Source organism: Eumetopias jubatus, unplaced genomic scaffold (genome assembly GCF_037043125.1).
Source record: "Eumetopias jubatus isolate StellerSeaLion01/CBP00866 unplaced genomic scaffold, mEumJub1_p1.0 scaffold_9, whole genome shotgun sequence".
In the NCBI taxonomy this organism is placed as follows: Eukaryota; Metazoa; Chordata; class Mammalia; order Carnivora; family Otariidae; genus Eumetopias; species Eumetopias jubatus.
The window spans coordinates 117768067-117911111 of record NW_028274815.1 but is presented as its reverse complement, the minus strand read 5'-3'; the positions used below and the strand labels follow the sequence as shown (position 1 = coordinate 117911111).

The 143045-nt window shown below is 49.7% G+C and overlaps 2 protein-coding genes across 3 annotated transcripts; both read right to left on the bottom strand.

The window, feature by feature from the left end:
* Positions 1-35706: 35706 nt before the first annotated feature.
* AAR2 (AAR2 splicing factor) lies at positions 35707-52667 on the bottom strand. 2 transcript variants are annotated; one of them, XM_028118801.1, is made up of 4 exons: positions 52607-52667; positions 49104-49912; positions 45762-45991; positions 35707-37048 (listed from the first exon to the last, which is right to left on the bottom strand). In XM_028118801.1, the coding sequence occupies exons 2-4, from the start codon at positions 49858-49860 to the stop codon at positions 36881-36883; spliced, it is 1155 nt and encodes a 384-aa protein (XP_027974602.1). In that variant the 5' UTR covers positions 49861-49912; positions 52607-52667; the 3' UTR covers positions 35707-36880. The 2 variants fall into 2 exon arrangements, with proteins under 2 accessions (XP_027974602.1, XP_027974603.1); XM_028118802.2 differs by lacking the exon at positions 52607-52667 and adding an exon at positions 52288-52597.
* A 5878-nt stretch (positions 52668-58545) lies between these two features.
* On the bottom strand, positions 58546-109262 carry EPB41L1 (erythrocyte membrane protein band 4.1 like 1). Its single transcript, XM_088026765.1, has 24 exons — positions 109082-109262; positions 107888-108052; positions 105816-105920; positions 105179-105221; positions 101647-101722; positions 98533-98751; positions 96245-96332; positions 95013-95165; positions 93683-93780; positions 93256-93431; positions 91562-91707; positions 90620-90655; positions 88091-88273; positions 84798-84902; positions 79010-81022; positions 78389-78496; positions 76914-77324; positions 75023-75127; positions 73235-73315; positions 67657-67743; positions 66782-66865; positions 64680-64760; positions 64219-64335; positions 58546-59008 (listed from the first exon to the last, which is right to left on the bottom strand). The coding sequence occupies exons 1-24, from the start codon at positions 109259-109261 to the stop codon at positions 59000-59002; spliced, it is 4869 nt and encodes a 1622-aa protein (XP_087882891.1). The 5' UTR covers position 109262; the 3' UTR covers positions 58546-58999.
* Positions 109263-143045: the final 33783 nt, after the last annotated feature.

Genomic DNA, 143045 nt, shown 5'->3' with positions numbered 1-143045 from the left:
AAGTTGTGATTCAACACTCTTTAATGGTGGCCAGTGTGGAAGATGGCTTTCAAGAGGGTGTGAGATGGGATGAGGCCACTACCACTGCCCAGAGGAGAGACGGTGGACCCTGTAGCTAGGCTGGAGCTATGGAAAGGGAGAGTAGGGGATAGCTGGGAGAGAAGTTGAAGAGGCAGGAACAAGAGTTGCTGGTGATCTGGATGGCGGTAAGGGAAGGGGAAGAGGAAAAATGAGGTTCCGGTTTCTGGTGTGGGTGACTGGTAGGGCTGCCCTTGAGATGTGAGGTCTGGGCAAAGAGGGTAAAGGAAAGGAGGGCCCACCCCAGGGACTTGCGTCACATGAGGTATCTATGGGGCACATGGTGCTGCTCCTCCTGTGGGCTCCATGTTTCACAGTTTTCAGACGTGTCAATCCACAGACTGTCTAGAACCTTCCAACAACTCTGTAAGGTCAACACCATTTTTCTCAGACAGAAAATTCAAGGTTCAGAGACTGATGATGACTGATCCAAGGGTTCACTGAGTGAGTGATGGAGCTAGGTTTTCTGCCTTCAAGACCAAAGCTGTTCTTGTGCACTCAAGGAGTCTTCCAGTCACACTGAGGTTCCTAAGAAGATGTCCAGGAAAATGGGCAACCAGGGGAAAGGCTGGAGCTGGGGACAGAATGATTAAAGGCACGGAGTAGACAAGGTCAGTCATGGAGAGGACATCAAGAGACAAGACAATCACCTGAGCAGAACCTCAAGAATCAGCAGCCTTTAAGAGTTGAGCAGAAAAGTCTAAAAGGATGTGAGCAAAGGAGCAGAAGGAAAACTGAGAGAGTGCTGGTGGCAGAGCTGTGGAAGACCGTGCTTCCAGAAGGAGAAAGTGGCCGACACTGTTATGACATGACTGTTTTTCCTGCGCTGCTCATACCTGGGGTCTGTGGCAAGGCTCCAAGGAGACAATGAGTGTACTTCGAAGCTACAGAGTGCTGGACACAGGCCAAGGGTAACTGTTCTTGTCCTGGTTCTGCCACCACCTCCCCTAGGTGACCTTGGACAAATTCCTTTCCCTCTCCAGACCCTGTTTTTCCTTCTGTCCACTAAGAGGGTCCCAACTCTGGAAGCATTCTTTTATTCATACTATTAATTCAAGAAATATTTACTGAAAAACTGCTATGTGCCAGACACTGTTCTAGGAATTTGGGAGACTTCAATAAACAACACAGCTAAAGATCTAACTCTCTTAGGGCTTTCATCTAGCAAAGGGAACTGGTCAATAAACAAAAAATACAATAAAAAAGTAAATGATACCATTTATTAGGTGGTTATAAGCTCTACAAATAAAAGGAAAAAGATCTGGGTAAGAATAGAGGGTTTCTAGAGTTGGTGCAGATTATTTATTTTAAATAGGGCAGTTAGAAAGTACTCCCTGAGAAGGTAATATATGAGCAAAAGAGTGAAAGAGACATGACATCCTTGCAGATATCTGGAGGAAAGCCTTCCAGTGGAGGGAGCAGCCAACGCAAAGGCTCTAACGTGAGAAATGCTATGATCTCCCCCCTAGAAAACATCTGAAAATGCTAGATTAAAAAAAAAAAAAATATATATATATATATATGTGGAAATGGACAAGTCCTAAAGTAGAGAAATCCTCTCAGGTCAGAAACAAAGCAGGAATGTGAGACCAAGGAGACAAACCTGCACTGAAGCTGTGGATGCCATGCAGACAACTACGGTTCAGGTTAGTCCATGACCCATGTAAGACAGAGAGCCAAATGAGTCAGGGACCGTTCTGCAGAAATGATGGACCTGACAAGGGCTATACCACTGAAGAAAGGGTGAAAAAAAAATCCTGGCTCACAGAAACAAGCAGCAAAAAAAATTGTCTGTTTTAGCCTGGGGTCCAATAGGATTACAGAAAAATCTCCTCTGAGAAGATGTGGACATTGCCTGGCCCTCATAAGGGTTTTAGGCATGAATTTTAAGTATTGATGAGGTATCAAAAAAATTCAAGTTGAGAACTCCAATTTAAAGTGGACCCCAGGGGTGCCTGGGTAACTTAGTAGGTTAAGCATCTGACTCTTGATTTCTGCTCAGGTCATGATCTCGGGGTCCTGAGATGAAGCCCCACGTTGGGTTCTGTGTTCAGTGGGGAGTCTGCTTAGGATTCTCTCTCTCCCTTTCCCTCTGCCCCTCCCTCCACTCACGTGCTCTCTAAAATAAATAAATAAATCTTTAAAAAAATAAAGTGGATCCCAAAATTAACAAAGCCAAAAGTCAGTTCTTTGAAAAAGATCAAGAAGAGAAATAGAAAGGTAACACAAATTAGATAACACAAGTTATCAACATTAGGGATGAAGAAAGGACATCAGTACAGATGCTACAGACATTTAAAAGGTAGTAAGAGAATATAAAACTTTTATGTCAAAAATTGGATAATTCCATTGAAATGGACAAATTCCTTGAAAAACATTACTTATCAAAACAGATACAAGAAGAAATAAACATTTTGAATAGTCCTGTATGTACTAAAGAAATTTAATTTGTAATTTAAAACCTACCCATAAAGGAAACTCTAAGCCCAGATGATTCCCCTGCTGAATCCTTCTAAATGTTTATAGAACAAAAAACATCAATCCTACAAATTCTTCTAGAGAATAGGAAAGGAGGGAATATTTCCTGACTTGGTTTATTATTTCAGCCTAAACTTGTTACCAAATTCTGAGAACATTACAAGAAGGGAAATTGTAAGCCAATATCTCCATGAATGTAAAAATGCTAAATACTATAATGAAAATATTAAATGCTGTAATATTAATACTATATATCTAGTAATATATAAAAAGCATAGTACATTATGACCAAATGTGATTTATTCCATGAATACAGAGTTGGTTTGATTCAAAAAACTATCAATATAATTCACCACTTTAACAGATTTTTTAAATGATCATCTCAAAAGATGTGGAAAACATATTTCAAAGCCAACATCCATTCATAATAAAAACTCTCAGCAAACTAGAAATAGAAGACATCTTCATTAATCTTACAAAGGGCATCTAGAAAACCCTACAGCTAACATCATACTTATTGGTGAAAAATTGAATACTTTTTCCTTTAAATTAATTGTCCACTATTACTTTGTTTATTCAACATTACAGGCTAGCCAGTGCAATAAGGCAGGGGGAAAATGTGCAAAATGGGAACAGAAAAAGTAAAAATGTCATAATTCACAGATGATATATTGTACATGTGAAAAATCCCAAAGAATCTACAAACTATTAGGATTAATAAGTGAATTTAGCAAGGTCTCTATATACAGTCAATATTCAAAAATTAACTATATTTCCATATGTGAGCAACAATTAAAAATAATATTTTAATAATACCAGTTACATTAACCAAAACTCATCAAATACCAAGGAATAACTCTAATAAAAGATGTACAAGTCTTCTACACTGAAAATGACAAAACCACGCAAAAATTAAGTAAGACCGTAACAAATGGAGAGATATACTATGTTCTTGGATTAGAAGATTCACCATTTGAGAGATGTCAGTTCTCCCCATGTGGATTTATAGATCCCAACCCCAATCAAAACCCTCTGGAGGTTTTGATAATCTCATTCTAAAACTTACTTGAAAATTCAAAGACCTTCAATTGTAGAGATTATAGTGAAGAATAATAAAGCTGTAGGACTAACAATACTAGATTTTATGGTCTACTAAAAACTATAGCTCAGAGGACTAGTATCTAGAATATTTGAAGAGCTCTCAAAACTCAACAGTAAAAAAAATTCAACCAGAAATAAACCCACATAAATATAATTAACTAATCTTTGACAATGGAGCAAAGACAGTATTTTCAGCAAATGGTGCTGGAACACCTGGACACCCACATGCAAAAAAAAAAAAAAATCTAGACACAGTCCTTACATCTTTCACAAAAATTGAATCAAAATGGATCATAAACATAAATATAAAACACAAAACTATAAAACTCCTAGAAGACAACATAGGAGAAAACCAGATGACCTTGGGTGTGGTGATGACTTTGTAGATACAACACCAAAAACACAATATATGAAAGAAATAATTGATAAGCTGGTTCATTAAAATTAAAAACTTTTGCTCTGGGAAAGACAATGTCAAGAGAATGAGAAGACAGGCTTCAGGCTGGGAGGAAATATTTTCAAAAGACACATCTGATAAAGGACTGTTATCCAAAATATACAAAAAACATCTTAAAACACAACAATATGAAAACAAACAACCTAATTAAAGAATGGTCAAACAACCTAATTTAAAAATTAAAAGAAGATGTACAGATGGCAAGTAAGCATTTGAAAAGATGTTCAGCATCATTTGTCATTAGGAAAATGCTAATTAAAATAACAATGAGACACCACTACCCACCTATTAGAATGGCCCAAATCCCAAACATTGAAAGCACCAAACGCCGGTGAGAACATGGGGCAGCATGCACACTCTGGTTTCATCGCTAGTGGGAATGCAAAATGGTACAGCCCCTTTGGAAGACAGTTTCTTAGCGAACTAAACATACACTTAAACTGTATGATCCAGCAGTTGTGCCCCTTGGCATTTACTCAGATAAGTTGAAAACTTAGGTCCACACAAACTCTTTATGCAGGGATATTCACAGCAGCCTTATTCGTAATTGCCCAAACTGGGAAACAACCAAGATGTTCTTCAGTAGGTGAATGGATAAACTATGATACATCCAGGCAGTGGACTATTATTCAGTGCAAAAAGGAAATGAACTGTCAAGCCCTGCAAAGACATGGAGGAAACTTAAGAGAATGTTACTAAATAACAAAAGCCAATCTGAAAAGGCTTCCTGATGTATAATTCCAAGTATGTGAGTTCCAGAAAAGGCAAACTATGGAGACAGTAAAAAGGATCAGTGCCAGAGGTTGGGGGTAGGAAGAGATGAACAGGCAGAGTACAGAGGATTTTTATAGCAGTGAAACCATTCTGTATGATGCTATAATGGCGGATATATGCCATACATTTGTCTAAACCTATGAAACGCACAACACCAGGAGTAAATCCTAACATAAACTATGGGCTTTAGGTGATAACAATGTGTCAATGTAGATTCATAGATTTTAACAAACCACTCTGTATAATTATACCACTCTGGTGGAGGATTTTGGTGGTGGGGGAGGCTGTCCAAATGTTGGGGCAGCAGGTATATAGAAACTCTCTGCACTTACCACTGTTTTGCTGTGAATCTAAAACTGCTCTAAAAACTAAAGTCTTTATTTAAAACAAACCTAAACATTCTATTACCACACAGTCTAGACATTGCATTCTTGGTCATTTATCCAAGACACACAAAAACTTGTGTTCACACAAAAACTTGTACATAAATGTTCACAGCAACTGTATTAAAAATAGCCAAACACTGGAAACAACTCAGATGCTCACTAGGTAAATATTTGTTTGTTTCTTGAGATTTTATTTATTTGAGAGCTCATGAGCTTGAGCAGGGGGAGGGGCAGAGGGAGAGGGAGAAAAGGACACCCCACTGAGTGCAGAGCCCAATGGGGGGGCTCCACCCCAGGACCCTGAGATCCTGACCTGAGCCAAAGTCAGACGCTTAACCACTTAACTGACGGAGCCACCCCGGTACCCCCACTGGGTGAACTGCTAAACAAACTGGTACATCCACAGCATGGAATACACTACTCAGTAATAAAAAGGAACAAACTATTGATATTGTAGCAACTTGGGTAACTATCAAGGAAATTTATGGTGAGAGAAACAATCCAATCCTAAAAGGTTACATACTATGCAATTCTATTATCTAATATTTTTGAAATGACAAAATTATAGACATGGAGGACAGATTAGCCAGGGGTTAGGGATGATCCACCTGGTGGGGGAGAAAATGTGGGAGGGAGGTGGGTATGGCTACAAAAGGGAAACACACACTTGTGGTAATGAAACTGTTCTGTATCTTGACTATGGTGGTGGATACATGGATCTACCTATGTAATAAAACTGAACTAAATACACACACACACACACATACACACAAATAAGTACAAGTAAAACTGGGGAATTTTGAATAAGCTTGGTAGACTGTATCAATATCAATATCCTGGTTGTGATATTGTACTCTAGTTTTGCAAGATGTTATCATTGGGAGAAACTGGGTAAAAAGCACACAGGCTCTCTATTATTTCTTACAACTGTATGGAAATCTACAATTATCTTTTTTTTAATCAATTAACATATAGCGTATTATTAGTTTCAGAGGTAGAGTTCAGTGATTCATCAGTTGCATATAACACCCAGTGCTCATTACATGAAGTGCCCGTCACCCAGTTACCCCATCCCCCCACCCACTACCTCTCCAGCAACTCTCCGTTGGTTTCCTATAATTAAAGAGTTTCTTATGGTTTGTCTCCTTCTCTGATTTCATCTTGTTTTATTTTTCCTTCCCTTCCCCTATGTTCATCTGTTTTGTTTCTTAAATTCCATGGGAATCTACAATTATCTTAAAATTAAAAGTTTAATTATTTCACAGTACATACAAATATCAAATCATTATGTTGTACACCTGAAATATAATGTTATATGTCAAATATACCTCAATAAAAAAGTGAATTAAAAAACCTTAATTAACAGAATAAACTAATTTAAAAAATAGTAATTAAGACAGTGTGGGATTTGTACACCGGTAGACAAATAGATCAGGAGTACAGATCAGAGAATCCAAAAACAGACACACACACATATGATCACCTAGCTAATGAGGTGCTTCTGAAATTCAGGGAAAGAATATGTATTTTTGTAGTTTTTTTTTTTTTGAGAGAGAGACAGAGAGGACGCACGCACTGAGCGGGTGCAAGCAGGGTAGGGGAGGGGCAGGCACAGAGGGAGAGAGAATCTCCAGCAGACTCCCTGCTGAGTGTGGAGCCTGCCAGGAAGCTTGATCTCAGGACACGGAGATCATGACCTGAGCAGAAACCATGAGTCAGATGCTTAGTCGACTGGACCACCCAGATGCCCTGGGAGAGAGAATCTCCAGCAGGCTCCATACCCAGCATGGAGCCCAACACGGAGCTCAATCTCACAACCCTGAGGTCATGACCCGAGCCGAAATCAAAAGTCCAGTGCTTAACTGACTGAGCCATCCAAGCGCCCCTTTTGTAGTTTTCAATAAAAAAAAATTATAAAAAATGTATTTATTTTGTATTTTTCTATTTTAAATAAATAGTGCAGTCAAAACTAGATATCCATATGAAAAAAAAAAGAATTTTGACCCTTACCTTGCACTATACACAAAAATTAATTCAAGATAGAGAATTGTAGATCTGTAATGGAAACTAAAACAATGGAAGTTCTAAAGAAAACACGAATAAATATTTTCATTTCTTAAAAATTTCTTGAAAGATATAAAACTGCTAATGATAAACTAAAAGAATGATAAATTAGACTTCATTAAAATAGAACTCTTCATTTAAGAGATGTGAAAGGCAAGCCTCAGATTGGGAGAGGGTATGTTTTGAACGCATGCATACAACTAAGGGCTCATATCCAGAACATACAAAAAGCTCCTACGAGTCGATAAGAAATGGACAACCCAAGTTTAAAAAAAAACATATCAGAACGGCTGAATGATGAAGGCCTAAGGAGAGGGGCCATTGGCCTGTTCACACAGACACAGCCTCAAAGGCTCAGCCACCACGCCCTGCCCCCTGAGTAGGAGGGCTCCCCTTGGGCTGGACAGCACAGGACGTGCACTCCAACTCAGCTGCCCCTGCCCCTCAAGAGAAGATGGATTTAAATCATGGCGCTCCAGACAGGCTCTAGAGGAAGAAAAAGACTGAAGAAAATGGGTCTGAGATAGCTTACAGTGGTGAATTTCAAACTTTGGTCAGGACTAGGGGAGGTCTGGGATTGGATGTTTCTCAGGAAGGCACAGGATTTCCTGAGGGAGGGAACCGACCTTGGGCCTGAGCGCCATCCACCAAGCAGCTGCTCTAACCAGTCACTGGGGGCACAGACTATCAAGGTGGTAAGACAAGGAAACAGCCCCGGGAACCAAGTATGGGCAATGTTAGGTCCTTCTGTTACCACTACGAACCATCTGCCCTGCACTCACCAACACCGTCTGATCTGAGACACTTGACGCAATCTGGGGTCCCAGGTATGAGAAACCCCCCCCACAAGCAATTTGGGGACAGTCCCCAGGAATTCCATTTTTTAGAACCTCAGGTTTCATGATCAGAATGAGGAAACTGAAACACAGAGAGATTTAAGGTGACTTGTCCCAAATCAAAGAGAAAGTAAGTGGTAGAGCCAAGATTCTAATCTAGGCATCCTGACTCCAGAACTTTCTATGGAATGAGCTATGTGATCTCTGAGTTCACTAGCTCTAGAAGTTGTGTTTTGAAAGACTCTATTCCACAACAGTGCTGAAATAAAAATAAAGGAAAGTGGACAATTAGTGGAAAATTTCTTGAATTTTTAGCTGCAGACTTCCAGGACTAGAAGGGACCCTGGAGGTCAGTTAGCCCAAATTCAGTTTGCTGCTGTGCACATAAGTTCAAGAGGATTTCCAGAAGTGCCCCAACAGCATCAGCAAATCAGCAAACAGTGGACTAGAAGCAGATACAGATCCACATCTTTTAAGTGCAATGTGAGATCCAAAGAGCTGTGTAAACTGAAAGTTCCTTCACAGTTAATTGGTGGTTGATTCATTTGTAGGCAAAAATCTGACCTCAACTGATGTCAGGCTGTTACATACCAATTAGTGTGATTATTTACATATTCTGCTGCAGAAATATCAATTAGTTTCATTTGAGGTACTACCCCAGACTCAGTGGTGTCCCAGAGCTGATCCATACTGGTTCATGGGAGCTATTTGTTAAATATTCGGGAATTTTGTAAGCCATTCAGTTGGTAGCTTGAAATGGGACGTGGTTGGAGTATTTATACCATACGAGTCAGAAAATGCCACAAATCAGGCTTTAAAAAAACTTTCTGAGAGCCATTTACCAGCACATCACTGCCCTACATTCTGCAGGAGGTGGAATTTCTAGTAAATTCCAATTAATTCTAAGTTCCAAAAAGGGAGGCCACAGATTTGAACATGGACCAAATAGGATATAAAAATAGCCAATAGGGCGCCTGGGTGGCTCAGTCGGTTAGGCGACTGCCTTCGGCTCGGGTCATGATCCTGAAGTCCCGGGATCGAGTCCTACATCGGGCTCCCTGCTCAGCGGGGAGTCTGCTTCTCCCTCTGACCCTCTCATGCTCTCTCTCTCTATCTCATTCTCTCTCTCTCAAATAAATAAATAAAATCTTAAAAAAATAGCCAATAAACATAAAAAGTGTTCTACATCACTAATCATCAGGAAAATACAAATTAAAGGCACAATGAAATACCACTATTACCCAACAGGAGGACAAAAATTAAAAGCACACAATGCTAAGTGCTGGTGAGGATATAGAGCACCTGGAACTTTCATATCAGGCTTGTGGGAGAGTAAATTGGTAAATTTAGTATCTACTAAAGCTAAACATCCATAGACTCCATCACATGATAATTTCACTCCTGGGTATTTACCCAGTAAAAATAAGTGTTTATGTTCACCAAAGGTAATACGCAAGAATGTTCATTGCAGCTCCATTCATAATGGCATGAAACTGGAAATAACCCAAATGTCCATAAATAGGAGAATGGATAAACGAATTTGTGATGTATTAATATAAAGGAATTCTATATGAATTATCACCACATACAATAACATGAATGAATCACATATTAACATCCAGATAAGGAATCCTGCATTATTCCATTTGTATCAAGTTTCACAACTAATCAGTGATGGTAGAAGTTAGAATATCAGTTCTCTCAAAAGTCTTGTGGACTTTACTTTTCATAAGAAACAGCTCAATTTTTGAAAGTATAAAAAATACAAAAATAAATTCTGTGGAACTTCCAAGTGCTCAAGAGAAGCCAAGTCAAACCCTCCCTGGGAAGGAATATCCTCAATCTAGCCTTCAGTGAATTCTCACAGACACAGGTCCAACTGACAACTAAAAAATTTCAAAGCATTCAAAAAACATGCTACCCTGAGCAAGATAGAAGAAAAGCAGACGACAGAATCAGATCCCCAAAGAGTTTCAAATATTTGTATTATCAGATTATAAATGTAAAATAAATGCACTTACTATGTGTAGAGTAATGACAGAGGAAGTTGAAAACAAGAATGAGGAACAAGAGACTCTCCAAAAAGGACAAGTCGATTTGAAAGACGATCAAGTCAGGCTTCCAGAAATGAAAACGATATGAATTGGAACTTAAAAATTCTTGGAAAGTTTCAACAGCAGGTTAGCCACAGATGAAGAGGGAAAAATGTGATCTGAATGTGAAGAAATTATCCTGAACATAGCAGAGAGAGAAGGTGAGAGGGAAGAAGGAAAATACGAGACATAGAGGCCATACTGAGAAAGTATAACTAATGAATACTTGGAGTTCCAAGAAGAGAAAACAGAAGAGGGGAAAGAGAATATTCAAAGAATTTTCCAGGCCTGATGAAAGACATGAGTCTTCAGATTTAGGGTCACAATAAGCCCAGGATAAATATAAACAAACACACACACACAAAAACAGCCTAGATGTCCCATAGTCCAACTGCAAACCACCAAAGACAAAGAGATCTTAACAACTATGTGTCCAATGAGGAGAAATTTCCAGCACCAGGTATGCTTTATAGGGCCCAGAACCTAAGCCTTCCAGCTGACACCTGGGAGGGGTCCTTCGTCACTCTTAGAGGCCTGTGAGGCAATGTCTTTCAAACCCAAAGTGGAAATGTGCCCAATAACTGGGCCCTTGCCTGGTGGGGAAAGGAGTTCACTCTCTCCAGGGCTATTTACAACAAAGTCTTTTCCTTGGCTGCCACACCTTCTGGAAATCACTGGAAACTGAGTGGGGCTCAGCCTTCCCCACTGATCTCCCTGCTTCCAGACTCTTCCTCTCCTGTTCATTGTTCATGTAGGAGCCAGAGTGATCTATTCAAAACACAACAATTCTGACTCTTACACTTCTTTGCCTAACCTTCTTCCATATACTCCACCCCCAACCCCCTGCACCGGCGCCTGCAGAATAAAAGTCCAAGCTTCCTTAACTGGCAGTCGAGGCCCTTAGGATCTAGCCCAGATGACTTTGCCAGACTTATCTATCTCCCTCCACTTCTGCCTACTCACCCTACTCTGCCTTTTCTCAAAACCTTGTGTTATTATCTCTGAATAATGTACTGTTCCTTTTCTCCGCCTGGCAGGCCCCTCTCCCTCTTGAGTGTCTTGAAATTCAAGCTCATCCTTTTAGATTTTGTTTAAATATCATACAGTCACAAAGGCCTCCCTGATGCTCTTCCTATCCCACCACCAGTGGCCATTTGCTCCTTGACACTTCTGCAATTTTATACTGACTTGTATTTTAATAAAGTCAGGGTATTTTTCATATTACACTGTAATGATCTGTTTACATGTCTGTCCTGTAGCACTTGCCATATACTGTGAGCATAGTGAGGTCAGGGACCAGGTTTGACCCTATCTGCCACGAGGGATCAGCCAGGGCCCATCATAGAGAGGTGGATCCCATCCCATACATAAGATAGGAAAGTGAGCATGAAAGGGGAAATGTGAACAGTTAAAATTGCCCTATGAGATCCAAAAAATTGCCCTTAAAATGCAGCCCTTGTGGTTTTGCTTTCACCAACCTATTTAGGAACATGTTCCTATAGAATGATTTGCAAAGTCACATGGCTCAGGTCATACTCCCTCTGGGACACACACCCACTGACTGGAATGGCAGGTAGAGTCAACTGTGCTTTTTTTTTTTTTTTAAGATTTTATTTATTTATTTGAAAGGGAGAGGAAGAAAGAGCACAAGCAGGGGGAGCAGCATGCAGAGGGAGAGGGAGAAGCAAGCTCCCCGCTGAGCAGAGAGCCTGACGTGGGGCTCGATCCCAGGACCCTGAGATCATGACCCGAGCTGAAGGCAGACACTTAACTGAGCCACCCAGGCACCTCTCAACTGTGCTTTTAAAATTAGTTTTCTCTCACTCTGTTTTGCTAAGAATATGGTAAAATTCATATAAGATAAATGTGCACATAATTCAACTGTACCATTGAATAAATGGAAGGACCGATGGACTTAGAAGAGTGGGTAAATGTATGTGTGCATGGCTGAATAGCAATAATAGCACTAATACTAATCATAATAGGTGATATTTATCGTGTACTTAATATGTGCTGGGCACTACTCTAGACACTTTACACCTATTAATTCATTGAATCTTCAAACAACCCTATGAGGTTTATACTATCACCCAATTTTAGAGCTGAGGAAATTGAGTCATAGTGAAAGTAAGTACAGGTGGGTAGGTGGGTGGGTGGGTGGATGGATGGATGGATGGATGGACGGACGGACGGACGGATTGGTGGATGGGTGGACGGATGGGTGGATGGGCGGATGGATGGATGGGTTAGGTGGTTGGACTGATGGAGCAGTGGTAGACAAACAAATAAAATCATACCTGTTCTTTTGTGGCACATTGAGCCCTGCCTTGTTACCTCCAACCTTGTCACCCGGACCTCAAGGGTCTGTCTCCATCCGAGCTGTTTGTTCTCTGACCCTTTCAGACTATGACCCCCCATTCTAGCATCCACAATACTGTCTTACCTCCACCCACCACAGCCGCTCACCCAATGGTCTACTAATTTTGAGAGCCAACGCCCACCTACAGCCTTCAGGAGCAAATTATATGTAGAGCAGATTATGTGGCATAGAGTGCCACAATATCTCTAATTCCACATGCTGTCCCGTCGAGAGGTGAGGTCTGTGTTCCTTCACCTTGAACCTGGGTGAGCTTGTGACTATTGCAGAAGTGAGGCAAGGCTACGTGATTTCCAAGGGTAGGTCATAAAAGGTGATACAACTTCCACGTGGCCCTCCTGGGATGCTTGCGCTCAGAAACCAGCCGCCATGCTGTGAGGAAGCCTGATCTACTGCAGGGAGAGATGGCACAGAAAGGCCACGTGTAATTGTTCTGGCTGGGAGCCCCACCGAGGTCCCAGCTGTTCGTCAGCATCATCTGCCAGATGTGTGAGTGAAGACACTCCAGATGACTCTAGCCTCCAGCTGTTGAGTCACCCCTAGTTACTGAGTCTTTCCAGAGGGGGCCCCAGACACCATGAAGCTCACATACCCACCGTGCCCTGTCCATATTCTTGACCTACAGTCTGTGAGCATAATACAATGGTTCGTTTGTGCCACTAAATTTTGGAGTGGTTTGTTTTGCAGTAATAGTAACTGGAACATCCTCCCCTCCCCCAACCAGCCAGACCCTGCCTTGAGTTCCCTTGGGAAGGTGAGGGGGAGCATCTGAGCCCCGGGCTGCACTGAATCCTGTGTCAGCTGTATCTAAGTCCCCATGGGCATGGGGAGCAGGCCTCTACCAAGCTCTCCTTCCCTGACTCTTCAGGGTGGAATGAGGTCAGCTTCCAGGTGTCCCGGATTCCCTACAGACGGGGTCAAGACCAGGCTGGGGCCCCTGCTGATGAGGCAGGGCCTCGGAGCAGGAGCTTGACCCCAACAAAAGCTTGTTCTGGCTCCATCTGAGACTGGCCTGGTTTGCTTCCAGGTTTTGTTCTTTTTAAAACTGGTTCACTCAGTGGGTATTTAAGACAAAAACCACAGACCTTGGTCTGATTTGAGGGGAAAAAATAGTATTGGGGTCTGGGAATCTGACAGACCTAGGCTGAATCCCAGCTCTGCCACTTGCCAGCCGTGTGGTCTGGTGAATTACATCATCTTTCTGGGCCCCTTCTGTGTAGTGGGGGTAAGAATGGCCACCACCTCACGGGTTTGTTGTGAGAAGAGACGAGACGGACTATGGAAAGCGCCCTGCTCTGTGCCTGGCCCCCAGCAGGAGCCCAATGAAGGTCAGTTACCTTCCCTCACTTCTGAGTGGAGTATGGCTCTCCTTCATCCACAGGGCCTAGCACAGTGCCTTGTATACCCCAGGTGCTCAATAACTGTATCTCAAATGAATGGAGGAATTTCTCAGCCCACCTCTAACCTCCATCGACATGTTGACACGTCTCTCTTTCCCAAGAGACACTGACCCCCCCTCCCCGGGCAAGGATACTCACTCTGATTCACCTTTTGTTATACTTTTGTCTCCTCAGCATACAGTAGATGCTTAATCAGGGACCACTGAAACAAATCAGGTGTCCCCCTGGTTCCGAAGAGTCCTCAGCTCAGGATTTGCTTTGGGCTGAAGCTGCCACAGGTCAGAGCTCTCTGCTACTCGGCTTGCCACGAGCCACCCATCAGCCTCTATTTCCCATCGGCAGACCGGCGAGCGCTTCCCCACCTAGAGCCACAGCCCCCATATTTTGATCATCACAGCCCACGTCGTAGACGCACTCCCAGGGGTATACACAGGCCTCTGACACCCCTCAACAATTTTGGTAGGTCAGGAAAGCACACACAATTCTGGAGGGCGTCTTAGGCTAGGTTCCCCAAATGCAGATCCTTGGAAGAGGACCAGGGTGCAGTAGTTTCGTTGGGAGGCAGGGAATGAGCCAGGAAAGGGAGGGAAGCCAAGATTGGTGCTAATACTCAAGTTACTGCTGTGGGTGATTGTCACACTGAGGGGCAAGAAAGTCTTTCTCCACACCCCCCGCCCCCCACAGCCCCTTTGGTTGAGGGTGGCTCCTGGGGGATGAAGCCCCTGGCACTTTCGGTTGAGCGTGCTTCCTCAGCAGAGACCAGAGAGGCTGTGAGCAGGCACCTCTGAGAACATGGGCAGGGCAGGTGAGCATTTGTGTCACCGGCGAGTGACTGTTAACACACAGCAGTTACTCGTGACTTGAGGTGCAGGTGAGGGGCCCTACGTTCTAGGAGTTCCAGGCAAGTCTGTCCCTTTACCTTCTACTGCAGAACGCGAGTGAGTGGGGGTGACACCATTACAGAGATAACTCTGAATCCACTCAAATTGATCACATTTAAAGTAAATCATTTGGAGAATCTAGGACTTCAAGTTACTTGTGTAACAAACCTCAGATCCCGGTGGAGAGGTTGGAAACCATGGCCACACAGGACAGAGACAGTACCGATCCTGGGAATCGCCAAAGGCAGATTCCCTCAAATCCCCTCCGCCTTGAGCAGGCTGCAGGCCCTGACCCCTCGGCAAATCTAAAGACCCCAGACGGCAAGAGGATGGGGGCTCTTCCAGAGCCCCCACAGGTTTTTGCAGCTGTCCCTGGATGTCCTTCCAGAGGCCGGTGAATTGAGGCTCCCTGCATATTTCTAGACTTTTCCAGAACCCACTTCAGGAAGGACCAGCTCTGATGAGCAGACCAGGGGACAGGGCAGTGATAACAAAGACAGCAACGGCAACAATAATAATCATGATGGTGCGGATGGCCCCCACTCACCCAGGCCTTGACTTACCATTTCATGACTTTACAAGGATGCGAAGGCGATGCACACCCAGTAGAAACTGCACTTCGAATTTTGGCCTTTCCCCGGGCTAGCCACACGCAGGAGGATGCTTTCTCGTGGCCCCGGGGCAGCGGCAACAAGCACAGCTCCCAACCTATGGGGTAAACGACCAACACACTTGCACCTTGGGCTCAGGTCATGATCTCAGGGTCCTGGGCTCTGCACCCATCAACCATTCTGTGTTCACTGTCACTACAGTAGTCAATAAATTCCTAAAGGGAGATAGTTGGTACTTTATTATAAAATATGCTTTGTGTGGGATGATTTTGCCCAGCTGTGGGCTAATGTCAGTGTTCTGAGCACATTTAAGGTACGCTGGGCTGAGCTCTGATGTGTGGTATGTTAGGTGTATTAAATTTTCGACTTATTGAATTTCAAGTTATCAGGACATGACTCCATCATGAGTCAAAGAAGATCTGTCCTTGTCTCCTGGAACCCTTTTTTATTTTTTTTTTTAAGATTTTATTTATTTGAGAGAGAGAGAGAAGGAGTGAGCGAGCATGAGTGGTGGGGGAGGGGCAGAAGGAGAGGGTCAGACAGACTCCCCACTGAGCCCAGGACCCTGAGATCATGACCTGAGCCCAAGGCAGCCGCTTGACTGACTGAGCCCCCCAGGCGCCCCCCTCCTGGAATCCTTTTTAGAGCAAGGCAGAACATAGATAGAGAAAATAGTACCTAATATTTATTTAGCATTTTATGGGCTTACCACATAAATGCCGCCTCAGATACTAAAAACTTACTGAACACTACTAAGTGACAATTGCTGGAGTCACAGCAACAAAGAAGATGGACATAGTCCCTATCTTCAAGGCGCCCACATTCTAGTGAGAAAGATGGACAAGAAACAAGCAATTACCACAAAGCTTGATTACAAGTAGTAGCATTTGATGAGCACTTGCTAAGCATCAAGCACTGCTAAAGTCTTTCAATGGATTGCTTCATTCAGTCCTTACAATCAATATTTTGAAGTGATGGTGTTCTGGCCTCATTACACGGACAAAGAAACGGAGGAACAGAGAGGGTAAGCAATCTGCCTGAGGCCACACAGCTGGCAAGAGGCACATCTGGGAATTCCGAACCCAAGATTATCTGATTCCAAAACCCATGTACCCAACCAGGCTATCTCACCCCGTGCTCTCTGCATCTCAGTTTCTGTATCTGTGAAATAGGAGCAAATAACTGCCCCGCCTCGTGCCATTGTCATGCTTAGCTGAGATAGTGGCAGAGCACCTATCAATGGCCAAGTGTGAGCTGCTAGCTCTCCTATTCCCGGCTGAAGCTCCGGCCTCCTCTGCTTGCTTCTTGCCCCTTACGGCTGTCCGTGCATGGCCGCAGCCACCTGGCAGGGCTCTGGGTTTGCAGAGAAATCACTGTTTGCCCTCACCAGCTCCCTAACGACAGCACAATTCCGTGGCATCTGTGCTGATTTAATTACAGATTAATCAGGAGAGCCAGGGCAGGAGCTCTCCTCTTTCTCCAGCAAGCTGGAACGTGACCCCTACATGCGCCCGTGCACATGAGGACAGAGGTGAGCCCCCTCCAGCCCCCTGCTGGCTGAAGTGAGTCCTGGAGTGCATGGGGTGCATGGTTCTCTCCCAGCCTGTGACCCTCTGACTAACCCTCCCAAGCTGAGTTCCCATGACCAGGCCTTTGCTGTCCCTTAGACACCAAATACCCTTTTTATTCCATCCTATCTCTTCACAGCCATGTTTTCGAGGCTCAGCCTAGATGTCACCTTCCACAGGAAGCCTTCCCTGATGCCCCCAGCTGGGATGACTTCCTCCTCTTCTGAACTTCCAGAGAGGTTGATCTGGCTTCATCTGAAGGCCTGACCACTGCCCATGCTGAGTTCACCTCCCTCATGGGATGACATCTCCTTGAGGACAAGTGCGTCCCCAGTGCCCAGCAGGGGGTTGGCATCAGTAAGCCAATAGGATGAATCTACATAGAAATTCCCACAGGCCTGGAGAGCCTAGAGCCATGAGCCCAGCCTCCTTCCCAAGCCCCGGCCTCCCCGAGGACTGCTGTGCCTGGTAGGGCTCACACATCCAGGGGACCCCTATGGCCCTTCCACAGAGGCTAGATGGCCTCCTTGGGCTTCTCCTGCCTTCCTGGGGATTGGCCTCCCAAAGCTCACTCAAGGGGAGCTCATATCCATAGGCAGACACAGGCCGGAGAGAAATAGCCCCCAAGTCCTTGCCCCCACCAGAACGGACCTATGCCCATCCTGCTGCCTTATTCCTCTCCCAAGAACCAGACCAGATGACCCACTGCTCGGCAGGGACTGTAATGATAACAGAGAAATGTGTTGATCCCTTACACACACACCCCCATCCCATGATCATTATGTGCATGATCTCATTTGATCCTTCAAATGACTCAGGGCAGTGGCCCTTATTGGCCCCTTTTGCAGATGGGTAAACTGAGAAGTGAAGCAACTTCATTAGTAATAGAAGAGAAGGATTAAACTCAGTTTGGCTCTGGAGCCTGTCCCCAGTGACACCCCACACATGCTGTACCCTCTGCCACTTGCCTAACTCCAGCCAGAGGCCTTGACCCCTGACCCAGGGTCACCCTTGTGTGGTGGGGTCCGTGGACCCAGGCTGGCACCCACTGCGCCTGGCATCCTCTGGGGTGGCATGAATGAACTGCCTCATGAATATGCAGACAGGGCCCTTGTGCTCAGCGCTCTGGGCTAAATCTGATCACAATGCAGGATAAATTAAGCGGCAGGGTAAATGCATTAAAAATCACGGTGGGAGGAATGTACTGTTCAGGGAAGGGTCTGGGGAGGTGGGAGAGGAGCAGTAGGAGAAGCTCCGCCAGGCCAGGCGCTGCCAGCCCCTCCCATACAACCCCAAATGAAGTTCCCTTCCGTGGGGGAGGACCCTCCCCCCATTTCCACCCTCCCCCGGTTCCCATGGAAACGCAGAGCATGTTTAGGAGGGAAAATGCCTAGCAATGAGGGATAGGGGAGGGACTAAGAATAGCAGCTGGGGCTGGGGACAGGTGTGGACAGCGTCTCTTTCCTGACATGGGGTGAAGGGAAGGGCCTGGTCTAGCCCAGCAGCCCCTAGGGCCCCTTGGCAGCTTCCAGAGAAGCGGTGTGGGGAGAGAACCACCTTTGGCCAAACCCAGGGTCAAATACTGGTGGTGCCCTTGGGTAGTAATAACATAGCAATAACAGCAGCTAAATAACCCCAGAGCACATGTGTCATGCCCCACCATGGGAGGAAGGCCTGGACAGCTCATCTCTCCTCTACAGGTGCGCAAAGGAAACTCAGAGGGGTGAAGTGACTTGTCCCGTGTCACCCAGGCAGCCTGGGGCCAGGAATCTCTCTTCACTGCACTACATATGTGCTGGGGCACCATCCCATTATAACAGCGCCTTCTTCACAGGGTAAATCTCGTTCATTCATTCGGCAAAGATTTATTGAGCAGCTGCTCTGTCTGAAGCACTTATTCTAGGCATTGGGGATGCAGCAGGGAGCAAACCAGACAGAGTCGCTGCCTTCAGAGAGTGTATTGTATTAGACAGAGATGGGTGGCCACAGACTCCTGCTCTCCGGCCCAGAGAAGGGCTGGGTTCCAGGGTCCCCACCAGAGAAAGGTTTGGGGAAACCAAGGACTTGAGGGCTTCACAGAGCTCAGATGATATAAAGCCCAAGGGGTTTGGTTGGCTCTGTGTGACAAGTACCGGCTCTAAATCCAGCTCTGCCACCTGCTGGCTATGAGACCTTGGGCCAGTTACCTTAACCTCTCTCTACCTCACTTTCTCCACCTATAAAATGGGGATGATAATAGGACCTACCTGTTGTGACCAGTGAGGTGCTACATTTAAATGTTTAAGACAGTGCCAGGCATGTACTGAGTGCTCTTAAATGTTAGCTACTGGTGTTTTCATTATTAGGCCATTCAGGCAAGAGCCCTGCTCTCCCCATGCCCCCACACAAAGCTGAAGGGACTAAGGTATGCTTCTGTCCTTTCTCTGAGCCCCTCTGACTTCAGTCTCCCAGGAGCTGCCCCCCTGGGAGGAAAGGGCGTGGCTGACAGGCTCAGAGGTCCTTGCCCCCTCCGCCTCCCTCAGTCAAGCCTGGGCACTCTCTGCTCCCAACAGCCTCAGCACAAAGTGGGAGAAGGAAAGAGTCCACTGAGAGGTGAACCTACCTGAATCACATGACAAAAAGGGACCTGACCGGGGCAGAGTAACTCTGCTCAAAGAAATGTCTTCCTGGCCGATGCCTCCAGAGTGCCAGCACATCGCTGAGCTTCCACACTTTGCTGTGGTCTCACTGGGCAGTGATAACATGTTGCACAACACGGACTGGCTCCATTGCGCTCTAGAAGGGATTCCTAAACCTAGAAATACAATGAAGAGCAATAGTTAAAAGAAACAGAAATACCTGAGCCTAACTCAGGAGCCTCAACCCTAACTGATGTCCAGATCTGCCTGGCTTCCTCGTTGTCAGATGCACCTGCCATGCCTCTTAAGAGGCAAGGTCATCCCTGAACTCTGTCTGCCCAGGGTGCCGAGCGTTGAGAACAGGAACAAGAGGCCACTTGGAAAATTGCAAAGGGCTCTATAATCCGGAGGGATGACTCGGAGCTGCCTGAAAACTCGATCTCCCAGCTTCAAGTTCTGACAGCTGCTTCCAAGCTGACCCCTGGGAAGGGCTCTGTGTAAATCTTCGGGCTGGTCAGTCAAGAGGCCTGGATGGCGTGGCTGCTCTCCTGTCCTCCTCCCACTTCCCCCCCATCCGCCCCCACCTCTCTCTTTCTCCCTCTCTTTCTAGTGAGCTCAAGCTTGCCTTTCTCTCACTCGGCTCTTTCATCTCCCGAGTCGGACTGGAGCAAGACCCTGAGGGATAGAGCCACTTCCTGGCTGGCTGGAGAGGCACTGGATGTCGAGGGACGGTCCCAGGCTGGCCCGGCCACCAGCACCCAGGAAGCTCTGGGCAGAAGCCCCAAACCCTCTCTCTGCTTGTTCTCTCTGTTGTCCAGTGTGGGCTCCTGGCCCTTCCTCCTCTGAGTCCCTCAGTTATGTGGTGTCACCCCTGTTCTCTCCTCTGCCCAGCCTGACCTTCAGCTGCGGTGGAGCTCAGGCCCCATCGTGCACCTCAGGCCTGGAGCCGAGGCTCACTGGGCCCTACAGTCCCTACGCACCGCTGCCCTGGCAGCATCCGGGCTGTCTTCCTCTCCTCCGAGCATTGAAGACTTCAGTGACAGCTGCCCCTGGCCTCAGCCAGTGGGTATTTCAAGGCACAAAGAAGGCGAATGACCTGTCCAGGGTATTCAGGAAGAGGGCCGGGGAGAGCCAGCAGCAACTGGCTTGTGAGCTCAGGGCTCCGTGAGCACAGTTTTGAGCCTCACTTCCTGGGAGGAGCCGGAAACAGGTGAGCCTACCTGGGCCAAGGCCTCTCTCTAAGCAATCAGCCCGGAGAGCAGGAGACACAGCATGAGCATGCTGCCTACTTCTGCAGATTACAGCTCCTTCCCTGGAGACACCCACAGAGTGAGGCTGAGCCTCTGTGCCAGCTCCGGGGGTAGACTTATGATCCGAAATGATGTGATATCAGAAAGCCCTCTGACCCAGCAAGCCCACCGCTATCAAGCCCAAGCATGGATGTGGACAAGAAGCAACGAGGCTTCTCCAAGCAGGTTCATTACAGAAGTGTTCCTACTTGAGCAAAATCAGAAATCCACTCCCCAAACAATAGAGGAGAGTGGTTACACTAAGGTACATACGTACACTGAAATACTGAGTGGCTGATAAAAGTGAGCTTGGGAAGGTAAGTTTATTGATATGACATTACCAAAAGAGAGAGAGAGAAACCAAGAAACAGACTCTTAACTATAGAGAACAAACTGATGGGTACCAGAGGGGAGGTACACGAGGGGATGGGTCAAACAGGTGATGGGGAATAAAGAGTACACTTATTTTGGGGTGCCTGTGTGGCTCAGTCCCTTGGGCATCTGACTCTTGATTTCTTTTTTTTTTTTTAAAGATTTTATTTTTATTTACTTGACAGAGAGAGACACAGCGAGAGAGGGAACACAGGCAGGGGGAGTGGGAGAGGGAGAAGGGAGAAGCAGGGTCTCCGCCGAGCGGAGAGCCCGATGAGGGGCTCAATCCCAGGACCCTGGGATCATGACCTGAGCTGAAGGCAGACGCTTAACCACTGAGCCACCCAGGCGCCCCATGACTCTTGATTTCAACCCAGGTCTTAATCTCAGGGTCATGAGTTCAAGCCCCACATTGGGCTCTGCGCTGGGCCTGGAGCCTACTTTAAAAAAAAAAAAGAGTGCACTTATCTTGATGAGCACTGAGTAATGTACAGAATTGCTGAATCATTATATTGTACACCTGAAACTAATAGCACTGTATGTTAACCATAGTGGAATTAAAATTAAAAACTTAACAAAAGGGGCACCTGGGTGGCTTACTCGGTTAAGCGTCTGCCTTCGGCTCGGGTCACGATCCCAGAGTCCTGGGATTGAGCCTCATGTTGGGCTCCCTGCTCAGCGGGAAGCCTGCTTCTCCCTCTGCCTGCCGCTCCCCCTGCTTGTGTTCCCTCTCTCACTGTGTCTCTCTGTCAAATAAGTAAATAAAAATATATGAAGAAAAACTTAAAAAAAATTTTACAAATCAGCATGGGTAGAATCCCATTATATGTGTATGTGTGTATATTCACTCACACACACATGGACACACGTACGCCTATACGAAAAAACCTAGGTGTTTTACAGCCAAATTCTTTTATTTATAATTAAGTTTTTAATTTTAATTCCAGTACAGTTAACAGTGTTATAGCAGTTTCAGGTGTACAATACAGAGATTCAGCACTTCCATACATCACCCGGTCCTCCTCACAAGTGCACATCTTAATCCCCATCACCTGTTTCACCCATCCCCCACCCACCTCCCCTCTGGCAACCAGCAGTTTGTTCTCTAGTTAAGAGTCAGTTTCTTGGTCATACAACTATCTTTCTAATCTTTTCTTTTTTCGACAAGGAAATTGATGATTTTTAAAAATTTTTTTAATTTAAATTCAATTTATAGCAAAATTCTTAACTGCACCTCAGTGGTAAGAATTAGGGGAACTTATGATCCAGTAATTCTACTGCTGGGTATTTACCCAATGAAAACGAAAACCCCAATTGGAAAAGATATATACACTCCTATGTTTACTGCAGCATTATGTACAATAGCCAAGATATGGAAATAACCTGTGTCCACTGATAGGTGAATGGAAAAAGAAGGTATAACGTATATACAATGAGGGGCACCTGGGTGGCTCAGTCAGTTAAGCATCTGCCTTCAGCTCAGGTCATGCTCTCAGAGTCCTGGGATCAAGCCCCAAGTTGGGCTCCCTGTTCAGCGGAGAGTCTGCTTCTACCTCTGCCCCTCACCTTGCTCGTGCTCTCTCTCTTTCAAATAAATAAATAAAATCCTTTAGAAAAATATGTATATACAATGGGATATTATTCAGCCATAAAAAAGAATGAGATCTTGCTTTTGCAATGACATGGATGGATCTAGAGGGTATAATGCTAAGGGAAATAAGTCAGAGAAAGACAAATACTATATGGTTTCACTCATACATAGAACTGAAGAAACAAAACAAAGAAAAAAGGGGGTCAAACCAAAAAACCAGACTCTTCAAATACAGAGAACTGGTGGTCGCCACAGGGTTCATTGGGTGGGGGGATTAAGAGGAGACTTGCCATGATGAGCACCGAGGAATGTATACAATTGTCAAATCACTACATTGTACACCTGAAACTAAGATAACACTGTATGTTCACTATACTTAACAGAAGAATTAGGGGAACTTAAGGAGTTATTTTTCCTTATCTGTATTTTCTCATTTTTCTTTATTACATGTTCATTGTAGAGAAAGTATAGTTATAAGTTTGCATTTATCTTTTTTTTAAAAAGTGTAAAGACGTGCTCAGGTGGAGTCTGCTTGGGACTCTCTCCCTCTCCCTCTGTGCTCTCTCTAAAAATAAGTAAATAAATCTTAAAAAAAAAAGTGTAAACCCTTTGACCAGTCATTCTAATTCCAGGAAGTTTCCTAAGGAAATCATTAGCACAAAGCACAAAGATTTAACTACAAAAATAAATGACTGGTTGTTTCTCCTAGGGGAAAAATAGATACAAACTAAAGTTTCAACAGGTAGAATACAGTGCGGTGTACTCACATGCAGGATGCCATGAAGCCACAGAAATCACGACGTAGAAGTGCAGTTGTTAACTGGGACAGATGTTTGTGAATATACGATTGGAAGGGGAAAAAAAACCCAGGTTTTAGAACAATTTGTACTGAATCAGCCCCTCCTTCCATAAATTGTGCTTGGTCCAAGGTCTGGAAGGATGGATGTGTAGATGTTAATGGGTGTTTCATTTAGAGGGCTTGATTACAGGCGATCTTAATTTTCTTCTTTACACTCTCCTGATTATTTTACTAGCAATACGTATTGTATAATTTTAAGAATTAATTGTTTAAGAAGGAAAAATAAATAACCTATTCCGAGAGGTCGGATAGTGAGAAGGAGGCAGTGAGCGGTGGGAGCCAGACCCCATTACCCCCACAGGGAGGGGCGGGGAGGGGCCACAGCACCTGCAGAGAGAACGGGGCTTGGGGGCAGCCAGCTCTGCACCGCCCCCTCCCCTGCAGAAGCCCTGCGCCTGCGCCAGCTGAGGAAGCGCACCCTACCCCCCCGCCCCCTCCCCCCAGGCCTGCTCTCTGCCATTCACCCTCTGGAATTAGCTTGCAGACACCGTTTTAGGAAGCCCGTGGGCGTTTGGAAGCAGCTTGTGAGCGGAGCTGGAGGCCGGCTGAGAGCTGCGGAGAGTGCCCAGAGGAAGACAAGGCAGAAAACAAAGGGAAGCCAGCACCCTTTCCTATTTTTCTTTCTGGTTTGATTTTTCAAAAACAGTTCTCTGGAAAATCCTTGTTTTGGTCGAAATGCTTCCTCCTCTTCCATCTCCTCCAGGCCTCCACAGAGGGTCCAAATCTAGGCCTAGAGGCCAGGACCAGGGTTCTGGTCCCAATGCTTCCACTAACTTGCTGGGCAACCTTGAACTAGTTGCTCATCCTCTCTGGGCTTCAGTTTCCTTTTCTATCAAATCACTGTGGAAGGGACTCAAGTTCTTCCACTCTGAAGGTCCATGCTTCTGGGATTCCATCTCAGGTGTGAGGCAGCTGGACCAGATGTCTCCAAAGCCTCTTTACAGCTCTGAGATTCTGAGATTTATGCTTTGAGATCCCCCAAGAGTCTAAAATAGGCTGGCAGGAGCATCTGGATTCTGCAGTCCATGACTCTAGAACACTGTGGTATTAAATTGCTAAGACTCTAATCCAGGGTCTAGCCAAGGCACTGCTCACTGTTCAGTATCAAAGACTGTATCTGGGGATATCTCCCTGTCACTCCCCCAGGCTGAGCCTGGCCTTCCCACCGCGTTGGGGGCCGCCTTCCCCCACCTGGGCTGAGATACCCGCTGTCTTGGGCCCCTGCAAGCGAGACACATGGCTTCAGGCCCCAGGTAGCCTCCTGCAGTAGACATGGAAATAGTGGCTCTGGAATAGGATGCCCTCATCCTGGGCCAGGCTGCAGTGAGGGTGTGGCCGTTTGTCAGCTGAGCCTCTGCCCTGAGCCAACAGCAGTCTCTTGGTGTATTCAACACCCAGGCCTGGGTGTTACAGAAACTACTGGATCTAAGAGATACTGTGTTTATGCCCACTTTCCAAATGAGGAAGCTGAAGCTCAGAGAGGTCCAAAGACTTGCCAAGGTCACAAAACTCGAAGGTGGCAGAGCTGAAACCTGAGCCCGTGCTAGCTGACTCAAGAGCCCAGCTGAACTGCTCTGCTGCCTCCCCGCAGACCCCAGCCTGCTGACCCGCGGTGGGCAGTCAGCCATGGGGAGAGGCAGCAAATGGCTTCCACACAATCAGGCTTCCAGAACAAGGCCCCAGCGCATACCCCTGGCCCTGGCCCACCTTCTGCAGCCAGGGAGCTGAGATGCGTGTGTGGCAGGGATGTTTCACGAACGAGTGTGGCCCGTGTTCATGCTGGCGTGCATGTGGTGTCTGTGTGGCTCCAGGAGGGTGTGTTTCCGTGTCTGTGGGTGTCCCTGCACACGATGTGTGCTCGCGTCTGATGTGTGTGAGCAGTTTGGGTGTGGGTGCTGCTGTGTCTATCCTAGAGCGTGTGAGAGAGACAGAGGAGTGTGAGCTCTGTGGAGCCCGTGAGAGGGAAGCAGTGAGAGTTCTGGTGCATGCTCTTTCCTGCCTCCCCCGTAGGCTTGAGTGTACAGGCCTTCAGGGTTCCATGACCTGGGGATCCTGAAAAGCCGCATTTGGCCAATTTGAAGCTGGAGCCCCAGCTCCTACCCCATTGCTTTTGTTGGCTTCTACACCCACCTGGTGGCTGGACCCACCCCCCCAGCACCACTGTGGGAACCTCTTGGGCTAGATTAGGGTGTCACATCAGCCTTGGCCTTGACCCATGGAGGACCAGTGAAACTACTCTTGCAAAAAGGCAGCTGGGTTTCAGGGTCCCTGCCCTTTCCTCTGTCCTGAATCACGTCTGCTAACACCCATTTCTGTCTTAGCAAGTGACTTTGGGATGAAGTCCTAGAAAAATGATTTGTGGTCTCAGAACTGGAAAGGGAACTTCATAGTCACCTAAAAAACTACTCTCCTGGTAGAGGTCTGTGTTAACCCCATTAAGCTGCCTGGGTTTTACTTGAATGCCCCTGGGAACAGAGAAATCACTACTTCTAAAGAGCCCATTCCATTCTGGGCAGCTTTGACTGTAAACTACCTCAAAAACAGTTCTGAGGTTCTCGATCTGCCTCCCATAACTTCATCCCACTGGTCTCAGCCCTGCCTTGTGAGGCCCATCAAAGTCCAGCCCTGCCAAGCCAAGGATGCAGGGTGAGGCCCAGAATGTCCGAGGAAAACTCATGGGTAGTTGCCCTGGCTGGGCCTGGGTCAGGACTTCAGAAAGAGCTTTGGGCTCTGGGGAGAGTGGGAAACCACAGCCTGGAGAGAAGGGTGTGTGTGTGCATATGAACAGATGACAGGGAGGGGGTATGGCTCCCTCCACTGCACGAGACCGCTGCCGGGATGAGTGGTGACATGTGCAGGGAGCTTGGCACATGGGGTGGCTTGACAAGGACTGCTTAGGCTGTTATTTACCCATCCATTCACTCACTCTTCTCCCTTGTGCCAGGCCCAGAGGGCTGAGGGCTGGGGTGGCCTGAAGATGAAACGGGCACAGCCTGCCCTCTGGCCCAGGGAGCATCAGGACGGAGGGGACAGACTGAGCTCTGGTGTGCCCTGGTAGCACGGGTCCTGGCTCCCGATGCAGCACACAGAAGGGGCTGCAAGTACCTTTGGCTCAGACCCCTGCTCTTGGAGGTGGGGGGTGCACGGCCCCCTGCCCTTCAGGGACTAGGTACTGGGCCTTCAGAGGAGCCTGGGGCAGAACCGATATCGCTATCTTACAGAGGAGAAAACTGAGCCCCAGAGCTGGACTTGTCCAAGGATTATGGCAATGTCAAGGCTCCTGACATGCTTGCAGAGCTGCAGCTTCCTGGTGGGGAACAAGGGTAAGGTGTTCAGGCCCAGCACGCAGCTCTTGAGCTTGAGACAGGTAAATGAGACCACAGGGACACCTCCCCTACGGAGCAGCCTCACCCCTACAGAGTCCACGCTCCAGGCTGGACACAGGGCAGCTTGGACCCCGGCCCCGGCACAAACATGCCAGGTGACCTTAGATAAAACCTTTACCCTCTCGGGGCCTCTCTCCCCCCTCCTCTAAGAAGAGGGCACTTGAACTAGATCAGGAAAGACAAACAGGTTTCTCTCACATGCCAGCTTCCTACAGGTGGCCAAGGCTCCCTGGGGTACCACACTGAGAAGGAAAGGGTGTCATGATCACTTCATCACATCCCTCCTGGGTGAGGGACTGGTATGTGCCCGGACCCACCCTGCCTGGATCAGACAATCGCTAGGACCCTCCCCTGGCCCTGTGACTTCCCTAGTATTATCGTTGCAATGGGCAAGGCTAGGATTCTGGCACGCTCCAGAATCCAGGTGTTTCCTTTTCCCAGCCAATGGCCATCAGCTGGGTAGTGGTGAGAAGAGCACCACACGTGGGGCTCAGAAAGACCTCAAGCAGCAAGTTCGCTGAGTTTCTATAGGATACTGGCCATTTACATTGCCTCACTTGTGCTCAATGTCCTCACCTGTAAAACTGAGTCGCGAGTCTGTTCTCTTGGCATTCCCCCCACCCCCTGCCCCTGCTTCTAGTGTCTCCCCAGAATGAGGGCAGGGCAGGGCAAGGCGGGGACCTACCAACACCATGCCTCTCATCCAGACAGGTCAGTTCTCCTGCCAGGGGATGGATAGAGCCCTCCGTGGACTAGAACAAGGTCCTGAGGCCACACAAGAGCATAGTAAAGCAGGAAAGTTGCAATCCACAGGCTTGCGAATATGATTTTGGTTGGCTTGCACCATATTTTTTTTAATCCAAATTTGCTGCCAACATTTAAAAATAGAGAAGTTGCACATGAAAATCCAGATTTCCGGCTTCTCTTGAAAAACTGGAAGCTTTGACAAGCCTGCCTTGAATTGGCCGCAAGCGGTTGGAACTGCAGAGCCGAGGTGGGTTCTTTGTCCACTCAGTCATGTGGCCTGCCCGACCCCTGCTGGCCTCTGAGTTTGCCTTCCCTGACACAGGTAGGAGCCTAGGCTCTGGAGTCAGGCTGGCCTGGGTTTGTCCAAGTGTGTGGCTCAATTGCAGTGTGACTATCAGAGAACTCCCTGACTTCTCTGGGCCAGTTTCCTTGCTGGTAAAATGGAGATTTCCATGGTACTTCCTTCACATGGATGCTGCGATGCTGTGAGACTGAATACAGGTAAAGCTACATGTTTCACCTGCTGTCGGGCACATAGTGAGCACTCGATAAATGGTAGCCATAGCCTTGACCACCACCCTCTCCTGACAGCGTGGGCGACGTCAGGGGCAGAACAACAGAGGCACCTGATGCCCTCCCTAGCCTGGCTCTGGCCCATGGCGGGTTCCCCCTTGCCTGCTCACAGGCTGATGTGGTAGCGGCCATCCTGTCTGGGTGGTGCATTCCCAAACAGCAGGTCAACAGCCAACCCACGCTCCAGTGCCATCACCGGGGCTCGCAGCACCCTCCAGGCTGCTGGCCACTGGGTTCAAACTCTTTTTCCCCAGAAAACAATTCACGATGTCACCTTTGACGAGTTCTTTCTCCCTCTTGGGATCCTGGTTTCACCAACTGCTGGATAAGCCTGTGGCCTCTAGGTGTCTTTTTGGACTGTGACTTCTTGGGAGTTTTGCAGAGCAACAGGCAATGAAAGCCAAAGTCTCAGGAGGCAGGAGTGAGTTAGGATTCTTTGGCTGCAAGAGCAGAAACCTGTTGCAAGGGGCTTCTAGAAAAAGACATTGTACTTGTCTTTCTGCGATGGCTTATTTCACTCAGGAGAACGTCCTCAAGGATCATCCATGTTGTCACATTCTGCAGAATGTCCTTTATTAAGGCTGAATAATATTCCTTTGCATGTATATATCACATTTTCATTATCCGTTTATCTGTTGATGAACATGTATAAGTTATTTCCATATCTTGTCTATTGTGAGATATCTAAAACAGTCAAACTCTAGAATCAAAGAATGGAATGGTGGTTTCCTGGGGCTGGGGAGATGGGGAAATGAGGAGTTATAAGTCAATGGACATAAAGTTCCAGTTAAGCAAGATGAATAAGTTCTAGGGATCTGCTGTACCACACTGTAGCTATAGTTGACAATACAGTATTATACACTTAAAAACTTAAGAGGGTAGATCTCATGCTAAATGTTCTTACCACAATAAAATAAAAATAATAGATAAAAAGGTATTGTATTCACTCATGAAGGAGGAAGCCTGGGGATTGTGGGCTGCAGGTAGGGCTTGCTCCAGTGATGTTTTTGGCTCTTTCTCATTCTCATCTCTCAGCTTAGCTTCTTCCTGTGTTGGCTTCATCCTCATTTCAGGTGCGAGGGTTTTTTTTTTTCTTTGATGGGTATCATGAGCCCTATTAGGTCCAAATGAGAGTCCCCTATCACCAGAACTCCAAAAACTGGCGGCACCCTTCTACACCTAGAAGCAGCATCCCAGGGATGATGCCAAGTGGCCTCGCTGAAGTTGTGTGTCTATCCCTGCGGATGGAAGGATGGCTGAGTTACTGTGATTGGTGCTCCTCTCAAGGATGTAGAAAGTAGAAAAAGCTTTCCTCAAAGCAAAGGAGGCTTGACATTGTAAGAGAGGTGAACAGGGGCACCTGGGTGGCTCAGTCGTTAAGCGTCTGCCTTCGGCTCAGGTCATGGTCCCAAGGTTCTGGGATGGAGCCCTGCATCGGGTTCCCTGCTCCCCAGGAAGCCTGCTTCTCCCTCTCCCTCTCCCATTCCCCCTGCTTGTGTTCCCTCTCTCGCTGTCTCTCTCTCTATATCAAATAAATAAATAAATAACCTTTAAAAAAAGGGGTGAACAGAAATGAGTCATGCGGTCTACAATAATAGCGACGACTGGCCATTCTAGGGGCCTTTAGTGCAGGGATAGAGCCTTCTGAGAGAGGGAGCGGTGATCTTCCAATCAATAAAGCATTTACACACTTAGCCCCGTGCGTGGAGCAAGGTGCCACAGAATCATGAACAGATGATTCTAGCCCTGACAAGCCACAAGAAACTCCTCCACCTCACCAGATTGTGACAGCAAGGGCCAGCTGTGCTTGTGGCTCTGGCGGTGAACACCGGGAGGGGTCAGGAAGGCTCTCGAAAAAGCCCTCAGTGGCTGAGCAAAGAACAAGGGTGGAGGTGCGAGGCGGAGTGTTAAGACTTCAAATCTGGGGGCGCCTGGGTGGCTCAGTCATTAAAGTGTCTGCCTTTGGCTCAGGTCATGATCCCGGGGTCCTGGGATCCAGCCCCACATCGGGCTCCCTGCTCAGCGGGAAACCTGCTTCTCCCTCTCCCGCTCCCCCTGCTTGTGTTCCCTCGCTCGCTGTGTCTCTCTCTCTCTGTCAAATAAATAAATAAATAAATAAATAAATAAATAAATAAATAAATAAATAAAATCTTTAAAAAAAAGACTTCAAATCTGGAGAGAAAAATCTAGAGTAGATGTGAGGCATAAAAGGTAGGAGTAGGGATGGATTAAGTGGGGCTGAGGAAACCTGGTTTTGACTGTGGCAAAACACAAAATTAAAAAAAGCATAACACATTTAAAAACATAAAATAAACAAAATGAACAAAAGCATTACATATAAAAAGAACAAAATATAGGCTAATATCTATTTCATCTTGCACTTTTAAGCATTAAAGCAGTGGGAAAAATCAAATCAAAAAGAAGCTGGACATATATGGCATATAAAAAAGTAAAGCATACAGTTCAAAACATAACATTAAAAGGCAAACTGGGGAAATATTTCTAATATTACGATATATTGTGATAAGACAAATGCATATTTTTTACAAAAGATCGGACAGAGGGGCACCTGGGCGGCTCAGTCGTTAAAGCGGCTGCCTTCGGCTCAGGTCATGATCCCAGGGTCCTGGAATCAAGCCCCGCATCAGGCTCCCTGCTCAGCGGGAAGCCTGCTTCCCCTCTCACACTCGCTCTGCTTGTGTTCCCTCTCTCGCTGTCTCTGTCAAATAAATAAATAAAATCTTTAAAAAAAAAAAGATCGGACAGAAAATGAGCAGAGGACATAAACAATTTCCAAAAGGGACAAGAATAGTGGTGTAGGCATCTTCATTTGAAATGTGCCATGAAGACCCCCCCCAATTCCCACATCCCATCCTCTACCTTCAGGCCATGAGACCCCAAGTAGAACAGTTTATTGAGCCATAGAGGTGACAGCAGAGGCGAAGACTTGCCTAGCAGATGTCTAGGCATGAGATCAGCCCCTCGGAGCCCCCACATCTGGCAGCATCTTTCTCTAAAGCAAATGCCTTTTGCAAACTCAACAGCAACTCTGGTAGGACAGAGTGCAAGGGGCCTCTGCCCACGCGCACCCTAGACTAAGCAGCCCCCCGCCCCGTGGCCCCAGTGGTCCGGAAGGGGCAGAAGCAGCCTCCTCCTGGACTGGATGTTGCTCCCCCTCCTCCCACACCTAGGTGCCACCTCCCCCGAGCCGGGTCGGTCCAGCATGGACACAAAGGGTCTGGGTGGCAACACGAGGAAGCTGTCACGAACCAAGGGGTCAGTGGGGTTGGGGCTGCTGCCGTAAGTCGTCAGGCTGGCAGCCTTGGATCCACAGGTCATTATCCCAGATTATGTAACTGTCCTTATGAAGGAGTGCTTGGAGGTGGAGGGCAGCGCTGCACTCATACAGGCGGGCTAGAATTCTGGCTCCGAGATGCGCTGGCCCATGCCTCACCTCTGAGCCTTGCCTTCCTCGTCTGTACCCTGAGGAATAAGGCCTTCCTTGAAGAGCTGGCGCTCCGCCCATATAAGGTAAGGACCTGACACAGCACCTGGCAGCCAGAAGGAAGCCCCCCACTACGTGCTAGGTCCTACGAATCATCAGGAAGTCCGCACAACTGCCATGGTGGAAGTGGGTGCAGGAATGATTCCTGACCAGGACAGATGAGGACCAGTGGGGGTTTCACATGCCCTCAGCTCTCTGTGAGCTGCAAGACCACCGCGTGACAGCAAGTTACAGATCCCTGATGGGACGGGAGAGTGGGGACTTGTGTGGGGATGGGGACCCAATGAGTTGGTATTCTGCCTAGATTCTGAGCCTTTGGAGAAGTGAGGGGTTATTGGGCTAGCAGAGCCCTTGGAAGGCCACCAGTGTACCCTTCACCCGAGTCATGAATGCAGCCCAGCATGCACACCTGATAGCACTGGGACCTGAGTCAGTGCCCTCCGTCATCTGGATTACTGCTCTAGCCTCCCTCCCCGCCTCCCTGCTTCCGCCCATCCCCCTGCAGTCTGTGTCCAACGCAGCAGCTTGTGATCCGGGTTAAAACAAAAGTCAGACCACGTCACTCTCTGCTTAAAACCCTCTAATGGATCCCCATCTCACTGAGTGAAATGCAACGTTCTTACAACAGCCCCTAAGCCCTGGACAGTTTGATCCCTCGTAGCTGCCCAGATTTCCTCTCCTTTGATCACTGCACCCTCACCGTATGACCCCCGGTGTTCCTAGAACACACCAGGCATGCTCCTGCCCCAGGGCCTTTGCATTCCCTGTTCCTTCTGCCTGAAACCCTCTTCCACCAGATGCCCACATGGCTCCTTGCTCACCTTCAAATCTGTGCTCAAATGTCACCCCATTTAAATCGCGACATCTCCTCTTTCCCTGCCAGGACTCTCAATGTTCCTTATCCTGCTCTGGTTTTTTCCAGAGCATTTCTTACAACTAACAATCTCTGTAACCTACTTCTTATGCCTGTTGTCTGCCCCTCCCCCTCAAATGAGCATAAGCTCACCGGGACAGCACTCTGAAAGTACCGTTCGGATGAAGAAGGAAGAGAGCCCACCGCCGCCTCCCTGTAACTTCTCCCGTGGGTCCCAACTCCACGCTCTGAAAGGTGCAGAGAACTCCTCCTTCAAGACAGCTCTCCCAGCCTGTCTTGAGTGAGGGCCCCACATTTTTCTCCAGCTGCTTCTCATGTGACAGCTCCCTCTCCCCAAAATGTAACCCAACTGTCAATCAGCATCCCTTTGGAAGTGTTGAGTCCAGACTTGAGCCAGGTAGCAATGTCTGGAGGTGACACAGGAAACTTGGAGAAATCTGGGGAGGGAAGGAGATAGACAAAGATCCAAGAAAGACAGACCTGTGTTTCTTTCACACAGGTCATCTGACATTGGACTGAGAAGCCCCCTACTTCTCCTACCTTCCTCCCACCAAACATTTTAACCCACAGCCCCTAGGATCTCTGTTCTCCAGAGAAACCTAGTGAGTTGAGGCTGGTGAGCACCAGACTGAGGACGCAGGACAGGAGGCCTGGCAGGTTGGGGCCACACCCCTACCCCCCCCAGCAGGGAACTCACACTATTTCTGGCTCCCACCACCACCCCCACCTCAGCAGGGAGGCCAGTCCAGGGCAGGAGCCCAGGGTCCCCACTCCGTTCTGTTTGAGATCTGGCAGATGTGATGCTGCTGAGACTCAGTGACGGCTTTACCCAGGCTTTCACCCAGTATCTCCAGCCCCTGTTTCAGCAGAGGATGGCATTTTGGTCAAGCCAGAGTCTGATTAGTTGGAGACTAACCAACCAACATGTCACGGCGCCCTGGGCATATTAAATAATATTTACAAGGGATGACGTGGGAAAGTAATTACCAATGGTGAGAGGCAGTCCACAGCGGGGAACTCCTCCGCTGCTCATGAGGTGAGAAATTAGAGGGATGGGCTCAGATCACCGAGGGTTGTCGTGGGGACAGTGGGAGTGGCTGGAGACTTGCTACCTCTGCTGATTCTGTTAATAGGATAAAGCTGCCTTGCAAATAAGAGCCAGACCTCAGGAGGCCTGCATTAGAGGGGATTTGGAAATCAGGCCAGGTCCTGCCAATAGCTTCACTTTTAGATGTGTTAGAACTGGAAGGAGCTTTACAGATCAGCAAGGCCACCAGCTCTCCGTTTGCAAGGTTTCTGCCTTCCAGAAATACTGCAAGTATTAAGTAATAATTAATTTGTTTTCACATTTTTTATTCATCAAAGACACATAGAGGACTGCCAGCCGGGACACGCAGAAGACGGAGTCGATGTCACTCCAGCCCCAAACAAGAGACCTACTGGTTTTTTGTCAGCCCAGTCACGTTATCCTGTGCAAATGTAGTTTCCCTTTTGAAAACATTTAAAATAACAGAACAGTCCACTTTTAAATACGTGAGGGAGCCTGGAGAATCTACATCAGAAACCCCAAATCCGAGCAAACTCTCTTACTTTATATGTAAGTAGACCGAGGCCCAGAGAAGGGAAGGGGCTTGTCCGAAGTCGCACAGCTGGCTGGCACCAGGACCAAGGCTCCAGATGAAGCGGGGAGAGGGGAAGGCTGTCGGGGGCCCTGGACACCAAGGGGCTTGGGCTTGACTCTTGTCTTCAATCCTTCCCAGCTGTGAGGCCCCGGCAGAATGACTGAAGTTCTCTGAGCCCATTTTCTTACCCATAAAATGGGGAGAATAGTAGCACTTACCCCCTACTTTTGTGAGGAGTAAGTGAAGTAACAGAACAGAGCACTTAATTCTCTTAACCCCTGCTTGTGTGGGTGGTGGGGGTAGCAGGTCTGTGTAGACAGAAGACCAATAGCTCACAGAACAAAGTCATGTGACCCCACTTCTAGGTGCTGCCCTGACAATGTCGGTGGGAAACAAATCTTCTCCCAGTAGAGCTCTAGGTACTAACTTGCAATGCTGTCACTTCCAGGTAGTTATTCACAACTGAGTGTGCCTTCGGACCCAGGCCATCTCCAGATTCACTGCCTCGGAATTCCTGCAGGGTGGGGCTCGGGAATATGCACTTAAAAAAAATACTATTGAGTTATAATTTACACAGCATAACATTCCCCATGTTAATGCACATTTTCAGTGTTTTTTAGTATATTCAAAAGGTTGTACAATCATCACCACTAATTCCAGAACCTTTCCATCACCTCAGAAAGAAACCCTGTAGCCGTTAGCAGTCAACCCTATTCCCCACTCTCCTAGTCCCTGGCAACCACTAACTTCCCTCCCTGTGGATCTATGCTGGACAATCCATATGAATGCACTCATGTAACATGGGGTCTGGGTCTGGCTTCATTCACTCAGCACGACGTTTTCAAGGGTTCATCCATGTTGTAGCTTAGATCAGGAATTCCTTCCTTTGGAATGTGCACTTGTAACAAGCTTCCCAAGGAGTTGTGATGAGTGGGGTTCAGGAGGAAGAGAACAACTTCTGATTATTACAAAGCTACAGGGCCTCAATCCTTCCTTCAGGTATGCCTACCTCGGAGGCCCCAGGTAACACTGGGTGCTTGCCTCCTTCAGAGACTGAAGACATCAGGCAGGGTCGCCTGGCGCTCAGTAGGGAGAAGTGTGTCTGTGGACAGTGGCCTGGCAGCTAAGTGGGCAAATTAACTGCAAGAGAGATTCACACAAGGGGATTCAGTCTCAACTCAAAGACTTTAATGTACATTATGCTCTTGGAAAAACAACTCCAAGGAAACAAGTGGAACCAAAAGTCTTAACCAGCATGGATTCTCATTCAGAAACCTGGTATGAGCCGCACCTTGGAAAAGAATGGCACAGGGACTCTTGTCGTAGTACAGTGGTTTGTGCTCAGGGTGGCAGAACCTGTGTGTGACGGGCATGCCCTCAGGACTCCGAGGAAATGGGAGCATCATTACTCCCGTGGCTGACAGCTCCACAGCAGGACTGGGAAGATCTAGGTTGGCCAGGTCATCTCCAGAGCCCTGAATAAAGGCACAGAACTTCAACGGGGCCAAAGAAGCCTCTCCAGAGCAAGAACCTCTCTCTTTGTTGTTGAATCTCCAGGTCATCGGAAAGAGTCATGGTGACTCTGGTGAGGAATGGGGCCATATGGAAGGGTTGCCAAGTCTCACCTCTGGGTCTGAGGCCTCAGAATGGAACAGATGGGAGAGACGTGGCATTGGGAAGGCCCTTGAGGTCAGAAGCCACAACAGTCTTGGACAACTACCCACTGGGACCTCTAGACAGAAGGAAGGGACTTATTTGGAGAACGCCAAAACTGCCCACTTGTCAGATTCAACCCAATTGTCTTCTGGGTCCCTTCTCCCCAGTCTGGAGCTCGTGAGTGGTCCCATGCCCGTGTCTTCTGTGATGTGTTCCCATTCAACAAGGACAGGCAGAAATTCTAGCTCATCTCCCTACCATCCTGTTTAACTTTTAAATCACCAACTGATAGCTCAGACACTGTGCCATCCAGGGTTTCTTGTTATTCTAACCATCCTATGGAATAAACAATCAGTTTTCTTAGGCTACTGGCTCACATTCTTCTCCTCTGGAAGGAAGTAGGGTGCTGCTGAGGCAGGTCTCTCCCGAGAGCTTCTGAAAGAGCTGGAATCTGGTCAGGTTAGCCTTCCCCTGACGAGAACCCATGAATGTGCCTTCGGGATGCATATTGCCTGTTGGGCACTGAAGAAACTTATTTATTGGTGAAAGAGGGAATTCTGGCTCCATCTTTGCAGAACCTGGTGGGGCCACTACCCCTGCAGGTCCCAGAAGGCAGGGGTGAATGGAGAGGCCAGCACGGCAGCCGTGGGGGAAGGGACCGCCCCTGGCCAACAGTATTCCCAGTTAGCCAGTCTCTACTCCCTCAGGGAGCTCCACCACCACTGGGGCACAGTCCTCTGGCTCTGCCTCAAAGTCCCACCGAAACTTCTTGGTCAGGTGAGCTTGGAACTTTTCAGCTTTCTGCCTCAGGGTGGCATCCACGGCAACGCTGCAGGCGGAGGAAAAGAAAACCTACAGAGAACAGAGGATAAGTCACTCCTGAGAACACAGAGGGGGCCGAGAAAGCTGTGGAAATTTCCTCATGGTGTTCAGCTCTCTGGGGCGGGTGGATCAGCTGCTGCTGGCACAGGCCCAGGACACCTGCTGTGCTCCCCCCAAACCAAGAAAGAAGGTCCAAACCCAGCTGAGAAGCTGGGGCAGGACTAGAATGGAAAATTACTATCTTGGGCAGAGATGCCCCATTGAGAGTAAGGCCAGGGGGGCCATCACCCTGGCCCAGTCCCCTGGGGAGCTCTCCTGGGCACCTGGGCTATAACCCAGGTGCCCAGGAGACCAGCTGGTACCAAGAAAGGCTTGGAGGGCTTATAAGCCCCTGCAGCCCATGAAGTCCCAGGCCCTAGGCCAACGAGGCTGAACTGTTGCTCTAATCTTCATGGGCCACAGGCTGCCAGTCAGAGGTTTCTATTCCCCTTGAAAGTTGTCTTTGATGTTCTTCTTTTAAAATTGTGCTTACAGGGGCGCCTGGGTGGCTCAGTATATTAAACATCCAACTCTTGATTTTGGCTCAGGTCATGATCTCAGGGTTGTGAGACAGAGCCCCACATCGGGCTTCATGCTGGACACGAGCCTGCTTAGGATTCTCGCTCCCTCTCCTTCTGCACCCCCCCCCATTCGTGCACATGCTCTCTCTCTTAAAAAAAAAAAATAAAGTTGTGGTTAACATGTACATAATACAAAACCTACCATTTTAACCATTTTTTACATTATCATTTTAAAAATTAAATACACGTAACATTTACCATTTTGACCATTTTTAAGTGTACAATTCAGTGGCATTAAGTACATTCACATGGCTATGCAACTGTCACCATCATCCATCTTCAGAATTTGTTCATCCTTCCCAACTGATACTCTTTACCCACACTAACTTCCCATTTCCCCCTCCCACCAACCCCTGGAAGCCACCCTTCAGCAATGAACAAGGGTTCCATTTCTCCACATCATTGGCAAGATCTGTTTTTTGTTATTTATTTATTATTATTATTTTTTAATAGCCATCCTGATGGATGTGAAGTGGTATCTCACTGTGGTTTTGATCTGCATTTCCCTGATGATTAGTGATGCTGAACACCTTTTCATGTAGATGTACTGGCCATTTCTATGTCTTCTTTGGAGAAATGTCTAATTAAGTCCTTCACCCATTTTTAGTCAGGTTTTTTGTTGTTGTTGTTGAGTTACTGTAGTTCTTTAGATATTCTTTTGTTTTGATGTTCTTTTTAATTCAGTTTCATCTGATATAAACATTGGACAGGGGGCAAAGCAGTAATTTTCTCTATATCTGACACTCCATTCTGGATTTTCCTGGATCCCAATCACTTCTAAGAGTAACAGCAAACTCATTACTCCTTCTCATACTATTTTACTGTTTTCAAATTCAAAGAAGTTTCGGAGTATCCCAACAGATCCTCACCATGCTCTGGGAAGACACACCAGAATACCTATTTTATGGAAATAGAGGCTAAGAGGAGTTAAATGACTGGATGAAAACTAACAGGAAAGGAAGGAGTAGTTTTCCCCAGACCACCCCACAGAAGCAGGAGCGTCAGGGTGGGGGAAGCTCTTTGTTCCACTTCTGTCTCCAGCTGTAGCCGGCCTGCAGATCACCATGGAAGGAATTTGGGCTCCGGGGGCCTTGACCTGACCAAGTTAACAGGTGTACTCCACGGCTGCTTCTCTACTGCCTGGTGGCAGGAGTGAAGCTCGTTTCAGTGGTCTTTGTCTGAAGTCATTCTGTTGGAGTGGTAGCAGGGACAGAAGTGATTGGGGGCTGTGGGTGTGCAGAAGCACAAGTGGGGGGCTACAGAATTTGGTGTCATTAACTTGGGAATCGACTAAATACAGGAGCAGGCAGCACAGCGACGACACAACAGCCGATCAATAACTAATTAGAAGGGCTGTGTGAGCGCGGTGGCGGAGGGCAGCAGGGAAGCCGGCCGCCTGTCTGCAGGCAGCTAACGGAGCTTGCCCTGGAGTGCCGACTGCGCAGCCCAGCGGGGCTCTGGGGAGGAACCCTGCACGGGAAGCAGGGAAGCCTTGTTTCAAACGGGGTTAGTTCCAGAGGCCCTGCATACCCCTGGGTCTGTCCTGAGGTCCTGGGGAGCCTGCTGACTGAAGCTGCAAAAGCCTCTTCCTGCTCGCCTCCTTCCACAGTAAACTGGACCCCTCCCTACACAGCCCCACCTCTCCAGCCACACTGAGCAGCTGCCAAACACGCTCTACTGCTTCTCCTGTGCCCCTACACACGTGCTCTGTCCTCGGCTTATAACACCCTTCCATCCCTGCTTTCACCTTCTTCACCTACTGATTTCTCCTAGTGACTCAGGTTCAGCCGAGACCTCACCTCCTTTAGGATGTCTTCCCAGACCAAGAATGGCACAGGTGCTCCTTTATGCTCCTCCAGCACCCAGGGTTACGGCAAACGTAGCTTCAATCTCAGTTAGGTAACAGTCCATTTACTGTTGAGCTCTCCCAAGAGACAAGGAGCAACTCCAAAGCAGTGACTCTTTCTCCTACTGCATACTCACTCCTGGCACAGAGTCTGACAAAAAGGACCCATGAGGTGTTTTAATGAGCAAAAGAATGAAGAAGACCATAGACTCTATGAAAATCCATTTTTGGTTCACTTTTGCACAAGTCCTTGGCACCAAATAATTGCTCAATAATTATGTGATAGTGCTGGACAAAATAAAGGACTCATCCTGGGGAGGAGGTGGCCCCAGAATGTCACCAGCTCACAAGCCACCTCCTTGTGACAGGTCTCTTACAAAAGCCCAACCTGAAATGAACTGCTCCAGCCTCTATTCCCCTAGCACTGGGTGTGAACCTTTCTATGGCATTTCTCACACTGTGCTCACAGTATCTGTGCTCCTTAAGAGTAGAGAATGAGTCCTTTTTATCAACATGTCACACACAGCATATGGCCCAGGGCCTGCACAGAGTTAGGGCCCAAAGGAAGCTCACTGAACAGATATGAATGAGATGCAGGGACTACCCTGCATTTGGCAAGGGCCAGCAGTGACAGGTCAGAACAGGCTGGGCTCAGACTCATCGCTCATCCTTCCCACCCAACTCTCAAACGATTCCTGGGAGTAAAATCAACCAGAGGCAGGTATAACAGAAAACCTTCTGTCTGAAAAATAAGGCTTCTAATCTAAAAAGTGCTTTGTCCTTTTTAAAGAACTTGTCAATTGAATCTTTACTACAAGCCTGCATACTATAAACCTGGGAGGTAAGAGGACAGGAAATGACTGTTCCCACCGTACAGATGAGAATGGTGATAAACGCCAAGCCAGTAAGAAACGTCAAGTGAGATCCAGTCCAAGGAGGGAAATCTCAATCCTTCGTCCCTACCAAGGCCTTCTTTTGGTCTTGACACAGACTTAACACATTCATCATATTTTCAGCACTACCTTGTGGGAAGCCAGGGTACTTGGAGACCAGGTGCTTCTGGAACTGTCCCCTCTGCAGGCCTCCAGGACCCAGGGCACAGCCCAGGTTGACTTTTTTTTAAAAAGCAACTTTATTGAGGTATAATTTACATACAACTAGATTCACCCATTTTAAGTGTTCAATTTGTTTTGACAAATGTGTACACCCATGCAACCATTATATGATATAATCAGGTATTAATTTTTTTCTTTTGGTATTTAGTTTTATGAGTCTGAAGCCCACATCCCATCACAATCAGGATACTGAACAGTCACTCCGAAAAACTCCCCTGTGCTGCCCCTTAGTGGTCAAACCCTCCCCTTACCCAAGCCCCTGGCATCCAGTGATCTATTTTTGTCCCAATAGTTTACAAACTTGATATTTTAAAAACCCATAATTCAGAAAAGGAGATATATAGACATTACCTAGTTTTCAAGCAATAATTTACTTTGGTTCTCTTGTTTTTAATTTTATGGATTCTTCAGAAAACTTGGTAATGATCTATTTATTTTACTTGTTAAGGTGAAATCGAGTAAATGCTTCTTAACATCACTGGGAAATGAATCATCTTAATATCGGAAGATTAGTCCTGGATATTTTAAAAATACTTTTGAAAGAAGACAACAACATTTCACAAACAACTGCATTTCTCTAAAACTAAAAGCACACCCCTTGGGTATTTTTCTTTAAATATAGAAAAAGGTATTAATATTTTTATCATTTAGTCTGTATATTCTAAAACTGTAAATTACTTTAGCCAGAAATGTAAAAGCCTTCTTTTAAACCCAAGTTAAATAAATTGAGTTCAGTCAGGTCACCTTGAGAAATTCAAAATATCAAGGTAGGTAGCTGAGTCACTATCTTATCCTATTTTTTGGACAGACAAAAAAGATGAAATTTCCTAATTTTTTCAATTCCCAAATGATTATTCAACTTAGAATGAAACTAGCCAGAGGTAGAACATTCTATTTCTACTTGCAGAAGAAGAAAATGGTGTTAAATAAAACTATCATTTCACAATGATTACCAGGAGAGCAAAAAGCAACAGGAACCATGTCTTCTGAGGTCGGGTTCAAGAATTTGGGATGTTTCATCTGGGAAAAATAAATGGGAGCCCACCACAGACTTTAGAATCAAAACTCAGCCTTGCCATCCACTAGCTCCGGTGATCTTGGGCAAAATCATGTGACCTCTATGATCCTGTTTCCTCATTGTAAAGTGAGATTAAATACTTAGCTCTGAGCACTGGGGTGAGGGCTAAATGAAATAATGCACACAGTAAGTGTGCAAAAGTGATAGCTGACGGCAGAAGGTGTGCAAGTAGGTAGGTGAAATTGATCATGACAGGTGTTCTGGTAAAAATACTACAGACATCACTCAGAGCCAGTGTCTTCCATCAAGAGTTAAAGATGAACACTGGCATTTAGAATATTGGTAAGAAATGAAGCTGGAAAGCATAGATGACCTATTGTGACTTAAAGTATTTAAAAAAAACAGGTTATGTGACTATATGCCTAAATGCTATGCAATCAGCAATGAGAATCCTTATTTTGTACATAACTCATTTTCTAACATACTATTAAATTCAGATTATCCTTTCATTGGTTTTAAACAAATTATGGTGACTCAAGTTGCTTTTAATAAAAGAAAAAACTGTATCTATTTTTGTAAAACAAGTAATTTTTATTCAAGCTAAATCCATGGGATTTATAAAAACCAGTGGCATCTATTCAAAAGGGCCTCTAATGGCAGAGGCCATTATGTGGCTAATTTTATACCAGCTAATGTGGCAGCCTTTAAGTGCTTATATATACAAACACCAGTCCCTCTCCATGGGTAGTAGCCATTTAAGCTCCTAAGTAAGAAAGCCAGTTCCACTTACTTGACTACCTGGGGGCAGAGCAGGCGGCTGGCTGAAGAAAGCTTTTATGGGCTGATTCATTCACTCACACACATCCTGAGTGAGTGCCTCCGTGTGGGGGGCTAGATTCTCACTGCCAAGATGGTACCAACGTTAACTCTCCATTAAAAAAAAAAAAAAACTTGTAATATCCTTTCTACATTGTGCCTGTTGAAATCTGTCATCCTTCCAGCACATGGTTAAACGCCTCCCTTCACAGTCACTCCTGATCCGCTCTCTCCTGCTGAAGTTGCAACCCTAGTCTGAATTAACCAATGCCTTTTTAGTGATCAGACTGCACCATTTACACCTGTCATATTAGGGGCATCTATTTACACTACCACAGGAATTATGTACTCTAGCCATCTAAAAATAACCAATAACACAACGTGAGACAAGTGCTAAGCCTCGACTAGGTGTTGAAAACAACCAGATGAACAACAAACCAGGCTTTGGGTAAAAGTTCACGGCTTAGTGGGGAAGTCAGGCCGACAATGTACACATTTCAGCAAGCCCAGCCTGTGTTATAATTGTGACAAGTCCAAAGTAGGCTAATAGCATGGAAAGGAGAGGGATCAGGAATGGCTTCACAGAGAGGGATGCCATGAGGGCATCTTGTAGGATGAACAAGTTCACACCAGGCAGAATGAAAATCATGTTCAGTTAAGAAGGCATGAAACGGGCATAAAGTTTCAGTTGTGCCGAATGAAAAAGTTCTAGAGATCTGCTGTGCTTATAGTTACCAATACTATACATGTTATGTGATTTTTTACCACGATAAAAAAATGGGGGGGGAGGTGCCTGGCTGGCTCAGTCAGTTAAGCATCCAACTCTTGCTTTCGGCTCAGGTCATGGTCTCGGGGTTGTGGGATCGAGCCCTGCATAGGGCTCCATGCTCAGCGTGGAGTCAGCTTGAGATTCCCTCTCTCTCTGCCCCTCCCCCTGCTTGTGCTCTCTCTCTCTCTCTAAAATAAATGAAAATATTAAAAAAAAAAAAAAAAAAAGGCCTGAAACAGCACGGCATTTCCTTGAACTTGTAAGGAGACCACTATTGCTGAAGGTGACAGGGGAAAACAAGGAGAGGAAGGAGAAGCTGGAGAACAGATCAGGAGCCAGATCAGAATGGGCCTTGTGATCTGTTTGGGCTTTTAACTTTCTAGGCAATTAGGAGGTGCAGAGGAATGGTATCAGATCTGCACTTCAGAGTAACTCAGGCGGCAGCATGGGAGATAGGTGCACTGACGGGTAGGCATGGAAGCTGACAAACTGATGCAATCTAGATGAGACCAAAAGGGTCTCAGGGCCCATGTCAGGTAAAGGGTACTGGGGCAGGACCGCCTTCTAAACAACGCTATCTGGAGTGACTTGATCAAGTCATTTGTTTACTTTCCTACCAAAATATAAGCTGCAAGTCAGGGACTCTGTCTTGTTCACAGCTCTATTTCTAGTCCTGCAACAGAGCCTTGAATATAGCAGATGCTCAGCAAATACCTGCTAAATCAATGAATAAATCTCTTGAGGGCAGGAACCCTAATATACAGATCCCTCAACACTTTCAGGAAAATATCATATATAAAGATAGGATGCTCAAAAATATGTGTTCACATATTTTTTTAAAGGCACATGTCCTGGATTTTTCCAAATAATGATATCACATTTTCTTGGTATAAAGTCCAGACAGAATTCTTCCAACCATCAGCTCTGCACACCCCACCTGGGCATCTAGCAATCCAGCCGGGCCCTCTCTGCTTCATAAATCATTGTTGGCAACATAGCGTCAGCAATCAGAGCTCAGCTGTTGGTCAGCTCTGCTGACAATGGTCAGGACAGCCAATGACACAGTGTGGCCCTCCTAGGTTTGTGTGACAGCATTAACGCACATCACAAGGGTAGCACATCATTCCCATGGGTCATTGCCAGAGGCAAGTCAGCAAGCTGATGCCCCCCTCACTCCTCATCAGTTACTAGCTCATGTGACCCAGGAACTTGTCGGGGGTAGAGTGGTATTTCCCCTTCAGAGGAGAGATGAAGGGACTTAAATTCTCTCTCTTATGTCAAGAACCAATAAAAGAGAAGTTTTATAACTCTTTTTTTTTCTTTTTTTGAAGTGGAACACACCAGGCTCAAGCCATCAGCTTGACCAACTTTCCCCATGGTCGGCACAAGACCCCCAACTGCCAGGGTTTTAAGTCAGCTGCCTGCTTACAGGGATTCTTCCAACAGTATGTTGTTTGTAGAAAAGTGTCCCATGCCTCTGAGAAATAAGCCCCTCACGGTGTCTCCACTGATGTCAATCAAGAATCCTTACTGGAGGAATCTACACTATATTCAGGACACAGGAGCATAATCACAAGACTCAGGCCTGGGTTCAAATCCTGACTCTGCCACTTACCAGCTGTGTGACCTTACATAAATGACTTAACCTTTCTGAGTCTCAATGTTCTCATTTGTAAATAGGAAATAATCCTCCCTGCCTTGAAGGGCTCCAGAGAGATTAAATGAGGGAACCCAAGTAGCATGACAAACATGATGCCTGCTACTCAACAGGCATTTACTGAATGTTTGTTCCTTTTCTCACCCTGGGTGGGAGTGGTAGGTTAGTGAGTAGCCACCTTCAAAGGAGCGGGCTTCATTGTGGTCTCACACACAGGGAGAAAAAAGCAGCTCATGGAACAAAAAGTATGGAAACTGACAGCTTGCAGCTTCTGCCTCTTCCACACTTGAGAAAGTTACAAAATGTGAGTGACAGAGGCTGTCCCAGGAACATAAAGGAAGCTAATCTATTTGCAAAGGGAGGAAATAGCACAGGATGAAGATTGTAAGTTGTTTGAAGCTTCTTCCCTAATTACCGCTCATAATGAAAATTTAATTGCCAAGTTAAAAGCAAATTTCACTTTTTCTGTCAGAGAATCTCTGCAGAAACTGGCACGTTTTGTTTGAACAGGAAATCAAAGTTACTTTAATGCTTAAATGAGATCTAAGGAGCTGCAGATGTTTCCCTAGAAATAACAAGCTTCAAAACTCTGTCCTACTGGGTTATACCAACTTATGGCTACGGGGAGAAAGAAAAGTGTTTTGAGCTGAATAACTCATAGAGGTGGAGGTTATTCAAACGCCAAGTACCCCACTGCATGGCACTCTCAGAGCAAGGCAGGCGAATGGTGGTATAGAGAGAGGGTCTCTGGCACCATGGAACTTACAACTGAGTGGAAGAGAGAACCAGGAAACAGCCTGAGGTTAGGAAACTAAAACAGAAAAGTAACCCTCCTGAAGGGGCTTTCAGACATCCTCGCCGTAATTCTGACCCACACGGGTGTCAGCCAAAAGACGGCTCACCTGTAAAGTACTGGTGAGGAAGTTGTTCTGGGAGACAATGTCCACAAAGAAGTCGGCCGGGATCTCGCCAAGCTGGTGGTACAGGATGGAGATGAGGTTGACGTAGAGGGTGTGGTGCCTCACCATGGCTTCCTCGGAGCGGCACAGGAGATTCAGGAGCTGCTTCCAGTGCTCAAATGCCTCGTACACGTTCCCCAGGAGGAAGCATACAAAGGCAAACTGGAGTTCACCTGAGAGGCGCAGAGAGGAGAATGATTCTGAGAGCGTGGAGAGCCAGCCGATGCTATGAGGCCACCAATTCTACTGGACCTCAGCAATGGGTGGTGGCCCCCTGCAGAGCACTCCTGCTAGGTGGGGTTTTGCACTGAGTACATGCTCAGTTCAAGTTGGCTGAACTGCTCTAAACTCAAGCTACAAAAAACCAAACTGTGGTTTTATAAAATCAGACTGTAAGGAAGAGATCTACCTAGTATTTGCCTGGCACTTAGAAAGTTTACAAAATGTGTCCATGGGTATTATGTCAGGTGGATCCCAAACTTCGCTGCCTATCAGAATTACTAGGAGAGCTCGTTGAAGACAAAGCTGCCCAAGTCTCCCCCATGGAGAGCCTGGTTGAGGACAGATGATGGAGCCTCAGTATCTGTAGCCCTAAAAAGCTTCCCGGGTAATTCTGATGCAAATGGTCTGCTCCAGAGCCAGGAAATGCTGCACTACACCATGTAATCCCCAGCCCAACTCCACAAGGTATTCAGGGAAGGTGGTATCTGTCTCATTTTACAGATGAGGTCAAGGGACCTACCCAAGGTCACACATCGAATGCTTGGCAATGGGAATAATGGAAAGATAAAACAAAATTCCTAGTGGGTGAGAACAGTTCCAGAGCTTCCCAGAAGAGGAAAATTTGTGAGTACTTGTTCCAGGCTTAGCCTGCTAGCCCAAATCACTTGCATTTGTTTAACCACACGGCTCTGTGATTTAATCTCTATGAACAGCTTGGTGGCTAATAGCATGAGCTCTGGAACCAAACTACCTGAGTTCAAATCTCGGCTCCACCCTTCAGAGATGTGTGATCTTGGGCAAGTTACTCAATCTGTTTATACCTCATTTTCCTTATTTGAGGGCTGGGGGGAAGATTAAATAAATCAATATAGTTCACATAAAGCATTTAAAATAATGCCTGGCACAAAGGAGCGCTCAAGAAATATTAGCTATTATTATTCCCACATTTCCACCAGATGCCTGTCTGAAACAAAGAGACGCCATGATCCAGAAGCCACTGTCCTTGGGCAAGCAACTGGGTCTCTGGTTGCCAAGATATACTGCTACTGGGGGCGCCTGGGTGGCTCAGTTGGTTAAGCGACTGCCTTCGGCTCAGGTCATGGTCCTGGAGTCCCTGGATCGAGTCCTGCATCGGGCTCCCCGCTCAGCGGGGAGTCTGCTTCTCCCTCTGACCCTCCCCCCTCTCATGTGCTCTCTCTCTCTCATTCTCTCTGTCTCAAATAAATAAATAAAATCTTTAAAAAAAAAAAAAAGATATACTGCTACTGATCAGAGACATTCTCTGGCTTCAAATTTAATGAGGGCTTCTGTGGTGTCATACCTACACATGGGTCGTAAAAAGAACAGATGCACTCAACACCAAGTACCTCTTTAAATGCATGGTGTTTGATCTCTGTCACCTCCAGAGATATGAAAAACTGGTTCTCTATTCCCAGGCTTGTGGAACTAAGTTTGTCTAGCTGCCTGGTCCAGATATATTGGATGTTTGACTGACATTTTCAAGATATTGTCAAATTTCCTTTCTATGACAGAGGTTAATGATTTGCTTCTACAGTTGGCTTTACCTGGTTGGTTTGTGAAAACAGGAGCTTATTCTCTGAAATTAGGGCATTTACTTAAATTCATGCATTTCTGGCCTAGTCCGAAATTAAGTTATGAGATCAGAAGTAATTTCAAAGAGCTGTCAGGAAGATACAAAGTTATCCCTGCAACAGACCTTTCACAACATTACTTTGAAGAACTGAAATGTTTAAGAGGTAGAAAACAGGATTTCTGTTCATTTTTAAGCCAGAATTTCTTAAGTGTTACTTATTAAATAATAATACTGTGTAATGCATTAGGATGCACCCATTAAAATGTGCCCTTTTATCAGAGAGCCAATGATATGAAGGACCCTATATTCAAATTTCTCACTGATCTTCCAACAGAAAAATATGCAAATACCTAGACAATTTGTAAAAGAAAAAATATAAATAGCTGTTAAAGATGTGACGAATGTTTGCTGTCACTAGAATCAAAGAAATATAAATTGAAACGACATCACTCTCCAACCATCCCTTTGGAAGAGGCCTTTGCTAACTCGCCATTTCAGAGGTGATGGGCAACAGCCTCACCCCAGCTAGCAACACACACGCTTTGATCCAGCAATTCAACCCTAAATGTATGGATAAGTACACACAAGGATGTTCATCAGATGACACAACAGGGAAAATAGGGATATCTTAAAGGTCCAACCAACCAGAGGGCTGGTTCAATAACTAAGCAGCCACTATCGAGGAGGGGCTGTTTCAGTGACATAGAAAAACGTTTATGCTAAAGCAGATTACAAAATAATATACTGTAATCTTGTTTTTGTAAAAATTCATTTATACACACAAACACATATAATTGAGGAAGAAAAAAAAGACTAAAGGGAGATACATAGAAATACACAGAGAAGAGACTGCAATGAAATGCTGCACATGGAGACATAAACATGCAAAAGACAAAAAGTAAATACACCCAAATGTACAAAATGGTTATTTCTAAGTGGTGGGAATTGGGAGGGAATTTTTGTTTGTTTTGCTTCTATGATGACCATATTATTATTTTTGCAATAAGGGAGAAAAATAACAAAAACAATAATTTTTAAAAAATCACTATCCTGGTCTAAGCCAGTGGAGACCAACACTTTTGAGAGAATCAGGAGAAAACTGAGGAGGCAGATGGGAGGCTGGGAACGAGGAGCCCTGGGCTCTGGTCTCACTTTGTCCACATAGTTGGTCAAATCCTTTCCCTCTGTGAACCTCAATCTATAAAATGAGGGGCTGGGCCACATCACTGGTTCCCAAACAGTACTGGCTGCATCAGGTTCACCTACGCTGCTTGTTTATTATATGGACAAACACACAGACAGATACTGCTGGGGCCCTACTCCAGCTCCCTTGAATCAGTCTCCAGGGGGAATGGGCAAGCCTGCTTCCTAGCCAAGTATAGGAACCACTGGACTAGATAACCCAAGATGTACCCCCTACTATATACCCATCCCTTGGTCCACTCCCAAAGAATCCTGTTTCTCCTTACCAAGCACATCCTGGGGGCTGCTGGGGAACTGCTTGCTGAGCACCGTCTCCAGGGCATAGCTCAGGTCCATGCTGTGCCTGGTTATCTCTGCTGGCGTGGCACCTGCTGGGAACATCTGTGTGGGCAGCTCTGAGAAGCGGATCTCTGTCCCGGCTCTGGGCTTCATCTCTGGCAGCCGGGCCAGGCCCTCCTGGTAGCTTTTGCACTCAGTGCCACAGCGAGGTAGATTCTGCTCCATGCGGTCCTTGGTGTGCTTCATGGAGAGCACGGGAAGCACCTCTGAGAAGGCGCAGATCTGCCGGCTCTCGGGCTGCAGCTTCTCCATTGTGGCCTCGCTGATAAAGTTGGTGAGTGAAATCCACTTCTTGAGTGTGGCATATGGGTAAGGGCCCAGGAACTGGTCCAGTTCCTGGAGGTTGGCCCTCATGGCCTCCACCTCAGCCTCTGGGGCTGGGGTCAGGTCTACCTCTTCCTGGACGGCATTCCAGCGCAGGACTATCAGGCCTCGCTGCTGCAGGCTAAGGAAGAAGCCCATACGAGGCCCCACCTCCCTGGGATTGGCCTTGTCCACAGAGCTATAGTGGAGGAAGTGGATGCCTGGTGGGATCATCTTCACACCCCGGAACTTGGGGCCCACCTCCCAGGAGTTGTAGTCAATGCCAAACTCTGTCCCCTTGGGCATATTCAGGATGACCACAGTGGCCCCTTCAAAGAAGAGGCGCTTGGCAAGCTCAGGATCCATCTGCATGGCAGCCATGGGATCAGCGCTAGGTGACCAAAAAGAGAATCCCTCCTGTCTTCCAGAACAACTGAAAAAGAAAGAAATGAGTTAACTGGAACTTGGGGAAAGATGCTTCATTTGCTGAGGATTCTGCATGTGCCAGATTAAATCAGACCCCTGACATAATTATCTCCCTTAATCCTCGCCACAACCCTGCATCAATTTTACTGATGAGGAAAATAAGACTCAGGAAGAAGAGGATTTTGTGTTTTGGTTTATTGAGAAAGAACACTCACTGCATAGCCAGAAAGACACTGAGGAGAAGTGACATGCTCAAGGTCATGAAAGGTCACATAAATTAGAACCTGGGTACCCTGTCCTCCAGGTCAATGTTCCTCTCACTGTCCGCTCAGGATCTGCTCCCAGATCTCTCTCTCACAACAGGATGAAGGTGGGGAAAGCCTGGGTGGTCTATTCGAAACTACAACTGTGCCTAAACTGCCTCACACTGTAACTCTGCCTAAACCCTATTGCTGAAGAGTCCCAAGGAGCTGAGAAGGATGATTAAATCCAGCATATACCCAGTTTCCCATAAGCCTCAAGGCAGGCCCAGAAATGGACAGAAGGTGGAAAGTGGGTGCTCGGCATCTAAAATTCATAAAATGTTTCGGAAGCAGAAGGCTTTTCAACCACAAACCTCCTCTTCTCCTTTTACGCATAAAAACCCCTAAAGTCCAGGGAGTGAAACAACTTCCCACAGGGCCTACAGTCAGCGGCAACTCTGGACCCCTTGCCCAGAATGGATTCAGGTGACATGGCTGGCCTAGGATCAGTATTTAGAAGAGAAAGAGCAAGAACACTTATTTTACCCACCTCTGAACTATCCATGGGGACATAGTGGCACAACGTGTAGGCAGGCAGACACCGCCTGGGTGGTATTTATAGGAATGGTTCCAACATGAACTAATTTAATCCAAACAATTATCTAACCTTCTAATCCCAAGACGCTTACCTATTCAATTTAACAAATAATCACTGAGCACCTGCACCGTGCCAGATCTTTGCCTGAAACAATGATCTGTGAAACATCCACAGAGTAGGACAGTCACCACTACCTCTAGGCACTTCCAACCCAGCCAGATGCACAAACAACAAGACCCCCAAATTTCACAAACTGAAGAACCAGCTGCCTGTTTAATTCTTCTTACTCTTTTTTATGTTAAGCAAACAGAACAAAATAAAACAGTGAGGAAAGGAAGGCCAGCCTGGTTCCAAAAATGTTAGAGGCAATGTTTTATCATCTTAACCCCAAACCACGACAAATGACTCACCCTACATCAGCATATTTTTTTCAAACTGCAAGTCAAAACTCATTAATGAGTTAAGAAATCAATTTAGAGTCTCAACCAGCGTTAATTTTTTTTTTAATGGAAGGAGAATTAAAAAAAACAGCATGCATCATGAGTAATAAAGATAATAACTGTCTTCTGAAGTTTTATGTGTTTGTATGGATTCTTGGTCATGAGGTAAAATGTATTAGTTATTGTAGGTCACAGTCAAAAAAGCCTGAAAGCCACTGCTCTAAATAATTTGCATCATCATCATCTTATTCCCAACCCTGAATTCAGAAGGTACTTAATAAATACTTGCTAAATGAAGAGCTATTGCATTTAGAGTAATTGTTCATCAACTAGCCATTTTCCCTTGTGGTATCTGTGCTCCTCCTTGATAATGACATTCCTTTATTCTAATTACACCAGCCATAATTCTCTTCACTGTATTTTCAGCAGCTGGTACATGGCCTGGCACAGAGAAAATGCCCTGGGATGCACAAAGTCACAGCCATCTGCTTCTCTCCATCACCTCCTTACTCCAAGTTACCCTTTCTCCATTCAAGAGCCAGAGTGAACTTTTCAAAATGCCAATGTAAGCCACACTTAATGCCATGTTGAGTGGCTTCTCTTATGGCTCCGGGAAAACCAGAATTTTTACCCTGACCTATAAGACCTACAAGGCCTGGGCTCCCTGGCCCCGCCCAACTCCTTCTGATTGTTTCATACCATGCATCCCCCCCCACCCCCCAGCTCTCTGTTCCAGCCACATTGGCCTCTTACAGACCCTCAAGTAGGAGGCTCCCTGGGTAAAAAAAAAAAACTCTTCCCTCTCCTCTTCCTCAAATCATTTCTTCTGATGGCAGCTCAATATTCACTTCCTCACTAAAGCTTGCTTGACCCGGGGTTAGGTCAGGTATCCCATGAGACCCTCACTCCCCCCGCACCCTATACCTTTCCATTTCCCTGACTAGGCTACAATTTTGCATTTATGGGCTGTCACCTCCGTGAGACTTGAGTGTTTTTGTTCCTCCAGCACACACTAGATGCTCGATAAGCATTTATTTAATAAAAACATGATATCCACTTTGTAGATGAGAAACAAAGGGTCGGTTTGGGCAAATTACCTTACCCGAAATTAAGAGTCGGACAGAACCAAATCGGGCGCCGCCAAGGTCTCCGGCACCCAAGTTCTCAAGTTAGGGAAACAGCGAAGTTACCCCGGGTGCCCCAAAAAGTACTGGCGACGGGGGCTCTGGTGACGGTTTATCGGGGAGAAAGGCCTGCAGAGCCACCAGGGTCCCAGCACCGGCCCACAGGGCGGGATGCGCGCGTCCCGGCGAGGCGACCCACTTCAGGGCACTCCGCGATCCCGAGTCGGGAAAAGGGTGGCCGGGCCACAAAGACAGCGAAGGCAGAAAAGTTCCAGCAGGCCAGGGGGCCGCACTCACCAGCTTCGGACTCTCCCCGCTCTCGCGCACCGCCGAAACGCACCGGAAGTTCTCGAGCTTTGGCTCGGGACGGGAGCTACGGGGAAAGCGGCCCGGCAGAGCTCTTGGTCTCGGGAGGAACGGTCCGCGCCTGCAGGTTCCGCCCCATCAAATGTTGCCTTTTGCTAGTTTAAGTTACACGTCTTAGCTCCTGAACCGTGGATAACAACTTTCACCAAACTATGTATATCCTGCTCCAGAAACACATCCACCAGCCCTGGCCCTTTGGTCTCAATCAGTCATGGTCGCTGAAGCTGGGGTCAAGATCATGGATGCCTAGTAGCCACATCAGATGATCAGTAATGGTCCCAGTCAGCCAGTTTCGACCTGAGTATCACCACCCAGTCGCAGCTTCCAACCACAATCAGTCCTAGAGGAGATTGTCAGAAACCCAGCCCGCAGGACGGAGAAGAACCAGTCTCAGCCCCAGTAGCCACCACATGGGTCCCTGTGGCCATAATCATCCCGTGTCCTCAGGCGGTGCAGGCTACAAACGTGCCATGAGGGAGGGAATTTATCTGTCTGGTTCTCTATTGTTTCCTTGGAACCCAGCAGGAAGGCAGACACAAGGGCTCAGCTGGGTGTGTGTATTTATCACAAGTTTAATTAATGACTGTATTAATAAACGGCTTCTATTTGGGGGTCTTGCTCTGTGCTGCATGGTTGTATCAGTCAGGGTTCAACCAAAGAAGCAGAATCAATAGGAGACATATATTAAGAGGTTTATTGAAAAGAATTGGCTTATGATTGTGAGGACTGGCTAGGTAAGTCCAAAATCCATAGGGCAGGCCATTCATATATAAGTTCTAAGCCTTACACCAACCCTAGTAAGTAGATATTAGTATTCCCAGCTTACAGAAGAGAAAATCGAGGCTCAGAGAGGTTACACAGCTGGAGAGTGGCAGAGCTAGGATGCAAACCAAGGCCTGACTGGCTATTCTTGTCCCTGTGCTGCTGCTCCTTAGCTTGTCTGTCACACTTCCTCAGTGACAGGTGGACACACCAATCTGTCTCAGTCAAAACTCATCTCTTGGTGGGTTGCAGACTAGACTAGGCCCTGCAGTCATGGCTAATCACAATAAGCTGCTGCTGGATTAACCAGAGATGGCCTCCATCAAGTCACAGTCACGCATGTCACACTCAGCCCATCATGTCAGTTCAATTTCCTGCCTGAAGAAGCTCAGCTTCCTCCCTGACCCTCCTTATTCCCAGTGTTGGGTGCTGAGCTCCGTGGTCTGTTCTCAGAGCTTCCTGTACCAGCTGGGCTCACCATCTTCTCAGAGACTCCAGCACTAAATTATGGGCTTGGAAGCTACAGATGGGGGCCCTGGAATGCCACCTTATGGGTCACATGTCCATCCAGATCAGGTTTTCAACTCTGATACTGCTGACAAATCAGACCAGATTTGTTGTGGGAGCTGTCCTGTGATTATAGGATGTTTAGCAGCATCCCTAGCCTCTACCTACTAAATGCCAGTAGCCCCCCTCAGTTGTAATAACCAAAAATGTCTTCCGACATTGCTAAATGTTCCCTGGCGGAGGGCAAAATCACTCCCCTCCCCTCCATTTGAGAACCACTAATCTAGATTAATCAACCCCAGGTTATTCCCAAGCAACACAGAGGCTGACCCTGTATTTCTGGGAGATAAAGATACAGATCCAGAGTGTGTGGGGACCCAATATTTGCAAACCGTGTCCTATTCCAGAACTCCATGGGTGACAGAAAACTAAAAGAAACATACAGGAAAAAATTCAGGGAAGGATTCACAAAGCTCCTGAAAGCAACTGCCTCTGACAATGGACAGGAGTCTGGAGAGGGTTGAAGAATTGCCTTCACTGCACAGCATTTTGTGTCATTTAGTGAATTACCTTTAGAAAGAAAAAAATAGTATTTGGTATTCAAAATTACCAGGAAATGCTCAGAATTTAAGTTTAAAATAGTATTTAGAATGGTATGTACCGGATAACTTAAGCTCTGAAGAGATATACGTATCTGGGCAAAGAGTGGAAGAAAATGTACCCAATTATTTGCAGTGGTTCTCACTTGTGAGATTTGGGGCAATATAGAAAGGTGAGTCACTTAGTAGAATAGCAAGGAAAGTGTGGTACATGCAACTCAGGGAGCCCAAGGAGTAAGTTTTACATGGATTATGGGTTTTTAATTTTATATCTTTGCACTTATTTTTATGAAGACCTCCTTTCCTTGGCAAGTGACACTAGTTTTGATTTATGGAAGTAGTATCGTTTCATGTATATATATGTATATACATATATACATATATATATAATTTACAGAGTTCGTTTGAATAACTAAGTCACTAATGGGACAGGTGGCACATACAGGGATATGGCAATGTATCTGGTGGTGGACAAAAGTTGAAGCTGGGGGTTGCTCTATACATTATCCACTAGGCTCCCATAGAGAGGGTTATAGGAAGAGACCCCAATGTAAGTGTTCTTCTTTCAGAAAGAGGAGGGATCATGCTGTTCCTCCATACAGCAAGCCCCTCTGTATCCCGGGGCCCACATCTTACTGTTCCTTCTGCCTAGAATATTCTTGCCCAGGTCCCTCACCTTACTGGCTCTTTCTCTTCATTCAGTCAGCTCCTCCTCAGGGAGGTCATAACTGGCCACCTTATTGAAGTGGTCTCCTTCAGCAGCCACTACCTGCCTCTGTGCATTTCCTTCCTGGTGCTGATCACTCTGGAATTGTCTCTGGCTGCTTGCCTGTTGTACTGTTTCCTGTGCTCTACCAGCCCGAGAGGTCCTGGAGGGCAGGAACTTTGTCTTATTTGCTGCTGCGCCTGCAGAGCCTAACCCAAGTCATGGACCACACTGGAAGCCACAAATATGTGTTGAATGAAAGTGTCCAAGGGTGGGATTTCTTCTACCCCAGTTTTAGCCCTTCCCACAATGCCAACTTGTACTGGTAGCTAAGGTCAGAGAGAGAGAGAGCAGAGATGCCAAGGCAGTTTGTGGTTCAGCATCAAACACATTTATTTCACTTTTATTGAGTATACAAGAACAGAGAGCACACGCATACAGCACAGAGCACTGAGGTGGGGGAGCAGGGGACGGGGGGGGAGGGGTGTGAGTAAAAAGGAACAGGACAGCATCGCAGTCGGTTGGCAAGTGCTTTTGAGAAAAAAAAAAAAAATCCTTTAGAGTGATGTTGCTCATGCAATTGCAGGCCAGTCTTGGAATGTGCTTGCAGGATTCACACACTGAAACAGGTCCTGGCACTTCCTGTCCCCTCAGACGGAAAAGATCCCAAGAAAGCAAAACAAGAGAAAATGAAGATCTGTGGGACAGCAGACCCGGAAAAGACCCTGGAGAGCATCTGGTGTATCCTGCTCATTTTGCAAATGGGGAAACTGAGGCCCCAAAGGGGGGGGTGGGACTAGTCCAATGTCACATGGTGAGTTAGGGGCTGAGCCAGGATACCCTCCAGGACATTTTCCACTATGCTACATGGTCTCCTGGGTGGAGAGGCAGCACAGAAAGGATGAGAAATGTAAAAAGGAAAAAAAGAAAAGTAGGTTGAAGACAGACAAGACAAACATCTATATTGTCTAGGAAGAGGAGGATGGGAGGAAACAGTGCCCTAGATTTCAGCTTTGCAGCTCCCCTCCTCCCTTGTGGCTCTCCCTGTCTCTCCACGGAAGGAAGGTCACAGCATCCGTGGGACAGAGACAAACAAACCCTGGCCGGCCCACAGGCTAAGCCTGGTCACTTCATCCCTGCTCTGAAGCCACACATTCAGGGGCTGTAGACAGGTATAGAATCCAGAACAAATACTCTCCCTCTGAGGTGTGACCAGTGTGCTCGGGATGCCTGGTTCCTGCAAAGACAGGGGGGCCTGAGCCAAATTCCGGGTAGCCCAGGGAGGGTGGAGCCATTCCAGTTCTTGGCCCAGAAAGAACAGGAGCTCTCCGGTTGAAAGGGGTGGGAAGGAGGTTCTGTGGCTTCTCCACCAAGATAGTAAAAAGAACCTGGTGCATGGAAGTGAGCTGTCGCACTCAGGGGGGGTTGGAGTGGGGGCCACTGCTCTTACTGGGGGGCGGGCTGAATCTCCCATCTGAGCCCCAGGGGCAGGGCTCTCTCTGCCTGCTCTCTGTCCCATTTTTGCCCACAGAGGCAAACACTGTTCTGGTTTCTCGTCTTCAGGTCAGCACCAGCTTAGCAAACTAAGCATATATGTCATTGGGGTAACTGAGAAGTAAGCCGGGGCCCTCTGGGGGGGGCTATCCCTGGGCAATGGCCAATAATTGGAGAGAATGTGGAAATGCTCTCAGAAGGGCAAGCCATGATTGAAGATGTAAGGCTGGCTGAGAGGACTTCCAGGTCCCTCCCCTCCCCCACATTCTCTCCTGCAGTCCAAGCATAGTGCCTGGCACAAGTAGGTACTCAATAAATATTTGTTGAATGAATTTAATGACTGCTGTAGAGGTAGGAGGGGGGACTGAGAAATTAAAAGTGCGGTGGGGACATATTCCCTCCAAAGGGGACTCATTGAGCTCAGGGAAGCAGCTCCTGGCAGGCAAGACTGGGAAATCCCAAGCTTTGGAAGGGGTATTCTCCAAGGGCTTCTGTGGTCTGAAGGCAATTCTGGGGACTCTGACGGTACAGGCTCAGAGCTCAGATGCTGACTAAAGGGGAGGTTTCCAAAGCCAGAGTCTCATACATAGAAGGAGCCTCTGAGCAATACCACCTTTCATCCGCGGCTTGTCGGGGGGCAGGCAAAGCCTTTGGAAATGAAGTTCTACCCTATGGGGCCTGCCCTGTGTTCATGGTCTCTACCATGGCTGCTCTGGCCCAGGAGGAAGAAAACGGATGTGGGAGGCATAGAGGATGAGAGCGAGCCAGGCTCTCCAGACAGCCAGGTTAAAGCCACCATCCTCTGCAGTGGCTGGTGGGTGTCACATCACTTTGGATGGGGAGTCAGCTGTCACAATGTGGTCAGGGAAAAGATATGTGACCGAAAAAAGAGAAGACTGAAAACCGAAGCAAACCCCCTAGGGAGGTACGGGGGCTGAGCCAGGGGACCCCTGTAGCGGAATCCTGACTCTGGACCCCACACCTGAGCACAGACCAGGCCCTGGTGGCTACTCCCGGAGGGGGATGGGGGGAAGGCATCTTGGACTACATCTGTGTTTCTTCCTTCTTGCCAAACCCCTGCCCCTCCATCTGGGGACCCCACCCCACCCCACCAATCAACCAGTTACAAATACCACACACTGTATTACTACGCTGAACCATCAGCTCCTACTGCGAGCAACCCATGGCCAGAGTCCAGGTCTCCTCGACTGGGCTGGTTCAGTGAGATCTAAGAACCTTGGGATACATCAATCACAGTCGGATAATTATAATTTTTAAAATGTCAGCTTCATACTTACCAGCACTGTTTATTTTAATATTTGTTTCCTGTTATATGTCATATACATAACTTAAAAGCACATCCATACACATCTACAAGCCGCACCCTCATAATGAGAACCCATGAACATACACTGTCTACTTTCCTTCCTGTGGCTGGGTTTTCTGCTCTTGCCTTCTTTTCTTTTTCTTGTTCCAAACCAGAGTCATCTGCAGCGGCCCTTGGCAGGACCAGGATACAGAGGGTGGGGGAGGGGGAGGCGGAGCCGAGACAGAAATGACAACAAGACGCGGGAGTCGTGGGGGAGGGGAGGCGGAAGAAAGGAAGGTGGATTTTGCAGCCCAGTGTCAAGACCCAAAAAATAATAATCCAGTGTTCCTCCTCCTTTCTGAGTGGGGGATTTTCTTTCTTTCTCGGCAAACGGTTGACGGTGCATGTCTTGCTGCCGCGACTTCTCTTGCTTGGCCGCAAAAGTGCTTCCTTTGCACTGGAGTGGACAGCACACACTTTAGGACAAATGGGATGCTCGTCCACGCAAGGTCACGTGCAGAACCAGGATGGTTTTGTACTCCTACAGTCACTGTGGTCTGGCTTGCTTTTGTCGTTCCACAGGGCTTCGAAAGGGGGAGCGAGAGATTATTGTCATTACATATATATATATTTTTTTTTTTTCCTGAAAAATCCCACCAGTTCATCAATTTGTCTGCAAAGAAAATGTAGGTGTCCAGATGGTTGTTGCTGCCGGCCGACTGCGTGACCAGCCCCAGCAGCGGGGCAAGGACGCGGCGTTTCCCGTATATATATCTTTATCTATATATATCTCTATATATATGCTTTTCCTTTCCCAGTTCCTTTTCGGTGACAGTACGTCACAGCTGGGACTTCGGTGTTGAGTCGGAGAATCCAGAATGAAGGCCCCTTCTTAACGGTTCTCTGGCTTGGGTTGGACCAGAAACGCCAGCATCTCTTCACAGAGGTCAGGATTCCTAGGGCCAGAGGCGTGGATGGGAGGGGACACAAAGAGGACAAGAAGAATTAATAATGTTTGCTCATGGGCGCCTGTGTGGCTCAGCTGGTTAAGCGACTGCCTTCGGCTCAGGTCATGATCCTGGAGTCCCGGCATCGAGTCCCGCATCGGGCTCCCTGCTCGGCAGGGAGTCTGCTTCTCCCTCTGACCCTCCTCCCTCTCATGCTCTCTGTCTCTCATTCTCTCCCTCTCAAATAAATAAAATCTTAAAAAAAAATAACGTTTGCTCATTCATCTTTAAATACATGGCAAGGGGTTGTTTTAGCTACCTTTCCTGTGGCTCAGGAAGATAGAGTGACTTGTCCAAGGCCACACAGCTGAGACCTGAACCCACATCTGTCTGGAAATCTGTCCAGGTTTCCTTTAACACTAAGAAGCTCAGATCACATACATGCGGTTCACCTTTTCCTCCCACCTTCTCTCAGCCTAAGAACTGTTTAGTTGTGATGGCAGAAGCTCTTTGTTTTTCCTCTCTGATCTCTGTGGGCCTGTGTGTCCTGGGGATTAAACCCCAGGGAGCAGCATTTCCATAAAGAAACTGGAGCCTGGATTCCAACTCAAGTTTGACTCCAAAATTTTGTGGTCAAGGGCATGAGCTCTGCAATCAGACCTCCTGAGTTCAAATCCCATTCCATGGCCTACAAGCGCTGCCATGTTGGGTGAGTTTCTTAACTTCTTTAGGCCTCCGGTGCTCGTCACTGTGCATGGTGCAGAGCAGCTACCCAAAACCACTTAACAGGTGGAGTATCCTTCCTGCCCTTTCCCACTCACATGAGGTCAAGTACAAATGGACTCATAGACACGAAATCCTTTCTCAGTTTAGTTGACAGATGGGAAAATTGAGACCCAGAGGGTTCAATGTCATAGTGAGTTGGTGACAGAAATGAGACTAGAACCCAAGGTTCCTGCTCTGAATCAGGTCATTTTTTTTCTTCCCACTTCATCCAAATCTTGAAGGTAAGGAAGCTGGGTGTTGCTGGCAGTGTTTGGGAGACAAGTCCTGTCTGAAGGAGGTGGGCCAGTGGGAGAAGATGGAGCAGAAACCACACATCTGGCCGTGAGTTGCCAGGGAAAAAAAAGACCCTGTGTCAGATGGGTGGGTGTGCTTTCCACACTCACAGCAAGAGCTTCAAAGAGGAAGAACTTCTGGAAGGAAGGCAAAGAGTCAAGTGGAGTCTGAGCAGATGTTTCTGGAGGCTTCAGGGACGGGAGAGAAGCTAAAGGCCAGCAAGATGGACACCTACAAGGAGACAGGGCTTGTGCACCAGGCTGGTGGCAGAAGCTTACGGTCTGACTTACTCAGGGCTCTCATCCGTCCCTGAACATGGCGAAACCTCAGGGGATAAGGATGCGGGTTCAAAGTGCTAAGCACTTTCTGTATGTGAGGCCCCGTCCTTGTGTGTCACTGCTGTGGATTGAGTATTTGTGCCCCCCCTACCAAAACGCATACGTTGAAGCCTTAATTCTCAATGTGAGGGGTTGGGGGTCTTCGGGAGGTACTTAGGTTATAAGGGTGGAGCCCTCATATATAGGATTAATGCCCTTATAAAAAGATACACAAGAGAGATTCTCTCTCTCTCTCTCTCTCTCCTTTTTGTGCTCCCTTCCATGTAAGGACCGACAGAGAAGACAGCCACTTGCACCTTGATCTTGGACTTTCCAGCCCCCATAATTGGGAGAAATAAACGTGCATTGTTTAAGCCACCCAGTCTATGGTGTACTGTCATAGCAGCCCAAACTAAGACACTCACAGATGTTTAATTCTTATAGCAGCTCTAATTTCTAGGTTAACTGTAGATGAGGAAACTGAGGCCCAGGGAGGTTCCTCTGGGCAAACTGCTAGCAAGGAGTTTCTGGCCCCAAAGCCTGGGTGTGTTCTTTCTACTTAATTCTGCTAACTACCTGAGGTGTTGTTTTTTTTTTTTTTTTTAACAGTGGCAGGCTGCACTTTAAGTCCTATAGCTCAGTGTACACACAATGTGGGATGTCTTCAGAAGCCTTTACACACTTCAGAAGTGCCAGGGACATCTAAACAATGCCATATTATAATTTATTCTTCTCAGTTTATTACATCAGATTCCGAATGTGCAGTGTTTTGTTAGCTTACTTTGTGTTGATAGTAATCAGAATCAACCTTCGCTTTTACTGAGCACATACTATGTGCCAGGCACTGTGCTGAGTACTGTTATATATATATGACCTCACCAACCCTACAGGATAAGGAAGTTAGGACCACAGGGTGGCTCTGGAGTCTCATAGATGAGCTTTGACTCCCGCATCCAGCCCTATGGCTCTGAGCAAGTCACCTAACCTCTCAGGGGCTTAGTTTCCTCATTTGTGAGAATGAGCAGATGACAATACTTAGGTCAAGTGCATGGCCTGGTGCCTGGAATAGTGGAAACACGCCATACATTTCAGCAATTATTATCACTGTGATTATGGTTGCTGACCACTAGCTGATGAGCAAAGTGCAGAGATAAATAATCTGCTGGAAGTCACATTGCTAATAACAGGCAGGGCTGAGACTGAATCCAGGTTTGTAGGATTCCAGATCTTTCCTTGGGCTACCAAGATACATCCATCCATCAGTCTGACATGTTTCAAACACTTTAAAAAAGAGTTTTCAAATTCAGAGAAGACCTCTCCCCCAGAATGAGTGAGTCTGACAAGATTAGGGGGTCAAAGGTGGTTCCCAAGTAGTGGCAAAGCATGTGGAGAGAAAAGGCAAGGGAGAAACTTCTGTCTTTCCAGGGTGACGTGAACAAGGTGACCTTTACAGAAGAATGTGACAGGGAGAGGGAGAGGAGAGACAGGAAGAGAGGGAAGGAGAGAGAGAGAGATAGAGGAAGGGAGAGCGAGGAGAGAGAGGGAGAGAGGGAAAGAAGGAGAGCAAGAAGGAGGGGGTTGGAGAGAGAGAGAGGAGAGACAGAGAGAATGGTGTTGTGTGGGACAATGGCATCAAAGGAAGAACTAACAGAGGGGCGAGGAGGACGCATGAGACCCGCCAAGTGGGCAGATGTGAAAGGCTGCACAGTGGCAGGGGTGCGGGGGGAGGGCTGGGGGGGGCAGGATGTGGCGGCAAGGACTAGAGCTCTGAGCGGCCAGGGAAAATGGGAAGGCAGGAGCCTGGAGGACTGGCTGGAAATGCTCCGGGGAAGATGGGGAGGAACAAGATAGGAAAAGGAAAAAAACAGGAGAAACACGTTACAGGTACTCGAGGAAAGCAAATAAACAGCCAGAAGTCCATGCCTGGAAGGCGCTTGCCCCATCTCTTCATTTTGCAAGTGAGGAAACTGCATGCCCACGGGGGAATGGCTGGGATTGGAGCCAGCACAGAATTCTTTGCACCAGTGGCTGCACATGGACTTCCTAAGGACCAACATATAAATACAGATGCCCAGGCCCAGTCCAGTCCTTCTAAATCAGACTTTATGGCCACAGTTCCCCCAGGTGATGCTGCCAGTGCACTACCACTCAGAGGTCTGGGGGAGGAAAAGCAAGAGTAACTGGACAATGGAGTGGACAGGAGGCACAATTTGCACGGAAGCCTGAGGAAGGCTGGGAGGTAGGCTCTGCCTATGACCAGCTTATATTTCTAGAGCAGTGCTGTCTAACAGAAATAGAAACGAGAGCCATGTATGGCATTTAAATTTCTCTAGACAGTATTTGCTAAATTTTCTAGATATTTCTAATTTACTTAAATCTTCTAGATAGAAACTTTTCATTTCTAAATAAAAATTCTAAATTTAAAATTACCTTGAAACAAGTTAACAGAAACAGGGGACATGAACTTTAATAATATATTTTACTTAACCCAATACACCTAAACATGATCATTTGAACATGTAATCAATAGAAACACTATTGAGACATGTGCATGCCTTTTTTCATCTTAAGTCTTCAAAATCCTGCATGCATTTTACCCTTAAAGCAATCTGATTTCAGATTAGCCAATTTCAAGTGCCCAATAGCCATGTGTGTTGCATGATACAAAGGAAACATGTCCATCGCTGCAGAGAGTTCTGTTGGACGGCACAGTCTAGACCAGGGTTTGGCAGCCTTTCAAAGTGGCAGGAAATGTTTTAGTGCTTTTTCTTCTGACAGGAAAGGGGTGGTGATCCACATTCTTGTATCTCTAGAAAACACGGTCTCATTCATCAGGGAAGAGGGCAAAAAGGAGATCTACTCCGTGTAGGTCTTTGAGATGAGTTCTTTTTTTCATTGTGGTACAACGTATGAGACGTGTAAAGAGCACAAATCCAAGCATACAGCTCGACACATTTTTATGTATGTATACACTCATGTGACCTACCCCGTTCAAGATGCTGACATTTCCAGCACCCTCAAAGGTTCCCTTGTGACGCCTCCCTGTCAATATCACATCCTGGAACTAAGCACTATTCTGACTTTTGCCATCATTGATTAGCTGGCCTACTTTTGAACTTGTATAGAATTCTCCCACTCAACTCAATGTCTGTGAGATTTTGTTTTATAGGCCTGATAAAATTTAGTCAATTTCCAGAGGGACCAGAAGAACCCCTCCCCCAATTTAGGCTAATAAAAGCCCCTATCCGCTATAGCACCATCTCCTTCTTCTTGTTCAGCAAGGCATGGATGGTCTGTCCATAAGGAAACAGAAAAGTAAATTTCTGGCCCAGGGTAGCCTGAGAAGTCAAGGGTTTGCAATCTAGCAACACAGATGGGATTGAGAACTCTGGGCATCATATTCCTCTTTAGCAATATCCAGTGACCTGTGATGGAGGCAGAGACTCAGGGACAGGAAGGTGGCCCTGGGCCTGAGGGGCCTTTTTCTAGCTCCAAATTTCTAGGTAATGGCGAGTGAGGCTATGCTTGTCTCCAGCTGTCCCACCTCAGGACCTGCTATCAACCCTCTCTCCCTGTCCTTATCACTTCCAGATATACTTTTCTGGGTCTGGGGCCTGAAACCCCCAAGAAGCCAAGGAACCAGTCTTCCCCCGCCATCCCCCACTCTGATTTGTATCTGGGGGAGCTACTTCTCTCCTTTGAGCCACAGACCAGGAATGTGGGCACTTAAAACTGTGCTAGGGACCAAGCCACCTGACAGACTCTCAGATGGAAACGACCCTGAAAAGATCTTACCACGGTTCCCTCCTCCCTCTCCCGGCTGCTGAGACTCAGAGGGCTTACCTGTGGCTTCCTGTCCCTCTCCTCTGGGGACGGGTCTGTTTCTCTGTATACGACAGCTTTGGTTACCAGCATGTCAGGATGCTGCAGTTTGGCCTCCTTGATGGCCAAAGCCAGGGCCTGGTAGAAAAGAGCAACAAAGTGAGGAACCACAGGATATCAAATACAGGAGAGGCCATGGAGACTGACAAGCCCCTTCGTGTACAGCTGTGGAAATGGGCCCAGGGAGGGGCAGTGGTCAAAGAGTTAAAGGGAGAGCCCAGAGCTCAGGGCCTCTGGCTCCTTCAGGCTCCCATTCTATGTCTCTTCCTTTGGGGTTCATTTGGGTCTCCTTGTCTGAACAAGGATCAGCATGAGGTGGACTTCATCTCTGCCCACAAGGGCAGCTGTCCATGGGTGACCCAATATGGGAGGGACTGGGGACTGGGCAGGGCCCCTGGGAACAGTGTTCCCTACCCCCATACCTGGTCTTGATCAACATCTTCATCCCCAGTGATGATGATCCGCTTCTCGATCCTCGTCTCAGAAAACCCCCCTTTCACAGTCTGTAGAGTGAGAGGGCGGTAAGGTCAGCCCTGGGTCCCGCGGGGTTGTGACAGGGCACCCATCCAAAGCACCCCTCAAGGGCGAGGCTGGAACCAGCAGTCACCTTCTCTCCTGGCTCCCTCTTCTGGTTTTGGGACTTTAGATGGCACGTCTTGCCTGTGGCCACCACTCCCCCAACTACCAACTGCCCCCTCTAGGTCTTCCAAGCCCAGCTCCAGTCATGTCTCCCTGATCCCGGTTGGTGACCCTGCCCCCCTCCTGCCTTGGTACTCCCCGAGCACCAAGTCTGTCTCTGTTGCGCGGTTTCCAGGGCTCTCTGCCTCACGTTGACCTTGTGTGTGTGACCGGGTCTGGCTCACTAGGCTGGAGCTCAAGGGCAGGGGCTGCATTTTGTTCATTTCTGTATCCCCTCCACCTCTCCCCACCGTCCAATCTGACCAGGGCAGGTGCTAAATGCAGATTTGTTGAATGAACACATGAATGAAATGTGAATGGTGACAATCTTCTATCTTAAATGACTTCAAACAATACTACAAGAGAAAACTGCGTTGGTAATACTTAGAACCTCCACTGTTTTCTGAAAGGGCAGAGTTTGGGCGCAAGTTTAGAAGTAGAAGATGGGGAAGGACCTAATTGCTTGGCATATCAAGGAAGAGTGGTAGCTGAGGGAAATCCCAGCAGGAGCAGACAGACAGAAGGGGGCTCCTTGTTGTCAGGGAGGGGAGAAACTTTGGGAAGAAGAGTTTTCTGAGCTGTATGCAGTGGCGTGTGTGATGGAAAACCTTCCCATAAAACTTTCAGTGAAGTCAACATTGCTCACAAATGCTTTTGGTGAGAGTGGCGGGGGGGGGAGGCGCTTTCTGGGGAACGTGCAAAGGTTTTGAGTCCAGCAGGAGTCCTGCACCCACAGGAGGGAGCAGGGCTGGGTCGGTGTGTGCACGGGAGGGCCAGCAGGCTTCTCCCTCGGATGACTCAGCAGAACCTCAACCTCAACCTGCCTCCCCAGCCCCTCTCCTCCAGGCCTCCCTTTCTGGCCTGGGCCCCCTCCTGCCTCCCTCCTGGCCACTCAGGCATGGAGATGCTTGGCCAGCCTGCCCCCAGCCCTCTGTGCTCATTGGCTGAGTCACAGCTGACGCCTAGGGAGTGACCCCTTCCCGTGGCCCTGCCTCTTCCTTCCCCCACACTGTGGTTCAGAGCCTGGTCCAGGCCCCCCAAACCTAGTCATTCCGTGACTCTCTCTCTCTCTCTTCTTTCTCCCATCTACCTGCGCATCCTTGTGGACCTAATCTCTTCTCCTTAAACCTCTTTGCACTGGGTCACTCCCCAGTTAAAAAAGGCTCTTAGACCCTTCATAGTCACATCTGTCCTGGGATTTGTCTCATTTGTCTCTCCTTGTCTTCCCCTGCCTCCAGTCCACCCCAATTCCCCACAGCTACGCCCCCTGCATGCTCTTCCTCCCTGATGGAGACCACTGTCTCTGTTCCCACAAACATGGATCACCGGCAGCTGCCGCCAGCACCCCTTGCACAGAGGCGGGCGTAAGGTTGACGCTCACTAACATCCGCTCAGTGAACAAATAAACACATACACAGTCTCTGCTCCCGTCTTCTGCATCGCTTAGAACATCTGCATCTGTCTTCTCCTCCCTCACGAGTACTACCTGGCTTCCTAAGACCCTGCACAAATTCCACTTTTCCCAGACAACCCCTCCTCACTCTTTGAGGCTCCCTTACATCACCCCTTCTAAATTCTGCCAGCACTTAAGGTCCATAAGGCGCAAATGCCATGGCTCAGAATTACTTCAGGTGACGTGGTCTTGCCCCCCGCCAGCCTGGCTGTCGACGTTGAAGGGCAGGGTCTGTGCCTAGGACAACCCGTAGTACAGAACAAAGCGCACAGCACTCCAGAAACTAGACCACCACAGGTCTTCTGTGTCCACGATAAAAGGCACAGCAATAGCCATAACCTTCCCCAGCCCCACAGCCAGGCTGGGGGCAGACGGCGCCCTGCTGCTACTCACTTTGGTAACATGGGTGGTGGTGGAGGTGGAGAGGGTTTCCGCGGTGGCGCCGTACGTGCTGGTGAGGACATCTTTCCCGATGATCTGCAGAATATAACCACCCCCCACCCAGGGGTCAGGTAAGGACACTGGGCTCTGCAGGGGGGGTGTCGGGGGGGGGTAAGCCAAGGAGGCCCCACGAAGGTGAAGTTTGGAAGCGAAGAGGCTTCAAATCACTGATTCTAAGAATTCAGGAATACTGGAATCTTCAGAAGGCTAGACCCATGAAATTCTCAAACCGTTGACTCTCAGATTCCTAGAACCCAAGGTTCCCGTGGCCCAGAATCCTAACAAGACCCCAGATTTTAAGAATCCTGGCATCTTAGAAGAATGAATAGGGGATTCAGGGTGGAAACAGAGCCCTCCCAAGCCCCCACCCCGTCACAGCCGGGAATATGTGGGCTCCGGGGCTAGGACAGACTTGGAGAATGCAGGAGATGCAAGAGACCTCACAGTGACAGACTGAGGCCCAGGGGAGCCACGGACAGAGCCACATCCAGAGTGCAAGCCTCTGGACTCCTAGTCCATTTTTCCTCCTGGTCAGTAAGGAGAGCAGATGCAAACGAGCTGTCCCATCACAGGCACCACCAAGGAGGGGGACTGCTTCACCCTCACACTGTGATGCCCTCTGGTGTGTGTATGTGGGGGGTGGAGGCGATGGATGAGACTCTGGTGGGCACAAGGGAGCCCTGCGGGCATCTGAGAACGATCCAGGTTCCTGGCGCTGGGCTTCAAAGGGCAGCCCACTGGGCTCTATGCTGCACTTGCTGAGGGCCACCTGTGAACCGCATTCTCAGCACAGAGTCCCCTAGCCTGAGCTGGCCCTACCCACTTACCGGAGAAAGAGAACGGATATCCGTGGCCACCGTCTGTGGGCCTGGGATCATGGCGGCTGCCCCCTTCCCGGACTTGAGACTGTTCTCCTGGGGAAACAATAGTGCTCAGATGGCCAGCTCTCACGTGGGTGGGCCCCCAGGATGGCCAGAGCCCACAGCCGTGTAGCTCTCATGGCCACGAGGCGGAGGAGTGACACTGTCACGGGCTCACATGCTCACACACACACCTGCTCTCATACTTACTCTCCCACTCGCTCACCCACTCACCCGTTCAACATTGAGAGTGCCTGGGGTTAGGGACATTGGTGAACAAGACACGGTTTTGCTCTCAGGAAGCACTAACAAAGGAGGGGAGACATTCAGGCTCTCGTCCTGGCCCTGCCATGTTCTAGCCACGTGAGCTGGGGCACAGCCACCTCCTCTCCATGGGCCCCTGCAATGTCGGCCTGTCAGTGGTAACAAATGCCCCACTCTGGTAGGGGATGCTGATTATGGGGGAGGCTGTGCGTGTGCAGGGCCGAGGAGCATATGGGAAATCTCTCTGTATATATCCCCATATATGGAGCATATGGGGTACCTTCCTCTCAATTTTGCCGTGAAACTGCTCTAAAAAAATAAACTGCTCTAAAAATATTATAAAAAGACACCCTGCCCAACTCCCACAGAAACATTATGAGGTTAGCAGAGGAGAAAGGGCTTTGCAAATGTCAATCTTAGGATAAACATAGGAACATAGGCTGGCTACTAACAACGTAGTAATACCTACTTCTGAGTACTTGCTATGTGCTCAGTATTATGCTAAGGATGCACTATCTCATTTAATCCTTGGAACAACCACAGGAAATTGTTTTAATATTCCTGTTTCAGAGTTGAGAAACTGGAAGGCCAGAGAATGTCAAGTGGCTTATTCACGTCCACCAGCGAGTGAGTGACAGAGCGCGGATTTAGACCCATGTTCGTCAGACTCCAAGCCCAACGTGCAACAATACTCTGCCCTCAGAACTCTTACCCTGGAGCAGCTCTCCTGGTCCTATGGTGGATTCTAACTGCCAGAGACTCCTGCCCCATGTCTGGCGGGGGGCCTGGCCGCCCACCTCTACCTCCCGCTTACCGCACCATCTTGGGCTCACCCTTGTCTGTCCAGGGGCCCAGAGCTGGGTCTGTTCTGCAGCCCCCCAGCAGCTGAACGCCGGTCCTGGTCTGTGCACAGTACTAGATGTGGACCTCTGGCTGTCAGGGGACAGCTAAGGATGGAAGCCCCTCTGCCTTTGCCCTGCCTAACCCCCCCGGGCCTGCCTCCAACTGAGGCAGTGACCTGTTACCTGGCATTCCCACAGTAAGCAACTTTCTCAGATGCAGTCCCAGAATGTGGCCCGGCAGCAGGCCTTAAAATGGGCAGTTTTGCCCACAGACACAAAAAGATGCTCAATATCACCCATCAGCAGGGAAATGCAAATCAAAACCACAACGAGATATCCCCTTACACCTGTCAGAAAGGCTAGTCTCAAACAGACAAAAAACAACAAGTGTTGGCGCAGATGTGGAGAAAAGTGAGCCCTCGTGCACTGTTGGTGGGATGGCAGCCACTGTGGAAATCCCGTATGCAGCTTCCTCGGAAAAAAAATTAAAAATAGAAATACCATAGGATCCAGTAACTCCAGTACTGGGTATTTACCCACAGAAAACAAAAACATTAATTGAAAAGATACACGCACCCCTATGTTTATTGCAGCGTTATTTATAATAGCCAAGATATGGGAACAGCCCAAGTGTCCACCAATAGATAAATGGATAAGGAAGATGTGATCTCTAATGTTCTCACTCGGCCATAAACAAGAATGAGATCTGACAATTTGCAACAGCATGGATGGACCTAGAGGGTACGATGCTAAGTGAAATAAGTCAGACAAAGACAAATGCCATACGATTTCACTTCTATGTGGAACCTCAAAAACCAAACAAACCAATGGAAAAAGCACAAACAGATCATAAATACAGAGAACTGGGAGTTGCCGGAGGGGACGGGGTGGAGGGATGAGCAGCCGGGGGTGAAGGGCAGTGTGAGGTGCGGGCTTCCAGCTCTGGAATGAACAGGTCACGGGCATGAAACAGAGAACAGTCAGGGGCACTGAACTAAGGCTGCGTTGAGGACAGATGGCAGCTACACTCGGGGTGAGGGCGGCATACTGTACGGAGCTGTACACCTGAAACCCTTGTCACGTTGTATGTCAACTACACTTGAACCCCAAAAAGGGTGGGGGCAGCCTTCTGGGCTCCATGCTTCCTTCCTGCCAGCCTAGGACAGTCCTACTGTCACTCCAGGCAATTCTCCCCCAAAGCCTCTTCTTCTCCCTCTGCTCCCTCTGTCCCAGACGAAGCTTCACCTCCATCTTCACACTGAAAAGAGAGACCACTAATGGGGACACAGTTCGTTCGAAATAAGGCACCATCTGCTCTGCCTGCCTCCCCTTTATCTTCGGGCAGTCCTCTTGCCTGCCTCCAGGAGGTGTGGCTTCTCTCCCTGGCCAGGGCAATGCCACCATCTGGGCTCTGGACCCTTCCTCCCTCCAGCTGAGGGCTCTCTTCCTCACCACCCTCTCCCGGGGCCACCTCAGCCATTCAAGGCTTTCTCCCACGGCCACTGTCCCCTATCTCTTCAACGACAGCCCAGATCTTTCTTGAAACCGAGACCTTTAAAACCAATTGTCCCCTCGACATTTCCGCCTGGAAACGCCCCACAGGCACCTTGGACTCATCAGATCCAACATGGAATTCAGTGCCCCCCCCCCCCCGCCACCCGACACATACCTGCCACTAAAGAACAGTCCCCTCCAGGGCTCTCTGTTTGCTTCGGAGCTACTCAGACTTGAGGGGTGGCACAGACAGCTGGGCCCTGTCCCAGAGTTTCTGATTTGATAGGTTTGGGGGGAGGGGTGCAGAGATTTGCTTTTCTAAAGGTTCCCAGGACTGCGCTTCAAGAATGCCTAGGTTAGGGCTAGGTCACCAGCCCATCTTGTCCTGTCACCCGAACATTCTGTCACTGACCAAATCCTGCACCTTCCTCCCTCCAGTTATCCCTTAACCCTGCCCCCTACTCAGCATCCACCTCCTTGCACACGGGCTCCGCTGCAGCCCCTAAACCAGCTCCCTGCCTCTCTTTATGTTTCTGCCAATGGCATGCGGGCTCGGGTGCTGTCTGCCTTCCTCAGTGCCGGGCTCACAGCACCAGGCTCACAGCACCGGGCACAACGTTCAACAAATATTTGCCGAGGGAAGGAAGGAGGGAGGGAGGGAGGGAGGACAGGAGGGAATTTTTTCCTCTAGTGACGACCCATAGAGTTGCCACGGTAAATCTTCCTAAAACACAGAAACACATGTTTGATGACATCACACCCCCGCATCAAAAGTTGATGCCCCACTGCGTCCAGGATGAAGTGTGAACTTCCTACGTGACATCTGAGGCCCTTCACGCCCTGGCCCAGCCCACCTTTCCAGCCTCTTCTCCTCCCCCCCCCCCCACTCCTCTTCCACACACCTGACATCTTGCTTCACTGACCACCTGCCTTTCCCCAAATGCTCTGCTCCTTCCCAACCTTTTGCCTTTGCACCTGCTGTCCCCACTGCCTAGAACGCCTTCTGCTGTGGCCACACCGTCATTTATCCTTGAAGGATGGCTCCGATGTCCCTGCCGAGGTAAAGCCCACTCAGCCCTCCTGGCAGGGGTGTCATCCCATACCTCTCCCTGCACCCCCTCGGAAAGCATTATCATTTTCATGAAGGCAGAGAAAAGAAAGCAGCTCTGTTTCATGAAGGCAGAGAAAAGAAAGCAGCTCACATTTACAGACCCCTTACTATGTGCCAGGCATGCCTTTGCACAGATTACCTCGGTCCCTCCTTGGGTCAACCCTTTGAGGGATGTGCTATTATTGCTCCCCATCACCCCCTTTTACAGAAGTGGAAACTGAGGCTTGGAGAGGTTCAGGTAACTTGCCCAGGGGTCATCCTGCCAGGACATGGGAGAGCTGGGCCTTGTTCACCACTGTGTGCCCAGGACCTAAACAATGACACGTGCCTGTGATCATTACTTGAACAAATGACTTCTTGCAGGCAGTATATTTCCTTCAACTCTGTATTCCGCGAATCAGGCAGGCAACAGAGACTAAGAAATGTTTTTGGAAGAAATGAACGGATGGATGGATGGGTGGGTGGGTAGGTGGGTAAATGAATGATGTAACTGCCTACTCACCATAGTATGAACTTAAATTTAGCCCTAGAAGCGTCCCGATGCCATGTGGAGGACTGAGGGAGGGGTCGGACAGAGTGACCAGGAAAGAGGGTGCAAGCTGGTAACCGGTTTGGAGTTATTTGTCTTTGTTTGCTCAAAACCTACCTGCTGGGTAGTCTAAAACGCAATTCCCTTCCTAGGTGTCTATCAGGGGTTTGGCAAGAGAAAGCATTTGAAAACAACTTTCCACCAGCTTGAGACAGATCCAGCCCCAGCCCCGGCCCCACCCCCAGTGGCCAGTGTTCACAGTGGTCGGGATGAGGGTGCAGAGTGGTTAGGGTGCAGGTGCATAGTGAAGCTTCTGGGTTTGACCTGGCTCTACCACGTACTAGGTGTGTGACCTTATGAAGTCACCTTACCTCTCTGCACTTCAGATTCTTCATCTGTAAAGGGTGCAGAAAAAAAGAGAATCCCCTCCAGTTTTTCTGAGGACTCAGTGAGATCACCCATGCATGGTTCTTGGCACCCTGAATCATGACACAGCCTGGGTGCCTAATGCTATCTGGTCTGTGTCATTAAAGGATCTGACGTTACTGGACTCTCTTAAGAACCTGTGAACCAGGGGCGCCTGGGTGGCTCAGTCAGTTAAGCATCTGCCTCCGGCTCAGGTCACGATCTCAGGGTCCTGAGATCGAGCCCCAGGTTGGGCTCCCTGCTGAACAGGGAGTCCGCTTCTCCCTCTGCCCGCCCCCCCAGCTTGTGCTTGTGCTCTCTCTCAAATAAATAAATAAAATCTTAAAAAAAAACAAACCTATGAACTAGGCAGAATGGGGATTATTCCCATTTTACAGATGAAGACACCTGAGGCCAAGGACCTTTCTTCACAGGTCAGACAGCACCTAGGTAGCAGAACCAGAGTCTTAGGAGATGGTCCAAAATCCTGAGCTTCCAATTTAGGTTCACTGTACGCCATCTACTGACCGAGGAAGGAAGTGGCCCAAGACATGAGAAACCGCACAGTGGCCAGGGTCTGTCAGGGACTTTCAAGTTCAATCCTCACACCTTGCCAATAATCAAATAATCGAATGGTACCATCCTTCCCTTACCCCTGCTGTGGCTGAGATGGTCCGGATAACTGAGCCTCAGGGATTCCACAACCCACATTATTCAATTTGGAAAACTGAGGTCTGACTGGATGATGCCAGACAAGAAGAGATCGACTCTATGTCCCGTGCCTGACGCAGGGAGGGCAGAGGAGGACCGCTCCAGACAGCCGGTGATGTGACACTGTTATCTGGCTGTTTGAGGGCAAGGGGGATAGTCAGACAGGGAAGTCTCTTGGGTCCTACTTACCATGGTGGTCGATATGGTCTCCGTGGTGATGGAGGGAGCAGTTGTTATGGACTCCTTTCCCCCTGGGGCAGTCCCATCAACCTGCTGGCCAGAGACGTCATGAGAGAGAGAGAGAGTGCGCACACCGCATGTACCTGCAGCATCCGTTCCTGGGTAGGTGGCATTCCCAGTTACAGACGGACGGGCTGTGTGAGTACACATGCACTGGTGGGTGGGTGGGGGGGGGCTCATCCACACACAGAGTTACAGGGGGTCCTCACAGGTCCCCCAGTTCGTCTGAATCATCTTATTTGAAAAAAGTAAAAAAAAAAAAAAAATCCCAGATAATTTTGCAAACCCTATGCAAATCTCAATGCATGTATTCCTCAACCTAGTGATTCCACGGCCGGGAGTTCATCCTTTGGATATCAATTCTGAAAACTTTGCCAAGAAGTACAAACAAAGAAGTCCACGGAAGCATTCATCGTTAACTGCCAAAGACAAAAACAGCCACAGGTCCATTGACGGAAGACTGCAGGTTAAGTCAGGACCCGCTCCTAAGTGGGACTAAGAGTAAGGTGGGCCCACATATGGCAACGAGGAATGATCTCCAAGACAGTCATTAAGAAAAAAGGGTGAGGTGTAAAAGAGGACCTCTTCCGTGTAAAATTCTGCCATCTTGAGATGTAAGTGTATATATGAGATATGCATAGATTTTTTTTTCCTAGGAAGAATTACAAGAAACATTTCAAACTGTTTTGTTCGAATTTCGTAACTGTGAACACTTTGTCACTGTTTTGTTTTGTCGTCAATAAGGATTACTGGGCTGTTGACTTTGGGGCCTTTTTTAGTTTTCTCTATATTTCTCCATACGAAAACAAAACAAAACACCGGCCACTAAAACAAAATAGGCCACAGAGGAGGCGTGTGGCTTGAGATCACACGGCTCGTTACAACTCGAGCGTCTTGGCCACTGCACCAGCTGACACAGAGACCACTGTGCATGTTACAATCGGGGAAGAAAAATATTCTGGAAACGACACAGTTGTCCACACTGTGTTGGTTTACGCCTCACTTTAGTTCTTGAAACGCAGACTAGTCTCCACCCCCGGCAGTGCAGCTCCTCTGGCCAGGAGGAACCAAGAGGGCATCTATCAGACCTACAATCTCAAGGTTCTAAGTTTAAAAACCAAAAACCACAAGAGGAACCTCAGCAATGCTCTGTGCACCCGTATGCCCATAGCGCACCTGTGTGTCTTTCGGACTGCTCTGTCCAGGGTACCAAGTATGTTTCATCTTGCTAAGACAAATGTTTTTTTTTAAATCTTTTTCTCAGTTTGTTCATTTTGCCAATGATATGGAACCCCCATGTGTTAAAAAAATGATCCAGTATGAGTCGTTCTGACAAAAGCTGGATTGGGATCTCTCCCTCTCTCTCCCAAAGCAGCCCTTGGGATACCTCAAGAAACCTTTCCAACTCCTTCAAGCAATCTGAAGGCCACAGTCTAGTCCACTCGCTACTAGTCCTTACAGCACTCCCAGAAGGACAGGGAGACATGATCGTTCCCATTTCAGAGATGGGAAATCGAGGCTGTAAGAGGTGTGGTCTACCCAGGACAGGAACTCATTCCACCGCCCACCCCCAGAGCTCAGGGAGGATAATGAAGCTCAGAAGAGCATCCAGGTTAACATGGAGGCTCTGGGGAAGCCGGAGTGGCAAGAGTTGGCCACGGGGCTTGGCCTTGGTGGGGACCCCACCCTTAAATGTCCAATACCTATGCTCAGGGTGCAATGGAAGGCCCAGGTTACCTGGCTGGTGTCCATAGTGCTGACTCTGGTCTGCAGGACAGCCTCAGGCTCAATCTTCTTTCTAATGGCCAGGCTGCTGACCGTCATGGTTTCCGTTTTCACGGGCTGTAGGGAGATGAGGGAGGACACTCCATAACCCAAGCCTCTGCATGATTCCTACTCACGGGCCACTGTAGCGTATCTTCCATCCCTGCAGCTGGCTGGGTCTCTGGAAGGGCACACAGGTCCGGGCAAAGAGGCCAAGCAAGCCGTCCCAGACAGCCTAAGGGGATAGCCAGAGCCACCAACAGCACTCAGAAAGGCTGCTCATGACCCCGCCACCACATAACCTCCCGGTGGCTGTGAGCTAGTTTTGGGCTTGTGCCGGGCCCCCCACTAAGTACTGTCCTTATATACCTGTCACTGAATTCAGTGATTATGCTGCCGCCTCCCAGTTGCTTCATTTGAACTGTTCTTGAGAAGAGGAGTCACACACCTGGGGGCCAATGGGGGGGGGGCAGGCAGGAGATGTAAAGGGGTGCAGCGGGCTTATTGAGAACTGCGGTGAACAGGAGAACACAAGGGTTCCACTCAGGTTTGGCCAACGGCAGCCATGGCCTCTGAATGACTTGGATCATCTGATTTTTTTTTAATGATTAAAAAAAAACCACCTACGGATTTTATATTCCATGTCCCAATTTTTCAATCAAAGTCAAAGAAAACACATCTGCTAGCCAGATCTGGCCTGGGGCCACCGGTTTTCAACCTCTAGTCTATTAGTCTCCGGTTAAATGATCAGTTTCTTCAAACTCCTCCAGCAATGTCAGTTCATGTGGCTATTAGCATATGTGAGCGGAATGAATGAATGAAATAGCTTGCCATCTGGTTGGGAGGGTAGTGAGAGGGATTCTTATAGATTACTGTAACCATGAGATCTAGCCATTCATCCAGTTAATCATCTATTAATGCTTGGCATGTGCAGGCTTAGAGGAGCTGCCCCCAGGGGGACAGTGGGCCTGGCAGCCACTGACCTGACTACCTAGGACGATGCCGGGGAGCAGAAACATTCCAGAGCAAGGGGGCTGTGGAGGGAGCAACACTTCTGCGCAAGGTGGTCAGGAAAGCATTTGCTAGGAAAGTGATATCTGGACTTGGTCCTGGAACATGACAAGTTTGCAAGGCAGAGAAAGGGATGCAAAACTTTCCACCCAGAGGGTAGAGCATGGAGTGGATGCCCAGAGTAGATGAGCTCACATTTCAAAGCCCGGAACATGGGAGAGAGGAGAGTGTGGTGGGAGGCAGGCAGGGGCTGCAAGAGCTGAGAGGGCGAAGGAATCACAGGACAAAGACCCTCTGAAGGAAGGACACAAAGCAGAGGGACCCAGACACAGTCAATCCCCGTGTCCCCCTCAGTGATGCTGTTTCCTCCTCTCTAGGAGTTTCTGCTGCTACCCCGAGACCCCAGGGCCAGATGGGTTCAGACTGCTGCCCTTTCCGCCAGGAAGCCCAGGCCCCGGGGAGAGGAGCCGGGCCAGGATCAGTAAGAACCATCGATTTTCAGGCCAGGCCGCAGGCGAGTCCACAAGCACATGCTCTCTGCAGGTGCCATGCAACACAGACAGGGAGAGGAGGCGAGTAAGACCAGATCGCCTGGCATCACTTGACCTCGGGCAAGCGATGGGGTCACAGGGTTAAAACGCCAAGGAGTGCATGTTAGGGGTGAACCAAGATGGCAAACATGCGAGCACAGAACCATGCTTTCTGCGAGGGACAGTCATGCAACACGAGACAGAGCTTCAGGCTGAGGGGCTCTGGGCTGCAGGCTGGTGGCTTGGTCTTCTCACAGATGGCCCGGGGCCCTCTGAACATGCAGTGCCCGCCGGGCCCAGGTCTCCAGGATGCTCCACTATACCTCAAACTGGGGCATATCTGGGGTGGTGCAGGCCCCTCGATCCGGGCTATCCTCGATGCCCCCAGATTCGTCTTCCTGGCTGAGGCCCCCCTTGTTGAGATCCCGGGAGAACACCAGGCCCTCGGTCTCTGAGTCGCTTTTGTCTCGGTCGAGCTCAGGCAGGCTACGGGAGAAGTCTTCGAAGGCGCTGCCATGGTAGTCACCAATGACTGTGAAGTCAACCTCAGCCTCCAGGCTGGACGTGGAGCTGACCGTGATGCTGGAGCACTTGCGCTCAATGGCCAGGTGGTTGTCCTTCAGGAACACCGCATCCCTCTCCTGGTCCTGGTCCTCGTCTCCTGTGTCACTCTCTGGGGCCCTGGGACGAGGCGGTTTGACCTTCTCCTCTGAGCCCTCCCTTAGCCCTGCTCTCTATGGCCAGATAAAAATCAAAGGAACGGGGGTGTGGGGTGGGAAGAGAGAGAGAAAGCAAGATGGTGAATGACAGAAGAAACCTTGGGGCCGTTTCAGTGTCTCAAATAGAAGAGCAGGTCAGGAAACGAAAAACACTCCCGGAAAGGTTCCTTGACATGACAACAAGCTTGAAAAACCCGCAGAGTTCTCAAGAGTGGGGAACGCTCCTCTCCGAGGGTCTCCCGCTGATGGCCAAAGCAAGTACAAAGCAAACATCCCGCCAGTTGGTTCTGGACAGGAAGCCCCATCCAAGGTCTGGAACTGGGAGCTTATCAGAAGCGGCATTGTGTGCAAGGCAGGGATGGGAGCCCGGACCCAGGCCCATCCGTGCAAGTGGGCATCGAGAGACAGAAACCAAGGAGGGGAGACCCAGGGATTTAGGGAAACCCGGGATGGGAAGGCAGGGAGGCTAGAGCCAAGAGCTTTGAGAAACAAAGAGGAAGCCAACATGGTTTGTCAATTCCACTGAGTCTCTGTGGGAGGGGGCAGTATCGTCTAGGGGGAGGAACAATATGGGTTAATTCCTGGGAGCCGGGGGCTACATCAGTTCAGCCCTGAGCTCCAGGAGGGGCGAGCGGGCAGGCCACCGAGTGGAGGTTCTAGTCCCATCAGTGTAATTGACAACGGCAGGCCAAGGAACTGCTGGAGGGGAACCAGCAAGTCTTGTCCCGCATACATACCTCTCAACTGGCCTGTCGGGGATTAAACACCACATGCACATTTTTGGCTGTTCCAGGACAGTCTTTTTAAAGCCCAGTCTAACACCCACCAAATATTTTTTTTTTTTAAGTAGTTGGCTTCAGGTTCTAGAGATTCAGTGCACTTAAGAGATTCACTTGCTAAACTTAGCTTCCATTTTAGCCAGTTTCTGGAAGGTTGAGAGGTGTGAGGACACATTCCAGACAAGCGAGAGTTGAGCTGCCACAGAGGCACTGCCAGCACAGGTGGGAGTCGAAGGCAGCGATGCACCCTGGCCAGGTAAAGATGACCGGGGCATCAGGGCACTGGGGGGCTGCAGAGACCTGAGGGCCCGAGGGGCTGGCGAATCTCAGGCGCCCCCCTTTTCCAGGGGGGTTTGCTGCTAAGCTGGTGATGGGCTTCTCTTCCCTGACCGCATCTCCGGATTTGTTCTGGATTAGAGAAGATAGTTAGTCTTAAGGAGGCAGAAAGGAACTTGGCAGTGGGACCAAGAGGGAACCAGAAGTGAAGGATGGAAACCTCTGGCCTGTCAGCTTCCCCAAGGCAGGAGAACCAGGGAAGGGAAAAGATGAAGGAAGATCATTGGACAAGCCAAGCAAAACAGGTAGGAGCCCAGCAGGTGGGGGCAGCAAGGCAAAGCAAGTATGTAGTCGGCTGGCGCTGATGCCACCTTCTCCACTGGGGCGGTGTGACCCACTGGGCGCCAGGTCACACCAAAAGCCGAGGGTCTCTGTGGCTAAGCTAACAGGGGCCAAGCAGATGAACCCGTCATTCCGCCCGGGCTACCCTCGGGCCTGTGTAGGGAAGAGAACTCATAGGAATGGACAAGCAGCCTCTGATCGCAGTGATGACGAGGGGCCCCTGAAACATGCTTCTACAGAGCTACGGAGCATGCGGTCGGCTCCCCCAGCGGGGGAGGGGCAGTGGTGGGGGCGGGGGCTCACGTGGCCAGTGCCCCCGGTGGTTTCCTCCAGCGCAGTTTCGCAGCCCGAATCGGGGGACATGAGCTCGAGGTCCGTGCATTCTTCCTGGGGGGATGTGGTAGCAATGCCCACCCTGAAGTGTCTGGGAGCCAGCGACGTCACTGAGGAATGGGTGGCTTTGGGGCCAGCAAAGTCCCCTGGGGACTGGAGCTGGACGAAGCCCAGGTCCAGAAGCTTATTCCGCTGTTGCTCTACCTGACCCACGGAGGCCTCTGAAGACAACTCGCTCATGAGGGCCCTTGTTTCACCTTGACTCGCTCGGCGAGCTTCAGCTCCATGGGTCTCAAAGATCCGAATTTTGTTGGCCACTGAGGTCTTGCTAATATCTTCCAGGGAGCCCTCTTGGCCCCCAGCCTGGAAAGAGGTCATCCCCTTTTGCTTCCCTGAAGGGAACACCAACCCCAGGGGTACAGCCCCCTTGGCTTCTTCAGAGACAAGTCTGGGCTTTCTGCTGGCAATGGGAGGTGCCCGGCGCTCACCTCCATCTGGGGTCACAGACAGTCCTACTCGGTCCTTGGGCTCTGGGCTCCCTTTAAAAGGATGGGCATGCTTGAGAAACACAGCGGACTGTTCTCCAAAAGGATCCCCAAGCTGTGGAGGCTCCCCTGACCCACGAGGGGCTGGGCTTGGAGAAGTTTCCTCCGGAGCTGCCTGAGCTTGAAAGGGATCAGGGGAAGCTGGGAGGGGGGCGATCACTTCCATCTGAAGAAACACTGAGGCCTTTCTGTCCTCCATCGCAGGTTCTCCTGTTGGGATGTGCACCAGTCGCCTGTCTTGGGGCAGGAAGTTGGCTCTGTCTGGCTTGGTTGGCTTCCTGACATCATTAGGAGGGGTGGTCCGCGGAAGGGCGCAGGCTGGGAGGTCTGGGCGCATGCCCCCTTCTCTGTGAGGTGAGTGGTTCTGCCATCCTGCTGGGGAACTTTTCTCAGCCTTTTCCATCAAATCTCCACCCTTGGGGGCCTCTTCCTCTGTGCTTAGGTTGCATGCTGGGTGGCTAAATTCTCCTTCCACCCCCCGCCCAGCTTCTTCCCAGTCCTCAGCAAATGTCTGCCCTGGAGAGGGTCCCTTACCAAGCTGCTCAACAAAGGCCTCTGGGCCATCTGGTCTTCCGTGGTCCCTGGGGGACCATGCCCCTTCCTCTAAGGGGGCCATATGGCCATCACCCTCTTCGTCCTTGCTCCTGCTGGAAGCTGCAGCAAGGCCCTGTGGGTCTGAGGAAGTGAGCACAGAGCTCTCCGGGAGCCTCTCTGAGCGCTCCAGCCTGGTCTCGTCAACAGGAAGGGCATCCATGTGCTCTTCCCTCTCCTCCACAGGTGGGTCTTCAGAATCTTTCTCTCCATAGTTCAAATAGAAGCTCCTCTCCGCAAAGGAAGGTTCGGTTTCATCACTCGAGTCAGCTCTGGCTTCCAACTGGGCTGGGTCCAGCAGAAACGACTGGAGTCCTCCCTTGTCGGAGGCTGGAGAAGGGACATTGGCCTCTGCTAGCCTGGTCCCCGAGGCAGCAGGTCTTCCCCAAGTCTGGAACTCCTCCAGCTCCTTCCTCAGCTCCATCTGGCCCTCCAGCTGACCACCTGAGATCCAGCGCTTCTTGATGGTGGCCTCCCCAGTGCCCACCCTCAAATGGGAGCCCTCAAGGAGGTTTCCTGCCAGTGCACAGCCTGCAGCAAGAGAAGCCCCTTCTGGGCCTTTCCTGACCCAGGGGCCCTCCTCCCACATTGCCTCAAAGTCTTCAGGGCTTGCAATCATTCTTCCTTGGTGCTGGGTCTTTGCTCTTCTAACTCCCACTATTTCTTCTGTGGCCACTTCGACTTTGAACTTGTCCACCAGGACGTCTACCTTGGAGAGTCTGCCATCAGCAAGGATATCTGCGAGGCCTGCCTTACTTTCTTCCTGCTGAGTGGTGGTCACTTTTAGGAGGCTGAGTTCTTCTGGCCTAGTGTACTCTCTTTCTATAAATACCCAATGCTCTGAACCCTGTGTTTCAATTGGAGCAAGAAGAGTTAACATGAAATATCAGGCACCTGAAGAACGGGTCACTTTTTTTCCTCTGCAAGAAGGGACCAATCTACCACCAAAAGGTCAGCATGTCCCCCAGAACTGGCTGGGGGAGAGAAGGCATGACAATGCCAGTCAGCCTCATCAAGGCTCCCCTTCCCATCAAGGCACCCAACAAATTATTTACCGACTCCCCTCAACCACTGCCCCAAGTTGGTAAAATAGGATGGGGGTCTCACGCCCTCCCCATGTGAATCATGGAACAATGGACATCCACGGATGGGCCAGGACTCTTCCTCTTTCTCTTTTAATAATATAATTGCTCTTGTCAGAGGGGAAAGTAACTTACATCACATGGAATCTCTGAATGTTAGAGCATAAAGAACTCCTAAGACATCCTCTAGTCCAAGTTCCTCATTGTGCAAATGGGTAAACTGAGACTTGGAGAAGGTCAGTGACTTCCCTAAGGTCAAGTTAGTTCATGGTAGAGTCAGGAAAAGAGTGCCTGAGATCCTTGCTGACTTACCTCACAACCTATAGACTATGGATCCCAACTGCAATCTAATGTCAAGAGGGGAAGCACTGAATTAAGTTCCAAGAGCCACAGCCTGAAATCTGACTTCTCCTCAAGAGTTTCTGGGAAGGAAAGAGATGAGAATGAAAAATGCCAAATGCTCAGCTGAAGAGGTCAGTGCCAGTCACCACAGTGGACTGAACAGCTTGAATTTTGTAGGGTTCATTCCCAAAGAAAAGAATACCAAGGCCTATTCTTGGAGAATTCTGACAAAATCTATGGAAAGAGTAGAAAAGGGCTGACCAGAAGACATCATGGAAGGAAATAAAGACCCAAGTATCATCACTGGTCAAAAGCACCAATAAGAGTGTAGCACTGTCAAGCTGTCGACAAAACAGCCCTCCATCTCTCCTAGAGTCCTTTAAGCAACACTTAGGAGCAAATGATGGACTTCAGAATTGTTTAAAAAAAAAAAAAAGCCAGAAGGCCATTGGCATTCATACTGCCACCACAGAATACTTTCTTCACATAAAACCTCAACGGAAGGCCAACATGTAAGCCCAGAGACAGGCTGCCATGTTGAAGCTGGAGGCCTCAGCTGTGCCAGTGTCAAGGCACCGTCCTCCTTTGAAATCCCTGCTCTGACTCCAGCCCCTTATGGCACAGATGTGGAAACTGAGGCCTAGAAAAGGTAAGCACCTTGTCCAAGGTCAGAGAGGGAGCCGGGGGCAAAGGCAGGTCTAGAATCCAGTCTCTGAATCCAAGTTCTGGGAAGTGCCTCCATGGTGAGATGTGCCAGAAACTGTTCCCACAGGAAGGGAGAGATGTAAATGGCTGTGCTCTGATTCTGCTTGTGACATGGTGAGGTGTCTGTCAGATCCCATAAGATGTGAAGGATTCTGAAGGTTCAAGGAGGCTGTAAACTCTCTTACCTCCACTGCCTCAATCCATGTTAGCAAAATTTCCATGGTTTTCAGGAAATCAAACCTCACTGAAAGAATCCTGCCAACAGGTAAAAGAGATCAGAGGAAGGTGGAAGGCCCAGGCGTAGGTTTCCGGGATTTTACTTCAGGTTGCTAAGCCTCAGAACAACACCACTGAACCATCCCAGCGACAAGTGCTTCGAGATCTTATAGAAGCCCGGTCTCTTTTCTCTTCTACTCTCTTCTAAGGCTCCCGTTTCAGCTTGTGCTGGTATCATGAGTCCGGCAATGAGGGCTAAAGATGGTCAATGAGACCCCTTCTGGAATATTCTTGCCCCAAGTCTAACTAGAAACTAGTTTCTAGAAACTAGAAGCTTAGAAATTAGGCCGAGTAGGGCGGAAACCAGCACAGTATATAAAGGTTCCACAGGAAGAAGAAACACGTACTTATATTTAGTTAATTTGTGCCATACAATGCCAGCCCTTTGTCTAAAGTTATTAAATTTAATCCAAATGGCAACCTGTGAAGCAGGTACTACTGCCCTTATTTCCAAAGGGGAAACTGAGGTTTGCAGAAGCAATGGTGACTTGCACAGATCACAGAGTGTGCAGTGAGGGAAGAGGAGGCTCTACTTTTAACCAGTGAACACCCTGATGAGAAAAAAAGACTGAACAAAAGAGAGAAAACTTCATTAGCACCAAGGAACTGGGGGCGCTGCACCTAGCCCTGGGGGCTGGTCTGAAAGTCGTCCTGACCCGATTACAGTATGAGAGACCGTCAGTGCCTGCTCAGAGCGCCCCCTGCTACCAGCTGGAGGTACTGCAGCAAGGAGCAGAAGCTGGAGGAGGGCGCCCACCAGCTCTATTCCCACGCAACCCACCAAAAGGAGAAACTCTCCAGCCAGGCGGTTCTGCTGACTCTGGGCTGTTCAGTCCCCACCTGGGGCTCTGGGTCACACTTTGGGCCCTGCAGGACAAGGAGCCGTCCAGAAACCACACCCTGGGAGAAACCTCTGAGGAAAGGAGGAGCGTTCAGGGGGAGGGGAGGTGCTGAACTCTGGAGGAGGATGCCCAGCAGAACAGCGGGCACAGTGAGGCCCACAGACAGGTAATCCAGAAGGGCAGATTTTAATTCAGTATGAAACCTTCCCAACAAGCGACCGAAGCCAAAATGGTCTGCTGTGAAGAATGGCAAGAGCGCCCTCTGTGGAAGGGGCTGGATGGACAATTTGCAGGGATGCCGATGAAGAGCGCCTGTGGCCCTCCACCCCATGCCCCCCCTCCCCCCCGGGAGTATGGGCACCTGTCCTTTGCTCTAGGAGCATCTCTGTGCTCCAGGGCATCACTATTTCCCTAACCTTGGGATGCTGTTGACTCCTGTGCTGGTAGTTGTTTTTAGTTTTACACTGAAGAAAAATTCAGAGTAGAACTGTGACTTCTGTTTTACCGCTTATGTAGCTGACTCATGTCTTTTACAGTTTCAGCACATTTTCAGCAGCTAGAAAATTTTTCCGTGGGAACTGAAAAAGGGAGATGCCCTCATACATAGTACGCATAAAGGGGAGGGTCAGATCTCAGGGAGAAGGACCTTCCACCCAGACGGTAGGCCAGTACCTTCTAATCCTGACAGCCTCTGAGCTGTTGGCACAGAGGGAGATGCAGCCCTCCATCCCTGGGCCTGGATTCTATGTCTAGCAGGACACAGCAAGTCCCAAGAGCCCTCCGCCAGCTGCAGTCCTGGGTGCAGAAGTAATGCCTTCCTCATTAGAACACTTGCCTGGCCAACATCTCTTTAACCCCAAGGAAGCTCCTTAGAGCAAGATGCCCACTTTCACCTGCCTGTCAAGAGGAGCTTAGAGAAGATGAAGATGGAGGATGAATGCGGGGCCCTCCCCTACAGAGCCACTGTTAGACCTCACTCAGGCTTCTGAACGGCAAAAAGACCCAGGGCAGAATGCATTTAGGTGCCATGACCCCTGATCTCAAGTTTAGATGTCAGAACCTGCCTCTCAAGTCAGGGCCCAAGAGAAGGAGATCGTTTCAGCTTCCCCTTTGAAGCCAGAGCCAGTCAAACTATCCTGTCTTTCCAGAATATGATCTCAGTCCTGATTCCTGAGAAACAATGGATGAGGGAGGGGCCGGCCCTTTATGGATCCCTGGAATGGGGACAATCATTTGTCACAGCATGGGGACACAAGGGCTACCCACTGCTCCCACCTGCATGGCAGAGCCTGGTCCACCCCCCTCACCCCAGAGAAAGGGGTTTCTTGAAACCATTAGGGTAGCTGTGTGTGGGCGGGGAAGTGCCGACAGTAACCTCAGGAGACGCTGCGAGGCTTTTCTGAGTGAACACTTCCCAGCCTGTGGCCGTCCCAGGCTCAGGTGCCAAGTCCTGTGGAGAGGTGTCCTGGGTCCTCCGGGACTGCAGGGGAGGCCCAGGGCCAGAGGAAAGGGAAGAGGGAGGAAGGGAAGGAGAGACAGAGACAGGAGGAAAGGGAGAGAGAGGAAGCAGGAGAGACACACACACAGAGCCCGTAAATAGCCCAGCTTTGTAAGTCCCACACCCTTAAGAGTTTGTGGCTTAGGTCAGGCCAGTGGGGCAAGAGAGAGAAGAGCTGCCCCTTGTGGCCCTTTAAGGAAGGGAGGCCCACGGTCAGCTGCCAGCCAGCACTGTGCCTTCGGACCCTTTGTTCCCTGCCCTCACTCAAGAGGGATGCGGAAACATACCACTCTCCTTCAAGAGGCTCCCAATCAAGAGGCCGAGGAGCTATACCATCCAGACTCCGATTACAAGTCTGCCCTGGGTGTCTTTGGTTTAGGCAATGGTTCAGTCCTGCCGTTTGGCTCTTAGCCCTTCAAAAAGTCCTCTTTGAAATGAAAATCTGGGTTTGGCAAATGGGAACTTTTCTTTAAAGTTTGGAGTCCTGGGCGCCTGGGTAGATCAGTCGGTTAGGTGTCTGCCTTCGGCTCAGGTCCTGATCCCAGGGTCCTGAGATCGAGCCCCACATCGGGCTCCTGGCTCAGCAGGGAGCCCGCTTCTCCCTCTCCCTCTGCCTCTCCCCTTGCTCATGCTCTCTCTTCAAATAAATAAATAAAATATTAAAAAAAATAAAGTTTGGAGTCCCTATTTTAAGTTCCCACTGTTTTCCCCTTGGCCCAGATGAGGTCCAACAATATATGAGGAAGCCACTAGGACATCTGATGACACAGCCCTGCAGGAGAGCCTCCATAAAGTCCAATCAGGGATTCCAGTCACCATAAGCAACGGCCCCATGACTGTACAGCACTTTCTAGTTTATATAAAGTGCTTTTATACCCATTATTTCACTCAGCCTTCCCAGCAACCCTATGGAATGGCGATTCTGGTCCCCCTTTAGATGGGCTGACTAGGCAGCAAGGCTCAGAGAGGTGATATCACTCACCCAAGAACCCAGTCCAGTCCTTGTCTACAGCTTCTCCCCATCTCCCAAATCTTCAAGGGTCTCTTAATGCCAGTGGGGCCTGGAAGCCAGTTAAATGGTCCATAGCTCCAAGGTGAGCTCCTGGACCAGAATTCTTTCCAGCAGTGGACTACACTTCTTGGGGCATCAGTGAGGGGCAAGGGTTGGAACAGACCCACCTCTGAATAAGACCCTTCTTCTAGCAGTTCCAGCTATGACCAGCAGGTGGGGCACACTCCCAAGCCACGCTGCTCTGAGGCACCAGGAAGCTCTGCAGCCCGCTCCCCAGGGTTCATCCTGCCCTGCTCTGCTAGAGTCCCACCCTTCCAAAAGCCTCTGCATTCTTCCTCAGCCACTGCCAGGCCACTGTGGTCAAGACTCTCAGGGCCGGAGAAGTGGGCCTGTACCTGGATCACTAGACCAGCCCCCATGGCCCAGCCCAGGGTGCCAGGGGTGACCACAGGGGCTCTCAGTAGCTGCAGATCTGCCCTCCTTCCATAGCACTGGACTTAAAGGCCCTCAAAGCATCCCACATTTCATGAATCACCAGCCAGGAAACTACCACAGCATCCTCACTGGACGAGGCCCTGTTATCCGGCATGTCGAGGCCATGGGGAGAACTGATTCAATCAAATGTTCACTTTGTAGGTCACGACTGCATCACTAAATTTCAAAGCACTGGAGGGCAGTACATACACAGTTGACTCTATGCTGGTTTTCCCATGATTTGGTCTTGCTCCCGGCAGCTGTGATTTAACAGCAAATACAATGGCCAGGACACAAGAAAAGCAGGTTCTGGCCCCTCTTCTATCAGCTGTGACACTGAACAAGTATGTTCCCATTCGGGGCCTCAGTGCCCCATCTGTAAAGTGATGAGCTTAAGTCAAGTAGGTTCTGAGGGTCCTTCCAACTTTAAAAGGGGTTCGGGGGGGGGCACCTGGGTGACTCAGTCAGCTGAGCATCTGACTCATGATTTTGGCTCAGGTCATGATCTCAGGATTGTGGGATCGAGTCCCATGTCAAGCTCCCTGTTCAGCGTCGAGTCTCCTTCTCCCTCTCCCTCTCCCTTTGCTCCTCCCCTCGCTCATGCTCTCTCTCTCTCTCCTCCTCTCTCAAATAAATAAAATCTTTAAAAAAGAAAAAAGGGGTTCTAATTTGAAAATAACCTTCTGTATGAATCCCAGGACTCTCAAAATGAAACAATAATTAACTCCTATTGAGCATCTAGGTACTCTACCAGCCCCTCTATGCTTGATCTCCCTGGATCCTGACAACTTTCTTATGAGGTAGGTACTTTTATTATCTCTGCCTAATGGAAGCTCAGAGAGATTAAGTAATAAGCCCAGAGTCATTCAGCTAGCAGGAATCAGAGCCAGAATTCAAACCCAGGTGGTGTCAGTCTGGATCAGTTGGGTTTGAGACAAGTAAGCAGCAGTGCTAGAGAGAAAACACCTAAGTCTAAATGGGGGTAAATACTGCCAAGATTTAGCAGTGCTAAAAATAATAGCTTGGGATTATAAGTACAGGAATTCTCAAGATCCTATCTTTATCGCTTTTTCATTTGAGAAAATATCCCATGCTTTCCACTCCGAAAGGCATGTGGCTGTGGGATCCTTTTCTGAAGCAAGAGGCTCGGGTCTAATTTTCTTGGAGGATCTGTTCCCCTCTAGTGGGCTCCGAGGATCCTTCCGGGAGGGAACACCCCCTCACTCGCACACACACACACCACCCATCTGTTTTCACAATAGGCACTGAAGGATCTGGCTACTGGATACAACTGCTGGGGTTCTCAACGTTTAGCGGGCATGAGAATCCCCAGGGCACTTGTTATTCCAGGGCTCTAGCTCCAAGTATTCTGATTCTGTTGGTCTGACATGGGGCTTGTCTAATAAACACCCCTTTCCAATTATACTTCGGGGAATACACCAAGCCACGGCCAGTCTTTTGAGTTTTTCAAGGTGGTCCCTGGGGCCGGAAGGATTCCAAGATGTAGTGAATTTGTCTTTCCCAGCCTAACGCACCACTGCCCCCCACCCCATCCCCATCATCACCTCATGCAGCAACTGGGGGAGGCATACAGGTGTGAAGGATGAGTATAAGTTGGTGCAGAGCAACTTTCCCGACCCTCTTTACCCAAAGCCCCTGTTGAGGGGTTCAGGGTGAGACCTACCTCGTTGACTTTCTCAGGGGTGCCCTTGGGGGAGGGGGAGGCGGGCGAGGAGGGCATCCTGCGCTCCCGCTCCCAGTCTCGGTCCCGGTGGATCAGTTTGCTGTTGGGTTCCTTCAGGGTCCTCTTGAGTTCGTTGATGCTGGCCTGGTGCTTGAGCAAGACATCCTCTGGCTTGTCTAAGAACTAGGGGTGGATGGAGAGGGCAGCGGGTGTTAGAGGAACAGCTCTGAGCAGGGGATGGTAACCGTGGCCATTGCTGCACTACAGCAGCAAGGTGATTCCCAACCATGACTCCATCTCACCCTCATGGCACCCCATGAGCCAAGGGCGCAGAGATGATTAGCCCCAACAGGTACACGAAGCACTTAAGATTAAACAGAGGAGCAAAAAGCACTTAAGATTAAGAAGAGGAGGCTTCTGGTCAAGCACTACCTTTTCTTTCCCCCTGCCTGGCTTCCGGCCTCAGAACACCCAAGGCAACCTGAATCCCCGAAGACTAGGTGAGTTCCCTCTGGTGCTGTGCGCCCAGTGTCAACTGGGCATGGAGGTGACTTCCTTCTGGTTACAACCAAGACACAGTGAGAACTGGCCAACCCTGTTCACTGGGCTGCTCTGGTCTACTCCCTGGCCCCTTCCTCTGGCCAAGACTTGGACCGCTGTGCTTAGCAGGATCCCCAGCCTAGACCCCTTTCAGTGGGACAGGTGAGCTGCTCAGATACTAAAGCCAGGGACACCCAGAAAAATGAGCCCTGCTCCCACACAGGAGCCAGGAAAAGACAGTGTTCAGCATCCTCTACTGTGAGCCACTACCTTTCCTAATCACCCAGGGTCAGGTACCTTGCAGATACCAACTCCTCAAGAGCAAACAGAGTGAGATATGGCCAGATAGAGAAAAGATGGTGCTGCAGGGCATTCAGGAGGGCAGGAGAAACGGAGACTGGGAAGAAGACAGCTAAGTCCCAGGGCTGGGCACAAGACCCGGGCTGGGGAGAGCTGGAGTCAGGGGTGTGTCTGCCATTAAACCGCCAAGTCTGAGCTTGAGGCAGTGCAGCATGAGAGAGTAATCTGCCTCCAGGTCTTACGGGTAGGATAGGGCGGGTGGGCTGTTAGTTCAAGCACCTTTAACTGCAAGGCTGTTTGAGGATTCTTGTCAACTCAATTCAGGACAAGAAGTGGACCATCTCCGCTTATTATAAAGTCAAATCGGCAGATTCTGGAAGATCTACCTGGCAGGCAAGCTTGTTCTTGGACAAGGCTGAGATCTTCCCCTCGGCTAACCTCTGGCACCCAAGGATCCACCATGACTAACGTGTGCATTACCTCGCGGAGGAGACTGATGCCACTGAAGCTTCTGCTTTCCCTCCAGACATCTGTCTGTACTTCCTATATCCCCTCCTGAGCTGGACGGCCTTAGAACAACGTCTGGGAAGTCAAACTGACAGAGTTTGCACAAGGGGGTGGGTACGAGCTGCAGTGGACCCAAGATGTGGCTTGTAACCTTCTAGCTGATCCTGCCACGCTGCCCCTGTGCGCACGTGGTGTCCCCGGGGGCGAGAGGGAGCAGTGGAACCCTGGGATCCTTGATTAGGGTTCAGGGCTTTGGGGAAACCTAGTCCAAATGTCTTGTTGTGCAGTTGGGGGGGGGGGCTGGGGCCCAAGGGGGCTTACCCATGACCCTCAAAGAGTCAGGCTGAAGCCCCGCTCACGTGATGGGCCAAGGCCAAGCCCTTAGGCCCCAGCCCCTGGTCCTTTCCCTCAGGCCCAACAACAGACCCGTGAGGCGGTGAAGCTTCAGAGGAGGAGTTGGGGACTGTGTGAAAGGGAAGAAATTGTTAACGCAGAGAAGTTAAGTTGAGAGAAGCCAGCAGGGAGAGGAGGAAGACGAGAGGGAGGAAAAAAAAGAGACTCTCCTTGCAGAGCTTGAGCAGCAGGCCCCGAGGGACAGCAGCGCACCAGAAGGGGCAGAAGCCTTCTGAGGCTCCTCCCTGCCCCCCCACGCCCACTCCCACATCGGTTGCCCGTAGATACAAAAAGAAGCTTGGGGTGAGGGCAGAGAGGACACAGATGAGGTGGAGCCATGACCAAATGGTGGTGTGGGGAGGAGATGAGTCTAAGGAAGGGTTTAGGTGGGGGCAGGGGAGATGAGACCAATAAAAGCATGGAATGGCCTGGAAGAGCTGATGGACAGAGGTGGGATGGTCAGCAGCTGGGAAGAAAGCATGGGGTGGTGGGAAGAGGCAGAATGGGAAACTGGTTAAAGGGAGGGAGGGGGGAGGAGGGCGGGAGGAACCAGTTGGCTAGGGGGTGGGGTCTGAGCAGGGAGATGGATAGATGGGGGGGGGAGTGAGGGGGGGGGAGAGGGGGCAGGGGAGGGAGGGGCTGTAGGGGAGGAGGAGTAGGGCCCAGAGCAGAGGCAAGGCTGAAGCTGAGACGGTGCCAGGACATGGGCCTGGGGTGGACTATGGGATGGTGACAAATGAGCTGGGGATCTGAATGGCTAGGTAAGTGGTGACGGGTCCCATGCAGTACCTCCTGCTTGTGTCTCGGCGTGGTTTCCTGCTCCAGCTAGTGAGATGCGGGAGGAGGGAAGGAACCAGCAGGGTCAGTACAGCAAACGGGTTAGAGGCACCGCACTGGCCCAGTACGGTGTAGCAGGTAGCCCAGAGGGCTCTCTCCCAGGGAGCAGAGGCCAGGGAAGCTGGTAGACCACCCGTGGGGCAGTGAAGTAGCCAGAAGGGGCAGGGTGGGAGGCAGGGAGCAGGCCCGGGGAGGTGAAAAAGGGGGCCGGGGGACTGGTGGCAAAGCAGGCAGTCACACTCAGTAGAAGGGACTTGCGGGCTCTGGGTATTCATGCCTCTGCGGTCGGCATGTGTGTTCAGGGGCCCGTGCTCCAAGCTGCAACCGCCTGATGGAAACACGCTATACCCGTGTGCACCCATGGCCGTGTGCGTGCATGCTGCCTGCACATCTGGACGCATGCCCCCACTCTAAGAGGGGTCTATAGCTCCGAGTGAATGCATGCTAGTCTGAGGCCACGTGTGTCCTCACGATGTGTGCACAGGTATGTGGGAAATGCGTGGGGCAGCAGGAGGGGACACACCTGAACATCATCCTGGTGAAGGCCCACAGGGACGCCCCGTCATGCTCTGGGGAGGAAGGGGGCCATGCGGATGAAGATCACAGTCAAAGGGGCAACTTAAGAGTGGGCAAGAGGAGGCTGGAGTCCTCTAGGGGACAGAGTGCCCCTGTGGGGAAGCAGGACAAAGAGAGTGGAAGGGTGCAGGGTGGGCAGCATGCCTACCACCCACCACCAGGGGATACTGAGGTATTGGGCAAGGTCCTTCCCATGGTGCATCCCATAATGAGGGTGCTCCCCCACAGCCAGGAACACCTCAAGGCCAAGGCCGAGGCGAGATCCAAAATCAGCCTCCTGATCCCAGGTCAGAGGGTCTGAGAAAGCCAGGCTCCTACCTTTAGCTCCTTGATCTTGGTGGGGGTCCTGACCTCTCCTTCCTCGGCCTCTGACCGCCTACCCCCAGACTCGCCATCCTCCTGCTTGTCACCGTCAGGTCCCGTGTCATGGTTCTCACTAACCGAGGCTGGGCGGGAGAACTCTGCTAAAATGGGCAAAGATGGCCGGGTGGCCGGGTGAGACCTCTCCCAGGGGGACGGACAGGGAGCCAGTCCTGCCACCCGCCCAACCATGGTTGGAGTGGAGCAGCCCCAACATGTCGGGGATAAGGAGCCAGCACACAGAGAGGGGAGGTAGCCTTGTCCAGGTCACAGAGCCGCCTCCCAGCCCCGGCCCCCACTCCTGACTTCTACAGCCAGTGCCCCAGGTTCAAATCTCAAATCCATCGCTTCTTGGCTGTGTGACCTTGGGTAAGTTACACAATCTCTCTGGGCCTCGGTTTCCTTATCTACAAACAATACCTACTTCAGACAGCTGGGGGAGGAATGAGTAAGCTCATGCGTGTAAATACTTAGAAGAGAGCCTGGCACAGAGCAAGCCAATTCAATCAAAGCTGCTCCACAAGTGTGTTTTTGTTGTGGTTGTGACAGAATACTCGCTTGACCGTTACGTAGCAGTACAGAGCTATTGTGAAATTAGCCTTTACCAGTGACAGCTAAAGTTCTGAGATCTGCAAATAATTTAGCCCCTTTATAAATCAGGGAAAGTTCAAGGGGACTCCGGACATCCTTCTCACCCACTGGCATTCCAAAGTACTTTTCTGAATAGGAGAGAAAGGGATGGAATGACAGGCTTTACACTAGGCACTGGGCACGACCCAGACTGTGCCCATGGATTATGTCTTGGTGGGAAAAAATGGCTGGAAAACACAGAATTAAAATGACCAGAGCACAGATTATCCTTGGGATTGGCCTAGATTAAAAGAGAATAATTAGCCTTTCTATTCATATATATTCACTCTGCCAAGTGCCCTTTTATGCACATTATTTCATTTGATCCACACAAACCTCTGTGTTGATGGCTAGAATGGGAATCCTTATCCTCATTTTACAAAGGATAAATTGAGGCTCCGAGAGGGGGAAGGTCCCACTGATGACCTTTTGGTGAATCAGGACAAAGACCCAGGTCTCCTGGTTTAGAGTCCAGGCTTCTGGTTCTTCCTGGATGAGCCTCGCCAGCTCTAGACCAATCTTTGCTACCCTGCACAATCTGGGCTTCGTTTAGGCCCTGGCATAGTAATGGAAGCTGCAGGGGAGAACAGAGAGACTGTACTTTCCCTTTGCATAAATCCTAGTTCTCAGCCCTGTGCCCCCTCAAGGAGAATAAGGAGCTTCCTCAGCCTCAAATGGACCTTTGCAGAACTGCATGTCTTCCCAACATAGTCAAGGAATCCTGGGACAGGTCTCACCTTCATACTGCAGGGAAAGTATCAGACTCTCCTGATCACCTGGAAAACTCCTACCTATCCTTCAAAAGAGAGCGGCAATGTCACGTTCCAGTGGGAGTAATGCTGTAGGCTGGGCGAGACCGCCAAGAGCTGCCTGGGGGCAACAGTGCTCCTGGGCCACCGGGCCTGCTGCAAATCAACTGGTGAGGTGTCCACCACTTTCAGCGCTCATCCCAGGGAAGCTGGCACGCCCCCACTTCCCTCTAAACACCACCCTTTCCCCCACACCTCCAATTTGGGGCATACCTCCATCAAGGCTGCGGGACATGGTGTACCGTTTGCTGGAGGAACGCTCGAAGAAGGGTGCGGGCCGGTCAATGAGGGCGCTGGCCTGGCGGGTCTGCGCCTGGGTCCTCCCACTGTATCGGAACTTGGAGCCCATCACCAGGAAGCCCTTGGGCGGGGGCTCGGGTGACACCAGCCTGCGGTGGAGGGAGGAGGAGGATTAGACCTACCTTGCCGGGCCCAAGGCTGGACCACAGCTGGCCTTTCAGCCCACTGTCCCACCAGCTACAACTCGAAGTGACCCACAAAAGGAGAGACTTGGGGAGGGGGGCTTTCCTGGAGTCCCTCCCTCCTAGCTCCTTCTCCTGCTTCCCCCCTCCCGGAGCATACGTGTACACTCCTGGCCTCTGTGCATGCCCTGTGACCCCCACCCCAGGGGCAGGCTCACCGGAAGAACGTGTGGTGCTCTATGCAGACCTTCCACAGTCTCTTGGCTGACCGGTGGTTTGGGAGCTTAAAGCCAATGGTGCTCTCAAACTGCTCATACTGCAAAACCAAGGAGGGTGGGTTAGAAGCAAGGCCTGGGCTCTCCCGCCCCTGGTCCATCCTTTCTGAACCTCTTCTCAGGCATGAGTGACTCTGGCCTGTTTATTCATTTATTCATTCATTTATTCAATAAAGTGGACTGAGCCAGGTCCAGTGCTAAGCAACAGAGACACCATGGTGACCAAGACGGAAGATTCTCGGGGATGGGGAAGGGGTGCTCTGATAATAAATTAGTAAACAAGATCAGTTCAGACACTGATGAGGGGGCATGAAGGGAATGAACAGAGACGTGTGGTGTGACAGAGTATCTGGGCAGGTGCAGGGGTCAGGATCTGTCTTAGAAAGGGTGATCAGGGGATGCCCTCTAACAGGTGATCTCTGGGCAGACATCTGAAGGATGGGAAAGGAACCAGCTATGTGAGAAGGCAGGGAAGAGAATTTCAGGTAGAGGGAACATCAAAAGCAAAAAGCTGGAGGCAGGAAAGAGCTTGGCTCATCCTAGGAAGTCAGTGAAGGCCAAAAGAGCTGAAGCACAGTGTGTGGGGGGCACAGATACGTGCAAGACACAGCTGGGCCACATGTGGCGTTCGGATAGTAGCCCACGAGCCAGAGAGCTCTTGAAAGGGTTAAGGCAGGAGTGGAAATGGGGGATAGTGATCTGATGGAAGGGACTTTTAAGCTCTCCTTACCAGTTATGAGAAAAATGGCCTAACATGACAATGGAGGCAGGGGGACCAGGGAGAGGTACCTTGTAGAGACACAGGTGAGAGATGGTGGCGGTTGGTGGCTGAGGCAATGGAGAAAGACAGAAGCGGATGGGTTTGCATTTATTCTAGAGGTACAAACCAATGGACTTTTTGATGGATGAGGTGTGGAGGCTGGACATATGTGTCGTGTGTTTTGGCATGTGTACATACTTGAATACTACATGTAAGCAGATAAATTGACATGGATGGACAGATATTCACTATCTGTGTAACCTGAATATATGTGGTTATCTTTACACGTGTGCTCCCGTGTGTCTCTGTGTGTACTGCACGTGTGTGTGTGTGTTGTCTGTGTGTAGGCACACACCTAAGCCATGAAGTCTATGTAGAGAGCCCCAGCCTTACCCAGTACCCTAGCAACTTCTCCATGTATCCTAAGTAGGAAAAAAACCAGGCTCAGCAGTCAGGATCCTCTCCGTTCTAGCCAATTCCAGTGAGAAAGAGGGGTTCCCAAGGCAGGCTCACCTCCCCAGGCCGGATCTTGATATAAAAGTTACTCCTCTTATAGGAGATCTTGAGAATCTTGGGCCAGGCGAAGCGGTTGATTCTCAGCCGGTCCCGGTAGATGAGCAGGCCATTGGCACAGACTCCTAACATAATGTCGATGCCCTCGGAGTCCTGCATGAGAAGACACCATCGGATGGCAGGCCTGGGGTCCACACCTGCCACGCACCCCGAAACCCCTCCCTGAGCTCTGCTTCTGATGAGCCCTCAGGATCAGGGTCAGAGCCTGCACTCTGGGGAGGCCCCTGACCAATCTCACACAGTCATTCAGTCATTCGTTTTGTCAGCCATTCACCCCGTTCCTCATTTGATCATTCTGTCAATCACTCAATCACCGATTCACTGACAAACATTTAGTGGCACCTATGTGGTGCTAGGCCATGTGCTATGTGCTAAGGATATAGAAATAAATTGAAGCCTATGTCTTGATGAATGGATAAAGAAGATGCGGTGTATATATATACAATGGAATACTACTCAGCCATCAGAAAAAATGAAATCTTGCCATTTGCAACGACATGGATGGAACTAGAGGGTATTACGCTAAGCAAAATAAGTCAATCAGAGAAAGACAATTACCAAATGATCTCACTCATATGTGGAATTTAAGAAACAAAACAGAGGATCATAGGGGAAGGGAGGGAAAAATAAAACAAGATGAAACCAGAGAGGGAGACAAACCGTAAGAGACTCTTAATCATAGGGAACACACTGAGGGTTGCTGGAGGGGAGGGGGGTGGAGGGATGGGGGAACTGGGTGATGGACATTAAGGAGAAGACGTGATGTAATGAGCACTGGGTGTTATATAAGACTGACGACTCATTGAACTCTTACTTCTGAAACTAATAATACACTATATGTTAATTAATTGAATTTAAGTATTAAAAAACTTGGTTTACAAACTAAATAAATAAAATTACATCATGGTAAAAAAAAAAATAAAGCCTGTGTCTTTCCCTCATGATGCTCCCAATCTAGTGGTGGTACAAACAGGTTCATAATATAATATGAATTTAGAAAAGTTATAAAGATTATGGGAAGATAAAGGGTGACAGAACTTTGAGGAATGAGAAATATGACTATAAAAGGCTTCAGGTTGGTGGGAACACAGGGTCTGGCGCACCAAGCCCTCTAAAGCACGAGGGACACCCCCCCCCCAAGATGCTAGGGGGACTCCGGGGCCCAGCAGTACCTTAGCATGGTGCAAGTCTACTCCATACATGGAAAGCTTCTTGGCGTTCTCTAAGAAATGGATTTCTGCTTCTCCTGGAGTCATGCCCCTAAAGGAAAGAACATGATCACAGGCAGGCATGAAAAGGCCCAGGCCTAAGACTTGCTGGCTGAAGGTGGCCGTGATCAGAACCTGGGATTCCAGGAAGGTAAACGTTCTGGAGCAGGCATATGGCTAGGCCTCTCGCCGTCCCTCCCCTCTGCTCTCAGCCCTCACTTCCTTCCACCCAACCCCCTCCTGGTGTCAAAGCTCAGGTCTAGTCCTGTCTCCTCAAGGAAGTATTCAAGGGATGAGCTGGGAGCCAGAATTTCTGCTTCATTCTGCCACAGAATTCAATGTGAGCCATAGATTCTAATTCTCTGTGGCTGCGAAGCCGTCGTGGAAGCCATGGTTCGTTATAATCACCCAGGGGCTCCTAAATGATGACCCACATAAGACATTTCTCTCAGAATTTTCTATCAGAAACCACTTAATCTCCCCCTGAGGAGCAGGTGCACATCCTCCTTTCTGACAAGCGAGTTACGTAATTCATCAAGTTCCTTCTTTGCTTTGGCTGCCGGGGAACCGTACATCTTCCATTTAAGCCACAGCAAACATTTAGTGAGCATGACGTGCTGGTCACAGTTCCAAACCCTTCATGGGCATGAACTCACCGAATCCTCATAACAGTGAGGTTGGTGTAAGGTCAGTGTCCTCATTATTCCCACTTTATAGAGAAACCAGCATGGAGAGGCTGAACGACTCGCCTCAGGCCACACAACTATTCAGTAGCAGAGTCGGGACCTGAATCCAGACAATGTGGCTCCAGAGTATGTGCTCCTTCCCAACCTCTTCCCTTGCATCTGTGTCATATCCCCTGGGCCTCGGGGTCTTCTGCTCTGTCTGCCTCCATGAGTGGCCGCGGGAGATGTCTGGACACTAGGTGTCCATGTGCTTTCAGTCAAAAAGAGCTGTAAAAGCTAAAGGGATGGCCATTGCCTTTCTCCACCCATATACGAGCTTCTTTCTCTGAGTTATTAGGACTCTTACAAATCCCTCCCACATCTTGCTACCTATGGCAGGGATGACAGACAGCAGGCAGGCCATCCCTCCCTATTCCTGAGCCCCAGCCAACAGTGCTAACCAGCTGAATGATTTCAGTGTCCTGCTCAACACGAAACGACAACAGCCGCTGCTAACCAGTCAGAGTTGGTGTGCAAAGTCTCTGAGAGACACACTTGCCCCTGGGGACCTAGCATTCCGTCACACCCCAGCAGGTTCTCTTCCCCCTGTACATGATCCCTCCACATCTGGCCCTCCGCTTCCTCCCCAGACCCAACCCCCCTCAGGCCTCCCATCCTCATTAGCGATACGATAACTTCACCATACCCACCCCATCACATGCACACACTTTATAGCTCCTGACGCACTTCACATCATTGGTCACACTGGGTGCCCATAACGACCCTGGACTCAGAGCCCAAAGCACTTCCCACTTGAAGGGATCCTAGAGACCATTTAGTTCCAGGGGAAAGCTCCCCCCCACCCCCCCCCACCCCACCCCTGCCCAGGGATGGTACCAACCTCACAGTGGCATTTGGGAATGGGAGAGGGGCATTTTAGTTATTACGATGGCTGAGAGGGTGTTAGGGGCATTTAATGCCTGGAGTCCGGGGATGCCAAACATCCCGCACAATGAATTCTCCTGCCCCAAATACCAACAGCTAAGACAGACGGATCATCTAAATCCGTACATGTGCATGTGAAAAATGGGGCTGACAAGTTAGTCAGCCCTATGATGGCCCATCAGGTTAGTTATCTTCTAACTCCAAGAATACGGTGCTTTCTGTTGCACAATCAACTATTCAACCCCTAAGATCACAGAGCAACAATAAATACGTGGTATCTCTGTACTATGTGCCATGTAGCCCCCAACAGTGCTAAGGCAGGTTCTATTAGCGCCTACACTGAACAGATGAGGAACTGAAATGACCCACCCCGATCCCCTGGTTAGAAAGTGGCAGAGCCAAGAATGTGAACCCAGGCAGTCCGGCTTCAGAGGGCAAACTTTTAAGTTTTACACCAAGACCGAGACAGCTAGTGACTACCATTTCCATTTGTTAGAGACCCAGTGGGCTGAGATGATTGGCTCTCAGATGCACCTCCGATCCGGTCAGGGCCAGAGTCAGGTGGGGCGCTTACAGCCCAGCACCTGGGGCCCTAGTCAACAGCTGAGAAGCCAGGGGAGGCCCTGGGCAGAGGCCCCTCACCTGTACGTCTTGTGCAGTTCCATGATCCTCTCCTCCAGTTCCCGGGTCTGGTTGGGGGCGAAGCGGAGCTCGCTGACATAGTTGCCTACGTGCTCCTCGGCGTCATAGTCGCCCAGCTCCGCCTGCACGGCGTAGGAACCCAGCAGGGCATGTGTGACAAAGGAGCATGGCAGCCGGCCCGTGATGATGTCCGCCCTCAGCTGCAGGCACAGGTAGTATCTGGAGAGGGGAGAGTGGCCATGGGCACGGGCCCCACTCCCTCCCTAGATGCCACCAGCACCGCTGCCCATCCCCTCATCCATCAGAACCAAACCACCGGACGCCTGGGTGGCTCAGTGGGTCAAGCGGCTGCCTTCGGCCCGGGTCATGATCCCAGGGTGCTGGGATCGAGTCCCACATCAGGCTCCTTGCTCAGCAGGGAGCCTGCTTCTCCCTCTCTCTCCTTCTGCTTGTGCTCTGTCAAATAAATAAAATCTTTAAAAAAAAAAAAAGAACCAAACCACCAACACTCAGCTCAGTAGAACAGGAACGTTCCTGACACTGTCATTTCAGGTGTTGATTTGGGTGTGTCCTAGAAGACGGTTTTGTCCCATTCCATGTGCCTTTCAGCATTTTGTTAATTTCTAACTTCGAGGGATTTCTCCTACTATGGGAACATTTGAAATTTCTAACTCATTTTCAAGCTAAGTAGGACTACTTTGCTGTTAGCCATTTTTTTTAATGTCATGTATTTTTAATCATACAATTAACTATATTCTTATTGTGGAACAAATGGAAACATTGAGAGGTGATTCTAAATTTCCTCTCGACGTCCACTCTCAGCCCTAGTCCCCTCCCCCAGAGGTCACCCCTATTCTCCAGGCGGTGTTTTGACCTTTTTTCCCCCATGATATAGAAATGCATGTGTTTTGATTCATGGGTGTTTTTAACATGCACACAGGATCAAATGGTACATCTTACTCTCCAGCTTGCTTTTTCATGCGCCTAGTGCCCTTCCATATCAGCACTCATTCACTTTAACTTCTGCACCACATTCCACAGTGAGGACAAACCTGGTCACCAGTGTTTCTCAAAACTTTTTAATTTTGCCTCCAGCTCTAAGTGAATTGTCTAAAAACAAATTGCTTTAAAAGAAACATCTCCAGGGGAGCCTGGGTGGCTCAGTCGTTAAGCGTCTGCCTTCAGCTCAGGTCATGATCCCAGGGTCCTGGGATCGAGCCCAGCGTCGGGCTCCCTGCTCAGCAGGAAGCCCGCTTCTCCCTCTCCCACTCCCCCTGCTTGTGTTCCCTCTCTCGCTGTGTCTCTCTCTGTCAAATAAATAAATAAAATCTTAAAAAAAAAAAAAGAAACATCTCCAACCACAAGGATATTATTTTTTATAACTTTATGCACACTTGGATGATTTTATAATTTTTGATCCATTTTAAACCATTTTTTAATTGCTTTTTCGGTTACTGCATTAAAAAAAAAAAGTTTCAATTCAGCCTCAGCCAGCGATGCCTCCCTGCCCATTTTGCCATGTTTCACCATTGTTTCCAATTGCCTATTTCTTTTCCTTTTAAGTGCTTTTTACTCAGTATAATTTTTACTACTCCATGACATGAAGCTCTGGCAAAAAGTACGTGCAGCCTCAGTGAGTGCTCAGGGCGAAGGCGTAGGCTCAGAATCAGTAGCGGCTCAAACATCACAGGCACCAAGTGTAGGCTTAAGGGCATTTTGTTCAAGTCTAAAAATTCGAAAATCACTGCCAAACACCCTGACCAATATTTCATTTCAATCAATTTGTCATTCTGACCAGTTTATTTTGGGCCTGAGTATTTTTGACTAAATCAGCTGCTACTACCACCCCATTCCCTGAGGTCATCCATGCTAAGCAGGGCTAATTTCCCTCCTGTGTCCCCAGAAGCCCAATGCCCAGGGTCTAGCACAAAGAGGAAAGATACTAGTGGGTAAGACCAGAGGGACGGGGATTAAGCCGGTCTACAGCTCTCAGCCCTCCTGGAAACGAAGTTGAGACCCTGTTGCTGAATCTTGGATCCAAGATGACCCTAGGAGTTAGAGCAGGGCTCATGAGGCCAAGGCTTCAGGTCTGATCTATCCCACGGACATCTGTATTATCCCCCAAGGTCAGAGTCGGCATCGTGACTGCGGCCTGTTGCCTGGCAAACAGGCAGCCAACATTCAGGAGGGACCCAACAGGAGAGAGAGAGGCTGGCTTAAGAGCCCCTCCCCTGCTGCAGGAATAACTCCAAGCCCACATCTTATTGTTGGTGGCGTGTAGGGCCCTGCACATGGATGACACGACCCCCGGATATCATGAAGTGAGACTGTCTCTTTGGAAGGGGCTTAGATAAAGAGAAGGGCCTCTCCCTGTTCTGATTCCAGAGGCAGGATGAGCCCCACAGAAGTTCTCATTCTCGAGAATGCTTTGCACCCCTTCCACCCTTCAAGCCACATTATTTACTGGCCCTGAGGCACAATGAGATTGTACACACAATCCATGTTCAGCCCAGCAGCCCAGGCTTGCCTCCATGGGGGGCAAGGGGGTTACGGTCTAATCTGACCCTTACATGCCTGACAGGTACACAGGGCAGCTTGTGGGACCAAATTCCTTCCTGCAAAGGCATCTGTGCTCTACTCCCTCCTTATCCCCTAAGTAAAATGGTGGTCCATTCAGAACGCGACGTGTTTGACTTGTCCCAACCAGAGATGGCCTCCACCATGTTTTTAAAAAGTCTGAATTAGTTGCCAATATTTAAAAATTGTGGATTTTACTCTCAAATCTCTAGCTTTACTTCAACAAGGGGCCCGGTTCCCACAAGGCAGGGATGGCTGGAGCCGAAGAGCAATTGTTTGAGATGGCGCGTGTCCTCTTGAATTTCAATTCCAATCAGTGAAATGGGTCCCGATGCTGCCTGGGACGTCACTGACCGCTGTGTTTGTGCCACCTCCTCTTGCGCTGGGTCAGCTTCCTTTGTCGATGCTGTCTGCCTGGCCTCGCTGGGCATCTGAGTTTGCAACTGCCCTCATGTACTGCCCCGTGCCTACCAGGCCCAGGTGTCCTCATTTCTGGTCACATAGCCAGCACGCCCACGCCCCCTCCACAGCCCTCACCTTGTGATGTCTTCTGTCAGCTGGGCAGGGTCAGGGGGGTAGAACTTGACTGTGAAGGCAAAATTCCAAGGGCTGCCTGAGAGGAGTAAATAGGGGGACAATCAGAGAGGCTCTATCACCCCAGTGGGTGGCCCGGATGCACCATCCCATGGGCAATTCCTCAGGGTTTTCTCGTATCTATAATTCCAGGACAATCCAGTCAGGAAGCCTGAAGTATTATTCCCACTTGAAAGATGAGTAGACTGAGGCCCAGGTTGAAAGACTTGTGACATAGCAGCGGGAAGGAAGGTGGAAAGAAAGAAATTCAGTGGTGCATGCCAGCCCTACTGGTCATCACAAACATCACTTCAGTAAACCTTGCAACAACCCTATGAGTAAGTCTGATGATCATCCCCATTTTGCAAATGAGGACACTGAGGCCCAGGCCGTAAAGTGGCCAGACCAAGATCACTGAGCTAGGAAGCAGCAATGCTGGGGTTCAGACCCCAGCCTCCTGGCTCCAGAGCTCGTGCTCCCTCCTCCACACCAAAGTCTAGCCACGGGATGTTCGTGGGAAGAAAACAAGTCACATTAAGTGGGTTCCCTGGGGTGCCTGGGTGACTCAGTCAGTTGAGTGTCTAGCTCTTGGTTTCAGCTCAGGTCATGATCTCGAAGTCCTGGGATTGAGCCCCACGTCAGGCTCCATACTCAGTGGGGAATCTGCTTGAGATTCTCTCTCTCTCCTCTCTCTGCCTCTCCCCCCTCTAAAATAAACAAATAAATCTTAAAATAAATAAATGAATAAATAAATGGGTTCCCTAACTTTGGACTTCTCGGAGCCCCCAACGTGCCATTGCAAACTGCACCCCTCTAAACGGGACATGCAAATATTTCGGGGTTTCCCAAGCTTATTTGGCCTGCTGTGTCCATTTCTCATGGGGCATCCTGCCAGATTATGGTTCCTAGGAACACCCTCGGTAAGACTCTGCCCTATGTGGGGTCGACTCCATCTCGGATGGCAGAATGGGGTTATGAGCAAGACCTAAAAGGCAAATGTAATGAGTGGAAAGTAGCAAAGGGCGTTTCACAGGGATAAATGTTAACCTCACCCTGAGATACAAACAATCAAGGGTACACATGTAGGTACAGAGAGAAATTAAGGCTGCGGCTTTAGCTGGAAACAAGCTCTGCAGGCCAAGAGAAGGGATGACCACATGAGAGAGAGGAGGCCTTGGGGAAAGGCTGCAACCTAGAACAATGGGCAGACCACCCCTGGGGCTCTGCAAGGCCCAGCCTGGGCAGGGCCATGGTCACGAAGGGCTGGAGGCCACGCGGTCACTACTGTTCTTGTCCCTCTGGTCATCACCACCTTCCCCATACAGCTGAAGCATCTCCAGCACTTACGAGGTGCTGGTTACTTCACTTGCTAGGGACTTTACGTGCACCTGGAGGAGTCTGATCTTCATGATGATCCTGAGGTAAACCTTTCCTTTTACAGATGAAGATTCTGAGGGCGTAAGTCACCCTCCTGGGATCGCTGAGCTAGTCAGCGGTGGAGAATGGGGATGTAACCTCTAGTCATCTGACCCCAGAACCTGGGCTCCTGACCACAGCTGACTGAAAAGCAGCCTCAAGGAGAACAATCCTTGTCTCAGGAATAATAGTAGTAGCAGTAGTAATAATAATAACAGATAATATGTACCGGGCGCTGCTATGTGCAGGCATCATTCTAGGTGCTGTACACAGAAGAGCTCATTTACCCTGCACAACAACCCTAGAGGTAAGTAGTCTTGGAGTCAGGATTCAAATCCAGGCAGTGTGGCTCCCGTGTCTGTCTTTCAACCATCACACCAGACTACCTCAGGAAAGCACCTACCACGTGCCAGGTGCTGTCCATACATAACCGGCACCCTCGCCTTGTGAATCACTAATCTACTTGCCAACGAGAAGCAGGAGCCCAGAGAGGTGCCCCCAGTGCCCTCGGTGATGGGCACTGAGATTTGGGAGAAAACAGACCCAGCTCTGAAGCCCAGGACACAGGGTGGCGCCTCCTTCAGGAGGCTGAGGGGCTGTCACAAAGAAAGGAGCAAACAATGGTGCGGTGGCCGGCTGGCGCAGTCAGTGAAACATGCGACTCTGGATCTCGGGGCTGTGGGTTTAAGCCCCATGCTGGGTGTAGAAATTACTTAAAAGTAAAATCTTAAAAAAAAAATTGTTCCACAGGGGCCCCAGAAGGCAGAACAAAGATGAATGTGTGGAAGTCCCAGGGGTAGGGACGGAGACTCTGGCTCTGCTGAAGGGGGCAGGCCTGCTCCTCCATGAGTGGAGGTGGCCACAAGCCGCAACCATTCCCCACGCCCGGGCTGTGCTGGCCGGGGCCGCAGAGATGGGGGACCAACTCCCTGCTCTGGGGAAAGATGCTGAGCTCCAAGGATTCTGCTGTCTGCTTCTCCTTCCCAAGCTCCCAGTCCTCCTCAAACTGCACACTCGGTTGCCTGTATGTGTTCCAATTCTTTCAGGCATGAGAGGCAGGCCTCCCAGCTGGGCTGGGACTCCTAGGGACAGCCTGAAGCCCAGGTCTAGGACCCTGTCAGGCCCAGAGGAGTGGGCTCTGTGTGCCTGCCTCTTTGTCTTCAACTGACAGGAGCCTCCAGGAAGAATCCCTCCAGCCTCTCCCGGAGAGTCAGCTAGCATCCCTGGGCCCAGCTGCTTGTTGTCATGGCAACAGGCTCTGCTTTCCAGCCCCAGGGACCAGGGAGTCCAAGCACAGCCAAGGGGGAGGGGCTCCCAGTGGAGGCATGTCTGCTTCTAGGCTCCAGGTCTCCACCCACTATATGCCCCCTGGCTCAGGCCACCTACCTCCCCCCTTCTGCCATTAGAAGGCTGCTCCACCCCTCGCAATATGCCTTTCCTCTCTGGGCCAGAAAGAACAGGTTGTCTCTTCACTCCAGGCCTTGAAAAGAGAGCAGGATGGTGTTGGGAGGCCAGGGCTAAAGATCTGGCTTGGCCAATAGTTCACTCTGTGACTTTAGGTAAGCAACCGCCTCTCTCTGGGCCTACAGTCACCCCATCGTTAAACAGAGAAGATGACCCAGACCAGCACAGGCCTTGCTTTTCCCTAACGTGTTAACTCCTATCCGTGGGCAGTGGTCTGCAGTGCTGTGCGGATGAGGATTCCGAGCTGAGTCAAGGGTCACCCATCACAGAAGTCTACACCCGCTGGACAGGAAGGAGGCTGTCTGCAGGCCATCAATATGTCCCCTTGTCCTAGATGATTCTGCAGGTCCCTTCTAGAGCTGCCATCCTGAATGCATCTATGATTCCTCTGCTAACCTGCTATGTGACTCTAGATGGTCACTTCTCTTGTTCCTACTTTCGGTTTTCATCTAGAAGGCAATGCCCTGCCTTCCCCCAGATCTGCTGTGCAGAGCAAATGAACTCGTGGGCCCGAATGCACTTCCCCAAGGAAGAGGGAAGAGCGCACCTGGGGCTCCTGCAGCCCGGAGCCCCGCCCTCCCTTCCACAGCATTCCCAACCACAACAGGCCACTCACTCCGGATCTGCTTCTTGATTTCCTTGGAGGGATCCAGCCAGTTCTGAAACAGAAGACAGGGTTCTTTAGAGGGAAGATGGAGGAGAGGGCCAGATAGGGCTACGAGACAGAGAGATCCTGAAATAGCCTGTCAATAGCCCCTGGCAGGGAACACCCTTCTCAGGCTGAGCTGTCCGGGCCCTTGGGAGCTGGGAGAGGAGGGACCAAGGCCAAGATTCCCCACAGGGTTTGGGCCCCTGGGTCTGGCGCTGGCACCGCCCTGAGGCAGCGGGATGGGCAGCTGCAGTGGGACCAGTGGGAAGGAGGAAACCCAGACAGGGGCCTCCCGAGGGGTGGAAAAGAGGCGCTGGAGTAAGTATCTCAGTTCCCCCAGGAAGCCAGGCTGTGGCTCTCCAGACACCCATCTGGGGGGTGACTGGCAGGTCGCCAAGAAAGGTCTAGGTGGGAGGGGTAGAGACAGAGAACTGAGACAGATAGGGCTGGCTGAACCTTGGCTATGTGCAAACAGAAGGTGCCTAATGAAGATCTGAGTACCGACAGAAGGCGCAGGATGCAGTCAGGACTAGGAGGGCCTAAGACAAGAGGTCTCCCCGACAGCAGGCCTCCCCTGCCAACCCCTGCCCCCCAGCACAGATACCTTCTGACTGTCGGCGTCACAGAAGGTCAGGCCGAAGTAGTCCTTCTCCAGGAGGTTGAGGTGCTCACAGACCAGGTCAAACAGCACCTGGCCCCGGCCGTGTTTCTGAAGAGGGGAGCAGAGCGGCTGTAAGGCTGGGACACACCTCGGGGGGGGCTCCACTGGGACCACCTGAAACCCCCCAAGAGTCTCCCGGCGTCTAAAGAGGATCTCAGCCCTCCTGCCACCCACCTCGCCCTGCTCTCAGAGCCCTACCAGATCCTAGGTGACACTAATGCCCAGCTCCCCAGCTGCCTTCTGCCAAGTCCTCCTGGGGTCCTCCTAGACCTTAAACCTACTTTGGGGAGGAGGGGTTGGGGGGGTGACCGATTCCCCTTCCTTCACAGAGATTAAGAGAAGGAGGTTAACTTTGACCCAAGGAGCAGAAAACCAAAAGTCTAAGCTCGGGTGTAAGAGGGAGAGAAAAGCCACCTGAAAGATGAGGGACGTGGGCAGGGTACAAGGGAAGGGCTCAGGACTCAGTCACAGTGTGACTCTCCTTCCCTGGCCCTCCCCTTACACGAAGTCTGAGTGAAATCCAGGGCAGCCCAGCCCAGAGTGCCACCTCCTATCTGGGCAGCAAGTAAAGTTTTTACTTGCTGGGGCCTAGATCAGCCTCAGCTGGAAGCAACACTATTAGAGCCACCTTTTCCCACCACTCCCAGACAACCAGGCTCAGTACCTCTCTGAACTACCAAGTGGGTCTGAGGATTCGGAAGGACAAAGCCCAGAACCTGGCTGGGTACTCCAAACCCACAGGTGTGAAGATGAGCACCAATAAAGGGACCACAGGCTGGGGGAACATGAAGCAGTCACTGTCCAAAGAGGGTGGGACTCCAGAGAGAGGGTGAGGTTCCTGCAAGGTCTGGGCTCGGTCACCAGGGACTGGGAACAGGCCTAACTGTGGAGAGCAGCTTTGGGAAGCCAAGGGATTCCTGAGGCTGGAAGAGTCCTTCAGAGAGAATGGACCTGGCCTCAGCCAAACCCTCTACGCTCTCCTGGGGCAAGCTGCAACAGCATCTTGGGGCTGGTGTGGGTAGGAGAGAACAGATATCCCTTCCTTTTGCCTAGGAGTAGGCAAGATGTCCACCTTGAAATCCTTCTATAGAAGAAAGACATTAAAAAAACAAAAACAAAACCCAACCCAACTCTGCAGAGAAGAGGGGCCCAACCTGCCAGGGCCCAGAAATAAGTCATATCCCTTAAGACTGGGGTGGGGGGGGCGGGGGCACCAGGGAGAGAGAGAGGTGGTTCCTGTAACTCTTAGGGAAGGCCACCCTCTGGACCCTTCCATACACATGGAGAGGGCCAGGAATGGTGCCCAGACCAGGGCGGCCCCTCTAAGGGGATGAGTGAGAGCTCAGAATTAGGGCGGGAGTCCTAGCCTATATAGGAAAGGGAGATAGCAAATGTGGGGCCGGAAGGGCTGACCCCAGACAGGAGGTGTCTGCCCCTGCTCCCCACAGTGGGACAGGATCATGTCATGGGATTTCTATGTGGCCCAGGTGACAGAGTCCTTCCAATGGGCTGCCTCTCTATGCCTGGGGGGGACACCCATACCATGAAACCTTCAAGTGACCAGTTTGTCCTGTTGACCTGGACAGGGGCATTCACAAGGGAAGACCCCTCTCTCCGCCCAATAAAAACATAAAAACAATTCTAGTTGAAACACCAGCGTCTGCTAGGTGAGACTGAAGAGCCCAGTCCATAAGGCCTACCAGGCTAGAGATCAGCCCTGAGACGGTGACTCCTTGCCAAGGTACAGCCCCCCCTGAGAAACCTTTTCCTGGTGCCAACCCTGCGCCTCGTCTAATTCCATTTGCAATCGTAACAGCCCTCTCCAGGCCTCAGTGCCACCATCTGTACAAAGGAGGGCCAGCCAGGTCATCTCTCCAGGATGCCGCAGTCGGTCCAGGCCTCCATGAAGAATGGACGCTCTCTGGCTTGGCCCAGGCTGAGCGCACAGAGAAGCCTGCCCTGGCTCTGGGGCCAGTCGGCTGGGGACCGGGCCTGTGGTGGGGGGTGCTCCCTACCTCCACCTCACACTCGTACTCAGAGGCATCGAGCAGAGTGACTCGGCAGATGGCACTCTTGTACTTCTTGGCAATCTTCTGGGGTGATTTCTGGGCTCTGCTGGGCGTGGTCCTCTCTGACAGGCCATCAGCCTCCCCATACCCCTTCTCCTCCATGTCTAGGCTCTGTAGGTCCAACAGGGGGAAAAGTCTTGTCAGTGAACTTGAGACCACAGCCATTCATCCAAATGAAGACCCAGTAAGGATGCAGCAGCTGGGGCTAAGATGGTCTCCAAAATGAGAGCCACGGCCCTCCACGACCCCCAGGGTGACCGGTGTCTATGGTTGGTATATACAGGAGGAGAACCAGAGCTTCTGTGTGCAACCGGGTGGGCTCATGGAAGGGGTCACTTCTTCAGGGGGACAGTCTCGGCAGGTAGGAAGCATCCAGAGCTGCCCTAGCCCCCCAAAGTAGCGTGTGAGTTCTCAGAGCATCCATCTGGCCTCCCCCTTACCTGTCTGTCACTGGTCTAGCATGAAGCGGCGAGCTGGTGGACTGATCTAATGGAGGGAAGGGAGGTCAGAGCCCTGCCAGCTAGTCCTAACTGCCACCAGTGCCCTTAACGACCTTGGCCAAGTCCCCGCCCTCTCGGCCTGCCCTGAAGGAAGGGAGGTGTGAATTGGACATCTAGATGATTCAGCAAGTCCCTTGTCCCTAATTTAGGGTGATGCATTTTGCTCTGGGGTCATACTAGGTTTGCCAGGCTAGAATGGGCAGGTTCGGGGGATAGGAAAATAAGGTTGAAAGAACCAGGTTTGGGGAATCAGATCTAGATTTTATTTCCATCTGTCACTGGATAGCAATGTGACTTTGGGTAACTCACTTCATCTGCTGAGCCGCTGTTTCCCCAAGTGTAAAATGGGGAAATTAATATCACTCTCGTAGAGGCGCCTGGCTGGCTCAGTCAGCAGAGCATGTGACTCTTGATCTCAGGGTCGTGAGTTCAAGCCCCACGCTGGGCATAGCGCTAACTTAATTAAAACTCTCCGTAGGTTTGGGAGAATTAAATACAAAAGTGACCACAATGCCCCCAGCACAGAGCTCGGCACGTAATGAGTCAGTAATAAATCTCAGTTTCCGGCTTCCGTCCCCGCTAAGAACTGGCCCTGGATGACTGGGCAGGGAGAGGGATGCCCATGCTCTCAGGCACACACCTGTCCAGCAGGCCGAGTGTCCTGCTGGGGCAGGTGCTTCTCATTGGAGTTGGCCTCCAGGTGGCCGCCGTGGCCTGCAGGGGTCACAGGGGTGGTCGCAGCGGCGGCGGCCTCGGGCTGCTGTGGGGCCTCCTCCTGAGCCTTCTTCACCTCAGAATCGGGGCCGGTCTCTGTTGTCATGGTGACCAGCACGCCTGCATTAGCATGAAGGAGAGCACATGACGGGAAAGGGGCAGCGATGATATGACAGGACAGAGCAAAGGGGACAGGAGCCACACGTGGAGAGAGACAGATGGACACAAATGGACAAAGAGCCACGGAGAGAGGAAAGGGGGAGGGGGGGAGGGAGGGAGGGACAGAGGAAGTGGGGGCGGGGAGAGAGCAGAAGTCAGGGGTTACTGGCGGCAGCCGAAGTCACAGACCCCCTCCCACTCTTGCGACCATAGAACTCTTCAGGGACTCCTCCAGTCTCTCACCCAGGTCTGGAATGGGGACCCTCCTCGGAACAATGAGAATCTCCCCAGGGAGCCCCACTCTGCACAAAGGAGCACAAAGGACAGTCAGTGGCCCCCTCAGGGCAGGCCCTCCGCTGGGCTGTCTCTCCAACCCCAGCACCAGGCACACAGTAGCCGCTCAATAAACTCTAGATAAACTGAACTCAACCAAAAGAGCCCTGGGCTCCGGGCCCTTCCAGCACTGACTCTGAGCAAGGCTCTTCATGCCCTAAGCCTGAACCGCTATCTTCACAGGGATGTTGACAGAATGGATCTACAGGGATAAGACAGGAGAGCACTGTTAAAAACACGCAGAGCCCTGATGATATAAGCCAGGAGACCTGGACGCGGGCCCCGGGTCTGCCACACACAAGGCAGTCACTTCCCCACACTGGGACTCACCCAAAAAGCATGGGACTTAGAGAAATTATCTCTGGGACAGGCTACTCTTATCCTTTTCCCCTTGGAGCAGGAAATGAGATTTCAGAGAATCAGGGACCTACTGCCCAGCCATTCTGTTGGCATAGGCAAAATGCAAGGAGAGGAAAGGAGGAAGAATGGCATGGCTCCATTTTTATATTTAAAAAAACAAAACAAAACCTCAGCAATACCTCTTTGTGTTCATACATGTGTAGTGAAAGATCTGAAAGGATACTGACCAAACTGCTAAGACAGCTTCATAACTGAAAAATGGATAGAGGAAAAAGAGGGAGGTCCATGGGGTGGGCGAAGAAACGGAACTTCATTTTTTACTTTATATGCTTTGGAATTACTTCTATTACTTTAAATACACACAACTCACAAATTGGGTTTTTTTTAAAGGGGGGGGCAAAAGCACCTATTCCTGACCCCAGTCAGAGTGGATCCAAATAAATAAGTAAGTAAGTAAGTAAGTAAGTAAGTAAGTTTGGAGCTAAAACCCGAGGAACAGGGAAATGGGCAGGAACCCCCACCCGAGCCCAGAGCCTCCCTCTAAATCCATTATATTAAATGAGAAAGATCCAGGCTAGACCTGGCAGGCCCCTTCCCAACCCCATTCACCACGGGAGGCCTCCAATGAGCAAACAGACAGACGGACACTAGCTCCACCTTGTGCTACACACATGCTCCAAGCCCTTACCCCCCCACTCCCTTGGTCTCCTTCAGTTTCTCTCCCAGCATTCCAGGCGGCACCAGGCCAGCCCCAAGTGAAGGGCACTGGCCAGCAAGCCAAGGACCCTGAGTGCCCCATCAGGCCACACAAGAACTGCAGGGCCCTGAACAGGTCACACTTTGTAAGCCAGGGCTCGAGGCACAAATGAAAGGGTTTCTTGTCACTGATGCTGCTATTAAGAAGTAAGACGAGGAAGAAGAGAAGGCCTTGGTCACACGGCCTCACCCCCAGAAATGCTTTCCACTCATGTCATTACCTCGGACTTTATGGTTTGACTTAAAGCCATAGCTAAATAAAGGCTCTCTGTCACTTACGTGACCCCAGATGCCAACTCTGGGCCAGGACACAAAGCACCAAGCACCAGAAGCAGCTCCAGGGGAGCTCTCGATCTCGTAGTATCCAAGGGAGACCTGTCTGCCTGGGTCTGCATCTCTTCAAGGCCTGCACCTGAGGACATCAGCCATTATACTAGAGAAGTTCTATAAGAAGAACCCTTAAAATGAATGCCCACTTAATTTCGCTTTAAAAAAATAAAAAATGATCCACAGACTAATCTGTGGGTGTTCTGCTTCCCACTGCACTTTGCTGCCTCAAGCAAACTTGAACAGAACCAACTGGAAGGAGAAAGCACTCAGGTCCAGCCTGGAAGCCAAAGAGGTGGCCCAAGCCAAGGAACCCCACAGCCAGGGCCCGGTGACAGAAATGATGGCTCATCCTTTCTAGAGCATTAAAAAAGATGCCATAAAAGAAATACCTGAACGAAAAGCTCCACACACAACAGCTTGTACAGACTGACCCTACTTTGATTAACACATACGCACGGATACAGAATATTCAACAAAGTATTAATCATAGTCGTTTCTAGGTGGCATGAGTACAGGTTGTTTTTTCTTCTGTTTAACTGTAGTTCCCAATTTTTCTACTATACTTGGAGATTTCTTGATTTAAAAAAATGAGAGGTTAAAAAATAAAATCTTCCAATGCACAGGGCTTGGTGTGACAGGATGAGGAGATAAAAGTCTGATTAAATTTAAAATGTTTATGAATTTATTTTTCTAAAAGATTTATTTATTCACTGACAGAGAGCAAGCGCATGCTAGAGCGAGCACAGGGGGAGGGGCAGAGAGAGAGGGAGAATCTCTAGCAGACTCACTGCCAAGCTCAGAGCCTGACATGGGGCTCAATCTCATGACCCTGAGATCATGACCTGAGCCAAAATCAAGAACTGCATGCCTAATTGACTGGGCCACCCAGGCACCCCAAAAAATTTTTATGAATTTAAAAGAAAAATAACATCATCATCATTATTATTATTATTTTAAACCTATGATGAGATCCTTCTTGATTTCACAAGTCCAGGGATAACAGTATGGTTTTCTCTCTAGGCCACCGAAAGCAAGCCAAGAACCTGGCCTTGGGTTCTGCCAGAGCCAGTCACGTGGGCACAGTTCTGCCCAGACCCAGGTCAGCGAAGACTGAGGGAGCCCTCTGGGCAGCCTGGCCAGATGGGCGCTGCAGGGGCCCCAGGGGAAACACATGCTGGTTCCTTGGAGCTCACTGCAACATGGGAGGATAATGCTCACCCAGAAAATGGTTAAACACCCAGGCAGGATGTGATTTAGATATGTTGGTGTATGTTTTAGCCTCTAGAAGGTTCTGGAGAGTTGGTGATCAGAGTACGACCTAGAGTACCCAAAGAAGGGCTTATAGGGTGGGGAGTTCGGGGGGGGATGGAGTCACTGAGTCACCCTGCCAGACGGGAACAAGTAGGCCCGTGCAGAGGACGGACAGGAGGCCCTGACATCCTGATACCTCAGAACAAGAAGCCTATAAAGATGAGCTCCAAAGAGCCTGGCAGGTGGAACAGGTTGGAGAGGGGGAGAAGTGAGTGAACTGGGGGTGGAGCAGACTGCCTTGCAAGAGTCACAAGTGTTACTCTGCTAGAAAGGGCAAGACTCCCATCATGCAGTGCTGCTGGGGGCCAGGCCCACGGTCAGGGCCTAGACACACTGGCTTCTCATAGACTCCTCACAGGGGCACCAGGGCAGGGTGGGGGGCAGACCTAGGTCGGTCAGACCCAGACCCAAAGCCGAGTGCCACCAGTGGCTCACTCTGTGACCATGGGCAAGTGACTTCAATGCTCTGAGCCTCACCTCATCTATAAAATGGAGATACTCCCCTACTCCTTCTGAGGGTGGTGGTAGAGAGTCAGGAAAATAACCTAGAGGGAGCACTTAACATGGTATGTACCCAATAAAACAGCACTGAGAGGGTCTATAATTACAAACAGTACCGAGGAGCTGCAGCGGGGAGTGGTCTGAGAACCAGGAGTTGAGAAGCACCAGCCCAGAACGGATGGAGGAGATGTGCCAAGAGCCAGAGCCCAGCAAGGCCAGACTGATGGCATGACCATATGAAAACCCAACGCACAGGATTCGAAGAGAGAAAGGTCAGCTGGAGAAGTGAATGCTGACGGTGCCCACACCAGCGCTGTCAGCCCTGTCTGGCTGAGACCAGTCCAGAAGGCTGTCGGCATCTGATGCTCCTGAGCACGGCAAGCACCACCTGGCTCCCCTGGCTCCCCACTCCAGGGGCACCATGGCTATCCATCTGGGCGGCCTGCTGCAAGAGAATGTCCTAACCCGGGCGAAGCAATATCCACTTGGCCTGACGTTGCACCAACTCATTAAACATGAATCAGCTGGTTTATACATCAGGCCCTACAGCCAGGGTTAGCATGAATCAGCATCTCTGAATCCTGTACCTTAGCTTTGTTCTTTTTCTCCATCCCCACAGCCACTGCCCAGGTCCCAGCCACTATCAAGCCATGCCCACATGGCTGCCCGGCCTCCTTCGTGGATTCTCTGTGGCCGCCTGGGCCTCCTAGGGTTTATTCTCTTCAGAACTGCCACATGGATCTTTCCAAAACTCCAATTGGACGCCACATGGATCTTTCCAAAATTCCAACTGGATGCTCTATTTTTTGTAATTCAAGTATAGTTGACACACAATGCTACATTAGTTTCCGTTACACAACATAGTGAATGGACAAGTCCACACCTCACTATGTGCACCACCAGTGTAGCGACCATTGGTCACCATACAACACTATTCCAGTACCATCGACTACATTCCCTATGCTGTCCATTTTCTTGGATGCCCTCCTTAAAACCTCCAATGACTTACCATCAAAATAAAACAAAAACTCCTTACCAAAGTTAAAGGTCCCTGCTTAGGGCCTCGGCATCAGCTCCCACCATCACTGTGAGCCTGACTAGCTTTCTATCTGCTCCTCCACCACATCAGGCCTACCCCTGCCATGGGACTTTGCCCTAATGGTTCCTCCGTGTGGACAGTGGGCTTGTCCCCTCTCTCACCCTTCAGACCTTAATCCATGTACCCCTTGACCCCCCTGTCTAAAGTGGGTCTTTCTTCTGGGGCGCCTGGGTGGCTCAGTCAGTTGAGCGTCCAACTCTTGATTTTGGCTCAGGTCATTAGACTGAGCCCTGCGTTGGGCTCCAAGCTCAGCACAGAGTCGGCTTGAGATTCTCTCTCCCTTCTCCCTCTGCCCCTCCCCCTGCTCATGTGCTCTAAATTAATAAATAAACGAAATCTTTCAAAAAAATAAAAATAAATAAAATGGGTCTTTCGCCTTAATTTCTTTTGGTGACAGCATGCTGGGTTTTGGGTTTGGTTTGGTTTGGTTTTTGCCATTTTAACCATTTTTAAGTGTAATTATTCCATGATGTTAATTACATTCACAACCTTGCGCAACAAGAGCCACTGTCTATTTCCAAAATTTTTCATTACCCCAAACGGAAATTCTGTACCCATTATGCAACCATGCTGCGTTTTTTTTCATAGTAACTATCACAAGTGAAACATTTCTTTTTACTTATGTCTATCCTTCTGAAACAGAAATTCCATGGACCAAATGTTATCCGTCTCATTTGCCATTATCCCCAGGACTTAGTGCAATTCTTGATAAATACCAACAAAGCTAACACTCGTAGAGTCTGCTATTTGCCCAGCACTGGTCTAAGCACTTTAGGCTAATTAACTCACTTAACTTTCACAATAACCTAGAATAGGTACTTCTATTATGTCTATTTTGTAAAAAAAGGAATTGGAGCACTGAGAAGTTAAGGAACTTGCCTGAGATCATACACTAGTACGTGACAGTGCCAGAATTCAAACCCAGGGGGTCTGGTGTCAGGATGGGTAGATGGACAAATGGACAAACACATGTATGACGGGTGGATGAAACACCAACAAGACAAGTTTTAAGTCCACTCAGCTGGGGACAGAGACCTGGGCTGCATTCACCTTGGGAGCCCTTCTGGCTACCAGCCAACCAGTGTGTCCTGATGACATATCAGACCTTAAGCACCTGACTTTTCCATCCAAACTCCTGATATTATCGCCCTTATTTTACTGATGAGACACACAAGCCAAAAGAGACATGCTGTATGCCCAAGGTCGTAAGGCTGTGCTAAGTGTCTCTGACTCCAAAGTCCATCCCACTACAGGGCATTTCAGCAACCTGGGAAGGCCGGGGGGTGGGGGTGGGGGGTTGTATTAATTTGTCCAAGGGGTGAGGCTGGCTAAGGAAAAATTTCCCAAGAGTGAGAGGCAAATACACTAGGAAGAACTGAATTCAGAATGGGGACTACCGTGGGGCAGTTGGATGGCTCAGTCAGGCGTCTGACTCTGGATTTCAGCTCAGGTTAGGATCTCAGGGTTGTGAGGTTAAGTCCCAGGTCAGGCTAAATAATCAGGACCACCGTGTCTTGCTTCAGTTCTGTCACCTACTATCTGATGGGCCTTGGGCAAGTCACTTCCCCCTTCTGAGCATCGGCTTCCTCATCTGCCAAACAGGGATGAGAGCGCCTATCCTACCAACTCAGAGCAGGGCATTACAGAGAATGAAAGAACTCTGAGACACAAAAGTTGAAGTCATATATTTTAGGGAGACGCTTGTGTATACCAGAAACATGTCTTCGCAAGCATATGAACAGCGGTGAGACAACATGGGGGCACATACAGCCCTGTGTGTCCACGGTCATGACAATGACTCCCTAGCCAGTAAGGCTCTCTTCTAAATCTTGCACACTGGCAACTTTTACCCAGGCATTCTTGGGAATTCTGAACCAGGGAGGAAATAATGGAAGGAAGGAACAAAGAGAGAGAAACGGACAGGGTGTGGAAGACACCGAAACACCAAGAGAATGCCAGCAGCAAGTGAGACTCTTCTGTTTTGAATGATATTTTCAATAATCACAGTTACCAGGAAAACTCTTCTTTCTTTTCGTGAAATCAGGGGGCACATCTCCCCCATCCCCTTCCAACCACGTCTCCTGGGCTGTCTCCATTCGTACCTCCAGATTCACGCCCTGTTCAAAGAAGCGGGTGGCTGACCCCTGGACTGTCCCTTGGTCTGAGCTCCCTTGCCTGCTGACTTCCGGTTGGGTTTGGCCATTGGGAGTCACCGGTTCAAGGGTGGAAGGAGAGAGAAGTTGAGAAATGTCTTTCCAATTTCCCTCTCTGTGGTTCTGGGTGGCTGAGCCCCTCTGTGTCAGCTCCTTGCACAGACCCAGCTATCACTGAGTTCTGGTAACACTATTCCCTCCCTCTGCTCATTCAGGCCAAAGGGAGGAAACAGCTTCTGTCAACTGTTATTTTGTGGGATACTCCTGTGGGTTCCCTTAATCCTGCCCACACCTTTATTAACATCTCCTCAGCGTAAGCATCTGAGTGGAATTCTGTTTTCTGCCAGAATCAGGACTGATACACTAAACAGATATATGAATTAGAGAGGGAGGGTAGGAGAAATCAGAAAAAGGCAGTATCACCTAGTGGTTAGGGACAAAAGGGGTGACAAGGAGACCGTGAACAAGTCTCTTAACCTCTCTGTGCCTCAGTGTCTTGATTTGTAAAATTCATGATCACCTTGCCTATTTCACAGGGTTACTGTGAAAATCGAACCAGATCATGCCCGTAAGGCACTTAACACATGTCAAAACCTACCGTGAGTGCTCAAGAAATATTAGATATCCTCATCGTTAGCATGGGTCTCAATGCTGAAATGTGAACAATAGCATTCCCTCAGAGAAAGAATTACAGACTTTTCTTTCGGCTTTTTCGGAGGTTCTCCAGGTTTCATCATCTTTCTACTATGAACATGTATTACTTTTGGAATCAGAAAAGAAAAAGAGAAGAATGAAAAGAAAAAAACACAGAGAGAGCAAGCCTATTAAGACTTATTCTTCCCCTCTGGAGATGATGCTACTTCCCATCGGGATTTCCCCAGTACAGAACATTCACTTCCTGGAGCGACGATCTTGGGCCGGATGTGAATGAAATACCTGCCTGCCACGAGGGAGGTCCTTTGAGAGCCACCTCTGGGGCCAGGTGCCACCCTCCTAGCCGAGGCTGAGAGCCGCCTCTGGGGCCAGGCTGAGAGCCGCCTCTGGGGCCAGGTGCCACCCTCCTGGCCGAGGCCCAGAAGCCCCCGACAGAGGCAGGGAACTGGGCCTGCAGTGGTTGGTACCGCTGCTCAGCTCTGTATGCGGCAATAAGGAGATGGCGATTTGTCAGAGGCTTGCAGTGCCCAGGGGCACCTCATTAAATAAAACCAAGCAATGTGAAAAGGCTACCACCCACCAGCACTGGCTTTCTGCCCAAAGGTTTCACGTGCCGGAGCCACAGGCTGATGTGCAGTTGTGGGTTGGGGGACCACAGGACATGCCCAGAACTGCAGAGTAACGGCATCAGAAAGGAGAAATACCACCCGCTTGGACCACACGGATGACTGCAGAGGCAGCCAGAGACCTCCCCGTAGCGGAGCATCCTCTGAACCCCAGGCAGTGAGCTGGACAAGGGCCACACAGGGCAGGTGGGCTTATTCCCTAGGCCAGCTTGGCTGGCCAAGGTCACAAAGCTAGTCAGTTCAAGTGGAGCCAGAACGAGGACCCAGATCTGCTGGCTGACGGTCCCGTGCTCTTCCCCCTCAATCCTGCTACATCCCACAACCTCCAACTTGCTGTCAACCATGTAACCAAAGCTACCGTTGCCCTGGATGTAGAAATAATAACAGCAGTACCAACCCCTCCCACATGTGGGGTGCTTTACAATCTAAAGAATCCTTTTATAATCATCTCGCTTGGCCCTCACTGATCAGCAGCTGGTGAGAGGGAACGAGGAACAGCACTTATGAACACTGGCTTTGGACCAGTGTTTGGAATCCTGGCTTGAGGACCTTGGGCAAGTTACTTAACCTCACCAAGAGCCAGTTTGAGCATGTAAAATGAGAATAACACCCCCTACGCCTCAAAGCCATTTCGTGAGAAAAAAAATGAGAAAATGCATGTGACGCTCCCTCTGACGCCGTGTTGCCATACAGAGGACACTCAGTAAGTGACAACAATGGTTCTCATCAGTACGGCTGTCACCACCATACAGATGGGCTAAGTGAGGTCCAGAGAAGGCAAAGAACTTGTCCAAGGACACTCAGGGTGTACACAGCAGCATGACCCAGGCAGCAGCCTATAGCATCCAAAGAGAATTTGGAAGTTTCACAGGTCAGCTCCGTACTGGATCAGAGACAGAAGGGGTTTCCCTGGGACATCCTCACCCTGGGAGGGTGACAGAGACAGGGTCTCCTCCAAACAAGCCAGCCCCCTCAGGTCCTTGCCCCCCTCAGTTCCACTGAGAAGCTGGGACGGGGAGTAGCAGACCTGCAGACCTGCAGACCTCCCCGGGGCAACCCTCATGATCTCAATTTCTGACTCCCTCTTTCATTGCATTTTCTCTAACTGTCCAAACACTATTAGAGTTCATTGTCAGCATCATTTAGAATAGACTAAAATTGGGAACTTTAAATGTCCATCAACAGGGCCCTCAACAGGGCCCTGACCAAATTAACTAAGATTTACCCCTTGAGATTGATTTATTTATTTGAGAGAAAGAGAGAAAGCACACATGCAAGTGAGTGAGGGGAAGGGCAGAGGGAGAGCATCTCAAGCAGACTCCCTGCTGAGCACGGAGCCTGCCAATGCAGTGCTACATCTCAGGGCCCTGAGATCATGACCTGAGCCCAAACCAAGTCAGACGCTTAACCAACTGAGCCACCCAGGCACCCCAGGATTTACCCCTTTAAAAAACAAATTACAGGACTGGGGCACTTGGGTGGCTCAGTCAGTTAAGCGGCTGCCTTCAGCTCAGATCATGATCCCAGGGTCCTGGGATTGAGCTCCACATGGAGCCCCATGACTGGCTCCCTGCTCAGTGCGGAGTCTGCTTCTCCCTCTCCCTATGCCCCTCCCCCTCCACTTGTGCTCTGTCTCTCGCTTTCTCTCTCTTTCAAATAAATAAAATCTTTAAAAACATTAAAAATAAAAATATGGAAAATATAAAGTGTTTTTAAAAGATCTGTTTTGAGGGTGCCTGGGTGGCTCAGTCGGTTAAGCATCTGCCTTCGGCTCGGGGCATGATCCTAGGGTCCTGGGATTAAGCCCCATGTCAGGCTCCCTGCTCAGTGGGGAGTCTGCTTCTCCCTCTTCCTCTACCTCTCCCCCTGACTTGTTCTCTCTCTCTCTCACTGTCAAATAAATAAAAATCTTAAAAAAAAAAAAAAAGATCTGTTTTGATCAGTCTTACTGACCTCCCATGGAACCTGCTGTAACTCTGTTTCTGCCTGTTCTCTCCCAATCTGTTATCTACAGTCATACCTAATTCTACACCCCTTCAATCTGAGTGCTCCTAACTTTATGGGTTTTTTTTTTTCCATTTAACATTAATTGTTATCAGAAATATTTCCCCATTATTATATCATTATCATCACAGCTAATATTCATGGGTGCTTTACTATGTGCTAGTTATGGTGCTAAGAGTTTTACATGCCCGAAATCATTTAATCTTGACAACAACCCTAAAAGCAGATTCTTGGACTGGCCACATTACTGATGGGGTAAGTGAGGCTTAAAAAATCAATTTGCCAAAGCCTGGCAGCTCAGAAGGACAGAAAGTAGACTTAAGCCCTGGTCTGTGCAGGTCCCAAGCCCTGGGCTAGGAACCCCTCCACTCTACCCCCGCCTCCTTGCACAGCTACACAGTGGTGAGTAAGCATGTGGCAGGTAGGGATGAGGAGACCAGGTCATGGGTCTTACAGCCAGGGTGACCTTGGACAAGCCAACTCCCCTCTGCTTTGTTCCTTCAATCAATTCTTTCACCAGACAAGCATTTGCAAATCATTGAGCTATATGCTAAGGACAGAACAATGAATAAAACATGAACCCTGCCCTCAAGGAGATTAGAACCTAACCTGAATCTCTCTTCGTGCACTGGGAAGAATCTTAACCCCTGTCCCAGCTCGGTCATGCAGACATGAAATGAATAAAGGATTCAAAGGAGTTTCTCAAGTGCACAGCTCCATACGCTGCAAAGAATAAGTATTTCTGTGGCTGTTCACGGCTGTATATTATTTTAACCACTGGATGTTCCAAAACGTTCTCAATCATCTTCCTATTGTTGGGCACTTAGTTCCAATTTACTGCTATTATACAGGAAGCTCTGATGGGGATGCATCCAAAGGAAATTATTCAAAAGAAAAAAAAAAAAAGCCAGATGCACAGAAAGATGCCAGGCAACCTTCAGAACGACTGAAGGGTGACAGTCCTTCATCTTAAGCTCATGAGTCCCCAAACCAAATTTATGACCCCTGCGGCCTGCCCCACCTCCACCGGCCGAGTCCCCCACCACATGAGGACATCTTAGTGCACTGTCAACCTTCCTCCCTCCCCTGCCCTCCAAGTCCACGGGGCTGACGTTTCTCCTGCAAGGCTGCAGCCCCTCCCCTCCTTGTGGTTCTTGCAGTTGCCAAAAGGACCTTCCCAAACACTTCTGTCATGTCACAGTGCATGCATGCCCCGTGCAGACCGACCAAGGCTCCCGGAGCCTCCAGGCTCCTGTCAAGCAGAAACACCTTAGCCTGACATTTGAGAGAGACTGAAGGGAGAGAGCAGTCATGTTTCCTGAGGCCCTGGGATGTGCCAGCACTGCGCTAGGCCCTTTACGTAACTACCACCACATGTGGTCTCTACAAGACAGATGAATAAACTGAGGCTCAGGCCAGCTAAGTGATGGGCCCAAGGGCACGTGGCTGGTATAGAGTGGAGCTGTGACTAGAGCTTAGGCCTGGTGGATTCCAGAGCCTTGCCAAAGACCCACACCCAAGCCGGCTTTCTGAGTCACCTCCCAGTGCACCCAGCCCCCTGCCCTACCTGCCCCATGCGTACCAGACCACCCACTCTTCTTCAAAGGCATCCCCACTTCCTTCCTCTCTGACCTGGGGGAGTGGGGACCCTTCCCTCACAGCCACTGAATTTCTACTTGGCCTTTGGAGCCCAGCACAAAGGCTCCTAGAAGCCTTCCCTGATCACCAAAATAGGAATCCATGTTTAGCATATGAACAGCTAGCTCTTTACCCTCCCTGCGTCCTGCCAGTGCCTCTCCAGCTAGACTGTGAGCCCCTTGAAGAGAGGGATGTCTCCTCAGAGGCAACACGGGGCCTGCAGGAGGTATACTCAGAGAATATTTTTCCAAATTGCACAAAACCGAGTAGAACCTCTGAGAAGACACCGCAGGCTGCCAGCATGGCCGTCAGGAACGTGGCTCTGGCCCACAACGCCCGGATTGAAATCAGGGCTCCCCCATGACCTAGCCATGTGACCCTGAGCACCTGTCTTTCCCTCGCCTGCAAGCCTCAGTACCCTCAATCTGTAAAATGGGAAGAAGCATTCCTACCTCACCAGGTTTTGTGAAGATGGTATGGGTTGTATGGGTAAGCCCTTAGAACAGTACCTGGCATGTAGTAGGTGCTCAGTAAATGCTCGCTGTTACTATTCTTAATCCCCAAGCCTCCCGCCCACACAGAAGCAGTGCCAGCCCCCTCCCACCCACCCCCTTCCACCCAGATTCTGGTCCCCTCCCCATAAGGGCCTCCTCATTCCAGTCCCAGCTGGTACCCTGCATTCCCACCCTTGTGTTTTCAGGTTATTAGGGTCCTATCAAATGCGGCAGGGGTAGGGCTGGGTAAGCAGCGGGGCTAACTAGACTGAGAGCCAATCAGTCTTTCCTGAGAGCCAGTGGGGGCAGGGAGCCCAGAGCAGCCCCACTTCCAGGGGATCTTGGCCAGGAAGCAGAAGGTCAAGGCGACCCCCTCTCTCAGGGCTCCTTGCTAGTACCCCTCTGCCCCATCCCTCTGGACCACAGGAGCACCTGGGCCACAGAACCACCTTTGTGGTCCTCTGGACCACAGGAGCACCTGGGCCACAGAACCACCTTTGTCTCACCAGACCCAACACCGACCTCTCCACCTGGACCAGCCCTGGCATACCAGTTGTGGCTCCGCTGGACACAAACCTGGTACTCCCAGACACCGCCTCAGGCATGACGCCATGCTAGAGAGGGGGACTCTGGACACAGACAGCCCCAAGGTTTCCAGCTGTGTAACCACAGGCAGGGGACACAAGCTCTCTGAGCTGCTGTTTCTCACTTGTACAACGTGACTAATACCTGACAGGGTTGCTGTGAGATAACGCAAATCACTGGCGCACAGTAAGTGCTTAATAAATGCCATCATCCTGATTGTGTAATCACTGATATTACTCCAGGTAGAGATTATTATCCCCTTTTAATAAATGGGGACACAGAAGCCCAGAGAGGCCCACAGAAAGGTCCATGTCAGAGCTAACACAGCCAGTCTAGTCAAGAGACCCTATCTACTTTCTCGGGAGGCTCAGGCCCACAACATCTCCGGGCATCCAGCATCCTCTTGGCTCCATATACTCCCAAGGTCAAGGGCTACCGGCTGCCCCTTGCCTCAGCCCTGGCCCATTATCTGCGCAGCAGCCTTACCTTTCCTCCTCACCTTTTAGGGGCACGAGCTGGGAGGCCAACGTGACACCCCCCCTAAAGGATAGCCTCAGGCTCCAGGCTATAATGCCCAGCCCCTGTCAGAGACCTATGTAGGGTACAGGCACGGTAACGGGGAAGCAGGCATTTGGGCTGCAAAAACCTCAAACCAAGGGATAGAAGATCTGGGTGCATTAGTGCTGACCCTCCCACTAAGCTGCTATGTGACCTTGGACAAGTCATTCTTCCTCTCTAGGCCTCATTCAAGCCTTCAATATTTACTAAGCGAGGACTACGGGGCCAAACATCATTCTCATGCAGGTTCTATGAAGTCTCCCTGAAGCTCACAGAGCTGAGCCCTGGGAACTGTCACATGGCCCAGAAAAGGCGTTCATAGTAACAGTGCCCCCTGCACTGATCTCCAGGACTGCCTTGAGGTACCCCTCAAGGGACCACGCTCTGCATGCCAGAAAGATTGTGCATGGGGCTGTCGGGCAGGCATGACCTCAGACTGGCCAGGAGAAGCCAGCTTCCTCCCTGCACAGAGCTGGCAGCGCCTCTCTGGGCCACAGTGGCTCAGAAAGGAGACTGGCACAGGCTGCCTCTGCCGCAGGCTCCATCTGGAAGAATGGGTGGGCAGGCGGGCACACAGCCGCCTCTATTCTCCACACCCTTGTCCAGGTCAGGCAGCACTGTCTTCCAGGAGCTTCTGAGGGCACCATTCCCGTCCCCAGCTCTCAACCTGGCCCAACTGCTGCTAATTCTGGAAGACTCCTAATGCTGGGAGGTCGGGGAGAGTTGGAGCAGCCGGGCCCCCACACGGCCCGAGAGGTCCTAAATCCAGCCCTCTTACACTCCCACCTTTGCAGAGGAGGTGATATGCAGATCCAGAAGTGAAGGTAGGATCACGTGGTAGTGCCTCTCCCCCACCAATGCATTCTCAGAAGTGGGGGGGAGGGTGAGGTGGCAAGGACCGTGGCTGGCGGCAAACAAGGAGACCAGTATCTTCAGAACTCCTTCCTAGTCCTTGTCCAGCCCCTCAACGTCCCCAGGGACCATCCTGGGGCCATAGCTCTGCCAGGCATGGCCTCAGCCCTGGTAAGTTACCCTGGTGGCTACAGTCACTTCTCCCCACCCCATGCCTGTCTCCAAGACCCTAGCTTCTGGATCCTCGGACATTCCCAAGCATGAAGATGCCAGACACAACTGGAACCCACAAGTCCTCTCCCTCTAATCAGGGGGATAGCCTCTGGCCAGAACAATAGGAAACCAGAACCCCAGAGGCCCCAGGGCTATTATCCATCCACCCAGCTTTGGGTGACTTGGAGGGCAATGCCATGCGAAGTGAGGCCAGGGTGGGAAAAGCTCTACAACCAGAGGGTGAAGGAGAGGACAGGAGCTGCCCAGCACCCCAGTCTGCAACCAAGAGACTGGCCTGCAGCATCTGAAGCTTGGACGCAGAGATCCAGGAAGCCCCTGGCCTCCACAGAGGAGGCAGGAACGGTCTCAAAGAAACAGAGTGGCCCAGTCAGGGAGCCCAGCACCCAGCAACCGCTCTTCCCAACCGTAACCAGCAGCCCACAGCCTGCCCACCTCTCTCTCCAGGCCTCGGGGAGGCTGCAGACCTGGGAGGCAGGGAGGAACAGCACGGATCTCCCCCCAACACTGGCCAGGGAGCCAACAGCTTGCAAACTCAGTTCCTCCCGGTCTCTCCCCCAGTCCTCCCCAGGGCTGCAGGCTGGGCCTACATGTACTGAGTCCCCAGGCCCCCGTGCCACCTGAACCCCCCCCCACGTGCCTACCTGAGCCCGGGGGTCCCCATCTCGGGCAGGCTGGGCGGGGTGGGGGGCGGGGCGCCCCGACGGCTCCAGCCGGGCAGACAGGCCGCGGGGCGGGGCGGGCGCGCGGGGCCGCTGCGGGCTCTGCGGAGCAGCCTGTTCCGCGACACCCCCGCCCGCTGATGGATGCCGACTGCAGCGGCGGCGGCGGCGGCGGCGGCGGCTCGGCGTGCGCCGGGGGCTGGGTACCGTGCCCACAGCCCCGGGCCTGGCGCCCGACGCGCGGGCAGCCCCCGCCCCCGCCCAGCCTCCGCGCCCAGCCCAGGGGCGGCCGCCGCGCGCCTGCCTGCTCCCTCCGGCGGCCCTGGCCCTGCCTCCGCCTCCTCTCTGCCAGCCTCCCTCTCCTCCTCCTCCTCCCTCCCTCCCTCTCAGGCTCCCAGGCCACCTCCTCCCCAGTGTTGTCACCGGCAGTTCCCGGACCCCTGCGGGAGCCAACTCTGCGCCCTCGATGCCCCCCCCCCCCCCCCGGCCAGCGTCGGCCCGCGGGGACAACCCCCCTTGAAGCTCGGCAGGGACGGGCGGGGGCGGGGGGAGAAGGGGGAGGATCCCTGACTCAGAAGGGGTGACTCAGACACAGTGGGCCTCCCAGCCCACCGAGCAGAGCCGGATACCCTCCCCTCCCCAGCAGCAAAGAAGGGCACAATCGCGGTGGGACTCAGGGCTCCTCCCCAATCCGGGAGGAGGTGTGTGTAAATGCCTCCTGGGATCCAGTGTGTCTCTGAGGGTATGTGTGCGTTTGCCCATATGTGCTTTGGTAGCAATGACCCTAAGTATAACTAGGGACTGGGCCTGTGCACAGATGTTTTTTTTTCTGGATGTGTGTGAGCACAGACTGGGTGTGCACTTAGGCTTCAGGAAGGTGTGCAGCAGGGTAGCCAAGGGGTTTGTGGCACTGAGGATATGACTCAAAACCAAGTGAAAGCCCTTCAGCAGCACCAACTCAAAAAGCTGGTCCCACCCCCCCACACCTCCACCTCCCTGGGTCCACAGGCCGGGACCTCAAATGGCAGAGGACTGTGGGAGGCAGAGGGCCTGGGATCTGGTCCAGCCCTGCCACTGTCTTGGCCAATAGTTTTGGGCAAGTTCGTCTCTCACTCTGGGCCTCAGTTTGCAAACAATCAAAGAAAGAGTTGGACATACTCATCTCTAGGGTCCCATTTCATGGGGGAAGCCCCAGGGAAGACAGTGGGTAGCTCCCAACATAATCTCCAAAGACTTCTGCCCATGGTCCACATTTGTAGCCCACATGACCTCTCCTCCCAAGCCCCTTCCCCCCAGGCATAAACATAGATTTTTTTCACTCTTCAAATAATTCCTGAGTACCCACTATGTGCCAGCCACTGTTCTAGGCACTCCAGACTGCACTGCAGTGGAAAGCAGGGGCCCAAAGCTGGGAAGCAGCCCAGACATGAGCCAAGCCATCCGTCCCCCTAAGCTGCAGTGCCTCGGTGTCAGCCTCACCAGTGGGTTGCGTCCCTCAGTGTTAACTCAGGAGTATCCACCTCTACTCCCTGTCTCTGAGAGTATGTGTAGCTGCTCCCTCATGGTGACCTTCCAACTTACGTCCTAATACCACCCCTTAGGGCCTCCACAGAATGAGGCCATGCCTTCTCCCCAGCACCCTTCAGAGAACTCAAGATAGCAACTGTGTCTTTTCCCCACCCCCACACCAAGCCTTATCTTCTCCAGCTTAAACACGACAAACTCCTTCACCAGATGTTCCCAAGACATAGCTTCTAGTCCCTTCACTCTCCGTGCTGTCCACTAAGCTCAGGAGTGGGCAGAGAGCGAGCAGGAGGAAGCCAGTTCCTCCTAGTCCCAGAGAACACGCCCTTGCTCCAGGCAGGAGCTGGAAAGCTAGACAAAGCAGCCCGGAGCCAATTCCCAGAAGGACCAGAGTCCCGCTGGGCAGACTTCCTTACAGATGTCCTCCTTCACCTCTGGACTCTTCTTCATTCTCCAGCTTCCCAAATTCCTCCCAGGAACTCTCCAGGCCCTCAGGGGCACGCATGGCCTCGGGCAAGTCACTCTGCCACTAGGGATGCTTTGTTTGAGTTGTTACTACACATTTATTCAAATGAATGAGTGAAAGGATCAGTAAAACTTAGAGGAGTTACACCAGATAAACTTGCTGCACATCTGGTAAGTCCTTGACTCCCTGCTGGCCACTATTTTTATTCCAGATTCACTCTGAGCCTCTTCTGTTCACTGACCTTCCCAACCCTGGGCGCAGGACAGAGCACATAAGCCAAAGCCCTTGTTCCTCCTAGCTCACCCTCCTTCTCCCTCCTCCTCTGGGTCAGGGCCATTTTCCCACCGTCCCCAGCTAGATGGAGCCTCTCACTTTCCCAGAAGAATCCGAGCTACATTCCAAAGATCCAGGCAGGATGTTCCCAGACATCATTCTGGATTTATACTCAAAAGGCCCAATTCCCTTCAGGTCAGAGGGACCACACTGAAAAGTGGGCTTCTTCTACTATTGTCATTATTTCTATTATTAGTATTGACCAATATTTCTATTAGCACATTCCAGTTTGCAAAGTACTTCTGTGTGTGATCTTCGCAACATCTTGTGGATGATATCATCCCCATTTTATAAATAGGCAGGCTGAGGCCCCGAGTGGTGAGTGACTTGTCCAAGGTTATACTTGCTCAGCCACACTAGCTCTCTGGAACCACTTTCCACTTGACCCTGCAATAACCTTTTCCAGAGAAATCTGGTCGAGGGTGGGCTGGGGGGTACTCTGACGAACACATGGCCCCTTACGGGCATCAGTTGACATTAATACTCCAGTTCCTCTGCTGCCTTCATTCCCCAGGCAGGGAATCTGAGGCACAGGAATAGAATGCAACCCAGGACCACCTCTCATGAAAGCCCCTGTGGAGAAATGCTAGGGGCCCATGTGGACCAAGAAGAGCCCACTCAGTGAGGAAGGTCTTTCCAGTTCCCTTAGTTCTGAATTCTGCTTCCAGCCCTCCCTCTACCACTGTCTGTGTTACTTGGGCAGATTATTCGACCTCTCTGAGCCTGTTTCCTCATCTATAAAACGGGAGAAATTCTTCCTGCCCTACTTCTGTTACTGGGTTGGTGTGATGGGAGGTCAGTAAATGCTGGTAGAAGAGAAGGGGCAGGACCCCGCCTCCCCCTCTCTGGTCTGCCTAGGAGGTAGGAGAAATTACTTTCTCTTAAATTTTTAACCCCAGAGAACTTGATGGAAAAGTGCCAAGATACAGGAAAGCCTGGAGAAGGATGGAAATGATTCGCTCCATTGGCTGGGAAGGCAAAGCACAAGGTGTCAGCAATAGCCCCCCAAGGCTGGGGCAGAGATGACACCAAACCCTTTGAGCAGGGCCCCTCCTACTCCCTCTTTTATCTTCAGTGCCCTCTGCCAAGGTTACCCCAAGTAGTCAGAGGTCTCGTGACTCCCAGCCAGCAGGGTCCCTTTGGTTCCTGGGTGGGCAGGAGGGTAAGGGTGGGTGGCTAGCACTCCGAGCACAAGGATTTAATCTTTCATTCAGCAAGCAGTGATGTTCACACTGAGCCAGGCCCTGGACTCAGGGGAGGCGAGAGGAATTGGGGAGCCTCCATCCTTGGACTCACAGTCAGTCCAGTGGGGGAGAATGGCATATAAGCCAGCCCACCAGAGGGCACACTGTAAGATGAATCACCACCATTTTCTGAGCACTTACTCTGTACCTGACGCTAGACACACATTCATTTGTAGAATGCTCACAATAATTCTCTAGCATCAAAACCCTTCACTCCTTTTACAGCTAAAGTAAGTGAGGCTCAAAGGGGTTAATGACTTCCCAAAGTTCACCCATCGAAGAAATGGCAGAGGCAGGATATAACTGCCATATCTTTCTGAGGCCAAACCCTAAGAGTCAGTCCTTAGGCTCTCCTCCCTGCCTCCAGAACTGTGCTGACCTCTATGGTAGTCACTACCACATGCGGCTACTGAGTACCTGAACTGTGATGGATGCAAATCGAGGTGTTGTTTAAGTCTAACGTTGGCACTGGACACTGAAGATTTAATTGGAAAAGAGTGTAATATAGCTCAGTAATTTTTGGGTTGAAGTATCTTAGATGTATTGAGTTAATGAAATTTATCATTAGAATATGTCATTGGTTTCTTATTGCTTTTCTTTTTTCATTTGGCCACTAGAAAATTATAAATTCTGTATGTGGCTCACACGACATTTCCTTTGACATTTCCTTTAGTCCGCACGGGTTTAGATAATCTGAAGTCCTAACCCAGCCCCTGGGGCTCAGAAAAGGCTTCCTGAAGGAGGGGATGCCTAAACTGAGCTAGGTTAAAGGCAAGGTCACGGCGAGGAGGGTATTCCAGGGCAAGAAAGCTGCAGGGCGTCTGGCTTTGGCCCTACAGGGCTGCAGGGCCTGGCAGGACTGAGCTGCAGCCCCGGGCAGCTGAGAGCTGGGCCAGTCTCCGGGGGAAGCTACCAGAGCCAAACTTTCCAGAGCAGCGTGACCCACAGGCCTGGGACATTCTGCCTGAGAAGGCTGTTCTCACTGGTCCTTGGCGCTCTCTGGAAGGCACTGCAGGGTGTCTGCGTCTGGGCGGAGAGAGCAGGCAGGGTGGGCAGGCAGCATCACTCACCTGGCAGGGACCTCCCTCTTCCAGCTGCCCCCCATCTCCTCACCTTCAGACTCCTCCAGGAAGGCTCCCGCAAAGCGCTGCAGTCCCCAGGGACCACCCTTCCCTGGAACCTTCCAGCCCAGACCATGGGAGCCACACACTCCCGCATTAGGTCATATTCTGGTGTGGAATGATGACGAAGCCGCACAGCGGGTCACAGAGTACAAAGCGCTTTTCTGGATCTAGTGTGGTACTGCTGAAGGGTGCTAGGGCAACAGTTACCTCTGGGGAGGGGGCCAGAGGCAGGGATGAGGGACGTTCATTAATTTGTACAGGAGCTGTATGACCTTGGGCAAGGCCTTAACCTCTCTGAGCCTCAGTTCCCATCTCTGTAGAGTGGGGATGATATTGGCACCACCTCTTAGAGCTCCTAGAAGAGGACATGAGAGAATACCCACAAAGGGCTGAGCGTGCCCTGCGGTACCCTCAGTCTTTCCAAAGCCCCCAAAGGTTGCCTCCCCTGCAGGAAGTTCACCCTCCCAGCCCCCTCCACCCGTATTCTACCCAGCCTGTCCCTCCTCTGGCCTACTGGACCAACCACACACTTCATGTCTTCACTTCTGAATTCGAAATTCAGTTGCCCTATGAGGCTCTCTGGCTTCCCCAACAAGACTGCAATCTGGCAAAGGTGGGCGCCTCACTTTCCCCTTCGCCTTTCCTCCTCCTCTCTGGCCTCCCCTCCCCCTTCTGTACCTGCAGCCAGGCCTCCATACAGGTCTGCGCATCCCAAGGGCTCTCACAGCCCACTGCAGTAGCTTGGACATTTGGCTACCATCTTTGGCCAAAAAATAATGCAGCTCTGGACAAATGTGTACCTGCTGGTCTCCACTGAGCAAATCTCCAGGAGCTGGTCCTACTCTGCTTCCTCAGTGGAGGAACCTTCCGTGGTCCCCCATTCTCTGATAAAGCAAGCCAAACTCCTCAGCCTGACTTTCCGGACCATTCACAGGCTGATCTCACCTGGTTCTTCAGCCTTATCCTCAGGCTCTGGGTGGGGAGCTCCTTCAAAACAAAAGGTTCCGGGCTCCTAGGTCGGCGGCCCAGCCCTGCCTCTCTGCTTCTGCCCGTGTTCTTTCCTCTGCCCAGGAGACCCCTCCTCCTTTTCCCATGGTCATTCATCCAGGCATCCTCCAGGAAGTCCTTCCTGGTCTCCTCCTCTTGGCAACAACCCCTCCCAGATAGAAGGAAACTCTGGGCCTCTCCCCCCCCCGCCCCCGCAATCTGCCCTCCAGCCTTGGGTCACGAGAAGTGCTGAAAGGTCTTAATTCCTGTCTGCTGTGAACCTGATGGCAGGGGTCACTTTCATCCTTCTCCCCATGAGGACCCAGCTCATAATATGTGTGTGCTGTGTGGCCCTTGGGCCATCCTCACTCCCAGAGTTCAGAGGCTGGGAGTAAGAATTCACCCGGATGCCAGGACACTCTTGAGGCTGAGTTCTGCTGACCCCAACGCCACCTTGGCTACATTTCTTAATGGAGCCCCACGCTCCGACAGCCACACTCCCAGAGCCTGAACATGAAAGATCTGGCCACCGTCCCACTCAATACAGATATCTGTCCACCCAGCCTCCCATCAGGGGCCTGAGGTGTCAGCTGAGGTCTGCATCGTCAGAGCATCGCAGACTCCTTGCAGTCAGAAGAGACCTTGGAGACTATCGTACAGAGGCTGGGAGCTGTGAGAAGCAATGGGAGGAAAGTGGCGATGTGTCTGCGGTCCCATGTGCCAGAAGATGCTGCAGTGACACCATCAATGCACATCACCCTTGCGGAGAGCAGCTGAGTCCCCACTACGTACTGGCACTGTGCCTAGCAATTTGGATTCATTTTTGGTTTTTAATCTCTTACTGCCCTGCAAAGCGGAGGTTATATATGCACTTGATTTTACAGGGGAAGGAAACTGAAGCTCAGAGCAGTGAAGTCACTAAACCAAGGTCACACGGCTAGTGGGGGGGCGGGGAGCAGGATTCAATTGCAGGCACACCTGACTCCAGAGCCTGTGCTTTTCCATCATTAATCCTACATATATTTGGTTTATCACAAATTTACCGTGGAGATGCTGGTCGCGTTTTAGTTCTTGTCTGGACTATAGTTACACAAGTATGTGTAAACTTATAATCTGTGTACTTTTCTGCATTTATAACTTCAACTTTCTTTAAAGATTTCTTTATTTGAGAGAGACTGCGCGCATGTGAGAGCGAGCAGGGGGAGGGGCAGAAGGAGAGGGAGAGAAGGGGACTCTGCACTGAGCGTGGAGCGTGACGCAGGGCTCAATCTCACGTCCCCAGGATCTCGACCTGAGCCGAAACCAAGAGTCAGACGCTCAACCAACTGAGCCACCCAGGTACAGCTCAATAAAGTTCTCTTTTAAAAACAGGTTTTTGTCCCAGAGATGAATATATGCTAGAGATTTTCAGGATGTAGAATACCCTTAGTACTAGATTCTGAAGCTAGAATGCTGTTTCTCTCTTTTCTTTTTCTTTTTAACTGCCTTTCTATTTTAACCAGGACTGTTCTCAAAATCTCAAAACTCCCACACCAGGCCAAGCAGAATTTCACCTGCTGCCCATTGCTCAGACCACAACGAACATTTTCTCGTACTCAGATTCCCAGCCCAGGTGCCACCCAGTCAACACTCTACTTCCAGAAGCTGGCAGAGCTCTATAGTCTTTGCAACCTTCTCCTCATCCACCCATATGCAGGGATCAGATGGTGAGACCCGTCGCTGTATCACTGGTTAATCCCCAGCTTCATGAGGCGGCCAGGCAGTGATGTCTGGATGCTTCCATTCCTTGTACCAGGCCAGGGTGGGCAGAGAAGCCTTCTGTGTGTACAAACACAGCCTTCTGCTTAGGTGGCTCCTGCTGGACTCCCTCGCCAACTCGGCCCTCTGTGGCTTTTATCTTCCCGCCCAAAATAACCATTGGCTTCAGTGGTTCTCTGGACATAAATCAGATTCTCGTGAGAGCCCGTGAGCAGCTTGAGGACAGGAAGGGCACATTCTCCATCTCTGTTTCCCCAGTGCACCAGGGCAAAGGTTTGTGGAATTTAGCGAGCTCCTCTGTGTGCCTGGGGGGACCTGAGCTGGGCAGCGAGAACTCACTAGCAAACAGTCATGCTCTCCGAAAGCTCAGAGTTGAGAGAAAACACCAGCACTAGCCAATCGCAATAGAAGGCAAAAAATACTAAAGGCTGTAAGAAAAGGATGAAGTGCTTTTGGAGTTCAGAGGAGAAAGAGATTGGGGGAAGGGCGGGTGCCAAAGGTTTCAAGGCAGAGGGAGCATTTGGGCTGAGCATTACAGACGGGGCAGAAGGACACTCTAGATGGAGGAGACAGCATAAAACAAGGCCCAGGGCTGGGAAGTCCAGGGTAGACTCAGGAAACTGGCCCCGTATGGCCCTGAGCTAGGGATGCTAAGGGCTGAGGCTGGGGCTGGAAGGCATATGGTACCAGCGGGAGACTCGAATGGCACAACATACCAAGTGATTTCCTGCACTGTCTAGCAACTAGCCACATGTGACTATTTAAATTTAAATGAATTAAAATGGGAAAAAATGTAAAATTCATAGCCACCTGTGGTTAGTGGCTACCATATTGGACAGTGCAGATGTGCACCACTTCCAGACAGTTCTACTGGATGGCACTGGTACACATGGCAGAGAATCCAGAAGATGTTGAGTGGAGGCATGACATGGGCAGAGCTGGGCTTCAGGAAGATAAATTTGTCCTTAGTGAGGAGTAAGTGACTGGAGGGTAGGAGAGACCTGGACCTGGTAGTAGGCCAGAAAGCATTGCAATAATCCAGGCAAGATCAATAACCACTTCCCGTCCCTCTGTTCACCTCTTCCTATCAGTAAGCAGGAAAGTGGTTCTCAAAGCATGGTCCCTAGAACAGCAGTATCATCTGAGAATGCCTTAGTGTACAAATCCTCAGGCCCCACCCCAGACCTACAAAGTCAGAAACTTGGGGATTTGGAGAAGTAACTTGTGTTTTGATCAGCCCTCTCATGGTTCTGATGCACACTCAGGTGTGGGATCTGCCAGCACCGAGGCTAGGGGCCACGCTGGTTCCAAAGTAACTCCACACTCTGGAATCAGAAGACGTGGCTCCATGTCCTGACTCAGACATTAACTAGTGTGCTTAAACTCTTTGGCCGCAGTTTACTTTAATAACCCTCTGTGGTTATTGTAAAGATCAAAGAAGTCAACACATGCACTTTTCTTAGAAGAGTGCCTGGCATATAGGTAAGTCAATGAATGTTAATTATCATTTTAATCCTCATGTGCCACTTCATCTAAACTCCTATGGTACCAAGCTGAATTCCTCCCACATACAATGGACCAGCATCTGTCTCCTGCCATGAGCTATGGCCTCCTGCCTGTCCATCATATGATATTCCTAGGCCCACTCCTCTATAGTACCAGTGACTTCTCTCCAGGCCAAAGGTGTCAGTTCCTCTCCCAGAAGGCAAGGGCACGTCTTGTGTCAAGGCACAAGAGGCGGATTTAATGTCTTGAGCTAAGATGCCCTATAAGGGATCAAGTCAGAAGATGGCCCTTGCATCTTTCCCTATAGACTACCTGGGAATAGGAATGTCTGGAAGTGAGTGCCCAGCTGCCCACTGCCATGGAAAGTGTCAAGCCTGTTCAGCTGATCTATGCCAGACAGAAGGATATGGGAAACAGTACCTGGGGTTCTGCCTACTGCAGGGGCTGGATCCTAACTCAAGAAACCAGCCAGAGGGAGATGGTATCAACAAACCTGGACTCTGATCTTGGCAGTGAGATCTCAGGCAGTCATTTTCCTCTCTGGATTCAATTTCCTTACCTCTGATGGGAGGGAGTTGGCCTAGTGTGGTTCTTAACCTTTTATGGGTCATGGTTTTCTCTGAAAATGAGATGAAAATTGCAGAGCTTCTCCCCCAGAAAAATGCACATGGGCACACATCCAGACACACAAACATTATGCACACAAACGTGTGCACACGTGCGCGCGCGTGCACACACACACACACTTCTTGTTATTTTAGGCATCAAAAGACCTCATGAAGCCCATGCATTGATCACCCCCTGGGTCCATGGACACTTGGTCAAGAAACCTTGGCTAGATGGTCTCTAATCATCCATGATAAGAAATCGGCTGTATTTGTATCTAACTTAAAGAAACTCTATGTGAAAAATTTCACCAAAATGATGAAATCTGAAATGCGATTTCATAGGATTCAATTGCTGATGGGCTGAATGCTACGTATCCCTCCCAGAGCCTGCCCCCTGCCTTGTCATATTGCCTCTGCAGGCTGCCCCCCCTTCCTGCTCCCCCCAGGCAGCAGGGAGTGAGCACACAGTCCTGAAGACAAGCCCGGCCCCCATGGGCTGTCTCTGCCACTTCCCAAAGAGTGGACAGATTGTCCCCAGTCATGAGAAGGTAGAAGAGGAGGAGCTTGCCTGCCTCTCGTTTCCCCACCCCAAATCCCCAGCTCAGATGCCAATCATTAAAGAGGGTCCCAGATGCCACCCCAACCCACAACACACACACACACAAGCAAAAACCCTCCCTCACATAGCCACAGCCAAAGGACTACACCTCCAGACACATGGCGGTGTGGTCACTCAGAACAGGCAAGAGATATTTTTAGAGGCCGAGTGACAGGATGGGTGAGAATAGTTCCACTCTGTCAGAGCGACGGCCACCACCACCAGCTCTGATGAATCACTACCCACTACGTGAATGTACACGGCTGTCAGCATGGCCAGACAGGCTGTGCTGGCTTCTAGAATGAATGTCTTGGATTGGTGACCATGCTGATCACACCAGGCTGCGCCCAGGATCACACCAGGGGCAAGACTGCCCAGCCCAAGCCAGCGCAGCCTAGCCGGACCCTTAGTCCAGCCCAGCCCAGCCTCCTGTGACCAACACAGCCCTCATCAGGACAGCCTACACCAGGCCACCAGCCCGTGCAGGGGCCCCTCTCTCTGCAAGAGTCCCTTCAGAGTAGCTCTTCATACCTCTCCTCCCCCCAAGGCCATCTGAGGGAGCCTCCCCCACCTCCACCCCACTGCAGTCTGGATATTAAGGCAATGAGCACCTAGTAAATCAGGCAGACTTGAACACTGTCAGTGCCACTGTCACCTGGTTTCATCTTTCTGGAGGGCACTTTGGAAAAGTGCATTCTAAGCCTTAAAAGTGTACATAACTTTAAGCCGGAAATTCTTCTACAATGCATATACACTAAGATATAACTAGGAGAACATTTGTTTTGTGTCTACAAGAGTCATGTATACTGCAGTGAAGTGGGAATTAGAATAGAAATGTCCAAAAATAGTGGCTACATTATCTAAATGATACAGAAATATCCTGAAATATTATGCAGTTGTTAAAATATAGTGCTGTGGACCTATATGATTGTAATAACATTCATAACGTAATACAAAATTTTAAAAAGCAGGTACAAAATAGTATGTAACATGTGACCCAACTTCTATAAAATGTATGTGCATGCATAGAAAAAAAAAAAAAAGAAAGAAAACTGGAGGGGCGCCTGGGTGGCTCAGTCAGTTAAGCATCTGCCTTCCGCTGGGGTCATGATCCCAGGGTCATAGAATCCAGTCCCGCATCTGGGTCTCTGCTCAGTGGGGAGTCTGCTTCTCCCTCTCCCTCTGCCTGCTACTTCCCCTGCCTGTGCTCTCTCTCTCTCTCACATAAATAAATAAAATCTTGAAGAGAAAAGAAAAGAAAACTGGAAGGAAATATACAAAAATTATGTTCCCAGATGTTGTTTTTTGACAGTGGAATTATTTCCCTTGTGCTTATCTGGGTTTTGTTTTACTTCCTTGCTGATTTTCTGGTGTATGGATGTGTGAGAACATATATTATTTACATAAGAAAGGTAATAAGAAAGGTCCATTACCATCAGCTGACTCTCACAGCCTCTGGTCTGAACCATTCAAAGCCCTTCCTGGTTTCTCATTTAGAGACCCCACCCCTTCAGCCACCACTCTTACCAAGTCTCCATCTGGCTTTGAATTTCCACACCGTCCCCAGGTGCCCCCTGGAGTTTCACTAATTGGGGGCACCACCCAGCCATCCCCCACAGTCCCCTGATACAGGCCTCCACAGTGGAAGTGCCCTCCTCCAGGAACCCCTGTCCATGAATCTCATCCAGAGAGAGTGGATCTCATTTTACAATAAGGGAAATAAGTATTATAATAAAGATAAAAGTGGTAGTAAATCTGTTGGTGGGAATGTAAATTGGTGCAGCCACTGTGGAAAACAGTATGGCGGTTCCTCAAAAAATTAAAAATAGAAATACCATATGATCCCGTAATCACACTACTGGGTATGTACCCAATGAAAATGAAAACACTAATTCAAAAAGATATATGCACCCCCTGTGTTTACTGCAGCATTATTTACAAAAGCCAAGATACGGAAGCAATCCAAGTGTCCATCCATAGATGAATGGATAAAGGAGATGTGGCATGTATCTACGATGGAATATTATTCAACCATAAAAAAGGAAAAGAGCATGCTGTTTGTGACAACATGGATGGACCTAGAGGGTATTATGCTACATGAAAGAAGTCAGACTGAGAAAGACAAATACCAAATGATTTCACTCATATGTGAAATCTAAAAAAAAAAAACAAATGAATACACGAACAAAAAGGAGAATCAGACGTATAAACACAGAGAACAAACTGATAGTGGCCAGAGGGGAGAGGCATGGGCAAAATAGGTGAAGGCGAGTGGGAGATACAGGCTTTCACTTACGGAATGAATGAAGTCACGGGAATAAAAGGCGCACTGTAGGGGAGATGGTCAATGAGATTGTAATAGCATCTGGTGACAGATGGCAGCTACACTTGGGGTGAGTGCAGCATAAGGTATAGAGAAGTTGAATCACTGTGTTGTACACCTGAAACTAATGTCACATTGTATGTCAACTATACTGGAACTTTTTTTAAAAATCTTAAAAAGTGGTAGTGAACATTCACTATATTGTTTTCAATTTTTCTAGAGCACTTTATTATACTCATATCACTAAGTTAACCCTCGCAACGGCTTTCAAAGCGGGTGCTGTTGTACCCATTATACAGAGGAGGACACTGAGGCCCCACAAGGGGAGCAGCACGACACTTGCCAAAGGTCACACGGTAAGTCAGGATTCAGACACAGGTCTGACTTGCACATAGGAGTTCAATGGAAGAACTGAACAGGGTATCCTGAGCCCACATTCTAAGGAGCCATATTCTACGGAGTCCTCCCTTCCAGCTGAGCTCATAGTCACTACACCACCATCCCCCGCCCAGAACCCCACAAAAGCCCAGCTAGGGCCATGTGCCCTGCACCTCCACACCAGGCCATCATTCCCTCCCAGCTCCAGCACTGGGTCCGCAGGCTCCTCTCACAGGGGTGACGGCACCCCTGTGTGGCTGGGGCGGGGGGAGGAGATGGAATCAGCCTGCGTGGCCTCCCACTCTAGGCCTGCTCCCAGCTCCACATCTGGGGCACTGGCTTTGGCTGCACTGTCCTTTCCTCAAGCTTCTGACTATCTGCTGACTGGGACAAAAGAAAAAAAGGAGTGGAATCCTAGGCCTTGCATTCTAGTCAGTTCCAATTTACTTTTGTATTTTTGAAGTATGTACATGGAATCCTCCCACCAGAATATTAATACTAACAATAGCAATAATAGGGGCGCCTGGGCGGCTCAGTGGCTTAAACGTCCAACTCTCGATCTCGGCTCAGGTCTTGACTTCAGGATGATGGGATCAAGCCCCATGTTGGGCTCTATGCTCAGTGCAGAGTCTGCTTGTCCCTCCCCCTCCCCCAGGTCTGCCCCTTCCCCCACGCACACATTCTCTCTCACCCTCTCCCTTTCAAATAAATACATATATATATTTTTTAAAGCAATAATTAAAAGTACTAGCAACAAAACAGCTACTTCATCTTTATTCAATGCTCCAAACCACCCCTGAGAAGCAGGATCTAGTAGCCCCATTTTACAGATGAGCAAACCGAGATGTAACTTGCTTAAGGACACTCAGCTAGGGAATGGCAGCATAAGGATTTGAACAAGTGGTTCTGACACCAAGTGTAGGCTCTGACTGCTGCCTCACAGCACATCTTTTAGAAATAAATCAGCTGGTGCTACCCCTTTCCCACGGAGATGAGAAAACCTAGACCCAGAGAGGGAAAAGTCATCAGCCAGCATCTATTTATTTACTAAGCAGCTACTATGTCTGGTGCACTGAGCTAGTGCTGTGAATGAAGAAGTGTTCTGACTCCCACGTTCGTTGATAGTGGGGCTCTGAGTGTATACTGATGATTGTCAAAACTGAGCAATGGGTTCGTGGAGGTTTGTTATACTATTCTCCCTACTTTTCAGCAGGTTTGAAATTTTCCATAATAAAAAAAGTTAAAGAAAAGAAAACAGAAAGATGGCTGATGAGCATATAAATTCTAAGTCTGGCTTGAACTTAGAAAACCAGTAAAAGCACCCAAACTTAGAACTATTTTGCTCTGACAGTTTTGAAGGTCAGGAAAAGGCAGGTGTACTGGAACCCACTTAGAAGCCTCTCTTCCTCCTTCTTTCTATACAATTTTCTGCCTCTGTGCTGTTGCTAGGAAACCAGCAAGCCAGGAGAATCCGAGGCTGGCTGGCTGGGCCTCTCCCCTCCCTCACTGCCCCTCTGGGGGGTACAGTGCCCCTGCCCCTGAAGCTGACCCTAGCAGGCAGCTCTCTGTGGGTCCACAAGCCACATGACGCGGCCTGAGATCCCGCCCACCGCTGGGAGAGAGGCGAGTATAAATCCAGAGAACTATGATTAGAAAACAAATTACAGGCCTCTCTCTGCAGGTCCCCAGCTCACAAAAACTTCCTAGCAGTCAGAGGGCCTTTACTCAGGTTGCTCCAAGTCTCCAGAGAGAGCAAACACACGCAAGGCAGGAGAGTGTGACCCTGTGAGTGTGAGTGAGAGAAACTACCCAACAAAGGCAGAAAATGTGACAGATGGGGAGAGGGAGGCCACTGGGAGGCAGCACAGCATAATGGTCAAGGACTCTAGCAGCAGTTCAGCACCTAAGCCCAGCTCCCCGGCTTCCTAGCTGGGAGACTTTGAGTCCATCCATGTCTTCACCACTCTGAGCCTTCATTCCTCAGCTGTGAATGGAGGATAATTCTACCTACAGTATGGAGCAGATACAGGGACTGAGTGAGGCAATATAGGTCAAGTGTGTAAGCACACACTAAATAGTGGCTTAAAAAACTGCTAACCAGGGGCATCTGGGTGGCTCAGTTGGTTAAGCGTCCGACTCTTGATTTCGGCTCAGGTCACGATCTCAAGGTTGTGAGATCAAGCCCCGCATTGGGGCTTGCTTGGGATTCTCTCTCTCCCTCTGCTTCTGCCCCTCTCTCTCTCGAGATTCTTCCCCCCTCTCCCCCAACACCATCCCCCGCACACACGCTCTCGCTCTCTCTCAAATAAATCAATCTTTTCTTAAAAAAAAAAAAAAGTGCTAACCACATGATCCAGCAATTCTGGGATACACCCAAAAGATTTGAAAGCATGGTCTTGAAGAGATATTTGTACATCTGTGTTCAGAGCAGCGTTATTCACAACCACCAAGCAGTAGAAGCAACACAAGAGTCCAACAACAGATGAATGGATAAACAAAATGTGTCCTACACATATGATGGAATATTATTCAGTCTTAAAAAGGAAGGAAATTCTGACACATGCTGGAACGTGGATGGACCTTGCAGACATTATGCTCAGTGACATAAGCCAGACACAAAGAGGCACATACTGTTTGATGCCATTTATATGAGGTGCATACAGTAGTCAAATTAACAGAGACAGAAAGTGGAGTGCTGGTTACCAGGAGCTGGGAAGAGAGAGGACTGGAGAGTTGTTGTTCAAAGGGTATAGAGTTTCAGTTTTGCATGAAAGAAGTTCTGGAGATGGACATGGTGATGGTTGCATGGCAGCATGAATGGACTCAACGTGGCTGAACTGTACACGTAAAAATGGTGAAGATAACAAATTTATGTTATGTGTATTTTATCACAGTAAAAAAAATAATAATTTAAAAAGAAAGAACCAGGCCGAAAACCCCAAAACAGAGTAAAAGACTAAGAGACAAAGCTAAAAAGACAAAGTATGGAAAAGTATGCAGAAACGGGGTGATACAAAGAGGAGAAACACATTCCACATGCGCACCCTTCCGAAGCCACGGAGCACAAATGGAGGACTTGCCAGCAAGGGCGTGCTCTTCCAGCGTGCTCGGGGCCTGCCTCCTACCCTGATTTCTTCCCCCATCAGGGGCTGTTCTGATCATCACTGAAGCAGAGGACTCTGGGAGAATCTGGCCTCACTCTTCCCCCATGCCCAGAATCCTCAGAGAAAGAGGGAAGGATGGAAGCCCAGAAGGAAGTGAAGGAAGGAATAACAGGTAGGGACAGCAGGGCAGCAGAGCAGCACGTGAAAAGGCCCTGGGGTACAAGCCATGTGTGGCGAACCCTCCAGGGTGGCTGGATGCTCAGCCATGTTGGGGAAGTAGGAAGGAGAGAGGGGGGCAAATAGGCAAATGGGGAAAGGCCTTTACTGACCACCTACCACACACTGGACACTGTCCCCCATCATCATCTTTGCAATCTTTAAAGTAATCCTGACAGGCAGGTATTCATGTACCCATTTTATGGAGGAAGAAATGAAAATTCCGATAGATAAAGTAACTCGCCCCAGGAAACACAGATGGTAAGGCGAGAGCAGGGATTCAAAAACCAGCTGACTCCTAACCTTGTGCTTATTTCTTTAGCCCCTGGGATATCAGTACAAAAGGCCAAGAGCATGGGCTCTGGAGTCAGCATCCCAAGTCCCGGGCTATCCCTCACTAGCTGTGTGATGTGGAGAAAATTACTTAACCTTCTGGGTGTCCATTTCCTCAGCTGTTAAGTGGGAACGACCATAGCACCTTCATCATATAGTTTTAAGAGAATTAAATGAATATTGCAAGAATAGTGCACTGTGTGCAGTGAAAACATAAAGTAGCTTTTATTAGTCATTATGCTGAGGACTCTAGGTACCCCCCCACAGACCCCCCCAAACAGACTGGCCACAATTGCTTGTCCCTGGCTGAGTCCAGTGCAGTCTCTGGAGCAAGGCAGAGGCCAGACCCAGATCCCTGAGGGCCCTAAGAGCCAGGCTGGACAGTAACCTTGGAGGAGCAGCAGGAACATCCTGGAAATGACCTCCTCCACTCTCTGATCTTGACTCCATGGCCTGAGTAAGTTGTTCTACAGATGCTCCTTCAGTGGGACGTGGTCTAAGTAGCCTCCATTCTCATAGAGTGACCGTAATAGAAACAAGCAGAGCTGCCAAGTTACCTACCCAATGGCCTCCACCATGGGCTGACCCCTGCCATTCAGCACCTTCTGGGATGAGGTGACCTACAATCACAGAGCATCAACACCGGGAAGGCCTTCAGAGACTCTCTAACTCGACCCCTCGTCATACAGATCAAACACGGAGGCCTGGAGATAAGTGGGGACCTACTTAAGGTCACACTCTGAGCCAGTGCCAAAGCTAGAACACAACACTGGGCCACCTAACTCCCTGGTCTTTCCGATTTATTTTGCCGTTCCTACATGTTGTCATGTCAAATTTAAATCTATATAGTCAACTTTCAAGAGGTTTAGTCACTCCTATAGGCCTAACTCTGGGAGGTTGGCCTTATGGGAAAGGCAAGAACTTCGGGGACAGGTGGACGTGGGTTCAAATCCCAGCTCCATCACCTCCTAGCTGAATGGCCCTTCATTTGTTTATGTATTAGAAGACAGCGGAGGACAGCAGCGAAGGGGGTAGGTGATAGCCCTAGTTCTGCCATTCCCTGCCGGGCAAGTCACTCTACCAATCACTGCTTCAGTTTCCTCTTCTGTAAAGCCTGCCTCCCGTAGTCATGAGTACAGAATGAGACAAATATAAATAAAGGACCTGGCACAGCGCTTGCTACGGGGTAAGCACTCGATAATCAATGCCTATGGCTAGTACAATATCTCTGTCTTATCTCTAACACCAAGATTGGAGCCGGCAGCCAGCAGGTAGCAACTGGACCTCAGTCTCAAAGCTCCAGCTCTCTCAGCTCCCCTCATGGAATCATGGGTGTTAAAGCTGGCAATGGCCCCAGGGGTGCCTGGGTGGCTCAGTCATTGGGTGTCTGCCTTAAGCTCAGGTCATGATCCCGGGGTCCTGGGACAGAGTCCCGCATCCGGCTCCCTGCTCGGCGGGAGGCCTGCTTTGCTTCTCCTTCTCACACTCCCCCTGCTTGTGTTCCCTCCCTCGCTCTCTCTCTCTGTCAAATAAATAAATAAAGTCTTTAAAAAAAAAAAAAAAAGCTGGCAACGGCCCCATTTAACAGACAACAGAGTCAAGACCCAGAGGGAAATGACTTGCTCAAGGTCACAGGGCAAGTTAATGAGGTGAACGAGAACCCAGATCTCTTGACTCCTACTGACTTAATTCCATAAACCCACACCCTTAGTGTGCAGGCAGCTGTGCTCATGCATAGATCTGGGGGGAAGAGACCCCAAATATCAAAGTGTGGCTGCTGTCGGCCAGAACGGACCTGAGCAACCTTGCTGCCGTGGTGGACACAGGTCAGAAGCAGGGTGCAGCTCCGTGCTGGCAGAGCAGGCCCGCTGGGCCAGCCGCCAAAGTGTTACCATAGGCACAGCTCAGGGCCCTCTCATCAGCGACATAATAAAGTAATTATGGGATTAGGGATAAGATTAGTCACTTGTGTAATTATTTTGCTTAGAACAAGAACAGAAAGGGCCTTTTTAAAGAGTGGTTCCTTGGCCCCTCCCAAGAGTACTGCTGCAGAGCCGCAGATGAGTGAACACACACACAAAC

Bases quoted from the DNA above. Each gene is read 5' to 3' on its own strand.
- AAR2 (XM_028118801.1), bottom strand. From the start codon at position 49,860: ATGGCTGCCATGCAGATGGATCCTGAGCTTGCCAAGCGCCTCTTCTTT. The intron at 45,992-49,103 runs GTAAGGAGAAAC...TGCGCCTCTCAG, and splicing joins CAGCCCCCAGGATGTGCTTG to GTGAACTCCAGTTTGCCTTT. The intron at 37,049-45,761 runs GTGAGCCGTCTT...TGTTCTCTGTAG, and splicing joins TCCTCACCAGTACTTTACAG to GTTTTCTTTTCCTCCGCCTG.
- EPB41L1 (XM_088026765.1), bottom strand. From the start codon at position 109,261: ATGACAACAGAGACCGGCCCCGATTCTGAGGTGAAGAAGGCTCAGGAG. The intron at 96,333-98,532 runs GTGAGGGGCCTC...TCTTTCCTTTAG, and splicing joins GAACTGCACAAGACGTACAG to GGGCATGACTCCAGGAGAAG. The intron at 78,497-79,009 runs GTGAGCCCCCGC...TCTCTAATCCAG, and splicing joins CCACCGGGGGCACTGGCCAC to AACAAATCCGGAGATGCGGT.